Here is a 144,179-nt window from a genome sequence, read left to right on the forward strand (position 1 = left end):
GCTGCTGCATAGGTTCACTTCAAGTCAATTTCCCTATGGTAATGAGCGCGCACACACGATGAGAGACACATTGTGTCATAACGTGACAATTTTTGAACAGTGTCCCTGTACTCGATTTTACATTCTTCTTTTTATGTCTTGAATCTTGCTACTCTGTGTACAACAAAGTGTGTTCGGGCGGTTATTTGCAGGGCCGCATGCAGTGTTCGATCCATATTAAAAGCGACAATGTGTGAAATGAAAACGTGTCAAATTTCCTCTGCACAATCACTACACAAACTCCCCCGCCAATAGCGAGGCTTATCACACTTGCTCGTACCACACCAAACAGTGCCTCTCCATCTTTTCTGGCACACACAAAGGGCACACACACACACACACACACACACACACACCACGCAAACACACACACATACACATACACATATGCTATTATTCTCTCACAGTTCTGAGAGGCCAAGGGAAGATCGATCCTTTAATGTTGACGAGACCACTGGCATAATATCGGCACGCAGGAGACGGATTATCGATATTAGGCTGTGATGATCGAGTGCCAAGGCAGAGGTGGAAGCACTTTCTCCCGTTTGGTTTGGAGTGATCAGCCTTCGGCCCTATCACTTTCGACCCTGTACATATCGACCCTCCACCTTCGCTCCCGCCTTGTATACCCTGCCTAAAACCCTTCACATTTTCTCCCCCTCGGGGCATTAAGCCACATCAACAGTCCGTGGGACGAGGAGGCTTACGGGGTTGTCATGGAAACGGAGGGCGGATAAAAAAAACCCAAACAAACAAAAAACAAAAAACAAAGAGATACCGTGCATCCTGACTTGGAAGTTTTTTTTTTTCCTGTTCTCACTTGGAGAGCAAACAAGATGTGTTATGTCTATCTTGAATAGCATGCAGAATAGGCCTATCACACATCAAATTGCTTCAGCCGCGAGTTTTTAATGTGCTCCTGATCTAATAAAGTGGATGATGTACTAGCAATGAGAGTCGATCGTGGTTTGATCTAACTGGCGCAGAAATTTGGCCACTGACCGTGTCAAGCGTTCATCAACAAACACTGACAAGCAACACAAATCAAATCAAGAAATCAGGAACGCTAAATCACAATAATGCAAAGGATGAAATAACAAAGAAATTAAAAAAAAAAATATTCATTTCCACTCCTAGTATAAAGAAAATTAGTGCAGAGTTGGCATAATTATGTCTTCTCTCCCTGTAACACACACACACACACACACACACACACACACACACATGATTATTATAATGCTGTTAAAAGCATTATAGGGCTCACACCTGTAAATAAAATGGACTGTCCCAGACCCCTTCACAAATTCGTACCAAAGATACCAAAATAAATGAAGAAAAAAAATTAATTAAAAATCAATGATGTAGTTTGGCAAAAAACTGAATAGCTGTAGATATTGAGTATGAATTCCTCTACAAACTTCATTTAGGTTGGAAGATGAAAGCTTTTCTGATGGAATTTGAGGGGACTATATTTCATTGGGTACGTGTACGGAAAATAGGTGATTTTTTGAGTGACAAGAACTCGTAGTCTGGCTTTGCGGACCCCTGGACAGAATTAGAGCAGAACAACCCACCCTGGCAATCTGATGGATGAAAGGTAATATCTCACTTATTCAGGTTAGTGAAGATGAAACACCTCATTTCTCCCAGCTATCTTACAGAATTTTTTGAAATTTGAATTTTAACACACGTCTCTATGGGGAATTATTTACCCGTGTGAGCCCTATAGAGAATGCACGCAATACATGCAAGTCTATGGGAAGTATTCATCCCATACAAGCTCTGCTGGTTTATGTTGATCTTGTATTGTGTCAGATCTCTCTTCCTCCCTCCCCCTTCTCCTCCCTACCCCCCCCCCCTCCCTCTACCTCTCTCCTCTATGTATACTCCCCCCTCCAAACTCTATCTAGCTACAATTTCTTTTCTTATTATTATGTTCTTGTGGTACTAGATCTTAGTAAATAGCAGTCATCAGTATCACACAACTTTGAATGACTTCTTGTATTGTGTATCTTGTATTGTGTCAGATCTCTTCCTCCCTCCCCCTTCTGCTCCCTAACCCCCCCCCCCTCTACCTCTCTTCTCTACTCCCCCCCCCCCCCACTCTTCCTTGCTACAATTTCTTTTCTTAATATTATGTTCTTGTGGTACTAGATCTTAGTAAATAGCAGTCATCAGTATCACAAAACTTTGAATGACTGTGTTAATCTTGTATTGTGTATCTTGTATTGTGTCAGATCTCTTCCTCCCACCCCTTCCCCTCCCTACCCCCTCTCTCTACCTCTCTCCTCTACTCCCCCCCCCTCCTCAACTCTGCCTTGCTACTATTTCTTTTCTTAATATTATGTTCTTGTCACTAGATCTTAGTACATAGCAGTCAGTCATCAGTATCACACAACTTTGAATGACTGTGTTATTTTAATGTATTTCTTTGTTATGGCTACCACTGAAACAGCTCAAAATACATAAAGTTAGTCTGTTTGACAAAACAAAGTCTTATCAAGTACTTTGTAGGCTATAAGGTGATGATGACACACCCACAATCAAGGATAACTGCCTGGATCTATGTATTCATCTTATGAAGAACTGATCAAAACTGCAAGATTTATTTTTTTAAAAACCCTAAAGGGCGTGATTTTCTAAAAGTGTCCCTTTGAGAAGCTTTATAATCCTTGAAAGTGTAATTTCTCATATGATGTAGGGGCAAATATCATAAAAAACACATTTATGATGTTTAAAAGTCAAATAAGAAATATGACCTCCACTATAGGGCTCACACCTGTAAATAAAATGGACTGTCCCAGACCCCTTCACAAATTCGTACCAAAGATACCAAAATAAATGAAAAAAAAAATTAATTAAAAATCAATGATGTAGTTTGGCAAAAAACTGAATAGCTGTAGATATTGAGTATGAATTCCTCTACAAACTGCATTTAGGTTGGAAGATGAAAGCTTTTCTGATGGAATTTGAGGGGACTATATTTCATTGGGTACGTGTACGGAAAATAGGTGATTTTTTGAGTGACAAGAACTCGTAGTCTGGCTTTGCGGACCCCTGGACAGAATTAGAGCAGAACAACCCACCCTGGCAATCTGATGGATGAAAGGTAATATCTCACTTATTCAGGTTAGTGAAGATGAAACACCTCATTTCTCCCAGCTATCTTACAGAATTTTTTTGAAATTTGAATTTTAACACACGTCTCTATGGGGAATTATTTACCCGTGTGAGCCCTATATTGGGCTCCATGCAGTTGGGGCTGCCAAAACTATTGTACCCATCGAGAGGGCGCTTTAATATTATGGCTCTGTGGGGATCTGGTATCGAGGGACTACCTAGGTGTCGTCTGTACATTCCAAACACGCAGATTCCAGGCGGAACCACTCGCTGTACTGGCGACTAGCACCTCCAAACAAACAGAACACATAGCATGTTATTATCCTTGACACTTGGCCGGCTGGAATGGGGTAACAGCAGATGCACATCGCGATTTTCCTATACCCATCGCCGCCCCCTACCTCAATCCTCCAGCACCCTTTCGATTGTAGAGGAGGAGAACCAGGATTAAATAATCCCTGGGCAGCTTGTATGGTAAGCTAAAGATTGGGATTCTTGGTGCAGGAAAATTGGCCCACGTCTCATTCATGTCATTAATTGGGTTTAGTGAAGTTATTGGCCAACTGTGAGTGGCACTGTGTGAATAGAAGGTGACAAATTCCATATTATCCTAAAACAGACCGTCCGATGTAAGATACTCAAGAAGACGAAGACGGGACCCTTTGGAAGAACAGCCATGTTTTGCAGATATGACTGAACTGGTAATTCCCCCTGTCTTCATACTGTGCGTATATGCAATGTATATGCAACTTGTGTGTATTCTTTTAAATCTGAAGACGGAAATAAAAACAATAACAAGAAAGAGGAGAACCAGAGAAGAGTTGACAATGACATAAAAATGAAAAGAAAAATGAAAGGACGAGGAAACAAAGATCAAAACAGGCGAACTTGACAAAAAGGGGAACGTGTATAAAGGAGAGAATGATAAACTCCAATCTTTCTGTGCCATGGAGTAAATGTGCACTTATTTCACACGCATAACGTGGACAGAAAATAAACATGTCACACAGTGCAGAGAAGGTTAAGGGGATAAGGGAAGGGAAGAATGAGATTGAACAGACGGAAGAAGATGAGGAGGAAAAGAACGAAAAATCAAAACGAAAAGTACATAATTGGACTAAGCTTCTTTTTTGTTATAACTTTGATGTGGACAGCAAATGAGCCTTTTTTTTGGGGGGGGGGAGTTGATTAAAATTGGATCTAGTGAAATTAAGTCAAGTGAAATGTGAAAACAGCGAATTAAACAAAAAAGACAACATAAACGTCAATACTCTGACATTCCCAGGGACTATACCTTTATTCAATGGAGTATTTCCACAGAATATTGTTGATAATGGTGATTAGAAATAGTTGTAAAACTTAATTTTTACGTAAAATTGCATATGTACCATTAAAACTATTTCATGAGCACTGTCGAATCTTTTCAATCAGCTTTAGGTATACCTTGTTTCTGCAATGTCGTCCCTTCTGCTTCTTCTTTGCTGCCTTCCTTATCTGTTGTTTAATCTGCTCCACATAATACGAACAAATTCCCTTATCAACTGGAATGAAAAAAGAATTTGAGTATACCTACAAAGGTATATAGGAAGATAGCTTAAAGAGGGAGGCATCTTTATATCAACCTCCAAGGGAAATGTATAGGGAATAAAGACGTATTATTGATTCAATCAGAGATTTTGATTCTAAGATCAACAAGGTCACATCGAGAGGGGATTTCGTGGACTTTGTAGAGACACAAATATCAATTCGCTGAATCTCTTCTCGCCTTATCGCTCGGACTGAAGCACATGGTCTACTCATCTCTTCTGGACTCTAGGGTAGGCATCTCTCTCTCCCTCCCGGCCCAGCTAGTGAGATATTAACCTTCGCGTCCCCCTGTGTCACAATCGGCGGCAGATTGGACCAAAATTGGGCGGATTTGTTTCGTGTAAACAAGACACGAATCGGGACATATGGGACTGATGACGGACGTTCCTCGCGCGCGAGGAAATTGGAGGGGTGAAAAACAACATTCCTTCGACGAAGCGCTCTGAAGGAAGAGAGAAAGAGAAAATGGGGGAGGGGTTTGGGTGGATGGAGGGGAGAGAGAAAATGAAATACCTGTCCCTCGTAGCTGGTAGTCTGTTTGTGTGGACTAACAAAGAGTTTTGGAGGAGGGCGTGAAAGGAAGATGAAAAAGAACCAAATATTAGCGATAATCCAGGCGATGACAAGAAGTGCCCGCGTCTCGCCCACTCATTAGTGATAAAATTTGGCTGCTGCATTAGAATAGGACGTAATATCTAGCAAAAAGGCTGCCCCGGAAACAAACATGACCCGTACCAGCTTCTGGTAATTTGCTGCAATAGTAATGTAAGTTATGAAATAAATAATGACATTTGTCTTGTTGGCATGTATACAAATTATACACACCATTTATCTACCCTTTTTTCGGGCCCCCCAAATTTCAAGACCAAAGATTCTAGTGCTCAGAACGGGGCACCTGTCCCGGAGGGGAAAAAGTTAAAGGAAAACAAACCCAAATAGAAATGTGGATTGAGTGAAAGCAGCAATATTAGTAGAACACATCAGTCAGTCAGTGAAAGTTTGAGGAAAGTCGGACTAATAGCTACTAATTTCCATTAGTAGCTATACTTGACTCTCCACTCAACTTTTCTGTTTTTATCTGAGAGTGAATAATTCATTGTATGACTTGTCTAATTATAACTGTGACTGTGTGAGAAGTTTGTAAACCGTCCCTTGATTAATATTGTATATATTTGCCTTCTCTTCTTGTAGAGAGCCCACAGAGACACTGGCTGAATACGACGGGTTGATTAACATCGGATTGGAATTCTACGACGATTGATTCGTGTCCTTGACAGTGTATCAATAACCCAGGTGGTATTCAACACTTTCGCCTACGTTTAAAAAAAAAAAAAAAAAAAAAAAAAAAAAATCAAAAATCGATGCATTTCCTTCCGGCGATGTATCGCGAGTTCGCTGCCAGGCCTCACAATACATGGGGGAAATTCATATATCTTCCCCGAGCCGGATTTATTACATCAGTTGATCGATCGATTAACAACAGGTGGCGTTTTCAAACCATACTTTTTTCCCCCGTTGCGGTCGCTGAGTGATTCGGACGAGAAATGCGCGCGCGCCTTGAAATGCCGGTTTCCCTTGACGACTAATGAAAGTTATGAGTTGGTGAGATGGCTTTACACGTGTCGTTATTTTTTCTTAAACCTTCACGATGATTATCCCATTCCCTCCGAGAAATTGTGATATTATGTCTACGTAAGTATACAACGCATGTTGTTCCCGCATTATTCATGATTTATGATAAAGCGACTGCTGTAAAACGTCAACCTCAGACATAGTAAAAGAGATACACTAGGGATAAAATGGATGCTGCCGAAATGGGGAAACGATGCAGCGAAAGCACAAATGAAAATAATTAATGTTAATTAATACGCAAAATGTATACTAATTGGAAGATGACATGTGCACAGCCAATAACTGTGTTACGTGTTTTCATGTGAGTGCGTATACGTGTGCGTGTGTGTGAGTGTGTGTCCGCGTATGTGTAAACATGAGTGTTTGTGTGTTGTATGTGTTTTGTATTCGGAACATGATTTTTTTTTTTTTTTTTTTTTTTTTTTTGGGGGGGGGGGGTCCTATCTGAGAAACAGCATCAATTGCAAATCACATGTAGGATAGCGGCAAGAGATCTCTTCTAGCTTTGTTTTGTTGTTTTTCTTCCATTAACCCTAAAGATCAAATAACGCTTGCGGCTTTCTAACACATTATCTGCAACTTAAAATTCACTTCGCGGCCAATCGGCAAACAGGTGTTCGACGCAGATTCGAATTGCTTTGCTTGACTGTCCCCTTGGTGGCGCTTTACTTTGGAAGGTTGAGTGGTCTTAAATACGTGGTCTTGAATGTGTGCCAGACTTTACATGGAACATGGGAATGCCATACTGTATAGATTATCATTTTGGGGATCAAAAAAGGCGCAATTAATATCAAGAATTTGTTCCAATCTATTCTCTTTTTATTGAAAATTAATATGATTATAAACTCGAAGTAAAATTTTACAATTTCACATTGTAAAATGTTACAGTGAAGGTTTTTAATACATACAGCTTATAGACCTACATACAATAACATGCAGAGACTAACACCCTAGGAGATACACGTTTATGTATTATAGGGTATTAAGACGCGTATACTCTAGATTATATCATTTATTTGATGGGAACCAGTATTCTTGTTCCAGATGATGGTAATGTGTAGAAATACTGAGGAACAATATCACTCATCACAATGACTTTACACTAGAATCTGGGAATATTTTTAACCAGCCGCAGTAAATGCGAGGTGTATGCTTTAAGTGTAAATGATTGCCTTTGAAAAAAGAAAAGGAATTCGGTCATATGAAAATATTAATAACAACAATAATAATTATGACAATAAAATACCGAACAGCCCTTAAGTAAGAGACTTTGTCAGAGCAGGGAGTGAATTAGAGCAGGACAAAATCATGTTTAGAAACATAAGCTTTTCAAGAGGATAGCAAAAGATGAGTTATTCGTATTACATGCACCCTGAACCCCGTCCCAGATTCTGAGAAGTTTCGGAGATCATCTTCTAGCATCCATCCATCGGGGAATCGTATCATCTCTCGCTGTCTCCACTTCATCGACACACAATTTTTATCCACTTCCTTTAATAGTCTCTCTCGTTCCTTTTTCCCTCCTATAATTCCTTCAAATCTCGTCATCTTTCGAGTGAGTTTCACGTCATTTCCAATCTCTTACGTCAACAGAAATACAGGACATTCGTTGTCACTTTATTTTGTAACAGTTATCATACTGAATTAGTAAAGGAACGTACGTCGGCGTCAAAATAGTTTATATATTATACTGAGAATTTTGCTTTATCAGACAGTTTCTTCTCCCACCTCTCTCTCCATCTCTAATTATATATCTATCTATACCCATCTATCTATCTATCTATCTGTCTGTCTGTCTGTCTGTCCGTCTGTTTGCTGTCTGTCTGTCTGTCTGTCTGCTATCTGTCTGTCTGTCTATCTATCTATCTAATCTATCTTACCCTTTATCTCTTTTCCTCTCTCCTCTTAATTTACCAATTTCTTTAGTCAATCTATGTAATTTCGACAGAACTAGAAAGCAGTTAAGATATTGAACTAAAACGTATTGCTAGTCAATCATAATATGTTGCTAATTTAATGGAATCACCATGTAGATAGGCCTACTTTGCGCTTTTATGAGATTCACAAAGATCTATAAATAAACACTTATACTTGTGAAGTGTTTCAGTAGGATGTGGTGTCATGGTCCTTAGTCTAAAGTTTATACATTCTTTTTTGGCTAGACTCTTAAGAGCTAGGTGGAAAAAAAAATAAGTAAACGAATCAGCTTTACTTGTCTCAACCGCAGCGAGACCGACAAGTAACAAATATTTGTAGTCTCTCCTCAGAGATTTCAGAGGTTAAGTTATGGAAATCATTGAATACCGACGAGTGTTTGAATCAATAAGATAGAGCATGCTTTTGGATTCAATCTTTGCTGACAACGCTGCGACCGGTAAGACAGGGCAAGGGAGGGGAGGGGGGGGGGGGGGGGGGGGGTCACAGTATACAAGCATGCTTACAATAGACCTCTCAATTCTTTTTCTTTCTCCAAACATAACTTTGTATCTTGCCGATATGCATATAATTATGATTTTATTTTGTTAACCATTATCTATCATGTAAAGTTGAATACATGCCTATGTTATAAATCCTGATTTATTGTGTTATATTTACTTTAAAAAAGAATAAAAATAAATGATGAATTGAATTGAATTGAATTGAATTGAATTGAATTGAATTGAATTGAAGTGAATTGAATTGATACCGCTTCCGAATCCGCTCTCTGACTTGATTGTATACTAGGCTCCTCTAACTTTTCATCTTCAACCACGCAGAGATACCTTAGGACGTTGAATATCATTATAATTCATGATGATAATAACAACAATAATAGTAATGATGATGATAATAATAATAATATTAATAATAATGATAATAATAATAATAATAAATAATAATAATAATAATAATAATAATAATAATAATAATAATAATACATTTATATAGCGCATTTTCCATAAACATACATGTTCAAATGCGCTTTACCAGTGGATTATTCATCTTAACGGAACAAGTGAGATTTTAGATGTTTTTTGAAGGTGATGAGAGATTGCTGGTTGCGGAGAGTTTTGGGTAGTTGATTCCAAAGTTTTGGAGCAGCAGATAAAAGTGCTTTATCACCAAGTGTGGCTAGCATATTGGAAGTTGGGTGATTCAGTGTGATACCTTGTGAGGAGCGGAGGGTGTACCGGGATGGGTGACGGATGGTTATGAGTTCAGATAAGTAAGGAGGGGCGAGACCTTGAGTACATTTGAAAGTGAGCAGAAGTATCTTGTAGTGGATCCTGGACCTGATGGGAAGCCAGTTCAGATGATCTTGGAATCTGGAATAATGCGGAAAAAGTCTCTACGTGTTTCCACTAGCTAGCGGACCTTAAGGAGTCAACGTCAATGAAAATAAATCATCACGCATTTGCATTACCTATAAGTCCTTTAAAGAGATACTCTGGTCCATTTTCAGGTTCTGTAAGAATCGGAGTATAAAGTTAATCGAACACATCAATAATTTTTTTTCTTTTGCCTCGTCTGAAGATTTATTCAGGATTCCATTCAAAATACACAATCAAAATGATATAATCATAACATATCAGTATTGTTTCATGAACAATAGCTCAGAAATACGAAGGTAATGAAATCTCGCGGTCAAATTAGAATAAGGTTTGACAGAAACTGTACCCGGCATTTTGATATTTAGGCCTCTAATTTCATTATGTGCCCAGATTCAGCCGGCAGATAATGAGTCTAAAATTTTCGCCTTTATTATTGAATCTATAACCCAGTATAGGAAGAAAAACAAAATCTACGAAAAATGTAAGCCATAAGGTTTCCATGACAACAGTAACCGCTGTAACATGGCAACCTCTGAGGCAACAACATTTCATTCAAATTGCGAAGAATGCAGTGAGAGTTTGTAAATCTCGCGTTCAAGGCTTCTTGCAAGATGGGTCCCAAGCTCTCCCCTTTTCACTGTCTATGATTGAACCATTGACGAGATACAGCAGGGGAAGATGTTTTTTTTTTTTTTTTTTAATCCACAGTTTAATCATTCATGTGTTTTCTGCTCTGAATAATTATGTACAAAGATGTCAGGTTTAAACAGTATCTAAAGGGTTGTATTTGTGTATCTGTATTTTTATACATGTATAGTATATTGCTCATTTATGAGTTCATTCATCGTTCACTTTTATCATTATTCATTAGTTATCTCTATTCATTGAAAGGTATCATTCCCTTTTACATTGGTAAACCGGCATTGCTTTTATATTACATTTGTAACGATTCATTTATTCACTTGAATTTTTTTTTTCTTTGGCCTACTTCTCATTTGTTCAATCATCAAATTTTCATGTATTTTCATTTTTTAGTTTATCATTCACTTTCAATATGTTGTTCACCGGTAGGTAAGTCTTTCTATCCATTTACCTATCTATCAGTTTATCTATCTACTGTATCTAGGCCTATCTATCTATCTATCTATCTATCTATCTATTCCATCTGCAGTCATCACTTGTTTCCTTTTAACAGGTATTCCAGCGATTGAGGCCCTGGGAACAAGTTACACTTCAACAAAACATGCATTTCATTTTCCAAAATGTCATATAGAAATTATTATGTATACAATCTGTTCATCTGATTTTATTCTGTTTGTTTGAGGCATCTTTGAAAATGATGGGTGATCTGGTCTGTGAAAAGACGAAAATTGGCTTCAAAGGTTCACTTGCCACACATGAATCACTACCAAATGGATATCACAAAATTAAGGGAATAAAAAGACTAACAAGTCATATACGATTAAACATTGTGTGTGCTACGAGTGCCTATTGGCACAGAAAACCCCATGGTGTTGCACACACTGTCCAAAGGTCCTGGCAAAGAAAATGTGAACAAAACACGCATAATTTGTCAAATAAACAGTATTAAGTGCACAGTAAAAAGCACATGCGCTAAACATCTACCAGAGCTACTCCCCGAAAACAAACATAGAACAGCAACGATATTCTTACACTGACGTTCTTGCACGTTCATCGACTGCAAAAGAAATCGCATGCACCTGTGGAGAGCGGTGTTTTGGCGCGCACGTGCATCCTTGGAGCGGGCATTTAGGGAGATTTTGCTCCGAAATTGGGTGTTATTAGAGGGGGAGGGGAGCTGGACACGAACTGAATACAGTCCCATAGTTGGGTGAGATCTCTACCCAGAAAAGAAGATAACGCTGAGCTCTTGAGGTTGGCAAAACATTGAAAGATGGAAAGAGAGAAAAAGCATGAGAGAGGGAGAGGGACTGGGGGAGATGGGAAGGGAGGGGAGGGGAGGGGAGGGGAGTGAAGGAAGAAGAGTATTGATGTCTGGCATGGAGCATTGGAAATTGGAGGACAAGTTAGCAAAATGCAGAAAAGTGATTGGTAGAGAGGATGGGGATGGGGATAGGGAAGAGGGGGATATGGACCTCCATGCAGGGCGATGAATTCTTTGATGGAAAAAAATGTCTATTATATCAAAGGCATAGTTGGGAAAATTACCAAGCATACACTTACGCACACATACACACACACACAAACACACACACACACACACACACACACACACACACACACACACACACACACACACAAACACACTAACTTACACACGCGCGCGCCCACACACTCACATACTGCGAAAAAGAGGCACCTCGGCATGACGTGCAAGTTACATGGGCCGCCGATGGTTAGGGAACGTTCAGTGAAAGCAGTAAATGCAGTAATAAAAGAAGAACACATTGGTGAAGTCTGTCGAAACTCTTGACCATCCGTTTAATGGTCATTGATATCAACATTAGTTAGTAATATCGGGTAAATCCATGTGTCGTCATTGCTGGATGAGGAGGCAAATGCAATTATGCCATAGTTGTGGAACCATAAAAAGAAAATATCGTCCTGAACAACTTGACTTCTTGCCAACTCGTCCTAAGCGAGGCACCTTGGCATTTGCTGCAAATCGCTTTCTCATCGCTGCCGTAGTTTTATTACGTCTATTATCATCCGTAATGACGTAATTATCTTTCACCCTGTGTTCCTTCATCCAATTAAGTAAAAACAAAGAGGGTATCAAAATGCTGGACAGCCTCGAGAAACATGAAGCGCACGTGAACGACGGACGGCGTCCGAAAACGGCGTCATCCATGTCAGATCAGGACAAGCTTACGACATCTACGATTACAGTCACACGCATCACGCTTCGTAGATGCTATCACAACCTTTACTCGTACTGCACTGGCGGTACACAAAGAAGGAATAATAATGGAGCAGTATATACTACTCGCCCGAGGCGAGAGTAGGCCTAACTACTCACAGCGCTCAAATGGTTCGATTTTCTCCACGTAAATTGAGTCGTAATTGAGGTCTTCTAGTTTTAAACGGGTCGTTAGATTTTTTTTTTTTTTTTTTTTTTTGGAGGGGGATTCTTGTGTGTTCTTGTAGGGATTTTCGCTGAATGCAGTTGTCTGAAAGGGAGAGGGAGGGTCTATACAAGGGTCCAGAAGAAAAGAAGAGTAAAAGAGCAAGGCGTGTTAAAGGAGTGAGTTAGTTTTGATATCATCTATCCCTTTTAGAAGGTGACCTTGCAACTGCAATATGGATGGTAATTCGACTGTGAGAGTGCATGATATATTCAAATAGTTCTAGCAATATCGTAATTGCATACACTGTATAAGAGCATCATAAAAGCTTCAAAATAGGGAAAACATTGAAAAAGGCATAATGGCACAAACACTCATACACAAATGAAACACACACACATACACACACACACACACACACACACACACACACACACACACACACACACACACACACAAACACATGCAGAAAGTAACTCTGAACTGGGATAAAACCGCCTCAACGACAGCAACAAGCATTAAAAGCGAATTCCGGACCTATTTAAAGTGAGTCTGAAAAGAAAGAGTACAATTTTATATTGAAGATTTGCTCAAACCAATAAGTAGGCGAAGTTATGAAATTGTGAAATTTTGTTGATTTTGACTTATGTTAAACAGGCAATAATTATGCAAATATATGTTGATGTCATCGCCTCTAAAATTGTCCTATTGCTGGTTTTCATAAAATCTTGAAATGTTCAGTTTTGTTGTTGTTGTTGTAGTTGTGGTTGTGGTTGTTGTTCAAATGAAGTAATTATTTTCCAGTCTCAAATCCTAATATCTGACTGATCATTATATTCAACTTTACTGGAATGATTTTACATTTTACACTTTTATAGCAGAAGAATGGAAATATTCAGACAATCTATGAAATATCCAACTTCCTTACTTTAAATCCGACTTTGATCAAAATTTAACAGAGGTACGCTTGTAACGTTTTACTCTTTCTGATCAGAGTAACTTTCAACTTGTCCAGAATTCCCTCTTAAAGGGATGATGCAGTTTCTGTTGAGATGGGGCTTCAGGTTTCCAACATTTTTATGTGTGTGTGTGTGTGTGTGTGTGTGTGCGTGCGTGTGTGTGTGTGTGTGTGTGTGTGTGTGTGTGTGTGTGTGTTTTAGATAATGAGAAACCTGTCTGAAATATGAAAGAGCATATATGATTCTAAAAGGAATTCGACGATTATTTGATGAAAAATGGTTTAGAAATTGCTGAGATATCCAAAAAAAGGTAGGACCCATCGCTTCGTTTTATTTTGCTTTTGGATATCTCAGCCATTTTACAAGCGATTTTCAGCAAATATACCTTTAACCCTTCTTAGAATAGTACACGCTTTTGAACATTTCATAAAGTATCTAAAACAAAAAGTAAAAAGCTGAATTCTCCCCTCAGCCAATACTATACTCTCCCTTTAAAAGATCGGCTGAGTATGACGTCTTCACTCATCACTCTCTCTCCCTCTCCCGGCTTCTTCCTCTCTCTAGTGACGAAGCCTAGAAATTCCATTTTCTCGTCAAATCTCGTCCTTAAGGTATTCAGTCAATGCTGACCCTTATTGGACTGTGATTGTCCAAATTTGCTTGACCCCCGCGCCCCGGCCTGTTGATAATCTTGCAGAAAAAACGGAAATTGGGATTCCAATCTAGCCACGAAAAAAAATATATGTATTTCGGATCTGGAACGATAAAAATGAAGATTTGTTCCATATATAGGTCTCGGAAGCATTCTGTTCACCCCAACCCACCCCGTTTTATAAGGGAAGAAGGCTAAAATATCCCCTTTAAAACTAGTACAGCGTTTTCGTTTGGATATACAACAACGAGTTTATGGACACGTGGTTTTTATATGTGCCTAAAAGCTCGTAGTGATACTTCGGTCGATATATAGGCCCCTAAGTGTACGTATACCACAATTAATACCGAGACATTATGACGCATGGACGATTATAGGCATGCTAGGTGAGTCTGAAATCGGCCAGAACCCTGTCAAGTCGCAATGCACGTTCTCCTAATGGGAGTGCTATACGAAGCTCATTGTATCGAGAAGGGGGAAGAAAGAAAGAAAGAAAGAAAGAAAGAAAGAAAGAAAGAAAGAAAAAAAAAAAGAAAGAAAGGGGGAGAAAAGAAAAAAAATCCTCGTTTTGTTTTGTTTTCTTTTCTTTTTTGGTAGACAATTCTTATTTGGTAAAACAACAAATATATGATTATGCCTATATGTTTGCATTAGCATCTAAAATGACATAACACTTTGCAAAATCCCTTCATTCCATTTTTGTTAGCCTTGATATTAAAACGAGTTCTCTCCATATTTGTTAGTTCGAGATATTTGCGACCGAAGCTGCTAAAACGAAGGAAACAATAAGCATGATAAAAACCACAGGATATATGTCTTTTTAATCCCAACTTTAAGAATATTCCTTGTTATGTAACAAGACAGTGACGCATCATGGTAGAAAGGTTTCAATTTGCTTTATCTGACGATTGACTTACTTCGAAACGTTTGAAAATGGGGCTTAATCCGTTTGTGTAGACGGATACGAAGTGAGATCCTAGCAAAAATATGTTGGAGGGGTGCCTTAAGGAGAATATCGAGAGAGAAGGCAAAAATGCACTTGGCTACATTTTATGCTCCCTGAATTGCTCCAAAGTCGTCGGCAATTTGGACGGCGGAATAAGCACATTAGATTCCCCGCAGCACGACTTCGCCTCACGATCGAGTGTCGGTCAGGCTAAAATTTTGGCGGCGAATTGCGAAAAAGGTAGAAGGTCGTGCCGCATTTTCAGCTGTCAGCATTCATTGGCGGATTTTCCTCTGAGAGGAATATTTACCCTGATTTCCGAGGTAGTGAGTGTAAAAGTAAATAACGAATTCTTGCCGTGTGGTTGAAGCTCACGTCAGGATTTGCGGTCTATTGGTGTTCTAGTTGCACGTTCTCGAATCCTATACAACATTCTCGATTTCGCTTCCGTGAACTGTATCCCCCAGCACGCGTTTCTATACACATTTATAGATTATACGTTTTGATTTATTTGATTTAGCTCGGTGCATTTTGCCAGCAGCAATCTGCATAATCTGCATAAATACATACATGAGATGAAACCCCCCCCCCAAAAAAAAAAAAAAAAAAAAAAAAAACGTACACTTAATGTCCTGTACGAAATGAATGAATACAATATCGAGACAAAATAAGTGTAGGCCTATGTTTCATTCAATCTCAAGAATCGGAAACAACAACAACAAAACAAATATGAGCAAAGCTAACGTCTGCGTAATGCAATGTGACGATAGACTCTCATGGTGCCAACATCGGAATTTTTGGCTCACTATACCCATGTGACATTGGTAGCTGACGTGTTCACTTCCTACGGAGTAGCTATCGGCAGCTGAAATGGCCTTTTTTTAGCTATCGCTATGTACACACTGCTGTTTCCGTGCTTAGCATTAATTAATGACGTCTTTCTTACCTCGAGCAATGTTTTTCTTTTCTTTTCCTAGGTCCTCCTCGAGGCTAATTTTAGATGAACGATGCAAGACGATGCAAGGCGATGCAGGTGTGGAATTGATGATCCACTGAATAGCTGCAGAGAATAGATTCCAAGCATCCCAAATGTGAACTTGGGCAAATTACTAGGAGGAGAAGAAACAATAATTATTTTGTAAACATCCCTTCTTCTTTTTTCCTCTCTGTCACAGCACAATGTCTAATTTGAAATGAAGACGAAAAATAGAACCGACATTTGGACAAAGGCATTCAGGGGAACATTGCCTTGAAATGCTCATTTCGATTTGTGTCAATAAATTTCACATTGAAGAAAATTTGACGGTCAAGAGCAATTTGTCAACACAAGGCTAACACCTTTACAAGACAGCCTTCATAAAGTTGACAGTCACGAAGAATGTTCTTCGCCTTGGGCTTCGACGAAATATGACACAATAAATCTTACCCGCTATGAGGAAAACAGGAAGCGAACGATGATTAATCACGAGGTAAATGTTACAATTGCCCAATATCAATTTCATCACAGACACTGTATGTACAAACGCACTCTCCTTGCAGACTTGAATAATTGATTCAATACCGAAAAGGTCGCGTTGCACGTTGGCTGTACATATTGTTCTTTTACTAAGACAGATTTAACATCTCCTTATCCTTGTGATAGCAATGAATACATTAAATATGGTAACAATATTCATGTAAAATACCATAGTTATAATAAGACATTGCACTAGCTCCCTATCCTTGCTATCTTGGCTGTTGTATCGAGATGTCTGTAATCTCACAGGGATGTTGTATTTGTGGCAAAATAAATTCAGATTTAATTTGTTTCTGAAAATAAACACAGATCGACCAACTACGAGCCACATGATGACTCATTGACCAAGCGTAATCAAGAGGGTATTGTCATACCACAGTGAAAAATAAAAATGAATGAAGCTGATCTCAATAACAGAATGAAATGATTGTCCCTGAAATTGACGACCTTTTTAGCACAATTTCATTTTGGCCCAAATTGGATTTTATCATGACACTCAGTATCGTGAATAAAAAAGAGAAGAAGCACGATTTGAAAGTAAAAAAGGGAGAGGAAGCAAAAAAGAAAAAGAAAAGAAAAGCAAAGCAAAAGAGATTAAAGATAACGTCACACACACACACACACACACACACACACACACAAATGTATTCTCACTTCATTCTTATGCCTACCTTGATCAGTAACATCACAAAAATCGTAGGAGATTCATGCAATTGAATGATTGTTATGACCACGTTTTCATCGAAAGGTAAAGCTTTACAATTATGTCATGTTTGCATCGAACAGTGATCGAGTTGTGGACTTTACAAATCGTCACATTATAATGTTTTCACCAAAGAGTAAACGTGATAAAGTTATGTAATTCAAAGGTTTCACATCTTTCTATCAAACAGCAAACTTATAAAGTTATCACAATAAGAGTTACTTTTGTTTTTTCACTGAACAGCGAAAAATCATTGGATTAATAGCTAGAGACTTTTCGCCATTAACATGATTAATACTGAAAGCAAGGCTTCCACAAACAGTAATAGGTTTCACAACCACACAAATCTGAGGCGGTGAAGATGTAACGCCTTCACACCATTGGTTTGGTTTGGTTTGGTTTAGTTTGGTTTGGTTTGGTTTGGATTGGTTAAGTTTGGTTTGGTTTAGTTTGGTTTTGTTTGGATTGGTTTGGTTTGGTTAGGTTTGGATTGGTGTAGTTTGGTTTGATTTGGTTTGGTTTGGATTGGTTTGGTTTGGTTTGATTTGGTTTGGTTTGGTTTGGTTTAGTTTGATTTGGTTTGGTTTGGTTTGGATTGGTTTGGTTTGGTTTGGTTTGATTTTATTTGATATGCTTCGCTTTGATTTGATTTGATTTGATTTGGTTTGGTTTGGTTTGGTTTGGTTTGGTTTTGGTTTGGTTTGGTTTGTTTTGGTTTGGTTTGGTTTGTTGAGGAAATTATCACTTCAGCAATATGAATGAGGATTGATATGCAGTTTACAATTAACCATAATTGATTTGTATTCTCTGGAAAGAAATAAGTCCAGCCGGCACATCAGAGAGATAAAACCACAGTAAACATCACTCTATCATTATTTTGTCAGACGAGAGCTGAGAAGCTGTTTGGTGTTCATCTGATCATCTTTTTACTGGTGGATTATTGTGACGGCATAAGTTACTTTATGAGGGGAACAAAATAAAATACATTTATAGTGGATTTTGGTGCAGTGGAAACTCGATATTAAAGAGATCTGACATAACAAAATACCTCATATAACATACTAATTTCTCCGGTCCCAATGAATTCATTTCCTTTGTTTTGTATTGTTTACTGACTACTATACAGATATAGCAAAATATCTGATAATGAACAAAATTAATTGTCTTGGTCAAAAGGATCTCGTTGAACCGAGTTTCCACTGTATCATATTTTCCTTTTCATTGTCCAAATATTTGTGGAGGCAGCATTACTGTGCGAGACCTTCGACATTTTTTTTTAGAATATTTATTTATTCATATTTTTTTTCTTCTTTTTTTTTTTTACCATGGCGTGAACTAATGTGTTTCCTCTTTGGCCAGGAGTCCCTTAGGGTAACGAGATTCTTTGCCCCAAGGATAAAAGATCGGCAACATACAACCATACGTCGTTTGCCCTTCAGCCTGGATCGGCACGTGACAGATATGACATGAGATCCCAATCACTATTATGCTGTTCATACAAAAATATAACCTCGTGTCTCAGTATAGGCACTTTATTTATACTATTGTTAAAAGGGATTCCTGGCCGGTTTAAAGTTAGTCCGGAAAGAAAGACTAAAGTCTTACATACACAACAGTGAAAATCTGGTCAAAATCGGATCAAGGAAGTTAAGAAATTAGATAATGATAATAATGATAATAATGATAATAATAATAACAGTAACAACAATAATGATTATAATAATTATGATTTTTTGTAAGACATTTCTCGAACCGTTGATATGAATTTGCAAATGAGTGAGCTGATGACATCACCTCACAATATTTCATCGATCTTGTACAAAAAGTTGAAAATCCAATTCTTCTGCCATAAATGTGTAAATATCGTATGGTTATTCTTATTTGTGACTAATTACGCTGAGTCAAATATACAAACAAGCATTTCAGACTGTGACAAAATCGCGTGTCTAGAACAGAAAAAAAAAAGAAATTTCAAGATTTCATGTACAAATTATGATATGGCAAGATGACACCATCACCTAACTCAATGTTCATATTGACTGTTCAATTAGAACTTTTTTTCTATGTGAAAACAAGCGAAACTTCACAATTTCATAACTTCGCTAATATTTGTCCGATTTTGGTCGAATTTTAAGCAAGATCTTACTCCTTTTAGGACTCTTTTTTTTTCCGGACCGGAGTTCCTCGTTAAGCCGATATCGAGACATAGTGGTAGATGCGACCATCGAGCTACCACTACACAAGTAGTCTTATGATGCGACTGAACAGTCAGGACGCAGTTAAACCACCTCCGTTAAAGTGTGATTGTTACAAAGAGTGTAACTTTATACAACGGGCTGATCAAAAAAAAAAAAATCGTACTTCATGAGATAAGACCAAAACTTCTCATTTATGAGCCCCTTTGCAAAGTGGTCCTGAAACCAACTTATTTCCAAAGAATGTTTCTGTCTCAAATCGGTAATTTTCTTTTTCCATTTTTTCCCTTCTGATTTTGTGCATATTTAACGCATTTCACCAGTTCTTCCTAATATTTCCTTGGATCAAAGGATACGAATTAAAATGTTGCAAGATGATGAATTTTGGAGCAAAATAATTCCAGACCTTGATGGCTTATACAGACATAAAGTAAATATAGAATCGGAGCCTACCTATACAGCGTGCACAATGTGCTATTTTTACCGCTTTTGAATTCCATCCACTCGCTTTGATTACGTTTTCCAGTTTAGATATGAACCGATTTTAGTACTGCTATTGTCGATGCCGATTATTAGAAGCGTATACAATACCATCATATTTTACGAGCGCAAATACATAGTCTATTCAAAAGGGTCTAACCACTTACTCAAAAGACTGACAATGGGATAAAAAGAGGAAAAGAGTAATCTCTTCATTCTATACTATTCACACTCATGGTCACTAACTTATTATTCATTTTCTTTTAAACTTCTTTGAAGTGGCCGAGCGATTCAGGGTTCTTACTATATCGACCAGAAATATAAGTGTAAGCATTGTTATCTGTAGTATTGTGTGCCAAACTGCACACTCATTTATGTAGTCAATTTCCTCAGTGTGGCCGTAGACCGACTCCTATCAGAGAATATTAGCTTACGTTGCAATAATTGCATCGAGCAATATCGAGCCCACTAAAAATGTGCTTTAAAGAGCATACATTTCAGTCATTTTCGACTAATGTGGAACTCGACTTAGAGCCGTAAATGATATTTTATGTATTACATGTATAATCGTTTATCTTTTCTTCATACCAACAAGAAATTTTTCGGGTTCGTGGCCACCATCAGATGCGATCTCTAGAATCCCCCTCCCTCCCCATCCTTCAGCTGAGTGACTTCAGTTTCTCATGGGATTAAATCGAGACTGTTTGCTATCGCACATAATTGCATTATGACATCGAAATCTGTCATCAAAAAAGCATGCTGACAAGTCATTTTAATTACATTCATTTGATTGTCGACGTCACTCTACGCTCCAGTATTTGGTAACGTTAACCCAGACGATGGTATCATTACACCAAGGAGTTTATTACACCAAGAAGGATGTCTTCTTCATCACACCCGGTGCGATGCCCGAGTAGAACCAAGGGGTTCACGGTAGTTCGAGGCGCCGACAGACAAGGCGTAATTTTTCGCCGGCGCGCGGTCGAGGGCCGAGGAAATCGATCAGCAGTGAGCTGACGGAAGGAGCTAGGAAGGAACATTCTCCAAATAGTCCGGGGATTATGTTGAATCAACACTCTCCGTGCCCCTCTCAGTCTCCTCAAACGCCTTATCATCGATGTCATTAGTACCTCATGATGGGTCTCGAGGATCCGAGACGGGTAACACACTCCGCATCCTCATCCCTCCACCCCTCCCCACTCCGCCCCTTCCAACAGCACTCACAAAAGAGAAAAAAGCCGGATGTAATAGAGAGCCCAAGGTGACTGTTGATTACATTTTTAAAGGTAGGGAATCCCATTTGCATGCCTTAAATGAAGAGTTGTATAAACACAGTGGTATGTTGAAGAGAGTATCATTTTAGAAACTCCCATAAAGTATTGAAAGTGGAAGGTAACATTTAGTACATTTTTATTGATCGTTAGATTTTGAATTGATTTTTTTTTTTCGGGGCTCACCGTAAATTCCAGTACATTACTAAGCTACCTCTGCAGACCCATGCACTGCATGTGTGTCCATCATGTATATTTTGTGAAGAAAGTTCATCAAAACTTACAAACATTTCTATATACATTCTTGCCACACACTCTATATGTTATTACATCAGCTCTTATACTTTGAGATTTGTGTTTATAGATAGAAAAATACAGAAGACTGCAACAAAAAGGCTTAAGTGTGGCTGACACACAGAACTATTGAGTAGTTGAGTTTTGTGCGGATCCAGAGGGGGCGCACCGGGCGCGCGCCCCTCTTTATTTTTTGTTAAAAAGAAAAGAAATAAAAAGAAAAATGGGGGGGGGGCATGCGCCCCCCTCCCCCCTTTGCAAAGGCGCTCCCCTTTACGGTATTCCTAGATCCCCCCCCCCCCCCCGTAAAGGCTATAGAACATACAATACGTAATTTGACAACTATATATTACTGTCGACTATAACGATTGCTCAGCGATTTGCATAATGCCATGCAATGGAAACCAAGGAGACCCCTATAGAAGTAGGCCTATACTTAAAGCTAAAACATTTGATACTTGTAAGGGCTCAAAATCCGTCTTTCATCCATCAATTTGATTTTGCTTGCATTATACCGGAAAGAACTATGGGGGAAACCTATAGTAATGGAGAAAATAATAAGTTATTTTTTGCTGTGTTTTGAGTTCAAATGTGTGAAATGATAAAAGTCGGTAAACCGACGTTTATTCCAAATGCGCCTTTCCCGTTCAGTAGCGCGTGTTTGAATTAACCATGGAGTTCAACATCCCTGAATTAGCTGAATTTACTCTCGCGCGCCGTGGATATTGCACGGCCCGATATATTCTTTATAGGTACCCTACATCGTAATCGACTGTAAAACATTCCGTAGCAACCATGATCGGCACAGCTGATCCAGTAAGCTCTGAAACTGTAGCACTGGCAACGAACCTTTTTGTTTAATATCGCGCATATTCGTCGTTACCCATCCGTAATCGTGTTGTCAGTGTATTTTTTTTCACACACAAGAAAACTGTTTTCAAATACAGTTTGTTCTTGGTCAGTTCCGCATGCCCAGTGAGTCCACATAGCTGACCTGCCCACAACAAAAAAAAATACAAAAGCAAAACTAAAAGCAAAAAACACAAGCATCAAAACTCTTGAATCGTGACTCCAATACGAGTAGCACAGCAATGCAGGAAGGCGGGAGCGATTGAAATGAACAGAAAGGAATTTAAAAAAAAATACATAAAGTAATGAGAAATAATGACAATATTTACAAATATAAAAAGATGAATTCGGCTGACTATGGAAATTTATACAGTCGTAAGTATCTCGAACCACTTGCCGTGTATTGCAATTTTACCTTAATGAGTATACTTTACACGTTTCAAAAATGTGATCATTATTCGTATCTTGTATGGGATTCTATACATGCTACACGAAACATGTAGATGTCCTCCAATGGGATTTGTTGTGCATGGATTTTTCCCCCCACCTCCTCCTCCTCCTCTTTCTTTCTTTCTTTCTCTTTTGTTTGTGTAAAGAGAAAAAAACAAATTATTATACATCATTAACCTTTGTCATGCGACTGAGATTAGATGCCGTGCACAGAATATGAATTATGAACCCCCAAATTGCTTTCGTAAGCTGCATTCAATGACTTGAACTCTGTTCGAAATCAAGCAATCTTTCCTTAGAGGCTCCTGCCTGTGAAAGTCATCTTAATGACTTGTCATCTAAGCGGTCTTTTGACGGTCATTTTCACTTCCTTATTATTCTTATCTTTTATTAATGACTGCGTAGGAGGAGAAAGAGGCATTCTGAGGGGTGTCATGCTATCAGTTTTTTTAGTGTTTTTTTTTAGTATGATTATTAGTTTCTAACACAAAACAAATCAAGATTTTTCAAGGGTGAGCACTTTCAATTATTTTCCCCTGCTTAGGTCCTAACCATGCCTCTAAAACAGAGCCCCCTCTGATTCCCGCTTGTCATTTTATGGTAAGATATTTTGTAATCACGGCACACTCCCTCACTCCAAAACAATGATATCACAAAAATAAAACCAGTGAGCAATATAAAAGGCAACTAATTGCGTGTGTAGTGTTAAAAAGATACATAATATAAATTTGCATAAACGTTTTTGTTTGGTTTTATTTTGTTTTGCCGCCATTATTTTGGAAAAAGAAAATATTTCTAAAAAATTACTGCATTCAGATTTGATTTTGGATCAATATTGAAAGAATCCACCTTGCCGCGAATGTGCGCACTCGATTGGTTTCTTCCGAGAGTGGAGAGTTGAACGAACTTTCGCAGATAAGCCCCATCATTTCTTCCCAGTTGGAAGTTCTTCCCATGAAATAAAAGTTCATACACTTTTTCGAAAAGCTTTGGAATAAGATTGTCATTAGCATTGTAGTTAGGGAGGAAGCTGTGTTTTGAAGACAAATTGAGTGCGATTTTTGCATAAAGTTCCAGATTGTTTTATAACCTCAGTCCCACGTGGACATTTGGGTGTATGCTGTTTTGGTGTTCGACTTCCTTCTCCGATTGACCTTCTTTCGAGTCACTAGGCTGCCATTTTTTCCCTAAATCTCGAGGACAGCAACAAAGAGCCCGTGATAGTAACAATTCTCCCCGACTCGAGGGTCAATTCTAACAAATAAACAAACACACGATCAGTTAGTGTCCTAACCTCGTATGTCACCTGGCACAGATGGAAGTGGTCAACTTCGTGCGTGGAGAAAATGCGCGTAGTCACGTGTGTGGTCACATGTTTTTAATGTTTGTGTCCTCGTTGGTTGGGAAATCGCACAAGTGTCACAGTCTTTAATGAGGCTAATCACCATCCTCCTCTTCTTTCTTCAAACAACCAAGAAGCTTTGCAGCCCCTAGAACGAAGCCCCTTGATTCTAAGCGGGCGAAGTTTGGTCGTTTGTTTAGATTTTTTTTGACTATGCTATCATATGTAAGCAACATTTCCGGGCAGTGTTGACAATCTAACAAAAATGTCGGCTGGTAGAAAGAGGGACTAGTTTGATCGTGACTATGATATTTGGCTTGGAATAAGATTGAATATCTAAAAGCTTTATCCTGCCTACTGAAACGAAGATATCAGAATTATTTCTTCTTGCAAAGCGCAATCGAATCACGGACAACCCTGTACCAACGAAAAAGAGTATTACCTTGTAAGTGGAGGAGATGTATTATAGTATTTTTATCATAGATTTTTTTTTCCAGGTCGGTGTCATGGACAGTGGAAGCCAATAGTTTTATCAAAGCATACAGTACTCGCGTGTTACACAAATAAAGCTCGGCTGTGCAATGGCATTGCGGTCATTGCACCCGAGAGGTGGTTTCAAGGTTACTACATTTGAGATGAGGATGTTTTTTTTTTCTTCTTTTTCTTCTTCTTCTCCTCCTCCTCACCCCTCTTCTTCTTTTTCTTCTTCTTTGGCTTGAGATAAGGATTTTAGCCGAGACCTTTTCAGAAGACAGAATGACTCGGCAAACAAGTGTTCCTATGACAGACAAATAAGTTGGAACACTTGAAATTAATTTTTACACGCATGCTCAAAAGCCACGCGGGCAGACGTACGAACACTCAGTGGCAAATGTGCACATGCGCGCACGCACCCACACGTACAGAAACGAACGTCGTGATGCAGGCAAGGTCAAGTTTGTGTCGAATGTACGATTTCTTGTTTTTTCAACTGCTAACATTTGTGGCTTAGAGTGTACTGTCAACAATTTATACGTATACCTTATGCTTGCACGACCCACAAGAGTGCATTGTGAAGGATATTACACATCGGCACCGCACAAACACATGTCACAAATAAGTGAAAACGAGAAAAAGTAGAGGCTTTTTTTTAAAAGTCTATAACATTTTTCAACTGCCTGAACTGTTGATTATAGTGTGCTGCCAAAGTTTATTACACTTTGCCCCGACCTATCTTGTCCTTACACGACTCACGAAAGTGCATTAAGCGAAAGATATTACACAAACCCACACAAACATGCCACAATAAGCGAAAAGAGGGGGAAACAGAGTTTTGTTTCACTCGTGTCCAGCTGCGGTAGGGTTATCAAAATATTTACGGGTCGCAGATTCACTGTGAATAAAATCGCACCAAATCACCATTCTTTATTCTCCTCTGGTTTATGCCCTCGATCTTCTCTGAAGTCCTGCTTGATTGACGTTGTAAGAGGCGGGGGAGGGTTGTCTAGAAACAAAATTATGCGACACGTGCGAACACATGATTAAAGCACCTATCTACAAGCATTTGAGCCTATAGTGAAGAACAGAGCGGAAAGATTACAAATAGATTATCTCAGATCCTCTCGTCGTAGAGTGAAAATGACAATCCATTATCAAAATTTAGAGTACAGTGAAACAAATAATAGAGCGAAAGAGAGGAGGGGAGGGAGGGAGAGGGGATCCATTATAATCCAAAATGAAATGAGCAATCTATGGTATTTTCAAATCTCTCAAACAGTAGTAGTATCAGAGGCGGCAATCATAAACAGGACCAAAGACGATTCGACTGATACACCAAAGCTTTCTTTCATGAACATGATTGTGGTTGCACGTATAAGCTGCATCAACCCCAAGAATCACGAAATTCTATATTGAATTGCTGAGTTTATACATCCCTGCAATATCAACTTGATGTGAAGGTTACTAGTATAACATTATTCTAAATATTCAACGCAAGGAAACTCTGAGAGCGAGTGAGCGGAATTCGCAACAACAGCTCACACATACGACACTGGGTATGAATGGTGAAGTGTAGACAACTCCAATCTATTATTGATAATCATCCACTACAATAACCACGAAAATATCAGTGTAGACGAGACAGGGGTGAGAGAGAATGGGTTGAGGCTGAGTGGAGAGGAGGAGCTATTGAAGAGAAGAGAGAGGCAATTCAAAGAGAAAAAAATCCAAATAAGTGTGTCAAATAAGAAGTTGTCACGTATAACGATGAAAAATAATGACTTTCTTGGAAGAGAAGGAAGATGGGAAAGTAGGGAAGGGAGAAGAAAGAGACGAAGATGCCCAGAGGGAGAGAAAGAAGGAGGAAGTGCCGAGTTGGAGAAGGAAAAAGAAGCGAAAGAGTAGAAGTAGGAAGCCGGAAGTGAACAAAAGATGAAAAAAATAAATAACCTTGAGAAAAAAGAATCAGAACAATGAAGCAGCGGACGAAAATGCAAATCGAAGATGTCCATTTTTACAAACAAACATATTATGACTGTTTTGCTTTCTAATTTGATATTAATGAAACAGAAAAATAGAACGCTATAATATACTAGTAGTATAGAAAGCACCTGCCATATACTATGTCTACAGTATAGCAGCATCATGGATACAACCTCAAAATGTTTGAAAGCGAAGAAAAACAGGAAAAAAAAAATAAATTACCAACGGAGACATGATTACGATTTGAGATTCAGCAGCAGATTGCTCGACTGTGAAATGATGAGTATTTTACACAGCTCATAATGAAGGATTACTGAGCTCACTGATGGACGAAACATGACGAAACATTATAGAAATAGATTGACTGATCATGTTACTCAGGTGTTATGTTCTTCATGGCCTTGCCTGTAAATTTGTTTTGGAGATTGCCTAGTGTAATCCGCACCCTCGACAAAAAATAAAACAACCAAACAACAATAAGAGAAGACAAAAAATGCAGAGAGAAAAGAAATTATAAACCATGCCTCACTGCGTTTAGTCACGCACTCTCATCTTTGGTTTACACATCCGTCAACGAATCGTATCAGGAACCCTGGGATTCGGGGATTATTTTTCCCCTCATTTTGTTCTTTTTCTTGAGGGGGGGGGGGCTCACTGTTTACTTATGGGATATCTCTTAAAGGCGGTAGCCTTCACTGGTTAATTACCATCGGGGATCTTTTTCACAAATATGAGCGAGTTTCGTCTCACTGTTGACTCACGCAGTAAAGTATATCCACATGTACTTGAGAAATCGAAACGTTTTCGTTCTTCAAAATGTTCCCTCTTCAAATGTTAATGCGATGCTCGTAAGAGTAGCAGCTGCACTCCTTACCTCCACGATTAGGACCAACCAACAAAAAAAGAAAGAAAAAAAAAACACAGGCAACTAAAGAAAAATGTTAATACTTAAAGAAGTTATTTGATCTGAAGGTTGATTATGCGTTCCCGGCGCTAATCGACCATTTTTCGACTCAACTTGACGCAGGTAACACACATAAGAAAGAGCTGTCATCTCTAGCTAACAGCTTTGTTAAATGTCCATTTGCTGCACTGTCTACAAAATAAATACCGGAGAAACTTATTTTTCTTTAATTTATTTAAATTTCTACTTGCCAAACCTACAAGAAACTTCATTTAAAGGTTGACAGTCCTCGTATGGCGCCGATTGGCGATTATTTCTTCTTTTTCGGTGATAGTTTAGTCACCTATAAAGCTATTACACCTTTAAGTGCGCAGTCCCTAACTTTTCGTGGGAGCCCATACAATTTTGGAACAAAACATCCCTTGCGTAAATACAACACTCTCCAAAGAATAGACAGAGGACTGAGAAAGACGATTCCCATTGCGGCATTTATTACAAAGTCAAACACTTCTGCGGGTGTCATAAGCGGATTACTCTATATTGTGAGGCGTGTTGACATTCCCATACACAATCGAAGATTACTGAAAGCGTGAGGACAAAAAACAACAACAACTAGTGAATCGAAAATGATGGGAGTTGGTTATAGGAAATGGCTTTGAAGCTCTTCTATGCGTAAGTAACTTGATGAGTCAGAATGAGAAAGAAACTTCACACTCTGACAAGAATTTCACGTGACGTTCATTCTTGATCGTCTTGCTCTTTCTTTTCCCTTCTCAGCATCCGAACTATTATTCTGAGGTTTCTTTTTTTTTTCTCTGCAAAAATTAAAAATCACTTGGTTAACAGTGATACATAACACAACAACTCGAACTCAGAGGAGGATAATTGCTTTGACAAGATGCATACATTAACATCATTATAGGAAAATCATTGTAATGTAATATATCTGACACAGACACTTTATCACGTGATCAGCTCTTGACCAATCCTAAAGCAAGATTCCTAATACGTGGAATATAACATGACATTAATTATTTTCTACGTAGGAATAACTGCAATAAGTTTGTAATGTTTCTGTGTGAATGCTTCTGGATTATCTCTCCTATAGAAGAAATCAAAAGGCGTTCAAATGTGCACACGTTTCGTTGAGTTGTGGTCATTCCAAATGCACTTTCCCAATATACTGATGGCTCTAACCAAAAAAAAAATAAAAAATAAAATAAAATATAAAAAGCGTTAAAGGGCTCGTATAATTTTGGTTGATACCTAATTTCAGGTTTCGAACATTTTTTTTTTGTGTGTGTGAGATAATGAGAAACCTCTTATAAAAATATGAAAGAGCATGTAATTCCACGAGGAATTCAACGTTTATTTGATGAAAATTTGCTTTGAAATGGCTGAGATATCCAAAACAGAGCGATTCTAATAAAGTGTGGGACCCTTTATTACTATCGCTTTGTTTTACTTTGTTTTTGGATATTTCAGTCATTCCAAACCCGATTTTTATCAAATAAACTTTGAATTCCTCTTAAAATGTATGGCATGCTCTGTACTATTTCATTAGTGATTTCTTGGTATCTCGCAAAAAGTTAAAAGCCCAATTCTCATCTCCACCAATACTGTACCATCCCTTAAAAAAGTAAATAGGATTTGCCTATTTTGTGCAAGGCATGCATGTCATGTTCTGTATCTATGTCCTCGATCTGCCTCAGTCATCACTTCTAAAAATGACACTAATCTGGTGTGCCATCTCAATGCTAGTAACCATCTTTACAAAATGTTCATTATTTTGGACGGCTGTCTTCAGGTACTCACAAGATGGCGATATGCCCATTACGTCAGGAAGGTCTCACCCTTTACATTGATTATAATTTGAAGATTTACGTACATTAAGCAAAATAATTGTCCGAAACTAAATCTTACGTCTTTACACATATTTCACTCCAATTCAGAAATTATTACAAGCTAGGCAATATTACCATCATCATAAGCGTAATGTTTCGGTTTAAATGTGGATTCAGCTTTAACTCTTTTTTTCGAGACTACTAGAAACCATTTTCGCTTATGTGATAGTAAAGAGCATACAGTTCTAACAGGATATCAAAGTCTATATTACGGAAATCGGTTATGAAATGGCTGAGATATCAAAAGAAAGTAAAACAAATTTGTTCTAATAAAAGGTGGGTCGCACCTTTTATTAGGACCTCCTTGCTTTTGGATATCTCACCCATATCAAACCTGATTTACATGTAATAAAATTTGAATAATTATTTCTTCAAAGAATTGTATGCTCTTTCATACTTCACAGGAGGTTTCTCATTATCTCACAAAAATGTTGGAAACTTTAAGTCGCATCTCAACCAAAACTATTACCATCCCTTTAATCACTATCGTGGTTGCAGCATGTTAGAATATCAAGGAGAAAGTACCATTTGTGACCGTGCATCACAAAACGAACAAAAAGTCGCACACACTGATTTTGCGTGAGGACTGAAAATAGGTGAAATAATATGTCAACCTAGCCGATCTTGACTTTTACATATTTTCTGAAAGAGCATTTTGGATCATAAGACGGTCAGGAAAGTGTGGTTTTTTAGCAATTTATCTCGAACATTTTTGGTAGAATACTGTGATTAGATGTGTCTTTAGAGTCAAATTTTCATTTCTGAGAAACCTTGTACACACTCTTCACTTTCAACTCTAATAACTTTTGACAGGATGATGCTACTACTTTGAAAGATGGCATTAATTATGGACAGAGCGTGTTGATAAGGCATGCTCAATTTCAGTTCAATTTGATAATCTATTGTTGTTACTCCGGTGGTTTACATCCTGTTTTTTGTCCCATTCATCGCACAGCGAGCACGGCTTGGTAAAGATTAAGCGCTTGAATACACACTGTACTTCCGAGCCTCTTTTCTCAGTTCACACTTTTCCTGAGTGTGTGCTTTCTTTCCAATATTTATATAGGTTAGGAGAATTCATTTGAATTGAGTTATACATCATTTTAAAGCTTAGAGTCTGTTCTTTTAGAATATGCCCTCAACTAAAAATCCATATCTGGCGATTTTTTGTGTGTTTTGTGGTGCAGGGTCACATTTATCCCCCCCCCCCCACACACACACACACACACACACTGTCTCTCTCCCTCTCCCTCTGTCTAATTCTAGTGGCTGTCCTCGCTGCGGCCTTCGTCCTCCTCCTCCTCCTCCTCCTCCTCCTCCTCCACTTCTCCTTCCCATCCTTCTTCTCCTCCTCCATGTTCCCTTATGAGCCTCTTTACTGATGTTTATACAATCGGCTGCTATGTTGTTTATCTCATCTCTAATCCCGTCACTCACGTGAAGCTCTGCCAATTTCCAGGCGGGAGTTGTATAGGTGCCAATTCATCCATTGTACTTCCCGTTATAACCAGAGAGGTGAACTTCCTCTCACCTCCCTGCATGGTTATAATGAAGTCCTCGGAAACGGCAGTTTTCTTTCTTTCCATCGAAATTTCGTTTTAACAGAACAAATAAACAATAAAACTAAATAGAGCGGATAATGTTAGGGCCTAAATTTTGACTTCGTTGTGACCAGAATTTTGTTATGACAGTGTCCGTTATAACGGGAATGCACTGTACGCCACATTGACGTGAATGAATCAATAAAATAAATGCATCGTATTGAACACTGCTTCAATAATCACTATGCTGCACAACATGCTAATGGCTTAATATCTACGCAAGAAAAAAACAACAAAACTTGGTAGGGTATTATGTACATTTCGATACATGCTGAAAATATAGGAGCAGAAAAGCGAGTTTCTAATCCATTCTGTGTACAAAATGTAATACAAGATTGTAAAAAGATTTAAAAAAAAAACAAGCAAACACACAATTGGGGAATTCTCGGGGAAACCCAAAAGTTCAGCCACACACGTCCAAATGGGGATGAGACGTGACAGTAATACATCATGTGACATCTTCATGTTTTAAGTAGCGATACATATTGCTTTGGCATTGTTTAGAGGGCTGCGGTATCACAATATTTATGAACCAGAATACGTGTCCAGCCGCCTAATTGGTAGCTCTTGTTTCAACGGTGAAAATACCGTGGAGTGGAGTCGGACTTGCAAATTCGTCCAACTATAGGGGGCGCGCTTGACTGAACGCAGAGCACAGACTGACAGAGACGTCTAGGAGGCAAAGAACAAATACAAAAAGAGAAACGAAAAACCAAGACAAAAACAAACAAATAAACAAAAACCTATATACCACTGGGATAAGATTATGGGGATTAAATACATTGTCGTAATGAAAAGTATTACCTGTTTGCAAGTTTTACTTTTCACACATTTATGGATTTGTGCTGTATTTTGCAAAATGTAAGTTATCTATACGAAAATGATTTCCTTATTTTCTTTTGCGAATATGCCTGTCTATATTGACAATATTTATTACTTGAATTTATGCCTTCATCATTCATTAAGTCATCTATCAAAATTGAAATCACTAGTGAAACTGGGATCTGCTCGAGTTGAACAGTACGTGGAGTTTGAACAAGAGATACAGACAAAAAGATAGAAGATAAAAGCGTAATACCATTATGATATTTATCATTTACTCAGACACCATGCATACACACCTCAGTAAATCTGATAGCTTATTATGTTTGTTTTCATTTTTATTTTAGTGTTATGAAAATCTGATCTCGAAAAAAAAATTAAGGAAATAAATTTCAACTGACGTGTCAAAAACAATACTCCCCCGCGCTGCTGCTCAGTGTCTCCAAGTAAGTGAATATCACATCTCAAGGCATGCAGTAGATCAATGTTTCTTGTATAAGCTGGTAAATCCCTTGGTAAAAAGCGTAAAATTAGTCTTTAGCATTAGATGTAAGCAGGCGTTAGTTTTTACTGCAGTACATGATTTAATCAATCAGTACATATCACTACATTGACTTGTAAAAGAAGTAGATAAAAGTACAATGTAGGTATATATATATTTCTTTTCATTTCCGTTTTTTAACATATCCACAGAGCCTTCCTGGATCAGGGTTTAGAGTTGTCGCTAAAGTCAAACAAGCTAGTCATAATTTATGCATACTACCAAATCAGTGGTAGAAAAAACAAAAAACAACGTAACAGACTCCAAGGTAAATATGGCAAATCGGTGCTAAAATAGTAAGGCGCCTACACAAGCCTTAGGTACACAAGGTCATCATCATTATTGATTTAAAAAATAAAGTTGGCAATTACGTGTACAAGTACAAAATCAATTCAGCCGCGAACTTCCGGCCACTGGAGTAACTGTTGCTGAAACACGGAAACAGGGAATAATGAGTGAGTATAATGTTTCCATGATTATTACAATGAATCTGTGTGTGTGTGTGTGTGTGTGTGTGTGTGTGTGTGTGTGTGTGTTATGTACTTCCTGGAGCAATAGCATTGCAACCTTTGGTTTCATAATGGTGGTTTTAATAGTTACTATATTCTTTTGGAAAGAACTCACTTATTTCGGGGGAGAGGAAAAAGTTATCATTAATGGTTAGTTATTATGTGTATTTATGTATCAAAGTGTGTTGTTTGTTTATTTGTTTATTGATGCATCTTTTTATTTTTAACTGCTCTGTATAGAAGAACTCTGTAAATCCCTTAAACAGATGATGATACCATCAACGGCGTAGCCAGGATTTCATCTTAGGGGGGGCGGTTAGTCTGCGAGGGAGCAAAGCGACCGAGCCCGAGCGAGCGTAGCGAGCGAGGGGGGGGGGGGGGAGGGTGTTGGAGGGGGGTGTCCCCCCTGCCACGGTAAGAACTTTTTGCATTTTGATGTTGTAAATGGTGCAATTTGATGCATGTTTTTGCGCGTTTTATGGACGTGAAACAGTCCCACTTGTTTAAGGTAGCAGTATATTTTAGTGTAGATTATTATTGAACAATTTGCCTATAAAATGGTATAATTTAAGTACACTTCTTGTGTTAATTCTTTTCACTGAATATCATGAACGCGATTGAACCCGAGCGAGCGGAGCGAGCGAGGGGGAAGGGGAGGGTGTGGGAGGGGGGTGTCCCCCCTCCCACGGTAAGAACTTTTCGCATTTTGATGTTGCAAATGGTGCAATTTGATGCATGTTTTTGCGTGTTTTAACGAGTTGAAACAGTCCCACTTGTTTAAGGTTGCAGTATATTTTGATGTAGATTATCATTGAACAATTTGCTTATAATGGTATGATTTAAATACACTTCTTGTATTAATTCTTTTTACTGAATATCATGAACGCGACTGAACCCGAGCGAGCGGAGCGAGCGAGGGGGGGGGGGGGGGAGGGGAGGGTGTGGGAGGGGGGTGTCCCCCCTCCCACGGGGAGAACTTTTTGCATTTTGATGTTGCAAATGGTGCAATTTGATGCATGTTTTTGCGCGTTTTATCGACGTGAAACAGTCCCACTTGTTTAAAGTAGTAGTATATTTTGATGTAGATTATTATTGAACAATTTGCCTATAAAATGGTATCATTTAAATACACTTCTTGTATTCATTCTTTTCACTGAACATCATGAACACGACTGAACCCGAGCGAGCGGAGCGAGCGAGGGGGGAAGGGAGGGTGTGGGAGGGGGGTGTCCCCCCTTCCACGATAAGAACTTTTTGCATTTTGATGTTGCAAATGGTGCAATTTGATGCATGTTTTTGCGCGTTTTAACGAGTTGAAACAGTCCCACTTGTTTAAGGTAGCAGTATATTTTGATGTAGATTATTATTGAACAATTTGCCTATAAAATGGTATCATTTAAATAATTTTCTTGTATTAATTCCTTTCACTGAATATCATGAACGCGACTGAACCCGAGCGAGCGGAGCGAGCGAGGGGGGAGGGGAGGGTGTGGGAGGGGGGTGTCCCCCCCCCCCTTCCACGGTGAGAACTTTTTGCATTTTGATGTTGCAAATGGTGCAATTTCATGCATGTTTTTGCGCGTTTTAACGAGTTGAAACAGTCCCACTTGTTTAAGGTAGCAGTATATTTTGATGTAGATTATTATTGAACAATTTGCCTATAAAATGGTATCATTTAAATAATCTTCTTGTATTAATTCCTTTCACTGAATATCATGAACGCGACTGAACCCGAGTGAGCGGAGCGAGCGAGGGGGGAGGGGAGGGTGTGGGAGGGGGGTGTCCCCCCTTCCACGGTGAGATTTTTTTGCATTTTGATGTTGCAAATGGTGCAATTTGATGCATGTTTTTGCGCGTTTTATCGAGTTGAAACAGTCCCACTTGTTTAAGGTTGCAGTATATTTTAGTGTAGATTATTATTGAACAATTTGCCTATAAAATGGTATCATTTAAATAATCTTCTTGTATTAATTCTTACACTGAATATCATGAACGCTGTCTGCAGTTCAGCAATCAACCAGAAAAAGCATGCACACGAGGGTGTAGATAGGGGCATATCCCCTCTCACACGAAGGTGATTTTACGTTTTCAGACCTGAAATTCAGCGATCTGGTGCAAATTTTTGGTGCAATACTTTTTCATCGGAGTGTTAAAATCACGGAATTTAGCTCTTATTCCGAATGTGCACCATCTGTGTGTATGTATAAAGTCTAGTGAGGTAAAGCTTAGGGGAAGGGGGATTTCGCCCTCCCGCTCGCGGAGCTTTTGCGTTTTTAGAATTGAAATAAAGCGATCTGGGTATAGCCACAGTCTACTTCTATGCATGGCGGAAGGGGGGGGGGAGGGGCGGGCGAGCAGGGAGAAGGCGTTAGCGAGTGTTATCTCCACCCTTCCCTTCCGATGGAGCTTTTGCCTTTTTAAGGTTGAAATTGAGATTGGGAAATCACCAAAAAAAAAAAAAAACAAAAAAAAAACAAACCTGATGGGGGGGGGGGGGGGGACTGAGGGAGGAAAGGGTCGATTAAAAGGGGAAATTCCCCTTATACATGACGGAACCTTGAGTTTTCGAAATATAAGTAATAAGTGTTGTGCACTCAGAATTATTCATTTTTTGGGGGGGTAAATCTAAAAAGTGTACTAAGCTAGGGAAAGAGGCACAGAGGGGGAGGGTTTGGGAGGGGGACCCCCTCCCAAGCACGAGAGATTTTGCATATTTTGAATTGAAATTCAACGATCTGGTGCACACTTTGAGTGAAATATTCAAAAAATATTTTATTTGATGAAAGGTTGCAAAGGATACCCGCTTCATGTGAATGCAAATAGTATACACGCATTTTTTTTTTCCGCCTCCCAAATCCCCGGTCCAAATCTTAGGGGGGGCGACCGCCCCCATCGCCCCCCCCCCCCCCCCCCCCCCCCCCCTGGCTACGCCAGTGGATACCATAATCTTGACGGAAATGGATTTGAGATACGATTGAGGCCTCCGGACCGGATCCCATTATCCACTCCCGTCTGAACGTAACTAGAAGTTACGTTCAGACGGGAGCCCTTAACCTCGAAGTTAGGAAACTTCGAGGTTAGAGCTTGTAGTTAGGGACCGTGAAGACGCACTCGTAGTTAGCAAACCTCGAGGTTTGCTCGAAGTTTCGAGCCACGAGAAATCTTATGGTTAGCGCTCTAACCACGAGCCGCGGGGGGTCCCCACTCGTAGTTAAGCACCGTGTGGACACAAAACACAACGAACTCGAAGTTAAGAGTGACCTCGCCGTAAACTCCGGCCCCCACAATTTCCCTCTGCTTCCGGGTCAACCTCCCAAACGTACACCACAAATACACCACACGTGAAAAACCTATGACGCATGACACAACAACATCATCTTTTCTTCCCATGCGCTTGATCTCTGAAACTGAACACGTCGAACTCGCTATCAAACTGTATTCTATATTCTTCTCCGACGCTAAAAAAATGTTTTCGACGAATATCTTCATAAAGGCATAAAGTCATCAGTGCAGTGCTATCTCTGCATACCATGACAGAGAAAAAGAGTACCCGTAAGCGAGTCCGACAGGGTTCGACCATGGAGCTACTAACATGTTAGTAGCTCCATGGTTCGACTAAAGAATAAATAGACGCCTTGTTAGCAGTGTGGGCTGAAACTTCCGGTTTTGTGGTTTTAACATCGAGTAGGACCCACTCGTAGTTACGGGGGGCAGAAGCTTAACCTCGAAGTTTCGTAACCTCGAGGTTAAGATTCGTCGTGTGGACACACGTCGTAGTTAGGGGGCAAGAGCGAAACCTCGAGGTTTCCTAACCTCGAGGTTAGGGCCTGCCGTCTGAACGTAACTCCTTGATAACGAGGTTACGTTAGCACAGTAATACAGTGTGTCTAGTTGGATTATCTGGTGTTTCAACTATCAGACGGCAGCTGTCGTGCAGATGTTGATTTGGCGGGAAAAGGAAGTGCCCTGGTGTGAAAGAATAGAAGGAAAAAATGTATTCTAATGCAGGGGTGTATCCAGGAATTTTTCTGGGGGGGTCGTAATCAAAATTTTTGGACCTTTACCTTTGCGAGGGAGCGGAGCGACCGAGCGGGCGGAGGGTGTGGGAGGGGGGTGTCCCCCCTCGCATGGTAGGGAGTTTTTGAATTTTATATCTTAAAATGGGGCCATTTGGTGCATACAGAAGTGACTTTTTCGGCATGGCAGTGCGGCTTAGAAATAAGGTATGGCATATTATATCAAAACTAAGTTACGAAATTTACGAGGTTTTTGACAATTTGCTGGAACACCACCTGGTCACTTTTTTCCCTCTTGTATAATAGGGTAAAAAGCCCTCCCAAAACAAAAATGTCTTTTACAAAAAGTGGACCTTTTGAAAATTTGGGGGGGGGGGGGCTCGTACGACCCTCCCGACCCCCCCCCCCCCCCCCCTTGCATACACCCATGTAATGCTAACGCCATGTGACTGCGTGTGTCTACCAGACGACATGGTGAGATGTAGAAGGTATTAAGTGGTGTTAATCTGAATGGTCCAGGACAAGGGAACTCCAGCGTTAGAGCGCAACACACTCCCTTATCTTCCAGCGTATCAAACGAGCGCAAAAAGTTGTGAATTCCCGCCACTCGTTATGAAGACAATCAGTAGGGCCTGCTAACTTTCGCAGAGCCGATTGCAACAGAGCAGCATTTGTAAAAGTCTATGTGAACCATAAAACCTTATTGAGCAAAAGAAGATGTAGCAGTTATCACAAAAGCAATGATTGGGAATCTGCAATCTATGCATTGTAGTCCATTAGTTGACTGATATCTATTTCCATCAAAACTGACGAAAACGAAAAATAAAACACACCAATAAATTCGATATTAGACACCACATTGATAATACCTGAATTCACACTGAATTTTGTAGTAAAAAATAATCTGATGGCGATGAACACTGGACTATGAGTGGAAACACGCGCTGCAATATCATAATTTACAGGACTGGAAAAAAAAATGAAGAAGCTGTCCATGATTTCATTGCTAATATATGGCAGAGAGGTCGCAATTATTTTCATCGAATATGGAAGAAAATGGTGATTATAGTCATTAGCGACAAAAGACTGTCTACAAGGTTCGCTCTTCAAGGTAGGAGCGTACGTGACAATATACCACGCATCATCGTCATCCCGTAATTACGTCGAAAGCATCAACACGCGGAAGACATGGCACGTGCGTGGGCACCATGCAGGGAATAACACTTGAAATGGACACTTGAAATCCACAAGAATACTAAAAAGATACTGATGTATACCTTTTTCCCCTTTACTTGATTTGTTTTTCTTTCGTAAATATTCTTTCCCCTTGCATTCATGTGGTGTATTGTATTGTAAGAAGTTCTGATGTTTGATGCAACCAATCAGCAACCGAAATATGTGTTCCTGCTAGATTTCAGGATAATAATTTAGTTTGTATTTAATCTGATCAGATTGCCTTCCGAGCATTTTTATTCACCTTCATTTCTACGAAAGGATAACACCCTTAATAGCATTTTACCAGTTTTTACCAAACTTTGCACAATTATTTTGCTTAACAAACCCCTCTTAAATACATTTGCATTTTTTAACTCTTATATAAACTCTGAGGAGTGTTAAGATTTGATGTAAATGTTGTTGTTGTTTTGCTTTCGTAATTCAAATCCCATTTTGGGATATAGTACTATTCCTTTTCTGCTGATCAATCGAAAATGTATGTTGTCGATGTACAACAACAACAACAACAACAACAACAACGACATTGGGTTAAAAAAGTATACAACGTGTAATCATTGATCACTGGCTGTATAGACTAAATGACAATTTGTGTTGTTTTTTTCTTTTCAATATTTCAGTGTCAACCTCCGCTCTTTATACATGCTGTTGGCGTACCATGTTGACAGTGCAAGTATTCTAGTTTTTCATAAGGCGAGTATGAAGCGCCAGCAAAATGAAAGGATTTACTAATCAAATAAATAGACTAAAAATTGTCTTTTTCATGTCTTGAAACTTTTCGTGACTGACTATCCGATTCGCCATTTATGGTTTGTCCTTAGCTCGGAGAATATCGGGAGAAATAACAACGAAAAGTAAACAATCAAAATACCTGGACAGATTGCGTGATTTATACATATTATATACAATGTATGGGTAATATATATATATATATATATATATATATATATATATATATATATATATATATATATATTGCTTGTGCGTGTTAGTTTATTGTTTGTTTGTTGTTTGTCTGTTGTTTGTAGACGTATAAGCTTAATAGGATTTATGTGGCTTAACCTTGCCGACCCTTCCAATAAAGAATACAAGGAGAAAAAGATGCGGAAGTTTGAACACTAATCCTCGAAATGACATAATTGAATCTTGTAAACCAATCAACCTCACTCGTCCGACTGGCGTAATGACTCCTGTTTGATCAAACAGTAATCCCCGGCATTCATACACTGTCCTCTAATGGCGTCTGTCCGACACTGTGAAAAGGGGGAGATTTATAAGTGTTTTTTAAAAGGATGATAACGAAAGAAATCCACCACTCCCAGGCATAAACCGAAAATTGCACCTAATCCCGAGCCATGGAGAGGTAATGATCAGATTTATATAATTGGGAAAGGTCTACTTATCTGTATATCGCTCAAAAAAGGAGGGAACATAACAACAAACGTTTTCTCATGCATGGAATTTCCGACGACTCAAGCGACAAAAAGGAGGTAAGACAGGCAATTCAAAAATGTCGGAATTGAAATATGTCCAAGAGTCTTAGAGATTACTTTACAAAAGCAAATCCTTGGCTAAAAAGGTAGGCCTATTACCGACATTTTACAGCAATGACGGGATAGCGTTTAACCGCCAACACTGTTGCAGCACGAACAATGAAATGATTGATAATATCAGGGAGAGATGATTCGTCTCACCTCCCTGATGATACTGATAGCTATAGTTGAATCAAATACGCAAAAGGCCATTCATCTAGGTCAACCGAGATGAAAGTCAGAAGCTATGTTAAATCGGTTTTGCATTTTCAGGATGGGGTGCTGTCTTGATACCCTCTTTTTTTAAAAAGATTTTCCCCCTTTCTTATTTATTGAAATATATCGCAGCAGCCATAAGAAAGTAATCTATAGAGTGAAAAAAATTGTATATATATATATATATATATATATATATATATATATGTATATCAGAAGAAAGAGTCTCAAATACGCCCTGGACCCAACGAGAAGTTTTTTTTTTTTTTTTTTTTTTTTTTATTGCAAAATTTTCGGCCTGCCTCAGGCCTTCGTCAGTGTAAGTGTATACTAAGATATATGTAGTATACACTACACTGACGAAGGACTGAGGCAGGCTGAAAATTTTGTAATTAAAAAAAAAAAAAAACTTCTCGTTGGATCCATGGCGTATTTGAGACTCTTTCTTCTTATTACAACATTCGAAGTCCAACACGTGGAAAGTTCCAAGATATATCCCGATTATATATATATATATAATTAATATAAATATATAAATATATATATATATATATATATATATATATATATATATATAATCAAATATTAATAGAGTATGCATATGTATATGCATTCGGATCATGATAAAATGAAAGGATAAATAAACACAAAATCGAAATGTACGTTGAATTAGATATACACTGTAACATTAAGAGCATCCGTGTACTCTTTAAGGATTTCGGTTGCTGTAATTTAATAGTGGGTCTTTTATCAACCCGGCCACGTGTATTAAGCCGAGAAGCTTGAGAACTAAATGGTCCGTAAAGCTGAAATCCGATTGCGAAGAACAGAAAGGTAAAAGGAAGGGGGAGGGGGTGGGGTGGGGAGTGGGCTACAAATTCAATCGCCAGAGCCACGGGGGAAATCGGTAGTACCTTCAGCTACAGATTACTCCATTTAGAAAGGCGAAGGTTTCAAAATGGGAATTAAAGCTTTCAAGCTTGTGCTATATGTATTGGTATGCCGAACTACAAGTCTCCACACCGGGTATTATGATCCGAGGATCGAGGCAGAAAGGTTTTGAGTCTCACCGTCTTGATCTAGGTGTACCGTGTTTAATTAACATAACGTGGACCTCATATTCGTCTACCTTTGATAGGAGGTATTCTCGATTCCTTCCGAACCATCCAGATATCCAAGCATCAAAGCAACAACCATAATTGCTATTGGTATCTAAACATCCCGAGAGTGGTTTGACTGGTGCACGTCACGAGTTCCACACCCACGAGTCATACAGCTCACGAGTCATACCTGGGCAAACAAGGCCCACGAGATCGACACTAATAGGCAAAAGAGATCCACGAATTCGGCACTGAACAACAAAGGCCAAAGAGTTCGATACATGCATAACACCCCGTGATGTAGCGTCGAACGAATGGGCCTTATTTCCCTATGTTATTTAGTGTCGGGCTCATGGGTTGTATGACTCGTGGGCGGTATGACTCATGGACCTTTTTTTTTTTGTCAAATGTCGAACTCGTGGGCCGTATATGACTCGTGGGTGTTGGTCTCGTGGGATGACCAAGTTTTACTGATGGCAGAAGACAATTTGCTGCTGCTGTTGTTGTTGTAAGCTGAACTTCAGAGAAGAAAAAAGTGAACTGGACTCATCAGTATGATGATGATTACAAACTTGGAAATCACTTTTTATCAATTATTGTCTTCCTAACAGAAAGTATCCTTGAAAAAGTGCCGTCAAAAGTTCAGCGTTTCTCCTCGTGCGATATTCCAGTTGTCCCGACGGAAAATTCAACTTGAATAATGCGACAGATATCTACTTACCTGCAGTATCAAAAACACGACATTCCACAAGGGTTTTCTGGTCGTATCAAAATGATGATTTAACGCAATTTTTGAATAATTTGGTCTCGACTTACACTTTCATTTGTACAGATCCGCAACTCTTGGTAGTCAACTTCTCTGGTCAACAAGAAGAAACATCAATAACATTTTTTTTACAGTCATATCCCATGGCAACAAGATAATATATGCCTGAAATAGAATGATAAAAACGAACAACTGCTGAAGGCTTTTGGTCTATGCAAGACCAAATCATGCGAACCTCTTAAGAGCAAGAGTAATTTCAGTTTACGAAAATGAAGTGTTTTTTTTCTCTCCCATTAAAATCAATATGAGTTTCTGTCTCAATGTTTTTTTTTTCTTTTTTGTTCATAAAAAAGAAATACAGTTTTTTTTTTTTACCTGAAGGCATCTTCAATTTGTTTCATTCTATCAGAATGCAATATATCGTTTAAAAAAAAGGCTTTGGCACGGAAAATCTCCTTTTTTATTTTTGACAATAACACTTTCACACTGTTTTTGCTCCTTCCTGCGTATCAATACTCTCCAGCATCCATACTATCAGAATCAAAGCATGTTTAGCGAAGTTCTAATCCATATAAGTTATACATGTTATAGATTCACATTTTGCATGTATGATATTGATTATGTTGAGATGGAGAAAAAATAGATAAACTTGAAACTTCAGCTTGAATTCATCTTGTCTTTTTTTTTTTCTTTTTGAAAAGACTACTACAGTGTATGATGTCACATGCGTAATACGATATGAGGAAAATATAAAGAGAATTTCACTTCTTTCTCTTTTTTTTTTGAAAAAAAAGTGCACATTACCTCGACTTGTCACTGACGTATGTCAAAGGGGAATACTATTCCCCCTGCCCCTGCCAAGAGGCAAGTCAAGTCTTTTTTTTATAATTATAATTCGAGAAAAGTAAAAACATGTTGAATTTTTGTTATATCTTTTTTATATCATTCTACGAATGTGACATCACAAGCTATAGTAAAGTGTTCTCATCCAGCAGTGACTGAGCAGAAACTTAAACAATTCATAACTTTTGAACGGATTGTCCGATTTTCCCTCAAACTCTCACTGATGTGTTATACTAATATTGCTGCATTCACTCAATCCACATGATTATGATGTTGGACTTGTCCCTTAAGATCATCGCGTGAACAATGTGACCTTTTCATCCAGTCTTTATCAGCCCGACAAGCACATTGGAGCCAACGTGACCAAACTGCTCAACGAGCTGAAAAAAAAATCGAAAACCTTTGCATCTACTTTCTCGAGTTTTTCGCTGCATCCTTTCTCTTGTTTAGCTCACGTGGACTAAAATGCTCGTTAGTCCCTACGCAGCAACTATGAGAATGATTTTTTTTTGCTAGATTAATGACACCGTAATTCGACATAAAACCCTCGCTCCTACGTCATCAAAAGCTCGTGAAGAATGATTTCAATTTCCCCCATCCCCGTTGATGTCAATCAAATATGTTAATTGGGAAATTTATGAAATGAAATATCACTCTGGTAGCTGTGTTATGAGAGACCAGGTCCCAAGTGTATGTCTTGCCTGCACTCTGTGCATTTTCAAACAAATAGATTATGTACCATACTTGAAATGAAACTTCATGCATGCAGAAATACATTTGCTTTTTCTTTCCACTACAGATGTCAAGGGAAAATGACCATCTTAATACTGGTATTTAGCGTTGTAATGGCATTTCTGATACCAGTGTACTTGCAATTCTGATGTATTGTGCTATTAAATGAAACAGGTATAAAACATGTCTTTCAACGAAGAATGTACGACTGAAATTTAATTCCATGATATTCAAAACACTGCTTTATTCATCAATGGTGTTTGTGACTTTTTGTGTCCATACAGCTGGTATGTATCTGCATTTCTTCACAGTACAATTGTAGCACATTCAACTGGAAACTAGCTTGTACAATTGCAGATGGATGTCAAAATGATACTGATATGGCATTATAGCATTAAAAATTTAAAGATGTTTCTTCATGTTCTAAAAAGACATTTGATAATCACTCATCATTTGGATGACGAATGATTGTATACCACACTACAGAATGGGTTGATACGACTCACGGTCGTGTCCGTGAATTTACATCGTAAAGAAAAGTATCCCGCAGAAATACGAGACAAACCAGAATCCGTGGAAAAGTTATTTATTTTGTAGATACACCCATTTGATAATTCTACATTTGCTGGAAAAGTGCATTCATTTTCTCTTCAAAATAGAATAATACATTGCCGTCAGATGCAATGTTACAGAGCAGAGTGTACGGGCTCTACACATTCGAATGTGTTCATACATGCGTGCAGACAGCTGACAGACCAGGGGATGGTACCTGTGACCGACCCTGGACAGCTACAGATCCAGCTAGCTAGCTACAGACACGCACACTTTGCCAATACGGTGCGGCACGGCCATTGCACCGGCACCGTACCTTCCGACACTGCACACACATGCACATAGTCACAATAACATGAAAATGTATACAAACTCATACAATCCTCACAAGCATTTGTACAGTACAATTCATCCGCTTGAAATATAAACGGGGAAAAATACGAACAATGCGCGAAATATGCGTGGAATATTGACAACGATTGATCGCAAAAATGTAGCCGCGCTCGCGTTCACGACGTACCGAGTGCGCTGTACATCACAGCTAGCCCAGGCCGGCCCGCCCGCGCCCATCCAACTACAGTTCGACTGCTTTGTGGGTCATTCCTTCTTGCCGAGCTCGCAGTGTGAAATGCATGCGTTATTACATACGCACTACAGAAGCTACAGCTGTACTATACAGCTAAGTAGAGGACGCAAGGCGTAAAATGAGACATCACGATTGGTAGGTGAATTGTCGATTTTTTTTCGGCGGCCGAAAAAATAGTAAATATCAAAAAAGTCGATGCGGCAACTGAAAATCGATGCGGGCGGGGAGCGGACTGGGACGAGAATTATGAATTTCTTGGTATTAAGGCATCACTTGATCGTCTTTAAAACGGAGCATTGGAGGCATTTTAATAAAAGATCTTTTCAATCTTTTCTGTTTATTTTCTCGGACAGGAGGGTGGCGGGGGGGGGGGGGGGGGCTGGGAGGGGGAGCACAGTGTCCAATCTCAAATGTTTTGTCGGCAACATTTAAAGACAGGCCGTATCCATGGCGCAGGCGGCGTCCGAAAGAGCATGCCGGGCTGCTAGTGTCCCGTGTAATTGGTGCTCATCCCGCCTGGGATGCACCGTGAAGGTCGAGCGAAGAATATCCGCTTTTATTCCATCAGGAATCCTATTATCCCTCCGCCACATCCCTGCCGATTGATTTTTGAGTACTCCCCTAATGACAAGGTAAGAAAAGCGAAGGAAAGAAGAAACTCTATATGCCTCTGCGTAGGATCCTAAGACCGTGGTATGGAATTACAAAATTTATAATTCGGTATTATCTATTCTCCAGCCGATTTTTTTTTTCTCTCTGTATGTTTACTCATGAATACAATTTGGTGAAAGCTTGTCTATACCAAGCTAAGATGAGAAAGTGTAATGTCCTTCAACAAACAATCACTGTTACTGATCAAAACAGCATACATACCTGTCATTTTTTTTTTATCGGATAACGCATTTTATTATAACTTCCTGTCTATTCATGGTAAAGATCTTGTACTTCCCTCGTTCTCCTCCTTCTTCTGCTCCTATATAATCCTCATCCTTCCTTTCCTCTTCTTCTTCTTCTCATCCTCATCCTTCCCTCCCCCTTCTCCTTCCCCTCAACCGCCTTTTCCTCCTTTTTCTCCATTATCATCTCGTTTTACTCCATCATTGAAGTTATTTGAAAAATACTTTTCGATAATATTGTTTCAATAATATCTCCCTGCATTATGATAGCAATTGAAATGAGTAATGTGCAGATCAACAAATATAAACAGACATTACATTCATTACAAAAAAAAGATTGATATTGAAGAAATTGTATCAACTTGCAAACGTATAGAGTGCATGACTCAAGCTATATTGGATCAATGCGTAAGAACATAATTATATACACTATAGAGACTTCTCTATTTCAAGATCGTTATTGTGACTTGTATATACGTGGTCCGCGCGACTCTGACTATTGAATAGATCACACAAACCCCGTCTATTAAAGGCATTATTTACCATTTGCAGATGAAACAAAAACCCAGCATTAGTGATTCAAAATAGTTCTAAAATGTGAGTTAGGGAAAGAAACAACCAGTGTATATATAAAAGTTAATCATTAAGATTAATGTTAAGTATTGTTAAATATACAAAATGTGAACTTTTGTATATAGACTAAACTGTCTACAGTTATGGTTAAGTGAGAAAAATAGTGTATATCTCCTTATATTTTAGGCTTTATTACAATTACAAGATGTTTTGTGATCCAACTGACCTACACATATTATGCATCAAATGTGATAACTCGAACATTTGTTTTAAAATCACTGCTCCCAATGGTAAACAGGATCTTTAAAATGTTGACAATCTATTCTGAGTCATAACATTGACAGTGGTCATAATACTGTTCGATTATAGGGATTATTAATTATTGGCAAAGAGAGAGAGAGAGAGAGAGAGAGAGAGAGGAGTGGTGGGAGGAAGAGACAAACATACATACTGGCAAACAGACATCACAGTCAAACGTTAGTGGTTGTTAATGGATGCGAATTGGTATAACAGATGTAAAGAAAACTTTATCAGAACGGTTTGCTATCATCAATGGGTAGCTGGCATAGCCGTATCCAGGAGACACAAAGGTACGCAGAGAGAAAGTAGATCAACATGTATATTATACGGGTACATTATGTACGCAGCAATACAAGAATTGACGATAAGATTTGGACAATAATAAAGCGATGAGTGGTTTCATCATAGAAAATAACGGTAGACAAAAAAGGTATATATGATACAAAATATCCCCGTTAGCTCTCTCTCTCTCTCTCTCTCTCTCTCTCTCTGTCTGCCTATTATTATTATCTATTATAACAGCAAAAACTTTCTGCTCGGGATCTAAGATGATTTTCACGTCTTTCACGGAGTTTCCTTAATTGCCACTGATGTGAACATATATATCTATATCTATCAGTCTATATATCATATATATATATATATATATATATATACATATATATATATATAGATATATATATATATATTCATATATTACTGAAAGAGAGAGAGACAATAGACTAGAGTGCGAGAAGACGAGATGGTATTACCCAAAATTATTAGCATAATCGGTATATACATGTACATGTAGTCATTAGCATAAAAATGATTAGCATATAGTGCAAAATAGTATCGGAAGATTAATGCGACAAACAAACAGACACGTAGACTGATAGATCAAGACGGTAAGACAGACGGACAGACGTGAATCAGGGCATTGAGGGGGGGGGGGGTAGGGATAAGAGAAAATTATACAAACTGGAGGGACTCGAGGGCGGTTTGCCGCGGCTAGAAAACAAACGATGCCATTACACGGTTTCGCACTTCACCGACTTTTGGGTCATGGACTATTAATCGCAAATGGAATTCCGCCCAAGATGACAGGCAGAGACCATCCCTAACCCTTCGGTGGTCCTGACAGCGAATTTTTGACATGATAATAGAGACCGCGAAGACGAAGGTCTGCACATCTCATGTTCTTCATGTATTATTCTTTGTACGAACGAGAATAAAGTAATATTACCCCCTCGAAAAATAGGACAGTGATCCGGGGAACCTCAGCGCGCCATGTTATCATGGAACGCCCACGATCGTTTGTGGACCGTGCATGTTTTCTTGCGCAGCTCTGCTGACTGATCGCAGTCATCATCGGGCTGAAGGAGAAGGAAAGGAGATGGAGAGTGCAGTCTGGCATGACAATGAGATGTGAAGGGATGAATACCTCCATCCTCCATTTTTAGACCTTAAAGGGGTGGTTTGGTTCTGGTTGAGATGGGGGATTCAGTTTTTTTTTTCTTCTTTAATTAGAAACCACTTATGAAATATTACAGAGCATAATATTTATTCATATCAAGAGGAATTCAAAGTTTATTAAATCGTTCATGAAATGGCTGAGATACAAAAACAAAGAAAAACAGAGTGGTCCTATCAAAGGTGAGGCCCATCTTTTATTAGTTCCTCTTTGTTTTTTAATATCTCGGCCATTTCAAAACCAATTGTCATCAAATAGACTTGGAATTTATCTTACATTTTAATTGTGTGCCCTTTTATAACTTTTCTGTGAGATAGTAAGAAACTTCTTTCGTAATATCATCACACAAGAGGTTTCTCATTATCACACACACAAAAAAGCTGGGAGCCAGAAGCCTCAACTCAACCAAACCTAAATCATCCCTTTAAACATGATAAATGATCAGTTCGTTTCACTAGCTAGGGTTTACACTATTTCTTTTGGCTCCATGCTCGTTGTAAAAATTGTCATGCTTTCGCACACTGTCGAAATCGCATGATATGTCAGTCATGAATACTAATCATTCTGCCTTTAACTGTAAGATATAAACAAGTCTCTTGGTATTTCTATTATTTTAGAAGACCGACCATAAAGAAGTTGTTTTACTGATCAAGATCCCTATTCTTTTCGTTTGCTTCCATCTTCCTTGTAAATACATGTATGTCACGTCTTCGCACACTGTCGGAGTTGCCCACTTTGTTACTTGTTAGCTATGAATGCTAATCATTTCCTTTGTCTTGAGGATTTTGACTGTGATATTAAGCAAGCCATTTGACATTTCTGATGTGTGCGTGCGTGTTTTGGAAGATTAACCTTAAAGAATCGTTTTCTCTTGCCTCCAAAATCATAGTAAAAAATTACATGTTATCGCACACTGTCAGAATCGCCTACTTAGATGGCTATGAATACTAATCATTTTGCATTTGACTCTTAGATAATCATATACAAGACTCTTAACATTTTTAAACTTCTAGCAATACCGAACTCTTGTCACGTCTTTCGGTTTGCGTGAATGTCATAAGGGTGTTGGTATTTCAGGGAAATGGTTAAGCCATGAATACGAAGTTGAACATAATGATGTAAAAAGTCACCGTAAATATGATGAAAGGATGGTGAAGTCGACGAAAAGTGATTCGTGATTGTAAATTTGATTAAATTTGTTCGCCAGACGTCGAATCTTCCACTCATTTACTGTAATTTTGTCCCACTATGATACATACTAAAAATCAAACCCAAATACACTTCAGAAAAGATGAGAACGCTAGAAAGTGGACAATCACAGTTCGAACGTTCGTTCAAAGTTCGACTTTATATGGGTCGTTAAGATGCAGTGATGATTGTAGAATCTAAAGCTATGTGTGCAAGCACACGCTTACCGTTTAGCATACGATGGAAAAGTCTAATGTGTATACGTCCATGAACTGTGTTGAATCTATGGTGAATAAAATCAAAAGCTGTCGGCCTGTTTAACTCTGGATTAAAGAGCTATCTAGGTTTAGAATAGGCATAAATAAAACTGAAATTTCGTGTAAGCTTAAAAGTATAGAGCATTGACAGAGTAGATAGGAATGTTTCATGCAAGTTTCCTCCACACTCTTCTCCCCCCCCCCCTCCCCTCCTTCTTCTCCCTCACCTCCTTCTCTTCCTCCTCCTCCTCCTTCTCTTCTCCCTCCTCCTCCTCTTCCCACTCTTGCTCCCCCTCCTCCCATATACAAATGTACCTCTCCTTCCCTCGTCCTCTTGTGCCCTCCACCTCTTCCTCCTTCTCCTCCTCCTCTTCCTCTCCTCCTCCTCCTCTTCCTTCTCCCCTCCCCCTCTTCCTCCTTCTACCCTCTCCTCCCCTCCTCCTCCTCCTCCTCCACTTCCTCCTCCCCCTCCTTCACCCTCTCTTCCCGTCCTCCTCCCACACTCACACTCACTCTCTACAAAATCTTCAAAGTTCATGCCCCACTCGCCTGTGCCGCCTACAAGATATCTACGAGAGTGAAGTAGGTCTCTTGAATGTCAAGGGACTTTGCTACAGTGTCAGACGTAACAACTCCTGTCATGGCGCTCTCATTCTTTTCTTCTTCTACCATAGCTCTTCGCAAACCTCGGAGGAGACGATTTCAGACGACATAACTTGAGCTGTAAAACCCTTGGTAAAACCAGTTTCGCTCCATTGACAACAGGCATCCCTCCCTATTTTTATTCTTTAGAGAGCATCAGCAACGAACTTGGTTTTCATGAGAACAATTATCTTATTTATGTTATGAATCATGGTATATGGTGAGGATTCCATAAAAATTCCTAAGTAGTACCTTTTCTTTAAACTAAATCAACTACCTATAGCATCTGTGTGTTTGTATGTGTGTATGTGTGTGTGTGTGTGTGTGTGTGCGCTTTTCGTTTTGATAAGCTGTTACCCATGGGGAAACCTTGAGAAGTCTGTACCAAACTTATTGATATTGCAAATTCTTGTTTAAATTAGAACTCCCTGATGACGGTCTATGGTCAAAGCTTATTAGCGTCTTCATTCGTTTTATTTGCTAATCTGAATGATCCCACTCCTTTTGTCCTTCTTTTCCTCTTGTGTTTTATGCCCTTCTATACTGTATTTCAAAAGGTTTTCCTTTTTTTGATTTTCCCCTTCTTCAAAGTGTTTAAAATACAATACATCATTGGTACGCTAACGCGAAGATCCGATAACAGTAGGGTTAACCCCAAACTCCATCTCCCGATGTATCCCTCTTCATCCAGAGTATCTCATATCCGCCCTGCTCTCCAATACTCTTCACTTTGATCATAATATATATCAACGGTATATTAGCAGCCGCATCAGCATACCCCCGACGAAACCTAATCATATCGGCCACATTGTCCTCCTCGTGCTCGGAGAAGTACCCCTCATCATGTTCCTTCTGTCCCTCCTGCTGGTTAATCATTCCCCGGGATCATTCCCTTCAACACGGATTCCTAAAATATCGCGTCTTGGAGCCGAGCTCATTTAGATCCGCCGCTCTTTTAACCCATCAGGCACCGGGACAATTCTTGCTGCCGAAGTTTAGGTCCTATATTGTCCCCTCCTCGTTGAAACCTTGAGCTCCATGATTAAAGGGATGGTACAGCATTGGTGGGGATGAGGACTGAGCTTGTAAATTTTTGCAAGATACTGAGAAATCACATGAAATCTTACAGAGCGTACCATTGTAAGAGGAATTTAAAATGTACTGATGAAAATAGTAAAAAGTAGACAAAGAGATCCTGATGAAAGGTGGGTCCCACTTTTTATCAAAGTCGTTTGTTTTGGATATCTCAGCCAGTTCAAAACCAATTTTCATCAAATAAATTGAATAAATGTAATTCCCAGTTCAATGATCAGTTAAAGATATAGTGATTCACAGGCGTTTGATAAGTCTGTGACTGAAATTAATGTTGGTGTATGATCAAAGTAAGGCTAAAACAAAACAGAAAACAGTGTATATTCTTATGTTTGAATCATTCACAATGAATAGCAGATATTGTTAGAAATTCATAGCACATCAAGCTACAAAACGTGGTTTGTGAGACTCCTTGGGTTAATTAGCTCCCATGACTCTCGCCTTTCGGGCCAGGGGGATCATGATGGGGAGACAAGTGTGGTGAAGGATGATTTGCGATCCAAAACTTGAACATGGTTGTGATCAGAGAGGAGTACCTGGGGAGATGCACGACGAGGGAACACGACCCCCTGTTCAGGAGTGATTTGCTGTACGACAGGTGTCCACAAACATGAAATATTGTGATCTCCATCCAAGTTATGCAGTGCCGAGTGAAATTATTCGCCTGTGATTTATATGACCCAATGCGCAAGTCCATAGTAATACTATATATGCATGGTTAGCACCGATAACCCCCCTCTACATCCCCCTTCTGCATATAGTATTACTTTGGACTTGCACATGGGTCATATAAATCAAAGGCGAATAATCCCCCCCCCCAAAAAAAAAAAAAGAAAAGAAAAAGAAGCAAAAAAATTATTATCAATTTACATAAAACTGTGCAGGAACAATGCTTTGCAAACTGACTGATTGCATTCATTTTTCATCTGTATTGCTAAAAACAGCTCTTTACCCCTATAGGTCACGTACCCACAAATTTTAAAGAGATGTAGATATTTAAGAGCTGCAATACCATGAACATGGCCGGCGGAACCGTGGGGGCCGTGGGGGCTCGGGCCCCCACACTTTTTGTGCACCATACAAAGGAATAGATAAGGTGTCATCACTTTTTGGCCCCCACACTTTTTCTACACCGGAAGTATGTAAGTGGCTATGTTTTAGATGAGCTGAGAAAATTTTGTTTTGTTTTGTTTTTTTGCTTGTTAGCTCGTGAAACCCGGAAGTGAGCCCCCACACTTATGAAAACGCTCCACCGGCCCTGATGAATACAGCTAATTCTTAATACAGAATAACGAAACATCGTATTTTTTTTTTTAATTCGGCGGCTCGACGGATGATTATTTTGATTGTAATATTAACAGTTGCACACACTTCAAATTACTACTTGTTTCATACTGTTACAGAAAATTCAACCTTAGCTGGTGGCAATGTTTTGCTGGAGACAAGGTTAAGGTAAATTTGAGAGAAACTCTCTTTGGTAAATTCGAAGTGAACTTTCACAGAGAGTCAAACAAACAAACAAGCAAACAAACCAGGAAAGAATTAAGCACGTAGCCAGTGAGACAAGAGCAGTTGGAGTTTGATTGAAATCAGACTAAAGAGAAGAAAGTGACGACATTTTACAACATGATTTTATGAATAGGCGTATGTATATGTGACACATACACCTGTATGGGTTATATACAAACTTATATGTCCCTCCAAAATTATGACAAGATTCGATGATGGTATTGTCATAAATAGCCTGTGTATGACTAGCCCAAACTGATTATTTTTTTTTATCTTTGTTTTCGGCGTTTCGTGAAAACATGACAATTCAATTTGTTTTCATTCGTTATCTGACATTATTAGTTGTCTCTAATATTTGACTTTACCTTCTGTTAGCACAGACATTACACTGAATTGAAGAGAGTTTCCGGACCTGCCTATAACGGTCCAAGGGTGTGCACACAAAACGCGCCAATGCAGTTATACAGATAAATTTGCAGGTAAATCAATAATCGTATGCAATGAACAGTGCATGTCAGACTATTGGGTCTCTACTTGACAGAAAACCCATTTCCTCATATTGGTCAGTTGACCGCTCTTCTCAAATTCAACTTCTCCTTTCTCAATCACAAACTCGAGGAAATGCATTTCTGATATCAAGACTTGCACGCCGGCAATAAAATTCGATTGCCGAAGCATTGAGGTCACCTTACATACACGAACATACACACACAAAAACACTCACACTCAGATACAAACATACACACACGCGCACGAGGGTATAAGCAGGTACGTTTGTTGGTATACGCTTATTACCCTTTATAAACCGTGTACGCGTCGTGCATGCCGTCATAATGCAATCGTTAACACAATTCAAGGGAAGGTCTGGAGCAGCGAAAAACGATTGCCGACAAGTATCTCTAATAGGTTTCTAAGCACAAAGCCATCCGCTGAGCTGCTGTTAACCAAGCAAGCAAAAAGGCACGCCAGCAAAAATAGGCCCATTTGACAAGACCATTGGTTCGATTAGGGCCACAGTGATTATTACTATTATCATTCTGATTATTATTATTAGTATCATCATCATCATCATCATCACCATCATCATCATCATCATCATCGTTTTAATGAATATTATCATCATGTAACTTTGTCATTATAACTATTAATAACATTGCTATTATCATTGTTATTATCAATAATCACTCTTGTTATTTTTGTTGTTAATATTATAATCATTGTCATTGTCATTAGCATTTATCATCGTCATTGTTCGTTTATGTTTTATGAATGTGTCTCCGCTAACATCAAGCTCCTACGATGGAAGAAACATTCTGTTTATTTTCTTTGTCCTTTGTCCAAATTGGTTAGTCTTGATACACCCGCACATTGTACACGTATCACTATGACGAAGAAATACCATCTTCATTCAAAGTTCGTTTGTCACAAAACCTCACAAAGATTGGATAGCATCAGCTAGTTTGAATATGTGGTTGACCGTCAATGACATTACGCAACAATGATGAATACGTGATGAAGTAGAACTCTTGTTTACCAAAATAGAGCAACAACACAATTAACGATCTTACCTTTAATCGAGAAATCGGTTGTTGTATCCTGCAGTGTGTATATAGTGCAGTACATCACAGACATTTAAAGGAGGATGTCGTGAATAGCAAGAGCACTGTGAGAAAGTCATGGGTGGAAATCACAAACGACATGCAGAGTAGCACACAGAAATTTCAGGTGAAACAATTGCATCACCGTTGACTTTACTGTCGGTATAATTGCATTTTTCTTTTGAACGTCACCATAATGAATCTACGCCTTGTCGAGTCAGGTAATTTTGCACGAAGTCTGTGCAGCAATAAATGAGTTAGTCCGCTGCTGTGTTTGAAAACCGGCTTGCTTCGTAGCACAGTAAAGGAAGCCAGACGAACTATCACGGTGCAGCTCGTGATCGGCAGAAAGCGGCGCGCTCTGATATCGTTGTGTCCGCCGATCGACACGCCAAAAGGCGGCGCCCTTTGACGAATTTTGCCCTACCGCCGATGATAATGAATGCTGGGGTGAGAATGAGAAAGGTGCGATGACCCTCCCTCGCGTTACCCAGCCTTCCCTGGTCCCGATCTCTACCGCGAGAGGGTTTTATCTTCTTTTCGCCTCTACTATCGGCGTGCTGTCAGATTTGATCAGGCATTTCCCGCTTCATCTGTTTGACTTTCTGATATGCAAAGTTATTTCCTGAATGAGGTTCATCTGATTGGTGATGCAAAGTTATTATTATTGGCATTGGGAAGGATTGTAGAGGGCCAAAGGAAAGTAAATGAACATCATAATAATATTATATCTCTTTGTTATTGTTTGAATGAGAAAACGTTGATTTGAAGTCAACGCAAACATGACAATGAAATATTCAATCAAACGTGTTATGTTGGAACGATTATATACACTGATTGCTTAGAAACACCGTGTCAGGTATAAAAATGTGTTCTATTATCATCATTTTAGACTATCTGGTTGTCATCGCTATTATCATTATCAATGTGCCTCTTCTTTATCTGTACGTACTCTATCATACATACACAAACATAGAATCATGCTTATTCTTTTTTTTTTTTGGGGGGGGGGGAGGGGGGGGAGGGAGGGGGGTAACAAACAAACGTTTTTCTAAGGTTGCTATATTATAGGCCCCAACATCACCGCCCATAGACAATGTGGCAGTTGATGTGAATTTGATAAAAGGCCTATGGCCTATGCACGATGTTCTACGCTGTTACTAGTTTATTATCCAGACACGTGGGCAAGATGTGATCTGTTTAATGCGCAGGTGCAAAATGTTCCCTTGGCAACATAGACAGAGATTCACAAAAGAGCATAATATAGTATAATAATCTCATTGCTCGACACCACTAGATTACTTGCTATTTGACCACTCCTTTCTCTTTCTTTCTTTCTTTCTTTCGTTTTCATTATTAAAATGCTTTGAGCAACTTGAAAACTGTAAAAATGGAAAAAGAAGAAACAAAGTAGCGATTGTAGTTTGTGATTATCAAGTGATTTTAGGTATATGGTTAAGCATAATATCATACATTTGAATAGATCATTATAGTCGTGCTCAAATGGTTACTAAGAAAAATAGATATCGTATTTGTGTGTGTGTGTGTGTGCATCTCAAAGTTCCCCGTTTCTAGAATTCTTTTTTTTTTTCAAAGGAGCCCCCCCCCCCCCCCCCATTCTCGGGCCAGATCAATATATTTTCTTCTTTTTCTTCCTATTTCTCTTGTTGTTTTGGCTCTTCTTCTTCTTCTTCTTCTTCTTTTTCTTCTTCTTCTTCTTCTTCTTCTTCTTCTTCTTCTTCTTCTTCTTCTTCTTCTTCTTCTTCTTCTTGAGACAGGAGATGGGATAAGAAGGGATGCATTTCCGACCTCTTACCATGAAAAGAGAAATAAAAAGCGGCCAACATATTCACTCAAGTGAAACATAAACATGTACATCCCCTTCCATATTGTGCTGTGTTGGTCCATTAACCGTGTTTTTTTTTTCTTTACCCAATGAAGGTAAAAGATAAGCTCCGCAGTGGGCGAGGGAAGCTCTTCACAAGTTGACTGTGTAGGAGCCGTTACTCTTTGAATCGATAATTTCAGGCAGAGCCCGCCTGATCCTGATCTGACAATCGTCATAGGTCATGGGTCATCGATCACTGCACTCGATCAATCTCGATTATTTATGATGGATGGCGCCACACAAAAACTGCCGTCATCTTGCTTTGCATTTTGACAAAGAAGAATATCGCCGATTAATCCACAGTACCTCTGGTATCGGTTTTGCACAAAAAGGCATTATTTTACGTGGTCCTTGGTGTTTGATTCTATCTCGTCGCCCCTCCAACTTCTCGCAGCACAAAACCCTTGGTTAAAAAATAATTAATCTTTTGCAACATTTGTGCCTTTTCAATATCATGGTTCGCAAAAAGGAAAAGGCCTTCTAGACCCACTCTTGGGACTATCGACAACAAGATTAAACTGCGATCATATCGTACAGCGATAATCCGGTGGTCTTGATTGTGTTTTCATTGCATGTCAAAGATGATAGATTGCAGGTCGATAATTTGCTCAAGAATCGCAGGATTGCAAGGCTGCTTAAATATTTCTTTTCCTTTCGTTTTCTGGAACAGAAAAAAAAAGTTATTTTGTTTTGTTGTTTTGTTTTGTGTTTTTTTTTTGTAGATCACCCTAGTTAGTAAGTGAAAATCGTCAATTTCTTCATTTCACGTGAAACCATAGACTCAACTCAAACAACAAATGTGTACAATGAAACACCCAGAGCGCGTTCATCATCAGTTTTAGATATCATTTTTTTATGAACATTGATTTATTGAACTTCTTCTGGTACATAATTGATATTAGTGACTGAAAAAAAAGTTCAACTAATGTGTGATTTAGATAAGCTGTTCTGCTGAATGCACATCTGCCATTTTATGCATTACCCAAGAACTCTGTTATAGATAGTGAAAAAAATTCCCACTGAAATGCAAATAAAAAGTTCTTCGGAGTGCACAAAATTTAGATATCATTCACCTGATTTCTGTAAATCTATTTCATTTTATTGCTTTGACTTATTTTCTGTTTTGGCATTTTGTCACATTAAACTATGTGACGCTGATTTCGCTGAGTTCATAGACCAGAATAATTAAGTTTGAGTTTAATATCAGTCGTGCTTTACGAAGACTTCGTTACAAAGTCCGAATTTAAGTAGACCCTACTGACTAATACTAATGATGAATAGGGCCTAATAGAAAATATCTATGATGCTTTCCAGTAATTTCTTGACAGCGCCGTTCTCCACAGTATACACGTGCTTTGAGATAATTCAAGCCCTATTTGCAGCCAGTATAGTTGCGAAAAAAAAAGACATTCTTTGCAGAGCATCAAGTTCATCTTTATTTCAATACACTAAAACTGTGTCATGCTTTCTCCGGTGGGGGCGGTGTTTGATTCTGACTAGTGTACAAGTAAAACCAGAAATGTTCGCCTGCATACTATTGTCGCGAATTTCGCTAGGAGCCGAGATTCGGGAACCCCCCCCCCCCCCCCCCCCCCCAAAAAAAAAAAAAAAAAAAAAAAACCAAAAAAGAAGAAGAAGCAAACAAACAAACAAACACACACACATACACTCGTAAACACATTGAATGCCAGTCTCCAATGAGCGAATGTTTCATGCCACGAAAAAGGCCGCCAGCTCCAATTCGCGAAAGTTCCATTGGCAAATAATGTTTCTTGCTAAATTACAGTTTATATTGTTACCCTGTCGATTAGATGAAGACACCTGTGTATCATTTCTTTCTTTCTTCTTTTTTTTTTCCCCGGCTGCTATAAGGGTTACAACTCTGTCAGAGATTTGCAAAAGATCTCGATTTGTTCAGTCATTCTATTAGTACATGCACTCTATAATCAAAACTGAAGACGATAGTGATGCAGTATACAATTTTACCTCATACGATGTGATTTTGTTCATTTATTTTATTAGTATTCTATAATCTAAACTGAAGACGACAATAATACAGTACATTATACCTCACGATAAGGACTTCTGTCCTTTTCACGGTTGTCGAGACTCGATGTCGCGGACGAATTTACCGCGATCGAACTCTGCCATATGACGTGGGAGTTTCCCGGCTCGATCGTCGCGCGACACTCGATCCCCGCATCTGTTTGTTCATTGTCATCTTCAGTTACATTGTACAGGCGGCACGTGTGGAGAATCACCAAACTCACGAGCCGCGTCGCGCTTTAACGAGTGGTATCATTATACATTGGCTTTCTGCACTGAAGTTACGGGCAGAAGCACGAATTGAAGTCGACTGCTAAAACTAGCAAAACAATCGTGACGCAAGACGGGCGATCCGTGACAGTCTTGACAGACTGAGATACTAATGTATCAAAATCGCCGGTAACTTCAGTCAGGAGTGTGTAATCAACCTTCCGAGGTTTCTTGTTTTTTTTTTTCTTCTTTTTTTTTTCTTTTTAACGGGATGAGAGCTGCAAGAAAAATCCTTGGCTTAGGCAATGGTGAGCTAATAATGAAGGAGTAATGCCTAATTGCCATAGAGCACACGTCTATTTACTATTACATGTAACAAGAAGGCCCTACTCTGTATGCCAATGCTACACTGTAATGTTAACATCAGAAAAGTTATCGCCTTGTCTTTCTCTTTCCCTCTCAAGTATGTTTATTGCAAATACAGATACATACATACACACATACATACACACTCCATTACATACATACATAAAAATACATACATGTACATAAAAAAGAAACAAAAGGAAACGTGAGTGCATTATTGTCACTTGATGAACATACATGTACTAATAAAGTACTGTATTTCTAATCTTCGTATACATGTATTACTTTTCTACATTCACTCTTTTTTTTTTCTGTACGTTGTGTTTTGTCTGTCACAATCCACCTGTTCACCCATTTTCCCACAATGGCAACCCTCTCATTTTCTCAAGTATGGATATCTTAATAAAAGTACATTTACCAAATAAATGCAAAGAATGACCTGAAATATATATACAATAATATCAATGAAAAACGATCAAAGAAAATGGATTCCAGATGGAATCCCATTTTCTTTGTACATTTTTCATTTAAATACATTGTATCAGACACACACTCAGACACAGACATACCCCTACACACATGAAAGTAACACTCTTTGTTGATTTCTTGTTGCTGCTTTGACTATCATACATGCAAAATTATCTCCACTTTCTGTACATTAATATTACATGTTGTATGTGACAAGTGATATATAACATACTTTGTATTATGTTACAAGAATTAACTATACCATCATTTTGACGATTGTCTTGCCCATGTATATTGTTTGGAAATCAAAGTAAAACATGAATGAATGAATGAATGTGTGTGCGCGCACGCATGCACTGTTTATTACAAAAGAAGAGGCAGATATTTACAAATCATGTACAGCAGTCATGTATTTACAATATTACAGCTCCATTAAGGGGAGGAACTGAAGCAGTTAAATCCCAGTTGGAAACACAACATTCTCTTCCAGATCCAAATGAACTTGTCATCTCAATTTGAATATTACAATCGATGTAAATATTAGAGGTACTTTACAAGCATTTTTTTCATTAGACTTTTACATTTCTCTTTGTTTTGGGGTTCCAATATTTTTATCAGAATGCAGTATACATTTATACGCATATTTGATATTACAGTGCACTCCCGCTGAAACAACCACCATTAAAAAAAGAAATCTTGTTACAATGATGTAAATTTATAGCTATCGCTGTACCGTGTATACATTATTGTTCGACTATGACAAATTTTGATATACAGAAAGAAAACAGCCAGTCCCGAGAACTTTGCTACGATGTTTATATAAAGGGATTCACCTGTATAATACACGTACAATAGTTCTATTCAATCAGATTTGCTGTACTCTGTAGTCAAAACAGTAATACAAATTAATTAATGGAACAGCAAACAAATCCTTTTACAAGAATGTAGGATTGCTATTGACATTACCTTTCATAAGCATTTGACCCCTTCAGCTCTTTGAGTTAATCATAATGAATGATATGCTCATCGGAAATAGTCTCACTCCTGGCATGTTATTGAAAACAGTTGTATTCAATAATGATACTTTCATTGGTATGTACATCGTAAGAGTTGCAATTCATCCTCAGCTTGCAAAAGCTTTCTCGCTACTTTCCCTATCTTATCATATCAAGAAATATGTAAAAATATAGGTTTTCCCATTCATTTTCAAACTTTTTTCATTCAATTTCACATTTTTTTTTACTTCAATTTCGTCGCGGAATGTCGGGAGTAGATCAATCTTACTTTCAAATTCGTCTTTCGTCGTTCATTTTCAAATAAAGTCCATTCAATTTAGTCATTTGGCATATATTTTCGTCATTTACAGTTCAAATTCGTCAGTCTCACTCGCAGCACTCAAAACAGCAGGATCGATTTCGTCTTTTGTCAATCATTTTCGTTAAATTTTCATTCATATTTGTCTCATATCTCTACCCGGTGTGATTTTCCAGTCATTCATGTATTGTTTTTTTTTTTCTGTAACCGTTCACATTTTACATTCAGGAGTTAACATACACACAAGTGCCCCCCCCCCCCCAACACACACAGAACCACAGATACAGACACACACACAAGCAATCCGAGTACACACTGATACAAGCAGACGTATACCGTTTCGTAAACGAAAACACTGACAAACAATTTCTAGGCAAACATGATTAAAGACAAAATTTAAGTGTAGAATTGTCGCCTGTTTAATGTCAAAGAATGGATTACATAATTATGTTTGCTGCTTTCCAGGGTACAAATTTAAACTTTGCTTCATGCATTAAGATGCGAAAACCTGAACAGTACGAGTTAAAGTTCAAAATGTGACACTGACATACTGTCCTGGGTTATGACTTTTGACTGTCGTTTATCCTTCAATCATTTTAGTTGGCAGTCTTCTTTTTCGTGTGTATTGTTAAAGCAAATGGTTAGGGAATAATGTGTAACTATACAGTTTACGAGAGAAAGCAAAAATGTGTCGCCTTATACATTGTAGTTGGTTCACCATCAAAATAAATAATCGACAAGATCTGACTAATTTGAATGAAAAATGCATGAAATTGCGTGAGCAAAGACGAATTTGATCTTCACATTCTGCGATCCGTCAGCGGGAGGGACGAATTTGAATGACAATTGACGATTCTGAAAGCTATGTCTTCGAAAATGTTTGACGAAAAATGAATTACAATGACAATTGACGAAATTGAAGTTAGGATTTGCGTTCCACCTGCTTCTCGGGATGAAATGGAATAATAAATCTTTGAAATTAAATGACAAAAGTGCAAAAATGGATGGGAAAACCTATAATTAATCTGTCACTGAGTTGATAACTTCACAGATATGGTAATGAGCAGTCTGTGATATCGTCTTGGTGAAATGAATTTCACCAAGTCAAATTTGGACAGTTATTACAATGTACCACCACTGACTTACCTGTAACTGAATTCTAATGTATCCACAGTCTTCATTCAAAGTTGGTCAACCGTTGATAATTACAAAGGTGTACTTATCTACATGAAATCAATCTGAGGGAGAAACTTTTGTGGTAGGCGACTTCGTTTCTCCCCCTTCACTCTTCTATCTCCATGATTTTTCAACCTTCAATGTCTCCCTCTCCCAACCCCCTTCTACTTCATCTTTCTCCTCCCAGCAATATTCAATCTTTTACTTGATTTTCACTCTATTCTCCCTCACGAATCTCTCTACCCTTTTCTCCCGTCTCCACCAATGCAACTTCAACTTCACTGTTGCCCCTCACTTGTCACTATTTGCCTTCCTTACATTTTCCCGATATTGCTTTCCTCCTCAACTCAAGTCTCCTCTTTCTAGGCTCTTCCTTTGTCAAGCCATAACCCCTAGAAGGACTACATACACATGGTGCTACCACAAACCTTTCTTTTCCTCATTTACTTCACCATGCAATCCTTCAAGCAACACATGAAATCAATCTGTTGGTAGACAATTTCTGTGGCTGACATAGTCTAAGCCTGTATGGAATGGACGTTGATATGAATTCCTTAAGGTCGTTATAAAATACCCTCTTAACCCTGTAAAGCCCAAAGGGGGGGGGGGGGCACAATGTGCCCCCCCCCCCCACCAGATTTTCATTTGCCACTCCTTTGCCCTTTATCCGATTTCAACCAAATTTGGTGACTTTTCCTAAAATCTTATTGCGAACATTTTGATATATAATTTAGCTATATTTGATGCTGCTGGTTGCCATGGCAACCATAAACTGACAACCATGTCAGTCAGATTTTGCTTCTTTTTTCTGTTCCCATTTTATTTAACAGCATTACAGTGGATGAAATGGGTGTTTCTTGGCTGAAATTTGTTGAAGGAGCAAAATTTGAATTATGGTCCTGGAAAGTTTTTCTTATTATTTCCTTTGTTTTTATGTGACAAAGGCATACAACAATAGATATAATAGAGATAATTGAAAACAATAATACTTTCTAAAGATTGCCCTTCTATTTTGTGTTATTTTGATTCCCTCATCCAAGCTATGCCTCTAATATCATTAGCTTATCATATTTTCAATTTGCAATCTTGAAATTCCACTATTATGCAAAAATGAAATGTCATAACTGTACATGTACCCATCCCAAACATTTCATCTCAGGTCTCATAATGTATTACTATGTTGACACGAATAGCGCCCCCATGTGGTGACCTTGAGAAATTTCAACCATAACAAATAAGATTCCACTTGCTTATCATTTGTGACAAATATGAAAATGATTCGTCTATAATAAGACATATATAATGGGGATAAAGAAATTATGCAGTTAAATCATGTTTTTTATAGCATATTTCCTATGTATTTCTTTATATTATGGAAAATAGCGCCCTCCATGGGTGACCTTGAGAAAATTCAAATGTACGATCGTGTAGAGTATGAGGTACTCTACCCATGTGCCAAATATGATGATGATACATCAAATAATACAAAAGTTATATGGGGGGGGGGGCGCAAAATGTGCCCCCCCCCCCCCCCCCCCCCCCCCCCCCCCTTGGGCCTGCGAGGGGTCAAAATAGCTTGGGCTTAATAGGGTTCAAAGATCAGTTTAATATGCATTGTTTTCTATACATTTCGACAATTTTCATAATACCCGTCAACAGTTGTCAAGGTACCCTCATTACCATAAAGTCAGTCAGCATAGAATGACAAGGTGAATGCTTTGAGAAAAGAAACCCGAGGTACTTTGTACATTGTATTGGCAACTGAAGACAAAACAAAATGCAGGACTGCCAAGATTCAGACAATACATTGGTATTAGGGAGGCAAACTGCATGAAGGCGACCACTAGCTGCTTTAGACAGGTGGCACTGCCATCTATGCAAAGTATTATTTCTTGAGCATTCAGCAGTAATCTGTATAAAATTAACCAGCTGTAAACTTAGCTAGCCCACTTGAGTTTCCCAACGGGTCTTCGTCCAACAGGAAGGGCTCTCGTGACACAATCCTGATTCTATTCTTCATTGGCCATTGGTTTGCAGATATCCATCTGTCTATCTTGTCTGCGATGATCAGCAATAGAAGCACTCCATCAGCCATGGTACAGGGGTAATAATGCTTCCAATCTTCCGTAGCGTGTAGTGGCTACATAGAGGAGGTGACCTTTAACCCGTTGAGGACAGACTGCTTTTGCTATAACAGGCATTTCCCATAGGCACCTCCCCAATATTCTCAGGACTCGTCTTCAATGGGTTAAGACAGGTTTGACTACACATAAGGGTGATTGCAATACTAGTTTAATACACCAGTTAACTCTTTATGTGCCATGGTGGAAACCCCCTGTGTGCCACGTTATTCTGAGACATGAAGGCAGTCATGCTTTGAGAAAGATTTCTGTTTTTCCAATTTGTGTAACTTCTACAAATTTCTGTTAAGATGGGCATAATAGTAGGCAAGGTTAAAGAGGAATGCCATGCTTTGTTTCGATATAAATTGTATGACAACCCTATTTTCTATTTTTCTTTTGAATGACCAAATGCTACATTACTGTAAAGGCAAGACTTTTGCACATAAAACCGTGACAGAAACTTACAATGTACGAGCAAATCTAGTTGGGAACATCACTTGATAGTCGATCACCACATAGAATGCAAGCCGTATATGAGAGGAACAAAAGCACGAGAAACGCTTTCATTGTGCCACGGGATTAGCAGTAATTAGCGGTTTATCGATCGGTCTTGGCGGCTTTGTTTGTTGAGCAGAATATGCGAAGTTGGCACGCCGTCGACTGAGTCGGACGTGCGAACGTGGCACATAAAGAGTTAAGGCCGTCAGCTCCAATTCGCGAAATTTTCAGGCCGCGAATATATCATGTTTTACAGTACCCTAACCTGTTGAGGACGAGTCCCGAGAATACTCGGGCAAGCGTCTATGGGAAATGCATGTTGTAGCAAAATAAAACCACCCTCAACAGGTTAAACTCTTCACATACACTTGTACAATGTACGTCTTCAAGGCACTTTAATACAGTCAACAGGACAGCCCTGTTAGGGAGACCATAGGGGCAGCTAAATTCAATCAGCAATGCACAGCAAAATGGCAATGCTGTCACATCAGAAGATTTGACTTGTCTTTTCGCTCAATGACCTCTGTCAACGGGACTGAGACTTGATCTTGTCCAATAGGACCTCCATCTGAAACTTCATCAAGGGCTGCCCCTTTGCTGTCCGCTTGCTCATCTTGTGGTGGCGCTCTGCCTTACTCTGCCGGTATTTCTCCAGGGCCTTGGTCCGTTCTTCTTGTTGCCGCCTTAGAGTCTGGGGGATTACAGTGTAACAAATAAAAAAAGATAACAAATGAAAGACAAACAAAATTACAAATATGTCTTTAAAAAATGTTCTCTCTGAGTCACAATCTCTTTTTTTTCTCATCTTAAGCATTGATCAGGTACTTAATTGTACAAAGCAAGTAAGATTACTCGATGAGGATGGATTGATTTTGCCATAACACATATTTCCCAGAGACACCTGCCCGAGTATTCTCGGAACTCGTCTTCAACAGGGTAAGACCTAAACATGGCATGAAATTTTTACAAAGACAAACACATTCAATTAGAATGGACCAACATGAACTGCATGAATGAAGTGGAACATTTGTGGCGATGAGATGTTTGAAAAGACAAAAAAAAGAGAAAATGATAAGATCAGGCGTTATACAAAATGTACTGGTATGCCTTTACAATGAGAGAGAGAAAAAAAGGAGACATACATGTACATTTGTATATTTATAAACACATTGATCACACTCCTTAATTTATTTGGCAGGATGTGGCATACCACAAAATATACAAACTGTTGCTTTCTCAAGAAAACTTCTCCCCACAGGGACAAGAATGGGACTAAATTAGTGTCTACATAAGTCACAAGAGCTGAGTGTAGCCCACTACAGGTGAATGTACGTGAGCCTAACGTAAAGAACTCATTGCATACCAAACACTTGTCATTTTATATTGCAGCCCCTGGAAAGGGAAAGAAAGCTCTGCATGGTAGCTACAAATACATTCTGGTTTAATATTTGAAGGATACCTCTAGCCTCATCTGATCAGCCTTCTTCTTTCGGTTGAACTCATCTTGAGCTTTGCTGAACCGGCTCTTGCCATTTTTCTTGCCTCCTCTTTTCTTATACCCCCTTCTGTTTTCTGCACCACCACTGTTCGGCATTTCCTCTGATTCTACAGTCGTCGCACGCACACGTTCTTTCCCCAAAGACGTCCCTTCCTTTGATTCTGGCACCTCTGCTTCTGTCACCTCATTTCCATCAGGGAATTCATCGACTTCTCTTCCTGCTTTTCCATCATGTAGTCTGCTAGGATGAAATAACTGAATTTCATTCGTGTCGACTTTTCCACCTCCTCCTCCAGAAGTTGTCCTCTCTGCTTGCAGCTTATGTTTCCTTCTTATCTTCTGATACTTGTTGATGAATTTTCTTTTCCGTTTGTCAGCGTAGCCTTGACCTGTTGGGAAATGAAAAGCAAGACCTTAGTTAAAAGGTTGGTATAGTTTTGAACATGCAAACCTAAGAAAAGGTGGGACTCACCTTTTAATGCCATGGGATCACGTTGTTTCGTTTTGTTTTTGGATATCTCTGCCATTTCAAAACCGATTTTCATAATAAACTTTGAATTCCTCTTAGAATTGTATGCTCTTTAACCCGTTGAGGACGGACTGATTTTACTACAACACATGTATACATGTACATGTATTTCCCATAGACACCTGCCCGAGTATACCATACTCAGGACTTGTCTTCAACGGGTTAATATTTCATAATGTGTTTTTTTAATATCTCGCAAAAAAGTTAACCCGTTTTGAGGACAGACTGATTTTGCTACAACACGCATTTCCCATAGACACCTGCCCGAGTAGACCACGTCTATACTCAAAGACTTGTCCTCAACGCCAACGGGTTAAAAGCCGAATCCTCATCTCAGTCTATACCATTCATCTATATTTTCCCACTACAGTATTGATATAGGAGAAGGGCACATACACACGTCACACCATCAATGGAAAAATAGGACCACATATGTTATACCAACTGAGATTCGTTTAACGTTTGGATCAGCCTTCACAATCATGGTGTAATACCCCTGTTCTAAACAGACCTCATTGTAATAGATATATATATATATATGGGCAATTCCGCGGTTAGTAACGTTACATTTGAACAAATTCAGATATTTGTTTTTACTACTAAATTACCATTTATTCATTTCAAGTCAAAATTATGTCAAAAACATGTTCATCCTTCCCAGGTTTATGATACAGAAAAGAACGAATACAATCCATGAAATATTAGAATTGCTGTGGCAACTTAAAGGGCAGGTTAGTAACGTTACGAAAAAAGGACATGACAAAAAAATCAATGTCTTGTAACAAAAAGTGTGCAAAAATTCAAGTCACTTCAAACAAAGTGTTGCATTAATTTTAATTATTGCATCATGACAAATGTTCACACAATTTTTTCTAGCAGTTCGACCAATTACTTTTTAGCTAGACCCCCAAAAGCATGGTTAGTAACGTTACGGTTAGTAACGTTACATTTGTCCGGAGTAATTCCGCAGGTCATTTCACCCTTTTGTAATTGACAAAATGTCACATGACTTCTGGAGTATTTAAATGTATTCATCTTTTACCCATTAGCAAAACTTTGAGGAAAAAATTTCAAAGGAACCCACTGTAATTTGCATTTAAGTGAATTTCAGCATCCCCAGTCCCACATGTACATTTTAAATGATGGTTTTAGATCTCGCGAAATCAATAAATACGAAAAATAAAATGTACTGAATTTGAAAGACCTTAATGATTGGTGAACATCCATGGCATTAGTTGGTACCTAAATTAAAGAGTAAGATAAAGAGGCACATTTCTTTTATCCATGTCATGTCCACCTAACTGCGGAATTGCCCATATATATATATATATATATAATAAATGCATCATCTAACTGAACGGTCAGAAAGTGACTCCATAGCATCATGACTTAAGCACGATCCTTCTTTATTGTTAAGTCAAAATTTAACTCTAATATTATTACAACAGCGTAAAATTAATTTGGTGAAATCTGGATCGCCTAGATCACCTAGACACTATATACGATTATAGAGGGTCTAGTTATGCACTCACAATTTCAACATACCTTCCTCGACACTTCCAATGACCTTCTTATGTATGGCGGAGGGACGCCGTGAGGCAAGGAACCTAACTTGACTCTTCTTCGTGGATGAGGATCGCATAGCCATGATCGAGATGGTGGTGATTGTCACTGTGCAGTTCCGCAGCTAGCAGACCATGAACACAGCAGAGTGATGAGACAGGTTTCACTGAATTGCAGTGTGTGCGCTAGCATCAGAAAGTGTCGGCCCAAAGTGTCGACCGCCTGCAAAAAGAAATCATAGAGTAGACCTAGATCCAGTAATATAGTCTAAAAAACTTGAGTTAGATCGCTCGAAATACATGTAGTAATAACCCTACGTACAGTACCTACAGTGCAGTGCAGTGTTGTTTACGTCTCTCGCTCGACGTAATACAGCTCAGTTGCACAGCACAGGTGCACAAGCAGAACACATGTCAATCTACTAGCACGTCAAATCTTTTCGTCAACTTACCTACAAAGAAAAAAATGTGATAACATTTTAAATTTCCTTTCATAAACATGATTATAAATGTTTTTATGATTAAAATCTATTTTGTTTAGTAATTGGACAATAACTTGAATTATTTACTAGCATTAAAAAAATTTAAGACAGAAGAATAAGTGAACGAGGCACAATATGGCTCCTCCCTGAGACTCATGAAAGAGTTAGGAAGCTTGGAAGGCCGTTGAATCGAATTTCGGCGAAATTTGATATGTGGGCTTATAACTGAAGGTTTATTTTGACCTAGGAATTTAAGTAGATTGAATCAGAATAAAATGAAGGTGGTGTTAATGGTGGCAGAAAAGCCTCAGCTGGCACAATCGCTGGCCAAAATATTATCTTATGGAAGTCTCAAATCACGTCGGGGATTTAATGGAGCGTGTTCTGTCCATGAGTACACGGGAACCTTCCGGGGACAGCAAGCTAGCTTCAAGGTAAGTACAGCAGCAGTGGCGCACCTCGAGTTGAGGTCAACGACAACGACAGGTCAACGTCGTTGTTTTGTACAACTATGTGTGTTAAATTTTATAGATTGTTGGGAGTTGGATATTCGTATCACTATCAGGATACATGCACTTCTTAAAGTTCTTGTGACTTGTTACAAAGTGAGTGTATATTCTAGAATAGATTTAACTAAATTTACATGTAAAATCTTACTCACAATTTGTAACTGTTAAGTTATCATGTTAATTCATGATAATTTCATGATTGTAAATTAGGTAGAAACGCGGTCTAACGTTAGATCTAAACATGGGAAAATATAGTCTTTATGTAGGCGCCTAACAATGGTAAATTTGATCTTGTTACATGTTTCTTGACATGACCATGCATTGTCTGATGTATACAAGAAATGCTAGGCCTAAATCAAATTTACACGTACACATATCACATATTACAAGCTGCTGATACGTCCCTGGCATGGCAGTATTTTAAATGACACAATGTGTGCCACACAACTTCAGTGTCTGTGTCTGGTTCAGTAGTGGACTAGTATAGACCCTAGAGTCTAGTGGTTCTACTTCTACAGCACTGTGAAAAAGTACTGGGTAAAATCTTACAATGTTCCGCCCTACCGGGTATGATTGGACTTGACACCCCACCCACTGGCACTGATCATGACAGATGAGTTACTAGTACTACTTAGACAGTTATTGAGTTAACTCAACAAATGGAAGTAGAATTATAAATATTGTTGCTTTATCAATGAAACAGTCACTGTTCTCACCATAAGTTAAAACTAGCAGAGACAGGGAACAATTTTCCTGACACCATATACAATATCAGTATGTTAATTTGTAGCACTTTGCTATGTGTATGCATTTGATTGAATAATTAAATGACTGCTATTTCAAAATGTCTTCTTTTTTTTTGCAGTTTGTACAAATATCTAGTGATAGCATTTTGTTCAAAATATTTGTCCAATAACTGAAATTAATATTTAATTCTAAGAAGTAAAATTATTCCCAGAAAGATCCAACTTTGATTTCTTTATGCTTCTTCTACTTCTTGCTTATGTTTTCATGACAGATGACATCTGTCTGTGGCCATGTCAACGGACTCGACTTCCATCCTCGCTTCAACAATTGGGACAAAGTTGACCCTGTGAGTGGAGCAGCTGAAGTTTGTTTACTAAACTAATTAACCTTTTGAGGATGAGTCCCAAGTATACTTGGGCAGGTGTCTATGGGAAATGATGTTATAGCAAAATCAACCTGTCCTCATCCATGGGTTAAAGATTCTAGTCTATATCGGGGTTGAATGGAGAGGAGGGTTCTATGGGAAAGCTCTCCAGTTTGACACAGTTTGATGAAGTAGTCGATCACCCTTATTTTATATTTTCCTTCTGACAGCATGAAGTAGAAACATTCAGAATTCAGTTTCTTCTTCTTTTTTTGCAGATATTTCATTTTTTTGTTTTAATCTCAGTGGATGATGCCTCTGATGAGCATATCATGTAGCAACATGGCAGCAATGTGTAATTTAAGAGAAGTTGAAAAGAGGGTATCCCCACCTCATGTAATCTACCATTAATAATCTGATAATCTGTGATGTCTCCTCCTACCGTTCTGATGATTTTTTTTTATTTCGAAGATATAATTTATGTGTTCACACAGATATTTTTGTTGTTGTTGTTGCAAAAGTGAGCCACAGTTTGTAAGATAGCTGCCAGGAAAATGCTTTCAAATACTGTAGTTCTCGTTAATGTAGTCCTTTTTCATGTTTCCCGATGTACAGAATGGAAGGTACGTAGCTATTCACCTTCAAGCATTTTGTGTGTGTGTGTGTGTGTGTGTGTGTGTGTGTGTGTGTGTGTAAATGGTCATCTGTTGTCCTTGTTGTCTGTTCTCTGTAATCTGAATTTTGTCTGATAGATACGTGTAACAGTTTTACTCCTCTTGTTTACTCTTGTATCAATGGACTGGTAGTCTGAACTGTTCGGTGCCATCACGGAGAAGAAAGAGGCTAACCCAAACCTCAACATGCCAAAGTTTCTTGCGCAGGAGGTAAGATGGATAGGGAAAGGCAGATACGTGTATTTACCAGCAACATTGTTGGTAGAGTAGAATCTACCTGTAGGGCTATCAGCAGGTCTTTTCTTTTTCCTGTACTTCAATTCTTTGAAAGAATTTGAATGAGATTATACACTGTAGCCGCATTTCAAGTGCCAATAAAGTACTTACCAATATCATCATGTAAGCAAAGTTAGTTGTTCAAGTTAATTACTTCATTCATATTTTTGTTGCATTTTGGGGAGGAACAATAACCTGTTGGGGACGAGTCCCGAATATACTTGGGCAAGTGTCTATGGGAAATGTGTGTTGTAGCAAAATCAGCCCATCTTCAATGGGTTAAGCAAATTTGAGTTTATCATTCTGCATCTTTACAATTTCTCTACCTTTCTGACTGCCCATTTATCTCTTTATGTGCCACATTCACACACCTGACTCAGTCGACGGCGTGCCAATTTCGCACAAATCCACCCAAACTGATCGATAAATTGCCAAATTCCACAGCTTCACTCGTGATTACATCCTCTAACATGTAGCTTGCATAGTGTGGTGGTTGAATATCATTGTGTACCTTATTTGATTTTCATGTAAATTCTAACTTTCTGTCACTGTTTTCTGTGCAGTAGTAATGCAAGGACAATAATGTAGCTAATGATCCTTTAAAAGAAAAATAATCAAAGATTTGTCATAAAATTTACATCATAGCAAAGCTTGGAATTTTATGTTCAACCTCGCTCATTTCATTTCCAGCATAACAAAAATCTATGAAAGGTTACACAGATTTGAAAAAAACAATGTTTTCCTATAGCATGCCTGCATTGCAGTGTTAGGAGAGTATGGCACACAGTGGAGTTTACACTGTGGCGCATAAAGAGGTAAAGTCTACTTGCAAAATAACAATAGAAATAAAAGTAAAGGTCATAAAAGACTAACAAGACTATTGAAAGAAAAAGAAAAAGGAAGGGGGAGGACACAAATACCATGGTATCAAGTGTGGAAGAAGGAGATGTGAGTGATCAAAAACTTGCTGTGGACTCGTCAAGTTTGGCTTGATTGCATGGATGTATATGTCTGTGAACTGGTTCTCATTGGCGGTAGGGTAATAGAAATCACACTCTCTTCACTACCATACAGGGCAGAGGGTGTGACTACCTCGTACTGTGGCTGGATTGTGACAAAGAAGGAGAGAATATATGCTTCGAGGTCATCAACTACGTACAGCCAATGATGAGTAGATCCTCAGGTAGAGATCAGGTAAGGGCTTATTTTACCATCGCTGACCTTCCTTTGGGCTAGTTTACTCCACATAAATGTAAAGTAGCTGGCTGTGCCCATTGAATTTCTCTGGTGCAGAAGCTTTCTGCCAGCAGTTCCTCTTGGAACATGGATAAAAATTAAAAAGGCAAAGTGTGCTTTCCTCACCCCTAGAGTAAGTATGTCCTGATTGTTCAGTGCTACATGTGGATTTGAGACAGAAAAAAGCCCGCCTGTACGAACACCGATGAATTCACACACCTCTCCAGCTAGAAAGTGTCCAGTTACTTGGCTGTCAAGCACACTGACCGAGTTGTAGTTGGGGCTACATGCTCTTGTGCTTGTGAATTTCATCTGGCTTAACCTGTTACGTGCGTTGTGTACTGCTTGGCATCGTAAGCCCCATGTACACATTGTTCAAAGTCTCTGACACAGGAAGGGTTAATCAACTCTCAGTCTGAAGCAGGGGGGGGGGGGTGGGAATAATATGTTCAGTGCTGATGATATGCTGTACTATCTGCATTGGATCTCCAGGAGTTGAGTGGGTGACCAAGGAGGTTAAGGTTCTCTGAAAGGGTTGTAAGATGTCAACTATCTTGTGTCATTTCCTTATTGCAATGAAGCAGAATTTCATATCCATGTACTCGTATCAAGGAGGTTCGAGAGATGGAGTTACAACTGACTATAATTATTCAATCAGCTGTCAGTTTTCTATGGATGGACAAAAGAATTCCACAGGTGCATTTGTGCCTTTGATGTTCGATGCTTGAAGCCGCCATCTTTCTGAGCAATCTGAAGATTCATTTTTAACGCTAACATAATATCGGGTATATGCTGCTCGTTTATATATCAAATGCAATGAAATTTCACCTAATGATAAAGCATATAAAACAAAAGTCAATTCCGTTCAAAAATATTTGCAAAAGTGTAAATCTGAGCTGTATTTTGTGAAAGTGTTTGAAATTTTACCCTCATGGAAAGCCGGTTTTATCACTTTTCTCCTTATTTCCGCCAAGTGAAACTAATATGGTATCATCTTCAAGTATAGTTCTTTACAAATTAATATGTCAGATTAGCGTACAGACACGTACAGTCGAGTAATTTTGATATTTATTTCAGCAATATTTGAGCAATTTCTATTCGCGCACCCCCGTGCCTTTACCGTTGTCTACCGCCCATCGTTTGTAAGTAGGGATAGCAAAAAGTAATTACCATCACAAAGACATATCTACCTTGGAACGTGGCTGGTGATTATGCAATGAGACACGAGTCAATTGTCTTCGCATCTGAGCGGCAGATCCAGTTTGACACATACTTCAAATATTTTTGAGTGGCGGCTTCGAGCATGGGATCAAAGCGAATAAGACTGTTTTGACTCCATTTCTCGAACCTCCTTGCTTGTATTATATGATAGGTCCATGTCGGCAGTTACTCAAGATATTGAAATCTTTCCGTGCTCATCTTGACAGGTGATCTTCCGCGCCAAGTTCAGCGCCATCACGGACACCGATATCCGGCGAGCCATGAACACACTGGTCGAGCCTAACAAGAACGAGGCCATGTCGGTGGACGCCAGACAGGAACTAGACTTGAGGATTGGCTGTGCCTTCACTCGCTTCCAGACGAAGTATTTTCAGGTTGGGATCAGACAAAAATTCAGCCATCATACAAATTCAACATGAGATGTAACCAGAGACTCTGAAAGCCTGATAGAGTTTTCAAATATCCATGTCCTGATTCTCCAGATCCTAAGCTTCTACAGTGCACTTCTGTTATAACGAACACAGTTATAACAGAATTTTTTTGCACCAAAATAAAAGTTCAGGTTCTTGATTTTTATCTATGTACATGCTTTATCTCTTTGGTTATTCTGATTTTAGTTATAGCAAGACAATACAGCCAGTCCTGAGGACTTTATCATAACAAGAGTTGCCGGTATCTCCCAACAAAAAAAACGCCATAGAAATTGTAGAAAAGCTGGCCACTAGATGAACTTAGTTTGGGGGAAAGTGTGTTGCGGACTCCAGATGCAATCAAACCTACAGATGATCAGATTGTTACATACAACACTGTACAAGGGGACAAAAGACCTTGGCATTGCATATCAGAAGAAACTCAGTTTCACGATTAATGTTGATCTTCAGCTGTTGAAATTCAGCCGAGAGGTATTTGATAAATAAAACTTGCAATTTTTGAAGAATCCTCCATTCCCCCCCCCCCCCCCCACACACACACACACACAGTCATCAAAGGGTAGCAACCTTGCACATTTTGCTTGTAATATGAATGACTGTTTGGACAGCAGAATGTCTCACTGAGGTAAAACAATTGCCAGGCTTGTGTAGATTTATTTCATTTTGTCTTTTTGATGCCACCTTGAGAACTCTTGGTGTAATAAAACTATTCCAAATAGTACACATTGCGTACAATTTATCTGCCGACCTTTCCCAATCAGCAGGAACACTCTTATTTCTTTAGTAGGAGGAGGCATTATTCAACCTTGTGTTTCCATTTTTGTCAAATTCTGATAAATAGTAATGTTTGGGAGATGGGTGAAAATTCCTGTTTTTGCATTGATTTCTCCAAGTTACTCCTGTTTCCTGAAGTTTAGAATTGGCAAGCAAGATATTGATATTGAGGAGAGGGGTTGATTTGTTCCTTTAGATGTTCAGGTGTACCATTTGTGACCCGCTACAACAAAATGATCCTAAAGTCGGGGGAGGTCGATTATTTGAAAATTGCATGATATAATCCCCTAATCTTTCTGCTTTAAATTGATACATAATACATTTTATAAAAATAATCGGCTGCGGAGATATCAATGTCTAAAAGAGAGCATGTCGAGACATCTGGAAAATCACTGTTTCGAGAAAAGCGCCCGAAAAGTCTTCCTTCGACGCAATCGCAATCAAGGGACACACAAGTCAGTTTTCACCTCTGGACAATAGAAGGTAAGCCCTAGCAACCCCCAAAGAGTTCATTCAAGCACATCAGCGTCGGCGGTCTCCTCACCAACCAATCAATGACCAGGATGTGAGAAGCGGCTGAGCATAGCGCACCCCGCCCGCACGCACCAGTCGACCATGCGACTGGGCAGTGTGCGAGCTTCACGCTTCGGTTAGCAGCAAGCAGCAAACTGACCAATGAGATCACTCTGGTCGTTGTTAGGGGCGGAACCTATCTGTGGCGCTCAATCCAAATTTTCGAACCAGTTTCTGCTTCGTTGAAACGCCAAAAAAACATGGCTCAGAAAAACGCTATTTTTTGGTCTTTCCTTTGATCATTTTGCTTCAAAATTTCGACAGATGATAGAAGACATGTTAGACTCCAATAATATATCAAAATTAGAAAATCGTAAGTTTTGACCAATTTTAATGCTCTGACTTCAAACTCGATTTTCACGGCTTCGACCGTGCGCGACTTTAGGACCTTTTTGTTGTAGCGGGTCACATTTGTTCACTATATCCTTTTTTAATGGCCAACACTGTATTTCTTGTTTTATTCCAGGGAAAATATGGAGACCTGGACAGCACTCTGATATCCTTTGGTCCGTGCCAAACTCCAACGCTGGGTTTCTGCGTGGACAGACACGACAAGATCCAGTCCTTCAAGCCAGAGCCGTTCTGGGTCATCCAGATTCAGGTTGGTCCAAAATCCTATTAATGAAGATTGCCTCACACATGAGAGTTCTGCTAAACCCTACTTGTGCTGGGGACTTTGGACAGTGTGTACACTGCTATGGAGTTTACTGTGCCAATCAGCACTCAGAGCACACAAAGAGTGTAGACTATTTGTGAGAAAATATAAGAAGGTGGAGGATACTACAGCCCGGCTTCCGTATGGTAAATAACTGGCCAGTAGAAAGACGAGTTTAACCTGTTAAGGATGGGTCCCGCGTATACTCCGGCAGGTATCTATGGGAAATGCGTGTTGTAGCAAAATCAGTCCGCCCTCACTGGGCTCATTGCAATCATTATAGGTCCACCTGTCCACTGCTCTGGACAGGTTTCCTCTATAAAGCAAGATTTAGGTGTACCTGGACAAAGTAAATCCTCAGATGCACATTTGATTTCAGGTGAATTACTTTGAATCTCTGAAGGTTGCAAAACCTGGTCAGTATTTTGCCATCAGAGGATAGGTCATTTATTTCCTCTGTTTGATGGATCAAATTTTTGTCTTGTGCTATGCAAGTAGGAGGCTTTGACATACTGAGATAAGAAAGGAAACATTAGATGAATATGCCTAAAATGACTTTTGTACATGGCAAACACATCAGGTGATCATTTGTGAATCTTGCATCTGATTTGAAAGTTAGAAAAGATGTAAGACCATACATTGCAGGCTTTTTGGAAGTCTAAATTGTTGTTTTTGCCGTTAAGGCAACATGGTGCATCCTTGTGAAACATTTTTCTGTCGGCCAACATTAAACTGTTGAGACACATATTCTTTTAATGGGACTTTGTTCTGATTTTTTGTGATGCAGACTTTTTTGACATGTCATTTCAATCATCTCATTATAGTAAATAGGTAGAGTAAAATTTTTGTTGTGATTGGTTGGATTGCATCACGTGATTGTTGAAAAACTTTGGGTATAGTGAACAGTCGTGCCACTATACCGAACACTTACAGCGCGCCTACGCTTTATGTACGCACAGATTTGCGCAGTGAGGGACGTAGTAGGACAAGGCCGAGCATTTCAACGTATGCGCGCGTAGCGCACTGGATGCAGAATGTAGCAGTTTATTATACGCGAGTCTGCTCTGTGCAATACGCATACGCGGCTGTACTATATAGCGTCGCGCTGTACGTGAGCAAGGTTGCGGTTACGGTGAGTCTAATGTTAGATCTAGGGCCTAGACCTACGGAAAATACATGCAGATCGAGGGACCTATTTACTATAACAATTAGGGCATGTTCTATTGATGCGCCAGTAGAACTCCAAATACTATTAAAACTTATCCCTCATGCAGTTCTATTCACCTCGGCCTGCGGCCTCAGTGAAACAAAACAGCACTCGGGATAATTTAGTAATTGTCGTTCTACAATCCAGTATAGTGCACCATAGAGCATGCCCTATTTGTATAATAGTATTGTGGGAAGTTTGACAAATTCACAGTCTACTGCTGATTGTATATTTCTAACACACTCTAGTGGTGTGGCATCTGTCAAATAGGCATCAAACTGAGGCGGCCATTGTAAGGATCCCCAAATTCCTTTGAGAACCAACGTTTCATTTCCATCTGAAACTCTCTACGTGTATGTACATTATACCATGTTCCCATGCCCGACTCAGTTGACAGTGTACCAAGTTCACATATTCTGCTCAAACACACAAACTCGCCAAAACTGATTGATAAATCACCAAATGCCCAGGTACATTGAAAGTTTTTCTTGCGATTCCAATCCTGTCACGTGTAGCTTCCATACTTTATTTGGCTATTGTCTATCAAGTGGTATTCCTAAGTGGATTCTCTAGGAAATTCTCAGTTTCTAACACTGCTTTGTGTACAAAGTCATACCTCTACAATAATGGAGCGACAGGTTATTTAAAAAAAAACAAAAATAGAGCTGTCACGCAATTTACAAAGAAAAGTTTGGCAGTTTATCTCATGCATTTCCGTATCCACAAAAATCTATGAAAGTTGCACAGATTTGAAAAACAGGTTTTCCCAAAGCATGAATAACTGTGCGCTGCTGTCTCAGAATAATGTGGCACACAGGAGATTTACACCATGACAAATAAAGAGTTAAAGATTTTTTGTATGACCTTTGCCCTTTGACCTTGCTCTTCCTCCTGCTCCTAGGTGTCACATGACAGTGGGAGAAAGTTGCATCTGGACTGGGACCGGGTCAGGGTGTTCGACCGGGACGTCGCCCAGATGTTCCTCAACATCATCAAGGGACAGAAGGATGCGAGGTCAGTGTTGAATCATTGGATGCTCCATTTCATTTCTTCCTCTTTGTTGCTTCTTCTCGATAGTCCTCTTCTCCTCCCCTTCCTCCTTTTCTTCTTTTCCTTACATCCTTCCTTCCCGCTCTAACCTGTCCCTTTCCTTTGTCTCATTGTTTGTCCTGTGTATGTTCTTGTTTTACTGTGAGCATCTTGTACCTGTGTGTTTGTTGCATGTGTGTGTGTGTGTGTGTGTTTGTGTTTCCTTACCTTTACTTTTGTTCTATTGTAAGTTCAATGTATTGAGGGGCCCACATTTCTACAAGCTTGTCTTTTACGTGGGTTCCTCTTTTCCATTAACGCTATTATTTTGATCGATGAGTTCCATGGATATGCATTTTGTTGTAATATAAATACATTGTACAGTTTGTTTTCATTGAATTTGTACAACAAACATGTGTTATTGAAAATAAAAATTCATTTGAACTGAATTTCAAAATGAATTTATTTATCTCATTTTCATTTCATTCAAATTTGCTGGGAGCTTACTATTGTCTGGGGCCAGCATGCATTTTGTGTGTGATGAATTGTACTACCGAGCTTTCACACCCCCAGTCCTAAAAAAAAAATGGTAACAATTTATACACAAAACATATTCAATATTCAAAAGATCATCATTTCAATTTTCATATGATACAGTGCATGTGTAATGTTATGGGATGATTTCCATCATTTTGACCATCTCTCTGTTTATCTTGCTCCCCAATAGAGTAACATCAGTATCTCAAAAGGAGAAAGCCAAACAGCGCCCTCAGGCGCTGAACACCGTAGAGTTAATGCGAGTTGCCAGCTCCTCCCTGGGGATGAGTCCACACCATGCCATGCAGATTGCTGAGAGGCTCTACATCCAGGGCTACATCAGCTACCCCCGCACAGAGACCACACAGTACCCCGCGAACTTTGACCTCAAGTAGGGAGAGCAGCATGTTCATTACTTAAGAATTATTTTTGCCTCATCAGGACAACGGCATGAAAAAGTTACCAAGCATTCACCTTCTGACATTGACAGTGACCTGTAAAGAGTCTCAATGTATTTCCTATAATTGCAAATGATGTGGTAATAGAAGGAAGACTGTATTTGATCAATGCTGTTAACACTTAAATATTTTGATCTTCAGTACTGTCTGAAGGTTTATGAGATTTTGACAATATGTAATCAGAGTATCAATCTTATTTTGTGTTCAGCCAACTCATTTAAATTTGCAGTTCTCTTTGCTGTAACATCAGCAACGTTATCCAAGAGTACTGTATACGCAAAAATGTTTTCTGAATACTAAATTGGGAATTGTAAGAGAACTACAGTATGGAATTAGAGAAAGCATCATGCATTTTCAAATATGTAATGTGTGTACCCCATACCACTATTAGTGTGAAGTATATGGTTGTTTTATGACACTCTCAGCTGAAAGGTGATCTTTAACGACAAAGTACTTTCAAACAGTAAAACTGCAGCAACAGGAAACCAAATAGTCCAAAGTATGAATCTCCAAATAATCTTCAAGCTATTCATGAGGATACCTTGATACCAATTTCTGGAAAGGCTCCAATATCTTTTCCCCTCTTCTTCAGAGGTACGCTTCGGCAGCAAATGTCGATGCCCTGGAGCAGCGAGGTGAGGGCACTGCTAGACGGCGAGTTCACCCACCCACGCAAGGGGAGCGACGCAGGGGACCATCCCCCCATCACCCCCATGAGAGGAGCCAGTGAAGGGGAGCTTGGGGGAGAGGCATGGAGGCTGTACGAGTACATCGCCAGACACTTTGTTGCCACGGTAACCTTGCATCTTCTGTTTTTTAAGTGGTGTCTACCAATGGTAACGCAGGCATGCTTATTTGATTTCGCATTGGTTCGGAACAGTTATGCTCATGCTCTCTCTCTCTCTACCTCTCGGTGCTACAGAAAATGAGGTATTTTTGGTTTTGGCTTATTTGCCCTTTATTTGCCTGGGTAGGGCCTACTTGGCCGTAACCTTCCTAACTTTTTCCTCATCATCCATTGAATCCTTTAAATGTGACTGGATAGTGAGTTACACAAACCCACCCTATAGCAATGTTCCAGGAACCAACAGTAAGGCCATGGTAATACAGTCAGGATTAAAAGAATTACCATGGTAGGTAATCTGTATTCAGTTAGAGACTCTAACTCTGTGACAGTTAGCATCCAGATGACTGTGGCAATGGGCAAAGAAAACACTTCAGAGGAAATACCAGTTGGCAAACATAGTACTGCATGGGTTAAAGGAAATGGGATGGTATACGTAGTATTGGTGGAGATGATGATTGGGCTTTTGACTTTTTGCTAGATATCAAGAAATCACTCATAAAATAGTTAAAAGCATATCATTCTAAGAGGGATTCTGAGTTTATTTGATGAAAATTGGATTTGGAATGGCTGAGACATCCAAAAACAAAATGAAACAAAGAGACCGTAATAAAAGGTGGGACCTTTTATTAGGATTGCTCTGTTTTGGATATCTCAGCCAATTCCAAACCAATTTTCATGAAATAAATGATGAATTCCTTTTGGAATCACATGCTCTTTCATATTTCACAAGAGGTTTCTTGTTTAATATCTCACCAAAGAATATTAGAAACCTGAAGTTAGGTCTCAACCAAAACTATACGATCCCTTTAAGTGTTTTGGTGGGTTGCACATGCTGGGCAGCCTGCAGGCCACAGAGACCACAAAGAAATGGAAACATCCATCCTCAGAGAGTGGAAACATCAATGATGAAATAAATGTGACCCGCTACAACAAAGGGATCCTAAAGTCACTGACGCCTGAGCCGAGAATATCGAGTATGAAGTCGCATCATCAAAATTGATCAAAACATTCAGATATCTGTTTTTGGCATACATGTGTAATTTTGTAGTCTAATGTTTTGTCTATCATCTGCCGAAATTTCGATGCTATATGATCACACTAAAGGCGAAAAATTGGCGTTTTCTGGGACATGCTATTCCAACTTTCCACGTAACAGAAACGTGTCCGTAGATTTGGATTTAGCGCCGCAACTAGACTCCGCCCCTAGCAACGAGGGAGTGATCTTATTGGTCAGTGCATGACATCTCGATTACTGATTAGTTGTGCGTAGACCGCTGGCGCTAAGCCTGATTGAACATCACAGAGATTGCTAGGAGCTTACCTTCTATTGTCAAGTGGTGAAAACTGTCTCGCCTCCCCTTGATCATGGCAGCGTCGGAAGGAAAACTTTCAAGGCATTTTTCTCGAAACTCTGATTTCCTCAACCACTTGACATGCGCTAAAAAAATCATCGATATCTCCGCACCCGAGTACTTTTATGAGTTGTGTTGTATATGAAATTAAAGTAGAATAGTAAGGGAAAAATGTCATGTCATTTTCAGAAAATTGTCCTCCCCGACTTTCGGATCCTTTTGATGTAGTGGGTCACAAATGATTGTGGTGGTGGTGATGATGATGATGAGCATGGCCTTGCATCCATTCACACTAATTACCTCCGCCAAGGGAGGAGGTTATGTTTTCATTTACCGTTGGTTTGTTCTTTCGTTTGTTCCTTTGTCTGTGTGCTTTTGCACACGGACAAACGAACGAACAAACGAACAAAGTACTTAACGAATTGGGATGAAGCTTGCAGGAAAGGTTGAGAATGACACAAGTACCAAACGATCAACTTTTGGTAGTGATCCGAGAATTTTGGGGGAATTTATGAAGGATTTTTGATATTTTGACAGGTAGGGTCAGTGAACTTCGGAGTTCAGGCTGCGTGTATTTGAGGTTTGCATGCGTGCACTAAAGTGAGTGCTCTAGTTTCTGCTAGGACGAGGCGCGCCGTGGTGCAGCTGAGGGTTTATGACGTAACAAAGGCTGCTATATTGGGAAATCGGGCGATTTTTCAGTGGGTGGAAATCATTGATCTCTGTGGAAGAGCAAGATCACGGTGGAAAGTACTGTAGCTGCTTGGCCGAAGTCTGCGCTCTCAGAGTGCTTTTCTAGTTGTGAATGTGCCATGCTTTATCTTCTTATGCTGGTGTGGAGAATAAGTGACTGCTTGAATGTGAACATCATGATAATTTGGATTACATTTGAAGCATTGGCCTATAAACATGGATTTGAACTTGTGGAACAAATGAAGTATCAATTTTTCTCCATATTCAGGAAAAGAATTTCTTTCAGAATCATGATCAGTTGAATTTAAGCAAGAAGAGTGAAAATACATGTATAGTGTGCTGTTATTCCACAGTTCGTTTTTATTTTTTTCCCACAAAATGTTATAAAGGCTTATAAACATAAGACCCAAGAAAACTGTTTGTTTTTTTTGCCCAGTGTACAGGCACTGTTGTATCTTACTGTGTTATTAAAATTTCATAATTTCAACATTTGTCCATGCGTGATACTTATTTCCCACTGAAAGAAGGAAGCTGGAAGAACAGAGGCAATCATTTTGACCTTTGAACTCTGTGATCTTCTGTTCCTTTGGAACCGTCACACAGGTGAGTCCCGACTGCCGGTACCTGGTGACCACCATCCGTCTGGCCATCGGCGACGAGGGTTTCACCTGCACTGGGAAGACCCTGATCAGTGAGGGCTTCACGGCCGTCATGCCCTGGCAGGCCCTCAAGGATGAGGAGAATCTTCCCAACGTCAGCAAGGGGGACATCTGCTCCATTGATGAGGTATATTTCTGTTGCCTTCAGATAGGTGTGGCTCTGATAGACCACCTACCTTCTGTTTATCCAGATACATTATCAATTATATCAATCTATCTGCACCATATCTATTGCTTTTTTCTACGAATCCACACATATCAACGTATGTGACCTGCCACAACAAAAGGATTTGAAAGTCGCTGACAGCTGCGCGGAGGAAATCAAGTTTGAAGTCAGATCATCAAAATCGGTCAAAACCATCAGATTTCTGTTTTTGGCATGATTTTGTAGTCTCATGTTTCGTCTGTCATTGGCCGAAATTTTGAAGCTAAATGATCAAAGGAAAGGCAAGAAATTAGGGTTTTTCTGGGCCATGATTTTCTGACGTTCAACGGAACAGAAAAATGTCCGAAGATTTGGATTAGCGCCGCAGATAAACTCCACACCTAGCAATGAGGGAGTGATCTTACTGGCCAGTGCGTGGCATCATAAGTTTTCTGATTGGTTGTGCGTAGACTGCTGGCGCTAAGCTTGCATGGACATTGCGGAGGTTACTAGGAGCGTACCTTCTATTGTCCAGAGGTGTAAACTGTCTTACCTCCACTTGATCACGATTGCGTCGCAAGGAAAACTTTGAAGGCGGTTTTCTTGAAACGCTGATTTCCTAAACCAGTCGACATGCTCTCATAAAATCATTGATATCTCCGCAACTGAGTTCTTTTATCTATCTATCTGTCTATCTATATCTATCTATCTATCTATCTATCTATCTATCTATCTATCTATCTATCTATCTATCTATCTATCTATCTCTCTATCTATTTTCCAATAAATCTACATATATCTATTCACACATTTGTTAATCTTTTTTAATATTTTCTTTTTCTATTTGTCTATTTATTTGTCTACCTCAATAGAAATCCATACATGTACATCTTGGCCCTTGTTTGTGTTGTTTTTCTTTATGATTGAGAAATCTATCTGAATGTCCTTAATGTCATCAGTGTACTCCTTGAATGATGCACATTTAACAAAAGAAATAATATAGATAGCATTAGACACATTCATGTTAACTTTGCTGTAGAATATTCATATGTATTTAGTCATAAGATAATCTACTTACTGTCTATCTTATATGTATTGGCTGATTATGAAAGTATTTATGGATGTCAAAGTGTGATGTGAATTATGAAATACGGGTTAAAATCACTCCCACTTAATGTGAGTGTGCACTGTGACAGCAAATACTTTGTAATGAATATCAAGGATGAGATGTGTGATGTAATGTTTCTCATTACCTCTGAATCTGCCAAAATGTATGTGTCCTAGATATACAGGAGGACCTTGATTATTCGGCCACGTCCGGACCAGTGGGCCTCCAAATAATTAATTTGGCCGGATTAGAGAGCTATGCTCAAATACAACGCTTTCTAGTATATGCTGGGGGTACACAAATGTTAATACTAATACTTTGATGATTATTTGCATGGCATAGTCATGTTTCATACTTCGCATGATATGGAAATAAAATGAAGTACAAGGAAGATATCCCTTCATGTCCCTTCATGTATAGTTTGTTAGTGGCCGGAGGCATTATGTTTTCGGGTCTTCCGTCCGTCCGTACGTCCGTCCGTCACGTTTTGTTTTTGTTGATATCTCAAGAACCTTGTGGTGGTTTTACATCAAACTTGGTATGAGGGTATATCCTTGGGGGATAATACTTTGTGTGGATTTTAGGGTCACAGGGTCAAAGGTCAAAGGTCACAGGTTATTTTGTGAAAAAAAAATTGAAATTTCATGTTTTTCTCCATATCTCGCAAATGGTTCAAGGTATCTTCATGGAACTTAGTATATATGCTTGTACCGATGGGCAGTGATTATCTAGGGAAGTTGGGGGTCATGGGTCAAAGGTCAGGGGGGTCAAAGGTCAAGGTCAACTCCTCAGAATATCACTACTTTCCTTAAAATACGATGCCTGAAGGTTTTTTTTTTTTTTTAACTTGATGTATGGCATGTATTACCCAATATACATTTTTGGGGAAGTTTCTTGCCAAAAGGTCAAAGGTCAAAAGGTCAAAGGTCAAGTGAAAGTGCTAACTTGCACTTTTTCCTCCATAGCTGTATCTCGAAAGTAACTCAAGTACAGCATGTATCATCATGAAACTTACATATTTATGCATGTTCAACCTAACAGTGATTCTCTCTGGAACTGTGAGGTCAAAGGTCAAAGGCCAGGTTTAGATAATGCTATTTTCCCATTTGATACTGAAATTATACTTTTTCTCAATACCTTGAAAATTACTCAATGCATAAACTTATAAAAGGGTCAAAAGTCAAGTAAAATCATCAGTTCCCCAAATACCTGCACTCTGACATTTTAATCATTCATCCAATTGAACCTAGTTCTAGGAAAGTGAACATTCAGCACATTTGTGCAAACCTGTCATTTTAATATTTTGCCAATTGTGTGAAACTGTCATCACACATTGTCAAGACATTGTACTAAAGACCTATTAGGAGAACCATGCATTATGGCGGAGGCATATCAGTAGCCGTAGCGATATATCTAGTTTGATTGATGTTGACCGACAATGAGATTGATATTGTGACTCGTCGAGTACTGCCGCTGCATTGTACTGTAAGTACTGCTGTGCACTCAGTGCCACTGACAAGTGCGGCACCATAGGCACCATTCATTGACATCGTGTTATGAACTGACTTGAAAGTTACAGTCCTCTGCAATGATTTGAATATGTCCTGTCGCAGGGGCAGATCAAGGAATCCTGTAAAGAGCGGGTGCTTTTTCAAAATCAAAGGGGGGTGCGCACACACCCCACCCCCAACTTTTTAAAAAAATTTCTTTTGTTTTAACAAAAAAAATAAAGGGGGGCGCGCGCCCGGTGCACTCCTACCTGGATCCGCCACTGCTGGCGTGTATTCGCACGGTAATGGTTAAACGTGTCTTTGTTTTGAGTGAGATTTGGCACTGAAAATACATACAAATATTTTTAAAGATTCAGCCAGTCGACGTCCGGTTAACAGAGAATGAAGATAATCGATGGCAGGATAATCCAGGTCCTACTGTAGATGCAACCTACTGTATGAGCTGAAATTTTCGCGAATTGCTACTTGCAGGACATTTTGGCGTGTTGATAATTTTGCGGTTGCGAGGGTCTAACTGAGCTTGCTTCGCGTTGATATTTTCGCGTGTTGTTATTTTTGCGGTTCAAATTTGATGCGCGAAATTCACGAAAATAAAACCACCGCGAAAATTTCAGCTCGTGCAGTATATGTGACCGTGCACCTCAAAACGAACATAAAGTCGCACACACTGATTTTGCGGGAGGACTGAAAATAAGTGAAATGGGTCAACCTAGCCGAACTTGACTTTTTCATATTTTCTGAAAGAGCGGGTCTTCATTTACATCATGCTAAAATGTGGTATCCTAAAACGGGCAGGAAAGTGTGTTTTTAAGCAGTTTATCTCAAACATTTTTTTTGTAGAATAGTGTGATTAGGTGTGTCTTTAGAATCCCTTTTTCATTTCTGAGAAACCTTGTCCACACTCTTCACTTTCAACCCTGATAACTTTTGCAAGGATAGTGCTACTACTTTGAAAGTTGGCATTAATTATGGCCAGAATGTGTTAATGAGGCATGCTTGATTTCAGTTTAATCTGATAATCTCTTCATTGTTGTTACTCTGGTGGTTTACTTCCTGTTTTTTGTCCCATTCATCGCACAGCCAGCACAGTTTGGTAAAGATTAAGCGCTTGAATAGACACTGTACTTCAGAGCCTCTTTTCTCAGTTCACACTTTTCCTGAGTTTGTGCTTTCTTTCCAATATTTAGGTAGGTTAGGAGAGTCCATTTGATTTGAGTTATACATCATTTTAAAGCTTAAAGTCTGTTCTTTCAGAATATGGTCTTAACTAAAAATTCATGTCTGGCGACTTTTTGTTTGTTTTGAGGTGCACGGTCACATATTAAAACAATCTTCCATTTCTCCTTGAACCCCAGGCTAAGCTGAGTGAGAGACAGACCAGCCCCCCGGACTACCTGACTGAGAGTGAACTCATCTCCCTGATGGAGAAACATGGCATTGGGACGGACGCCAGCATCCCCGTTCACATTGAAAACATCTGCCAGCGTAACTATGTGAAGGTGGAGAGTGGGCGTCGCCTTATTCCCACGCGGCTTGGCATCGTGCTGGTCCACGGTTATCAAAAAGTAAGCCAAGAGACCTTTTAAGATTGTGTAACTTCAGTTTACTTCTTTGTCACAGTTGAAAGTAAGCCAAGAGACCTTTTACGATTGTGTAACTTCAGTTTACAATGTACTTCTTTGTCACAGTTGTCAAAAAGACATTAAACCACTTGTACCAGCAAAACTCGGATAAAATCATAAGTTCAATGATCAAAATTATTGCTTTCCTCATATTGACTTTCATTAAGAGATATGAATATCTTTCAACACACATACTTTTTGTATCTGTTCTCAATGGTAGCGTTTCAATGAATATGTTATTATCGATAAGTTCATTTCCTTATGGTTTTAATGCTGGCATGTGCGTGTAATCCTCTAAAGACGGTGATGCTTCACAGGTACACATGCTTGCTCCAAAATCAAACATGGCCATAGAATAATGAGACCATTTTGTTGTCAAACCCTGGTTTTGCAGTGTTCTTTTGGCAAATGTTTGTTGGATTCGCATAATCAAAGCTTTGCCAAAATGTTAGAATGTATATTCTTAATTTCCTCCAACTATACTGGTAGAGAAGAAAATATATTGGTGCAAGTAATTCTGCATGTTAGCCATTTCCAGTGAATTTTGCTTGCTTATAATTTCTGGGATGACATGATTTTCCATCTTATCTCCATATTTCTGCATTATCATGTTGACAACAGTTTATAAAATGCAGGGCAAAATTTGGCAAACATATCCACACAACAACTTTTTCCACAATTACAGTATGTTGGGACCAGTTAGCCTGTGTTAACTTTGCATAATGACCCCCCCCCCCCCCCAACAATTAACCAGACAAATAATAAGTCAATGAAAAATTACCGCTCTATTTAGGGCCCAGGTTGCACAAAGTGAAGAGAGGGGGAAAAAAAAGAAGAAAAGCAAAAACCCCAGCAAACAAATAATTCTCATTTCTAATGTAATCTTTTAAAGTTTTGGTTTTGACTCTTTACTTTCCATTGGATGGTGTTCGTGTATGAGGAGATCCTCCTTGACTAATGTCAAAATTGGAAAGTTAGAGAGCGTCCACGAAAACAGTTTTTAATGACTCGTTTTGCAGATTGACCCAGATCTCTCGCTGCCCACCATGCGATCAGCCGTGGAGGAGCAGCTGAACCTAATCGCCCAGGGCCGGGCCGAGTACGACTCCGTCCTCAAGCACACGCTAGACATCTTCACCCGCAAGTTCCTCTACTTTGTAGACCACATCCAGTCCATGGATGACCTCTTTGAGGTCTCCTTCTCTCCACTGGCCGCTACGGGCAAGCCCATGTCCAGGTAATCTTCGTATGATATTGACTGGGTTTAGGGGATGAAGAGGGGAATATCAGAATATATGTGACTCTGCACCACAAAACCAACAAAAAAGTTGCCAGACATGGATTTTTAGTTAAGGTCAGATTCTGAAAGAACAGACTCTAAGCTTTAAAATGATATATAACTCAATCCATATGGACTCTCCTAACCTATCTAAATATTGGAAAGCAAGTACACACAGTATATAAGTGTGAACTGAGAAAAGAGGCTCTGAAGAATAGGGTCTAATTCAAGCGTTTACTCTTTACCAAGCTGTGCGAGCTGTACAATGAATGGAACACAAACAGGATGATAACCACCAGAGCAACAACAATGAAGGGATTATCAGATTAAGCTGAAATTGTGCATGCTTGATTAACACATTCTTTTGAGGATCAATGCCAACTTTCAAAGCAGTTATTGGAATTGAAAGTTATGAGCATGGACAGGGTTCTTAAGAAATGAAAAGAGGACTCTTTGAGAAACACCTAATCACACTATTCTACTAAAAAGTGTTCCAGAAAAAGTGTTCCAGAAAAAACTGCTACATACCTAAATTGCTTTTCGTTTTATGATCCCAAACTTAAGTATAATGTAGAAGAAGACTTGCTCTTTCAGAAAATATTAAAAAAAAAACATCAAGATTGGCTAGGTTGGCCTATTTCACCTATTTTCAGCTCTCACACAAAATCAGTGCATGCGACTTTTTGTTCGTTTTGTGAGGCACAGTCACATATCAATTTATGGTCTACTTTCGAAATGCCCATTGGTGATTGGTCATAAAGTCATGATGTAACTTTTGCAGTTAGACTTGACATTTGTATATGTGTGTGTTTGATTGAATTTAATTTGGTCTTTCATGCTGAGATTAATCAATGCTAAGGACAGAATTGTAACTAATACCCCCATCTCTTCCAATTCTCCAAATCCTCAAATTTCTCTCAGGTGTGGAAAGTGCCATCGATTCATGAAGTATATCTCAGCGAAGCCGATGAGACTGCACTGCCCGACTTGCGAGGAGACGTATGGCCTTCCGCAGAATGGCTCCATCAAACTCTACAAAGAGATCCGCTGCCCGCTGGACGACTTTGAGCTGGTTATGTGGTCGTCTGGCCCCAAGGGGAAGGTGGGGGAGGAATATGAATGTTTATTTCATCTCTTTCTCTCTCTACCTTTATCTCTTATTTTGTTTCCTGTCTGTAGTTCTGTTCCTTTATAGTCTTGGGTGAATTTCAGGGCCTCTCTTTGATTCTAACTGGCATCACTGTATTCAAACAACATGTTCAAGTTGCTCATGTTTCTGTTCGCATTGAACTGGCAAATATCATGACAAAAAAAAAAATATTGATAATAAAGAGAACAAAATTGAAATAATTAACTTTCTCTGTGTTCCCCCCCCCCCCCATCCTCTTTCCAGAGCTACCCGGTGTGCCCGTACTGCTTCACCAACCCTCCCTTTGCTGAGATGAAGAAGGCCCAGGGGTGCAATGCATGTACCCACCCCACCTGTCCCCACTCCCTAACCATGCTAGGCGTGGCTCAGTGCATTGAGTGCGACGATGGGGTGATGGTCCTCGACCCTTCCTCCGCCCCCAAGTGGAGGCTGGCTTGTAACAAGTAAGTTTTGTGTTTTCAGGTCACATGACCTTCTATCTCTTTCCATGCACCGCTCGTGAGTGGACTAATCTCCCACAAGCCCTGCATTCACGTTGGTCACCGCGATGCGGAGAAAGTCCCACGCTCTGGGACTTGCTCCTCAACCCATTGAGGACGGTTTGATTTTGCTACAGCATGCATTTCCAGTAGACACCTGCCGGAGTATACTCGGTACTTGTCCTCAACAGGTTAAAAACCAAAATGTGAATGCTCGCTAGGACTTGTCCCCGCGTCCCCTCAAAGCAAGTCGAGTTCCGGGGCAAGATTTAGAGGGGAGAGTGATCTACGGGCGCAATAATTGATAGCATCCAGCTCTATACATCAAATGTGTGCATGCCCGATGCCTGGTTCCAAGTGGCAGAGCTCACCCTAAGCCCCACTTGCCCCCACAGCTTGGTGACAGTGGAGATAGCAGTGTGGACGGTCAGTCTTGAAAAAAAGATAAGATCTCTGGTGACTTTCCCCTCAACGCGGGTCTAATGTGAATGCGGGGACTGTACCATCTTGGCACCATCTGTGGAATCCTTCCCGTCGACATTTGAGGGAAAGCATGATGTCAATTAACTGGACATAAGTTTCACTAGCACCACTGTAAATGAACACCAAGTACTTATCAACACTGGCACTATTCTCCCCATAGGGTGCACACAACCAAGGTACATCTTCAACTAGAAAAGCACTCTGAGAGTGCAGACCTCCGCCAGGCATGAAGCTTGTTTCCACCACTACACTGATCTTGAGATATCATACGTACACACAACATCGGTGATAAAAGTCGCCAGATTTCCAAATATAGAAACCTTTGTTACGTCATAAGCCTTCAGCTGAACGGCGCGCCTCGCCCCAGCAGAAACTAGAGCACGCACTTTAGTGCGCGCAGGCAAACCTCAAATACGTGCAGCCTGAACTCCCAATTTCATTGATCCTACCTGCCAAAACATCAAAAATCCTTCATGAATTCCCCAAAAATTCTCGGATCATTACCAAAAGTTAATCGTTTGTTACTTGTGTCATTCTCGACCTTTCCTGCAAGTTTCATCCCAATCCGTTAACTGCTTTTTGAGTTATTTTGCACACGGACAAACTAACTAACAAACGAACGAACAAACGAATGAACGAACACACAAACCAACGGTTACGACAACGAAACCTCTTCCCTTGGCGGAGGTAATAATCCTCAGAAACAAGGAGGCAGATAGATACCTTATAGTAGTTGTAGAAGAAGAAGAAGAAGAAGAGTTCTCATGACAGTGTTGCTATTTGCGATTGAGAAACACAGCCACGGCATTAGACGTAGTTGTTATCTCTTTTCAGGAGAACAATGAGCAATTTCCTAGTCTGAAGACAGTGTACATTGCATCACGTTAAGAGAAGCAATATATATATATTTTGCATGTTCTTAACCTGTTGAGGAGAAATCCTGAGTATACTTGGGCAAGTGTCTACAGGAAATGCGTGTTGTAGCAAAATCAGTCAACCTCAACGGGTTAATTTGTGAACAACAGTCAACACAAAAATTCTGTGAAAATGTAGATACCATGATATACATATTATATGCAGTATTTCGTAATCTTGCAGGGGGAAGGATTGACAATGATTTCAGAAGAATTTTTGGGTGATTTCCTATCGATTTGTTCTTGTTTTCGCATTTATCTAGCACGTCAAATTCTTTTTATGACATTGAATGGGCAGATTTTCTTCCCGTTGATTATTCTGGTTTTGTTTTATTTTGAGATTTATTGTGTTAAGTATCAAAATTAGATATAGCACTATCCATACTGTGACTATTCACTCATTTTTTCATTTGTTTTATTTTCATTTTTTTTTTTGATTGGTAGGTGTGAAACATCACTGGTTTTTCAGTCTCTTGGACTTCTTTTCTTTTTCTTTTTTGTATTTTCATTGTGATTGGGTAGTATAATTCAGTTTATAAGACACACCAGGGTAAAATGTCACCCAAGCACTTGATGGTTAAGAGATGCAACAGAAAAGGGAAGAGGGAAAAAGGTAGTATATCTTTACATGCATAAAAAGGCTTGTAAGATACAATGCGTATCTCACAGATAAAGATTCCGTAGCACTGTTTGTTGGCATAGAATTCAAAGAGTGCTTAAAAACTGACGACAGTTCATTGTCATCAAGGGGTTAGACTCTAATTTCTCCTGGATGTAGGTCTGTAATCCAATACCACAACCCTCCATCGACCCTTGTAGGATGCCATGTACAGATTTCATTTCAATTTCTTGTGAAATGTATAAACTATCATCACAACATCTGATGGGGTATTTGACCCAACAGCCAATGCTGTGTCAAAATTTTATGTCCTCTCTTAGTAGATACTCATAAAAGAAAATGATTGCAGTGTTCAGGTGGAGTTCTAAAAAAATGGAAGTGAATTAAAAAAAGATATATATTAATATCTTACATTTATAAGATCAATTTCTGTGAAAGAAGAAAAACAATAAAGAAAGAAATAGGCCACGGCATTCCACTAAAGAAAAATGTATTTCAGATTGATTCATTTTATGGGAAAAAAAACTTTTTGCTGGGCTGTTGGGCCAGATACAGTATTCCCCCCCCCCCCCCCCCCCCCCCCCCCCATGGAATTCCCAGGAATTGAAATAAATATCAGGGTACATGTACATTTGAAAAGCTGCACTGAGTTATGAACTCTGGATGCAAGGTGAAGTGGAAGGTAGAAAGAAACCTCGACTTATTTTTTTTCTCTCATTAAACCCCATGACCTGTCCCACTACATTGGCTCCATAGCTTGAAAGAATGCCAGTGGAATCAGAAAGGAGCAGAGGGACGATGTTTCTTGTCATTCAATTTCATGTCATATTTGCATTAACTCAGAAATGAGATCATTGTACATCATTAAATTGGCAACTCTAAATTTCACTGTTTCTCACACCTTAAAGAAAGTTTGGTTGGTAAATTGGCAGCTCTGAATTTCACTGTTATTTTATCTCACTTAAAAGAAAGATTAGTTTGCAAAATGGCAACTCTCAATTTCACTGTTTATTTCATATTAAAGCAAGATTAGTCGGCAAATTGACAACTCAGTTTCCTGTTAATCTCACATTTACAGAATGATTTGGTGGAACTGTATAAAATCATTCAATCTGCTCAAAATCAGACAGAATTATTCCCAACTTTGCTAATCTGAGAGAGAGAGAGAGAGAGAGAGAGAGAGATGGAGAGAGAGGAATTTGTGTCACCAAGTTAAAAAAAAAAGTGATTGTACATATTCACCAAGTTAAGAACATTCGAATAATCTACAATTGAAGAAGAACAAAACAAAAAATCAAATATGAACAACAAAGACCTCATATAACTTTTTTTTTGTTTATCTTACAAAGCATTCACAATGAAATTAATGATGTTAATAAGAAAGTGTAACACTAAACCACAGAAATGTGATGTATTGATATCAGTTTGATTATACCACATGGTAACTTCGGTCGAGGGAATCACATTTCAAGACATTCTAGGACTCTGAATATGGACAAGAGGAAGCAGAGATATAAAACATTTGAGTATATGAATATAAGAATGACCCAAGTCCATGGAAGACCATTTCAAGTAAACTAAGAAAAACTTCATATCTTTTTTATTTGTCCAATAATATTCCATTTAACTGTGATGGGAAGGCAACATTGTATATATTATTATGACAATTAACATTTACAATAATTGTGGAGAGGCCATTTTGTGTTGTGGACTTGGGTCGTTCTTTGATTCATATGGACTTGGGTCGTTCTTTGATTCATATACATGATATTCTGCTATAGAGATGAGAGAAGGATGAGAGAGGGCGCTATTATATGAATGTAAGAATGACCCAAGTCCTTCATTATTACATTAATATAAGATTTAACTCATTCATTTCAGGCACTTCCGGGGGTAATTAGGATTTATCATTTATACACAAGATGAGTCCATGCATAAGCTACAATTTCTCATGTCAAACTGAATTTGGCCAAAAATTGGACTTGGGTCGTTCTTATATTCAGGTCTTCATTTCTTTTCTGTAACAAACACCAAATGTTTTGTTTTTGTTGTTTTTTTTTTTCATCCCTTGGCAAATCCCTATGTTGTCGAATCTTTTGTGTTTGTTTTTATTTTTGCCAGCATTGTTTCTGTCTTTATTATGGTACGAACAGGACAGGTGGCATGTACTATCGACTAAATGTTATTATCGACAGATACACATGTAATCATGCATTCCATGGGCTAGTTTAGTGAAACATGGCAAAGAGCTAAAAGCCCACCTGTCATTTTGCCCAAGGGGGCAGCCATTAAAAACTTGCTATTGGAACAAGTAAAAACGTGAATGGATATCTGCCCATGCACAGTCTTGAGCGTTTGGCCACATGCCTGTTCAAGGAAGCAATGACAAGTACATGTATCTTTTCTGATGCCCTGTGTGACCTGAATGAAGTTACCATCATGTCATACCATTTTCGCTTGCCCTTCTATTTTCCTCAACCAAGCAACTTCACATTAAAGAGACCTCGTAGAGTGAACTTTGATGAATTCATCAAAAAAAAAAAAAATGATTTCCTGTTTTTGATGCCAAACTCTGCTATAAACTATGAATTATTCTATCTTTGTGTGGTGTGCTTTGATGGGCACCACACATTTTCCACAAGAAGGACAAATAATCGTAACATTTTACGACATTGTTTGCACAGTGAAGGTGAACGGAAGGGCAAAAGACTCGAAATGAAACAAATGATAGCAACTCTAAACCAACAAAGTTCCACGCCCAGAAAGCTATTAAACAGAACAAAACAAGGGCGGGTACACTTTACAAAGTTCAAACACACTTCATCATGCATGGTATGATTTCTCATTACGGGTATTAAAGAGGAAGTGAGCTTGCAGGCAGAATATTAAATGTGAAGTGTGTATGTGTGTGTGTGTGTGTGTGTGTGTGTGTGTGAATGTTCCAGCTTTAACATTGTCAGGAAATGGCGACCCATGCCTGGTTACACCTGCCTGCCCACTGGAATAGAATTGATGGAGTGATGTTGATTTTGATATGAGAGGGGAAAATGTTACAGGAAGTCATGCAAAGGGCATTTCGGTAGTCAGCAGCATTTATTGACGAAGCTTTGAACATCACTATGCTAATCGATTCATAGGCATGCGTCTGTGATGCATGGCGTGCCTAGCTGGGTGATAATATTTTTTATTGAGCCATTCGTGGTGCTGAGTGAATTCAAATTCTAAGAGAACATGTCGAGGGGATGACATAACAGAAAATGGTGTACTTTCACCCTTGTTTCTCCCTCGCTCAATCTCTCTCCTTGCGTGCGTACTTCCTGCAATAATAAAAGAGTCTCAAAGTTTAATGTTTGCAAACAATCCCCAAATGACTGCACAGCGGCACCACCCATCCATATTTTCACAGCAAAATGTGTCGTTTGTATTACGAATGAGAAAACTGATGCCAAGCAGCGATATTGCTGGTAACTGTTAACCTCCATAAAAAAAAAAAAAAAAAAAAAAAAAAAAAATTATCATCTTTTATTTATCCCACATTGAAGAGAGGATTTTTCTTGCTGGTGTCTAGACAAGATTGTTGAATATCTCCGAGAACATTGCCTCTCTTTTGGGTGCAGTGGTGACGATATTTGCCGGGAAAACCTTCGATTTTTCAAGCGAGCGTTCCCTCGATTATCTTAAAGGTCCAGTTTACCTTTGGGAGTAGTGATTTCAAAAATTTTCAAGATATCACATTTGATGCATATGTGTAGGTCTGTTATATCAAAAAAACATCCTACCATATGAAATGTTTGCAATAAAGGCTAAAATATGAGGAGATATCAGTGTTTTTCTCAATAAACCGTAACTGTAAACGGTTTAATCTGGAAACATTTCTATTATAACTATTGTTCACATTTTATGCGTTTAACAACACTTAACATCGATTATACGGAGTCAAATTTTTACAGTGGTTGTTTCTTATTGCCCTTACATTTTAGAACTATTTTGAAGCACTAATGCTGGGTTTTTGTTTTATCTGCAAATGGTAAATTATGCCTTTAATGCCTATGCCTGTGTTGGTGCAAAGGGATGAATGAAGGGGCAGATTTCACCAAAACCAATTTACAAAACGTCTTAGTGACAGAAGAGAACAGTGGTTTTTGTTCGTTTGTTGGTTTATTAGTGAGACTAAGAGAGCATACAATTGTAATTTTTTTGTTATTTTGCTTTGTTTTGGTTTTGGTGTTTGTTTGTTTGTTTGTTTTTTTGCCTTGCTGAGTGTTTTTTTTTTGTTTTGTTTTATTGTTGTTGTTCCAGACAAACTCACTGCCAGTTAGGAAATGTGCTGGTAAACAAACAAACAAACAAATTAAGTAACTAACTATTTTAAACTAACTGTATACTAACTAGCGAAAACAAACATTCATACATTAAAAACAAACAAACATTCTTACTAGTAAAAAAAGAAAAGAAAATCAATGCAACAGCACTACCAGCTTACACCACAGATGCTAGATTTTCTATATATATAATAGATTTTTTTTGTTTGTCATGCATGCTATGTTGCACTGTCTACTTGTTTATGTCATATTTTTCCCCATTTGTTGCCATAATAGGCATCAATGCCTCTCATAATATATCAGCAATATGCTGGTATCATTACACAAGCCAACTGAATTTGTTTGTTGTTGTTGTTTTTTTTTTCTTTCATTTGTCAGATTGCAATAGCTATTGTTAATTGTAAAAGCCATACGTCAAAAAAAGAAAGAAAAAGAAATGTATTCTTTTAACCCTTTCCTGTGCCAATGAGTAAAGTGTGTGCAACTTTCACACTTACCTGTGAACATGAGATTAATCTGGCATGCCAAGGTTTAAAGGGGAAAAAAGACTTCAAGAGTGAAAAGTACTAGGTGTTACAAAAAACATTCCCACTTTTGATCCTTTATAGTTAAAAAACTATGTATCAGATAACACTAACATTGATATGAGCAATAACTGAATAGTGTACATTTTTTTCAATTTGGAGGTAATTTGAAAATGAAAGCATGATTCAGTTTTGTTAAATTCAACATTAATTTTCCAGTTAGGTTTCAATTTTGCTCTATTTTCAACCCTCTGTACAAAACTTCAACTTTGCACAGGGGGTTATTGGTGTGTATAGGAGTGTTTTGTTGATACCCAGACAATGGTCCTGGACAATGGCCAGGATTGGAATGCTCTATTACATATTCATGAGGAATTCCACTATCACAACTAGTCTTTATTCATTCTGAAATACGGTGTATGCAAGCACATGGAAATATGTGCTCACTTTTTTCATGTGCATGCATTTCATCCTGTGTCATGAATTCAGACTAGCAGTGCTCAGGGCAATCCACATGAATAATTAATAAAGCATTCATGTGCATTGCAGCAGAGCTCTGAACAGGTGGTATCCATGTCCATTGTTCAGGGTCATTGTAAGTACACACTCACATACACACATACACATCATTGGTTCCTGTGTTAAGTTCAAGTTTTGTACAGAGGGTTAATATTTTTGCTCAAAATCTGGAACCTAACATTGAAATAAATCATTGATTTCAAGAAACTAATATAGGCTTTCATATTCAAATCACCTCCAACTAAATTGTACACTATTCAGCTATTACTCATATCAATGACAGTTTTATCTGATACATAGGTTTTTTTTTTCACTATTAAGAATCAAAAGTGGGAAATGTTTTTTGTAACACCTAGTATTTTCCATAGACATCGTAGAATAGCTACACAATCATGTACACGTAAATCAAACTCGGAGATAAATTTGGAGATGCAGTAGAAAGAATTGTCATCCTGCCACTGTGAGAATTTTATGTGATTCGTCTTCCATCTGTCCTTTTTTTTTTTTTTATTAGACATCATTAATATGAATGGTCATGTGAGAGAGAGAGCTCACTGTGGTATAAGCCTTTATTTTGCCATACTTAGCACTTATTTCCCCTTTTAAAGGCAGTGTCTAAAATTTGGGATTTTAAGTGCACGTCATGTGTATGGTACAAGAGCCTGATAACATCACAAAAACAACAAACAAACAAACAAACAAACAAAACAATGCAACACACACACAAGATAAACAAGTTCTCGGTCCTTACAAATTTCTAAACTGTGCTCTTCAGTTGTACAGGATTTCTTCAACTTTCCCTAAATGATTAGAAAACGTATTGATAGCTGAAGGCAGTTACAACACTGGCATTATTGAAAACAAAACTTTTTAAGCCTTTTTATTTTAGTCGTGCAGAAGAGTAGGCATTGATAAGGACAGCAGACCGATATGAAACACCATAGCAACCATCTAAAGAGAAACATATAAATAAATGTTAGAAACGAACAGATGCACACAACACCTCCAAAGAAGGACAGACAGACAGACAGACAGACAGACAGACAGACAGACAGACAGACACAAATGAAGTTTTGTCTTAAGAGTCTTGGGTGATTCCTGTGAGGAGATTCACCTTGTGCTGCAGCTTGGTTGTCTTTCTATTAAAGCTACGGCTGCTCCAATCGTTAAATTTCAAGGTGAATTCACAGAACAACTCACAGTCTGTTGGTAGTGAAACCATTAACTTACTTCCGTGGGCATCGATTCTGAAGAGAGAACTAAGAAGGGAACGGGGGATATATTATACTCGTAGGTGTTAGTGTCCCAGTAAAACAGGTTGGTATACATTCTAATGCCATTTATGAAACATATTTCACCTTTCGCTGTTTGACCGTTCGTTCATTTGTGTGTGGGGGTTTTTTGTTTGTTTGTTTGTTTGTGTGGGTTTTTTATGCCTCCGCCACGAAGTGGTGCCAAAGGCATTATGTTTTCGGGTTGTCCGTCCGTCCGTCCGTCCTTCCGTCCGTCCGTCCGTCCGTCCGTCCGTCTTTCCGTCCGTCCGTAATGAATTTTGTGGACAAGGTAACTATCAAAAGCTGTTGAGGTATCCTGATGAAACTTGGCATGTATGTGTATTAGGGGGTGAAGTTGTGCCTATCAACTTTTGGGTGCACGTGCTCAAGGTCAAAGGTCAAAAGGTCAAGGTCAAATACATAAAATTTCACTATTTCCACCATATCTATGCAATGCCTGAAGATATTTTCTTGAAACTTAGTGTATACATGTATTACCCAATTTAGATTCTCTGGTGAAAGTTTGGGTCATGAGGTCAAAGGTCAAAGGTCAAAAGGTCGAGTAAAAGTATTAAAACTTCTTTTTTTTCTCTGTAAATTGGAAAATTGTTCAAGGTATCTTCATGGAACATAGTATATATACATGTACTGACTGGCAGTGATTATCTAGAGAATGTAGGGTTCATGGGGTCAAAGGTCAGGGGTCAAAGGTCAAGTGCAATACTTCAAAATTTTACTATTTCCCTCATGTTCATGCAATGCCAGCAGGATTAGTATTTTTATTTTTTTTTACACTTGGTGTATGCATGTGTAACCTAATAGAAATTCTCTGGAGAGTTTTTTTTTCTTTTTCTTTTTTTATTGCCTCAAAGGTCAAAAGATCAAAGATCAAGTGAAAGTGCTGAACTAACTTTTTCCTCCATATCTCGGAAGTGGCTCAATTTATCGTGAAACCTACTGCATATCTATGCATGTTCTACCTGAAAGTGATTATCTTATGAATTTTAGGGTCTAAGGCCAGATGAACATGGTAACAATTTACTATTCAGTACAGAAATTGCACTTTTTCTCCATACCGGTACCATGAAAATTACTCAATGCATAAATGTATGAATGGGTCAAAGTCAAGTTAAAGTCCTTAAATCCTCAAATACATGCTCTCCTATTCATCCAATTAAACCAAGTTCAAGGAAGGTGAACATTCAACACATTTCTGACAAACTTGTCATTTCAATATTTTGCCAGTTTTGTGAAAATGTAGTCACACATTGTCCACATGGACTATCTAGACCTATTAGGGGAATCATGCATTATGGCGGAGGCATACCAGTCGCCATAGCGACATTTCTAGTTTTTGTTTTTGTTTTTGTTTTTGTTTTGTTTTGTTTTGTTTTTGTTTTTGTTTTGTTTTTGTCCCCGCCGAACGAGTTCGAGCAGGGGACTATGAAACGGGCTCCGTACGTGTGTGTGTCCGTGTGTCCGTGTGTCCGTCCGTCCGTCCGTCCGTCCGTGTGTCCGTCCGTGTGTGCGTCCGTGTGTGATCAAAACGTTCAAAATGCTACTCCTTCGCCATTTCTAACCCAATTTTGATTCTGTTTGCTTTATATGATAGCACTACATGGGAGCTTTGAAACTTCTATACAGAATTTCAATTGTGACCTTTGACCTTGACCTTTGACCTATATTGTACATTTTGCTTCAAAATGCTACTCCTTCGCCATTTCTAACCCGATTTTGATTCCGTTTGCTTTATATGATGGCACTAGGTGAGGGCTTCAAAACTTCTACACAGAATTTTGAGCTTTGACTTCTTTGACCTTTGACCTTGATTTTTTACCTATATTGTACATTTTGCTACAAAATGCTACTCCTTCGCCATTTGTAACCCGATTTCAATTCCGTTTGCTTTAAGTGATGGCACTAGGTGAGGGCTTCAAAACTTCTACACAGAATTTTGACCTTTGACTTCTTTGACCTTTGACCTTGATTTTTGACCTATATTGCACATTGCCTACAAAATGCTACTCCTTCGCCATTTCTAACCCGATTTTGATTCCGTTTGCTTTATGTGATGGCACTAGGTGAGGGCTTCAAAACTTCTACACAGAATTTTGACCTTTGACTTCTTTGACCTTTGACCTTGATTTTTGACCTATATTGTACATTTTGCTACAAAATGCTACTCCTTTGCCATTTGTAACCCGATTTCAATTCCGTTTGCTTTAAGTGATGGCACTAGGTGAGGGCTTCAAAACTTCTACACAGAATTTTGACCTTTGACTTCTTTGACCTTTGACCTTGATTTTTGACCTATATTGCACATTGCCTACAAAATGCTACTCCTTCGCCATTTCTAACCCGATTTCGATTCCGTTTGCTTTATGTGATGGCACTAGGTGAGGGCTTCAAAACTTCTACATAGAATTTTGACCTTTGACTTCTTTGACCTTTGACCTTCATCTTTTTACCTATATTGTGCATATTGCTACTAAATGCTACTTCCGGCGGGGACATATATTACGCACCGCGTAATTTCTACTTTTCCTTGTTTTTTTTTTTTTTTTTTTTTGGGGGGGGGGGGTTATTTTCACTCATTTTGTTATTATGAACTTCTCAAGTCTGAGAAAGAAGAAACTAATTATAAGTCTACAAGTGCGAGACCTGTGCTGGGCTCGATGAATGGCGCCCTCTGTTGTTTCTCAAGTATGGCTGTCACACCACGAAATCGTCGCAGACTTCTTGATTATTGCAAAATGTATGGACTGCGTAAGCGATGTGCTTTTTTAAAGGCAGCGTAAAAATTGCAGTGCCACTTCTTTTTCAAATATATTCAACGCCAGTCCACGAGAAGGGTAAACAAAATGTCAAATATGAAACCGTCACGCTAAGCTTTTCACAGGCATGGAAACCTTTTTTACAGTTTCATGTCATTTGACGGTATAATTGTCACCCACTTCAGCTGGAAATATTCACGAAGATGCCTGGAATGTGACAAAAATTTCGTTACGTGTGATACATCACAGTAGGAGAATCGAACCACGAGACAGGCTGACGGCGTTTATTCTATCGGAAGTGGCTAATATTTGAAATTTTAATTGCGATGGATTTGGTTTTTTTTTTTTTTTTTTTTTTTTTTTTGATAGAGTAAGAACTACGTGGAACAGCGTGTTTTCTGGAGTATTGGAGACGACTTGGATATGTGGCAGCTCTCTTCATGCTTGTCTTGCCAATTATTTATCTTCTTCTCTCTCTCTCTCTGTCTCTTTGTGCGGTCTGTGTACTTCCTTCACTCTGCCGAAATGTCAATCCTGTCTTGTGATGTTGATTCCGTTTGTTTGTATCGTGAGAGCGCGTCGGATTGAAAACCTGAGAAGTCACAATATTTTAGCAATAGGTGTTTTGTTTTGTTTTGTTTTTGTTTTTGTTTTTTTCCAGTTGACATGTCTTTGAAATTTCCATTGTCTTTATCTATCTCGCCCCTGACGGAATTAAATTCACTATTCAAATCAAAATGCGCTACTTTAGTAAGTTTTCATGGTGGTGAAAATGATAAGAAAGTGTTTACAGTGATTATGATAGCAATGCAATGATGGCGATATTCGTGAATAACTAAATAGAGGAATTGATGATAAATGGTTTTGTCTGTGGTATTGCTATTGCTATTATTATCATGAATTGATGTAAACATATGATGATAACACATTACTTCTCTATAATCTGCAATGATGATAGTATTCATCATTATCAAAAATCAACATGCATCTGTGGACGCATTACATACTATCCGTAGTGCAAATTTGTCGAAGTGTTTGCAAAGTACAGAAACCGCAATGTATGCATTACGAGATTATTTTGTAAGATACAAAATAATGTGTTCTGTTAACTGACTCTGTGTCCCATCCCCCCCACCTCCAACACCTCTTCTCTTTGCGGCGTTGTCAAGGTGCAACATCATCATGAACGTGTTCGAGGACGCGCACAAGGTGACCTTGTCCGAGGGGGAAACGTGTGAAAAGTGCGAAGCGTCCATTCTCAACGTAAACTTTAACAAGGTGAGTGCAGAGCCGACGGGAACATTACTACAGTGCACTCCGTTACGACGGACACGGTTATAACGAAACTCTCAAAGTTACGAAATAGAATTCATTTCCTGAAATTATTGTCTGTATACAGGATATATATATGTGTTTATATTCTTTATTGTTAGCCCATCACGGACGTTCCGGTAAATCGGAAGAATACTGCCGTTTCCGAGGAGTTCGTTGTAACGGGAGTTACCTGTACCAATATTGCCCCGGAAGGATAGTGGGTCCTCGTGCGGTTTTTGCCCTTGTGGTTTAAATACCTTGCCCCCTTTTGTCCGAGTGTCATTATTTTATCAACAGTTGAATGTAGGGCCGCTCATGTTATTGTAGCATGTTTGTGTGGTTGAAAAAAAATATATAGAAATAGAAACATTTCTCGTCAAAGCTAACAAGGATGGTGGAAACGCAGAAAGACGCATGATGAAAGAGCGTAAGATGATGGTGACGACAGTGTTTATCATGTGGATGATGGTGGTGATGCTGGTAGTGATGATGCTGTTGATGATGTTGGTGGTGATGTTGATGGTGACAGTGATGATGCTGATGTTGGTGATGGTGCTGATGAAAATGGTAGTTGATGGTGATGATGGTGATTGTGATGATGATGGCGATAGTGGTGGTTAATGATGGTGATGATGGTGATGATAATGATGGTTGATGATGATGATGATGATAATGGTGATGATGGTGATGATGGTGATGGTGGTAGTGATGATGATGATGATAATGATAATGATGGTTAATGATGATGTTGGTGGTGACCATTGTCAAATGCATTGAAACAACTGCAAGGAGGAAAAGCCGGAAGGATTCAAAATCCAGTGGCACCATAAAATGTATGACGTCATGTCTAGAGGAGAATAAAACGACAAAAGAGAATTATTACCAGAAAACAGGTGTTCTTTAGTATGAAACAGAAAGATAAAGTAACACATCAGCAGAAAAGTTTGGAGAAATCACGGGCAACAAAACAAATAAAAGAGCAAGTCAGGCGGAGATAGATGATTGCGAGAAATAAGGAAAGACGGAAATGATAAGAATGAGACGAAACGAAAAACAATATTTTGTGATCCCATTCCTGAAGGCTAGAATTGACAAACAGCGAAACGAACAATATGAATGTGACCTCTTGAGAAAGATCAAGCGAATAAGATGTCTTTGGTAAAAGTCTGCTCTAAGTTGGAATGGTGTGGAGTGACGGTGACCATTTGCAACATTTCGAGATTAGTAGAAATGTATCTCGAAATATGAGATAAAATGTTGGAGTCCGCGGTAAGGTTGCAGTATGTGTGTGTGCGTGTGATAACGCGTAATTATCACTTTCCGTAACGCGAACTTTTTTAATCACGAAAGGTTGCCAGCTACATGACAGTATATCGGCCTGTAATGACCGGTCTATAAAGGTGCACACGTGTTGGATGTCTACCAATGTAATGTGAAGGTTATCAGGGGCGGATCCAGGAATTTCATAAGGGGATTGGGGGGGGGGGCACCTTTACAAAATTGAAGGGGCCACAGGCCCCCCCCCCCCATTTTTTTGTCTTTGTCTTTTTTTGGGGTCTTTTTTTGTTGTTGAAAAAAAAAATAAGAGGGGGGCGCCCGGTTTGGATTCGCCAGTGGTTATGGTTGGTTTCATTGTCTCAAAAGAAGCAGGGAATTCTGTACGTGTCCGTGGTGAAGGTGGCCACGTCCTATATTATTTCATTAAGGTTGAGTTATTGAAGGGGAAAGATTAGATTTATAAGGACAAAAGGAGTTTCAGCTACTGTGATGAAATAGCGGCAGTTGTGCATTTTCATTGTGTATGTTCGCGTTGTTGTGTGGGAGGGTGCATGAGTGTGTGTGTGTCGTAGTTATAGGGCATGCACGTGTGTGCGTTTGATCTATGAATGCATGGATGTGTTTGTGTGTGCGTCATATAGGTTCATCAGCGCACTGTGGGCATTAATTTTGGTGAGTTGGCGCCAATTTTCGCAATAGGCGGAATTATTTGGCCTGACTAATCCTCCCCCTCGATATCAATATGTCACTGTGTCGCCACTCCGTCTTGGTGGCTGCCCCGCCCCGTCCCGTCGGCGGCCGAAACAAGTATGAGATTGGTGCCCACGGCGGTATAGCGGCCAATAAGGGGTAACGAAAACACCGAAGTGGGTCACTCGGCGTGAAATCACACCTTGGGTTATTTACGGGCATGGATCCAAACGACTCCAGCCTGATTTAAGCGATTTTTCCTCCCAGAAAACCCAAATGAGAGAAAACTCGAATATGGTAAGTGTGTGGACATGTTATGGGAAAGTGTATTCTTTAAGTGTGCCTGAGTGCTTGGTGGACTTTTTCTTCAATCTCACTCAATGTTTATTTCTGGTTTGACGTAAGGACCTGTCAAATAAATAGAACGCTTGACGATCTTAAACTGACTCACCGGTAAGGTGAAAGCGAAACGCGTTGTTAAAGGCATAATTTACTATTTGCATATGAAACAAAACCCCAGCATTAGTGCCTTTAAATAGTTCTAAAATGTGAGTTAGGGATAGAAACAACTACTGTAAGAATTTGAATCCGTTCACTCGATGTTAAGTGTTGTTAAAATCACAAGATGTGAACAATAGTTATTATAGAAATGTTTCCAGATTAAACCGTCTACAGTTACGGTTCATTGAGAAAAGCATTGATTTCTCCTTATATTTCAGGCTTTATTGCAAAAATTTTATATGGTACGATGTTTTGTGATACAACAGACCTACACATATGCATCAAATGTGATATCTTGAACATTTTTTTTTTTTGAAATCACTGCTCCCAAAGGTAAACAGGACCTTTAAGATGGATTCTTGCAGGAAATCTCTCCCCATTGTTTTTTTCATGCGTGTCAGACATATTTCGTATCTTCGTTATTTTCAGTCCAGTTTATCAATCCTTTAACTATGTGTCTTTTAATTTCAATTAAATCATATCTGGGGGGCGTTTCATAAAGCTGTTCGTAAAGTTACGAACAACTTACGAGCGACTGGTGATCAGTTCTGATGTGCTATACTTATCAGAATTTCCATAATTTACCACAAGAACCAATCACCAGTCGCTCGTAAGTCGTTCGTAACTTTACGAACAGCTTTATGAAACACCCCCCGGTCCTCTAACTCTTAAACGCCAAGCCAGTGAAGTGTCTTCAAGAAACACTTCTTGTCGTCTACATAAGATATGAACATGGTGCGTTTGGATTCGTGGATATTAAACGTGAAGTGTAGTCCTCAGAGGAATTGGTCATGGGTCGGACGTACGGAACCAGACTAATTCTGTGAGATCGATGTCTTCTCCCTCTCTCTCTCTCTCTCTCTCTCTCATGCTCTCTCTGTCTCTCTCTCTCTCTCTCTCTCTCTCTCTCTCATAAAGTAGTATATCCTAATACACTTACAAACAGACACGCGCGCTATACACACATTATGAAATACTATATGTAAGTAGAGAAAGAAGAGAATGGACATTTACAGAGTGTGTATCCATGCCGCTCTTGTGTGCATTTGTGTATGCAAGTATAGTCCGATGGAATCGATATTGGCACTTGGAATTATTAAAGCATGCCATGAATCGTGATAATATACCTTTCGAATCACGAAATTCCTCCGCGTATAATTTGGGAAGCTGTATTGTCGATATCCAAGAAAAAAAAAAAACATTATTATCATTATTTTTTAATCGAAATGGTTTAACCTTTGTCCGTTAGGCATCCCGATTATGATAGACCAGTTCGTAATTCCATTTTGCGCATGAGCAGAAAAAAAGAAAGAAATCATTTTTACCAACACGGCATGTTGATTTGTAACTTCACTTTATAGATAAGCATCTGTGATGTAATGAATGTATGTAATCTTTATAAATTGTGCTCGCCAGCACATCCATTTGACAATAAGTCTGGTATTTGGCAATATTAATTAAAGTTTTTCATTTTTCCTTTCTATACATTGAATGCAAGACAGTGTAATTAATGCTTCTCCAAATCTCAACTGACAGACCACTATTAAGTGGAATTAACTGACAGACCACCGACTGTAACTTCATTCTTTGTGTGAACTTGAATTGCATACTTTGTTATCCGTCGAACAAGATCACGCATTATGGCGCTTTATAAACGAGTGAATTGCCTAACCAACTGAGAAATAAAGAAAGGTCATTTGTACCCATATGCACATTTATGAGCTAAATACGAACTGGTTTATTAGATACAAACACGCTCTTCCTGTGTCTATCTCACGTTATCATCCACCTTAAAGGGAACCCAAACCCAAAGAGCAATGTGGATTGAGTGAAAGTTTGTAGCAACATTTACAGTAGAACACATCAATGAAAGTTTGAGGAAAGTCGGACAATCGATGCAAAAGTTATAAATTTTTACAGTTTTGGGGTTGGAATCGCTGGATGAGAAGACAACTTGAGGTTATGGTGTCATGTGTGAACAACAATATGAAGAAAATAGTATAAAGAGAATTCCACAAAAAAAAACAAAAGCACTGTCCATCAACTTGATACTGACATATGTTAAGGGTAGCAATTATTCCCTTCTGCTTTCTGAAAGCGGTTAGTCAAGTGCTCGTTCCTTTTGCTAGAAAAGTAATTTTTTTGTGGAATTTCCTTTATATTTTCTTTATATTGCTGTCCACACATGACATCATAACCTCTAGTAGTCTCCTATCCAGTGGTTTCAACACCAAAGCTTCAAAAATTCATAACTTTTGCATCGGTAGTCCGATTTTGCTCAAATTGTCACTGATGTGTTCTACTAATGTTGGTGCTTTCACTCAATCCACATTTCTCTTTGGGTTTTGGTTTCCTTTATAGCGGAACTCGATCCCCGTCACGTTTCCGCAATGTCTGTCCCCTAGGGTCCCGCGTTCGGCGTGGAGTGTTCTGGTTCCTCGTGGACTCATTGCCAAATGTCCCGTTAACCAGACAACGAGTTGTACAAAATTTACAATGCGGTGGAAGTGTCATTCTTCAAACTCGACAAAGGGACCAAGGGTCCTCTGTTTCATAATACTAGTTAATCAGCTGTCACAGTGAAGCCCGCCTTCTACGGTTATTTCAGTGATATTTCTTCCCCTGTCGGTTTGTCTGTCGATTTCTCTCTATCTCCCTCGCCCCCTTCTCTCTCCTAGTTGTATATCTCTCTCTTTCTTTCATCTCCCTCCTGGATTGAGTACCTGTCTGTCTGTCTGTCTGTCTCCATCTCTCTCTATCTGTATCTCTTAGGTGTCCGTCTATCTACTATGTATCTCTCCTTCCTCTCGTACTTATCTATTCATAATTATGTTTATTTATGAATTAATTAATTGATTTATCTGTTTTGATTTATGTATCTATGCTGTTTAATTTTCTCAGGGTAGACCTTTCAGTTAAAACAAAACAAAAAAAAAAACAACAACACCAAAAGCAAAAATTGATTTACAGTGGGGCCCTGCATAAAAACAACACAAAGTTCATACAAAGTTACATATAAAAATACATATTGGTAGATGTCTGACTATACTTCCCTCGTCCTCACTCTGTCTCACAGGTGTCTGTCCGTCTATCTCTCCTCTTTCTATCCTCTCCCTTCTCTATAGTATCTGTTTGTCTGTTCGTTTGTCTGTCTCTCCGTCTCCGTCTCTCCTGGGTATCTATCTGTTTTATCCCTTTCTTCAATCTCTTTCTCTTTCTCCGTCAAGTCCTCCTCTATCTGTCTGTCCGTCCGCCTGTCCGTCTGTTTCTCTCCTTGTCTCTGATTGATCACAAACTGGAGAGTGATTAGTACCAAAGAGTGTCTTCCACCGAGGCGTTGTATGTGATTGAGGTGCAGTCACAGCCGCTCAATTTGCGCCGCAGGCAGTTTCGGCGAAAATCGTTTTTCCCGTAGGTCAAGAACCGTACACAAGCCAAGCAGCAATGAAAACTGCGAATACATCCCCCTTTGACATGTATAATGTATAGTTGTCGACGAACCGAATATAACAACTGGAGAGAAAGTCGCGTACAGTCTCACGATTTGGACGTCTCCCAAGAGAATGAATTGATAATGTGCTTAAATTAATAAACGCGGGCATTGTGTCCGTCGTGATGACATACGTGTTATTCTGGTTAAATAAGATGAGGCGTAGACGAACTTTTCAACTTAAGGTTGAATTGCCCGAGTGATTTAGACATAATACCTTTTAAAGGGTATTGTTTACTATTGGGAACAGTGATTTTGAAAATGTTCAAGATATCACATTTCATGCACATGTGTAGGTCAGTTGTACCATGTAAAATTTTGCTGTACTGCCTAGAATATAAGGAGATACAAATATCATTATTATTTTCCTCACTCAACCATAACTGTAAACGGTTTAGTCTAGAAACGTTTCTACTTTAAGTATTGTTCATATTTTGTATATTTAACAATACTTAACATTAATTACAGTGATTAAATTGGCTCATTGGCTTTTGTATCCCTAACTCACATGTTCGAACTGTTTTGGAGCACTAAAGCTGGGTTTTTGTATCATCTGCAAATGGTAAATAATGCCTTTAATCATGCAACACACGTATTGTACTTTTCGTATTTGTACACAGCCATTCGTGTCTGGCGTGATTTTCATCGAGATACACCATCATCCTCTAGTCATCCTGTTGTTATCTTGAGTATATCTCTCAAGATTATATATTTGTATATATTGTTTTTCGATGTGTTCTCATTTTGTGCGTACTTTCATCTATTGAGTATTTGTTTTATTGTGTTTTGATTTGTCTTGTCTTGTCCTGCTCAGAACAAGACTCCACTGGAAGGGGGTGAGACCAACCACAAGGGATGCATCTTCTGCGACCCAATCCTCTCGAAGCTGACGGAGGCACAACACGCCACCTTCCGGAGACGCAGGGGCGGTGGCGGGGGCGGTGGTGGACGTGGTCGAGGAGGAAGGGGGCGGGGTCGAGGGAGGGGGCGGGGCCGGGGACGTGGCAAACCAAAGGACAAAATGTCGCAGCTTGCAGCCTATTTTGTTTGATGATGCCGTGCTCCCCCTTCTCTGTCAGTGCCCTTGAGATATGATACAGTTGTTCTTTTTTTTATTTGTATCAAGTTGAAGTCATAGGGCATGCAAATTTAATGAACAATCATTCTTCATACATAATTGATTGAGCTTTGATGGTCCAATATTCTCATATTGAATAATTCAGTCTTGATTTAGCCTCAGGAGTACGTTTGTCAACGTAATGGATCTGTGAACTTCACTACCGTTGTCATGCGAAGTCCCCCCAGATGGTCGTTATCACATTTTGATCCCCCCCCCCCCCCCCCCCCCATCACGCTACGCGTGGTGATAATCGGTTTGGTGGCTATTTTGTCACGAGGGGGTCCTTCCATGTCGTTTCACATGTACACCATTGTCATGGCATTGTGCCAGTGTGATGTTACACATGAGACCATACACCGCTCCGGACGGCGATAACACTAGTGATTGATTTCCGAAAGACGCAAACGGACTCACACCTTTCATTTCATCATAATTTTGGAATGACCTCTCTACTATTAAAACTAGGTGTCGAGTTACTCCACAACACCCAACGCAGTTTGACACGCGGTATCATCGGTCATCCTCCCAGTTCTGTATAATCGTCGTAATGCGATTGGGGCTTCATTCACTACACCCAACACCCAAGTTTGACACACACTGTGTTACACCTCGTGTAAAACACTCTCCTTGGACACCGCACCTGGTTAGTTTGTGTCCGATCCTCTCCCTGTCCGTAATGACGTAATAGAAAGCACGCACACCGTGCGTTTATTATTGCCCTGGGCCCTGTTTCATAAAGCTGTTCGTTACGAACAACTTACGAGCGACTGGTGATCAGTTGTAATGTGCCATACTTATCAGAATTTCCATAATTCAGCACAAGAACTGATCACCAGTCGCTCGTAGGACGTTCGTAACTTTACGAACAGCTTTATGAAACACCCCCTGTTTTGTGTACTCTCATTAAGAAACCTTATTCGCGCAACATGGTGCTATCAAACTGCCGTAAAGTGATCATATTTTATATATACAGCTGTATTTGTTTTCCCTCCCTCTTGTAGGGAAAATCCATGTGTATGGTACATACAGAATAACTCTCGATGTCATTTTGTTCAAGTTTGTAAATTTTATTTCCGCATTTTAGCCCAGTTATGTTGCTGTCAAATCAGAAAGAAATAATCATCAATGTGATTTTAGGGTGAGATTCACGTACGAGAATGTGATTGCTTTGGATTTAAGATTTCATACACGTCCTGTAAACATTACCAGATGACCACATGCGCCGAGAGGGGCCCAATGTGTAGACCACGTCTAGGACAAAAAAGGAAGGAAAAGAAATTTAAAAAAAAAAATGTAGGTGTGAGACGGGCTTCGAACCCGAGGTCTCGTATTTGAACTCGCATGGCCGTATCCACTAGACCACATTCTTCCCCGATGCGCGGAAAGACCGAGTAACGATGCTTTATGATATGCCCTTAATAATATGGAGGTCGCATGGGACACAGTAATCAAGTCTTACTCTATAATTATTGCCTCCGCCAAGGGGGAGGTTATGTTTTCGTTACCTTTGGTTTGTTTGTTACTTCGTTAGTTCGTTTGTTCGTGTGCAAAATAACTCAAGTAGTTAACGGATTGGGATGAAACTTGCAGGAAAGGTTGAAAATGACACAAGTAAGAAATGATTAACTTTTGGTAGTGATCCGAGAATTTTTGGGGAATTTATGAAGGATTTTTGATATTTTGGCAGGTAGGGTCAATGAACTTTGGAGTTCAGGCTGCGCGTATTTGAGGTTTGCGTGCGCGCACTAAAATGCGTGCTCTAGTTTCATAGGTTTCAGCTAGGGCGGGGCGCGCCGTGCAGCTGAGGGTTTATGACGTAACAAAGGCTTCTATATTGGGAAATCGGGCGACTTTCAGCACACAATGCTATAAGTACGTATAGATGGAAATCACTGATATCACTGATACATTGTATCTCTATGGAAGAACAAGATCAATGGTGAAAATGATTTGCATGCTCGGCGGAGGTCTGCGCCCTCAGAGTGCTTTTCTAGTTATATTTAGCGACCATTTTTATTGTACGGTACTTTTTTTCTTTATCATTATTGTTTTAATTTTGTTTTTGTTTTTGGGGGAAGGGTTAGATTAATTCGCTCGAAAAGCTTTGCATCATGTTCTTTTTCTTCTCAAGATTAAACTAGGTGTAGTACAGTCAACCCCACCTAAGTCGACCTTGCACAAGTGGAATTACTCGCTATGTTGAAGTGAAGATCTTCTCCGGTTTCTTCAGATTCGACGTAGGCGGGATTGACTGTACTTAATCACATTTTTTTTTTTTTTTTAATAGGATGGTTTTAACATGTACAATGTATGCATGACCTATTGTAGGTGTTTCTTGTTTGTATACGTTTCAGTTTGTAGCACCGTCTTATCGGCGTGTTCTTGCTCAGCCGATATTATTGCTCCCAAATGCAACCGTATGTTAGTGCCATGATTGCGGAAGGTAGCTTGCACACATACTGCAGCATCGCCAGTGCGATATCCGCAAAGGTGAAACGAATTGACTGCTTGACCAACATATTCAAATTCTGAGCATACCATGTTTATCGAAGGTTGTTCGAAGAAAATTTGATAGCTTTCCAGGTGCCAGGCAGACTTAACAAATAATAAACAATAGGGTTCAAAGTCGTTGAAATTCATGGAGATTGTGCAGGTGGTTGGAAGAGGTCGTTACAGAGACAGAATATGCGTAGATTTGAATGTGTCAGTAAAACCGCCCCCCCCCCCTCCTCCCTCTCTCAAACACACACTCTCTCTCAAGGAAACAAAAGATACACTGCATGTGGAAACGTAATGTCATTGTAAATGATGTACTCTGTGTGTATGTGTGTGTGTACTACGAGGGCATAGCGGACATGTGTTGTAAGTGTGTCAGGATTCCAGGTATATTTCGTCCAATAGGCCTATGTCACAGATGTAATCTCTGGCATCAAAACCCCCCTGTAAGATACACCTTAGGGTGTTTCATAAAGCGCTTGTCGCAGCGGCACATTTCCATTTCATTAAGAACTTGTCACTATAGGGAGCGACAACTATCACTCATTGGATCAAACTGATATACCATTGCTAAGAAGATGTTGATATTTGCGCAGTGTTTGTTTACAGTGAACGTGAAAATAACACCACTGGAGTCCGGAAACTCGAGTAATTCTTGAGTACATTATTTGAATCATGTTCCTACAGTTAGCGTATTTTCATAACATCAAATACATTTATTTTATTCAGTAATCTGAATAGTGTATATTGCTGTAAATTGATATCATGGGCAACAAATCAAAGCAACTTACTGTCAAAATGGGGTAGGCCTCCATTGCCGAGTACTTCGTGCGGTGTCTTCAAACGGCTGTATGCTGTCGCTAAAATTTGTCTTTAGGCCCATCCGCAGTCTTTATCATAGAACATGTATTATGTGTTCTATGACAAGCTGCCACAAGCGTTATGAAACGGAAATTTGTCAATAGTGAAAACTTGTCATCGATAACAAGGACAGTCTGTCACAGGCGCGATTTGCCACAATGACAAATAATGTCCTTACCAACCCAACCCCCCCCCCCCCCCCCCCCCTTCCCGGACCGGCGTAGCAAGTACTTCCGTACCGGAAGCAGTTCCAGAGAGTAAAGTGTATGATGTTAAAAGGCAGCGAGTGTGTTTTAAATAATGATATTGAGAATTTCTTACTCCATGTCTTGGACCGGAACTCTCCCAGAATAATTATGTGTACAAATGAAGAACGATCTATGCGTGGCAGTTGTATAAGTGATAGTGACTTAAGGTTCCGTAGAAGGCATCTTTAATACGAGTTCGCTCTACGCAGTACAGGTTGCAAGATGACTTGCAATACATGGGGTATAGTCTGCGTTAGATTGATTGCGCATATTTTTGTATAAAAACGATTTATAGGCCTTATTAATGTTCAACACCTCTTTTCCATTGTACGAACTTAAAAAAATTTCCTCGCCAAAAAGAAGAAGAAGAAAATAGACGCTATTTTACAATCGTGAACAAGAAACGTCTTGCTGCATTGAAGAATTAACAATGAATTGTACAGCTTGGATCTATTAATATTTCTAACTTGTCGACTCCGTTGTTCGTCGTGTGTGCGTGTGTGTGTGTGTGTGTGTGTGTGTGTGTGTGTGAGCTTGTGTGTGTGCCTGAGTGACGCCCCTTGCTCGTGTTGATGCGAAATACCTACGACTGCCCAACTATTATCTGGGCTCGTCCCCCCATTCATAGTACCTATATGTGTTCTTTTCCCGGAACTGGAAAAAAAGAAAGAAAAAGAAAAGATGAATAATCTCTGGTGGATTGAGGGAACCATGAGGGATATCCAAGTAATAGACTGGTATTAGTAATCCAGGAATCGAATTCCTTATGTAAGGATGGATGTTCAAATACATATTTGTGCATCGCATGCAAACACAGATATAAGCTTGTATTCTTTATTTTGTTTTGCTTGGTTTGTTTGAAAGTTTGTTTGTTTGTTTGTTTTTTTCATTTAGAGAGTAGTATTAAAGTCGCTCAGGAACTTCAGACAGTCCCGCATTAAATAAAAGCCCGATTGTAAAACTGTATGTCCCATTCATAGGTGTGGAAACATTACGGGGAACGGATATGTATATCTTGATCTTCTGAAATTATTCCAGTACCAAAATCAATACTAAAAAATGAATGGACTGAATACCATGAATCTATTTAATCCATTTTGATAAACTGAAAAAAATGGAGCATCGTTATTTTCTATTGCCGCAAACAAACGGCGTCTCTCAGTTTCTAGAAAATGTGTTGCCGTTTCGTCAAAAAGACGATTTCAGCACTCTTTAGATTTTATTTGTGTGACATTGCATTACAAATCCACCAACAAGTCGCCAGACATGGATTTTCAGTTACGGGCAGATTCTGAAAGAGTAGACTCCAAGCTTTAAAATGATGTATAGCTCACTACAAATTGATTTTTCTCACCTACTTAAAATAATGACGAGAAACTGCACATTCTGGAAAAGTGCTAACGGGGGGGGGGGGGGGGGGGGAGGGGCTTCGCAGTAAAGATCCTAGTTTAGTGCTTAATCTCACGTGCTGTGTTCTGTGCAACGAATGGGACAGAAACGGAATGATTAATTTGCACACTCATTAAACACATTCTAATCATGACTCATACCAACTTTGAATGCAGTAGCACTATCCTTTCAAAAGTTATTAGAGTTGAAAGTGAGGAGTGTGTAAAGGTTTTAAAGAAATGAAAAGGGGCCTGTAAGACATGTAATCACAGTACGCTGCAAAAAAAGTGTTCTACAAAAACTGCAGGAAACACAATTTCCCAATGTTTTATGATCCCATTCAAACGAATTATGTACAAGAAGAATTGCTCTTTCAGAAAATGTAAATCAACAGCAACTAAAGATTGACTAGGGGTTGACCCACTTCACCTAAATGAGTCCTCACGTAAAACCAGTCGGCACGACTTTTTCGTTGGCTTTGCGATGCAGAACCACATTTTTTTAAATTAATACACGTATATATTAGTGGGTTTTTTTTTTTTAATCAAAAAAGAATAAATCACCTTGATTGCAGGAACGATATGGGAATCTGTCTTTTCAAACATCACTAAATCATTAAAGAACATACCGAAGATCAAAGTTGATCGAACAGTCACTTTCTCCGATGATAACATCAGGCTATTGTAGCACATAATGTCTGCAGGGAGCATTGAGTCCACAAGGAGGTAGTACATGACTGCTCGTCGCAGAACACCGCCGCGCCGGTGGCATAGTCGCCAGATAGTTGGATGAATTCTTTTACAGATCTTACACTTCCTTTTCCCCGTCTACTCAACTCGTCGCCATCTCATCCTTTATCCTCCTTCCCTCCCCTATCCCATTCGCAATCCTCCGTTATCCTCTCCTCTGCCCCTCCCCCACCAGTGCCCACCCTCCACACTCTCCCTCCCCCTCCCTTCCCCCCTACCCACTCGTTTCCCCTCCCCTTCCTCTCCTCTTTCTTCAGATTCTTCCTCTCTTCCACTGTCCTCCCCGACTCACACAGGACTCCATTCGCCCCTCCCTCCCCATCCTAGCTTACCCCTTACCCATCCCTAATGTTCAATGCTTTGTATCTGATCATTGATGCTGTTTCATTTTTGTTCCACACCCCATCATGCCCATGTTGATTACTTTCCTCTCTCTCCTTATTTTTTCTTGTCGTCATCATCACCATCCCTCACTTCTTCTTGACCACTCTGTCACTTTTCTCTTCTGTTTCATTTTTTTGTTAATTTATATTTTCGCCTCCCCCCTTCTCAATGACGTATTGACCTGTCTCATCACAGCTGTCAATTATCATTCATCCGATACACTTCTGCCTCTGAACTAACATCCATGTCCTTACGGAATCGCTTATTACTGTGACAAGGTGCTCTTAGATGGTTTCTTTCCGTTTTTCTCAACGCTCTGTAACCATTGCTTATTTTAAAATTCTCATTTCAAAAAAATCAACTCCTCCTCCTCCTCCTCCCCGACACCCCCGCCACCCAGCACCGAATCACCAACCCACACTTCCCGTGCACACTCGTAACTGCGTGTATTTTTTACCGACTTTGTCACATTCAGTATCCCGCTTTTGAAATGTCAAAGGAGTCAAGCAATGCATCTTATCCTGTCTCAGCACAGCTCCTAAGTTCACCCCTGAACAATCCCCTGATGGAAAGAAAGTGTCTTTTTTTTTTGTAATGAACAAAAATGTTACTTCGGGCAGAAATAAAAATAGCAATACGACGAGAAGGACCCTTCATGTTTTCGACAAGCAAAGATTTCGAATGAGGTGATTTTCCTCATTTGTCATAAAAATGACACACCTGCAACTGGTCATTGCCCCTCTCCTCCTCGCTTTTCCCATTTTTGTCAACGACGAAAGATATTCTGGCGGTTGAACTGGATAGGGGAAAAAAAATCCTTTACGGATATTGATGGCGGGAGGAAAAAAATACCTCATTCACTTTTTCTCGTCTCATCCGTCACTTTCTTTCTACATCATGATCACAGCCTGCTCGTAAAGGAGAAGTGTATACATGCCTAGAAAGTGGAGTGTGGCTGGTCCCTCTATTTTATGTTCCGATTTGCAATTAGTCATCGGATAGGGGTCAGGATCGCTCATTTCAGCTGGTAATCAGTACGCGCCCTCCAGTCAGAAGCCCAGTCCCCGCTTCTCCACCCCCCCCCCCCCCCTCGTCTCTCCCTCCCTCTACCTTCTTTCTGTCTCCCTCTTTACTTCACTCTCCCTATTCTCTGCCCCTCTCTATGTGTAACATATCCCCCTCTCTCTCTTCTCTCTGTCTTTTGTCTTTCTCTCGCCTCTTTTTTTTTTTCTTTTGTCTATCTCATGCTCTCTCTCTTACGCTTACTCGCGGACATTTTGAGAAACATACACCTGATGTTTTTCCTACTCTCGTCCTAGACGTTGTCATGGTAATACGGGATGGGATTTTTTTTCTCAAGGAGCCGTGCATGGTTTACAAATGACAGGGGACAGCAGGCTTGCTGTAGCTGTGATGTGATATGAGCGTAACGTGTGCGTGCGTCGATCACTTCTATAACTTGGGTTTGCACGACTTAAGTATTTTTACACTCGGTTGTTTCCATTAGAATAGAAAAAAGCAAAATTTAATCTAAATTTTTGAATTTCGAAGGTTCTCGGAAATTCGGAGAGAAAAACTGTTGAAGGAGCAATCTCGGGATATTTGAATCAAATGAATGTATCATGTGCTGTCAGCCTATTCACCTAGCAGTGTCCATGGGTATATATATCATTGCTATATAGCATGGTGAAGGAAGTCGGTGTCTACAAATTTAGACGATATCATACATATACCACAAAATCCATGTCTTGGAAAGCACATATCACTGCCCCACGAGAATAATAATAGCATTGCTAAGAATATTGAAGTAATAGTGATAACTGTCATACAAATGTTGTGTGTTTTTTTTGTTTGTTTTTGTTTTGTTTTTTTTGTTCTGCAACCAGCATTGCCTCTTTGATCCATACTGTAATATCAAAACTTACCGGAGGGCCCTGTCATTACTATTACCGCAAGATTTTCCAAGTGCAAGTTCAACACTTCAGTCACGATTGAGGGACAATGCGAGCAGGAAAGGACGCTCTGCATGAGATTCGAACTGAAGACTTTGTGTGTGTGTGTGTGTGTGCGTGTGTGTGTGTGTGTGTGTGTGTGTGTGTGTGTGTGTGTGTGTGTGTGTGTGTGTGTTCGTTTTTTAATGCATGGAGAGTCTTATTCCGTGCGTCACCATGTTTCCATGTGACACATGTGTTTTGTATGTTTGCATGTTTCGTATTCATATACGTGCATAATGTATGAATAGTCTGTTAGTCCTATGTCTGTACTGGGGTATATTATGTATTTACATCTCTATATATCACAAATCGACACACACATGCACATACCACACACTGAATTTTCATTATCACGTGTCCTAGACTGCACGAAAGTTTTGCAGCTTCTAGAAAAAAAAAAAATGATGTCACAGTGGCATTGATGAAAATGGTAATGCTACAATGAAACTAAGAAAAGGAGAGAAAACAGAAAAGATTCCTAACTATGATAACTTCGGGGGAAAAAATTGTTGTTATCGTAGGGTTTACTCAAGGGGCTAAAAATTATGAGCTTAATGAGTAGACACAAGTCGAGTTCAGTCAAAGTATCGACTTTTCTCATCTACTCGTCGAGGTAACAACCACGGTTGGCACCAGGACATCATGCATTTTTTGATGCTCCATCAAGCGGCAATATCGAAAATTGAGCCGATATTCGTCGATTTGGACGAGGTAATCATACATCAGCCTCCATGAGAATTACTAGCGGAGTGGGGTAGAGCTGATGTATACATACAGAGAAGTTTGAGCAAATTCATAGCTATGGGAGGGTTGGTGTCTTTCAAGCCCAAAAGCGCTTATTAAAAATCCTTCTGGAAGCAATAAATCCTGGGAAATGCGTCGCACAAGAAAGTCTTAAAGTAATAAAGTATGTTTGTAATGAAAAAAGAAAACCCACGCAAACTTCATCAATTATGTATGGATAAAATATTCATGAAGTGACTTAGTGGACTCGCGGAACAAATTATTCATCTCAATATAAAAATGAAATCAACTCGATGATTGTAGAAAACGCATTTTCTTTAACAGTTTTTGTTGCATTGTAGCGAAATCTCGTACATGACCTTTTTGGTGGATGAAGAATGGTTAGATATGCTCATTGGATAGGAAAAAAGATAAAGGCTGGAGAAGGGGGAAGCAAAAAATGAAGAGTTTGATCGGTAATCGAGTTTGATCGAGTTTGCTATATTCTTGTCAATTTGAGCTATGTACGACGTCTACGCTTGAACCAGCTAAATTTTAAAGAAAATAATATGAAGAAATTGATTATAAAAATTATATATATTTTTTTACTTCAAGAGTGTTTTCTTGTTATTTTAGTTAGTGACGCAGCACAAGAAAGGTTTATTTAATTGCAGCTGGTTTACAATTTCCCCTACATCAATTTACGTTATTAAGCACTGAGTTGATCATTGGTTTTTGTAATAGCCATATCAAAAGAAATCATGAGCGTGAATACTTTTTTTATTTTGCTCTATGAACAGTTTTTATTTTGCTCTATCTGATGATGGACTTCCTTTAAGATGTTTGAAAATGGTTCTCGGTGAAAAGTTAGCCCATTTTGCATGTAAATTCTTTGAAAAAACACTAAACCTACTCCAATTCCAAAAATCTCCAGCCCACTCGCAATGTCTCAGTAAACCATACACACACACACACACACACACACACACACCACACACACACACAATCACTCTCACACACAATCACACCAAACATATTGGTAATGTATGGATGTGTGTGCGTGCCAGCTATACACTTTACACCTAAAGTAGTATCAAATTAAGATGAAAGAATGGATAAAATTGAAGAAAAAATCGTGCTCCACATTAGCAAGCATACCTGATCGGCGTGGAACGCTATTGAGGAAGGCGTAGCGAAAGAAAATGAAATACAGTGTTAGCACACATTTAATATAGACATACGAATAACGGTAGTTTTTTAAAATTTTCGCTTGCACCCCTGTGTTTCCATCTTTCCATTCATCCTCCCTCTCCCTCTCTCTCTCTCTTTCTGTCCCCCTTCTCTCTCTCCAAAATCGATCGTTTTCCTATCTAAAAAGGACGAGTTAACCTTGATAAACATGTGGATTGAGATAATGCAGCAATATATTAGTAGAACACATCAGTGAAAGTTTGAGGAAAAATCGGACAATCCGCTCAAAAAATTAATAATTAAATTTTGAAGTTCTGTTTGCCGCCACCGCTTCTAAAGAAGACTTCCGCAGTTTGTGATGTCAGATGCGGTCAACAATAATTTGTAAAGGAAATACACACCGTATAAAGAAAATGTAACATATTTTCACTTTCCTCGCATAATAAAAGAGCACCTGACTCTACTCTTTCAGAAGGTGGGGGAAATCATATTAACCTTCATCATTTATACGTCAATAACAAGTCGAGTGATTTTTTTTTTCAAAGCATGAAATTTTCTGGAGTTCTCTGTTTTTGTCCCTATATTGTTCTACGCATGTACCATCATAAACCGTGCTAGTCTTGTCAGCATTGACTTCGCTGAAACTAAAAAAAAAAAAAAAAAAAAATCATAACTTTTGAAGGAATTGTCTGAATTTCCTTAAGAAATACCCAACTTTCACTGATGTGTTCAACTGATATTGTGGCATTTAATACTCAAGCCACATGTATTTTAAGGTGAACTTGTTCTTTAAAGAATGATTTCCTCACTTCGTAATGAATGTATTTTCTCTGACAGGCCAAATGTCTACTCCGAAGACATTTGGTTCGATCGTGATCGAAAAAGAGAAAGCGAAATTCAGGAGCCACCTCTACCAGGTATCATAAAATCTTTGTTTTTCATCCCATGCACGCAAATTACCCCTCATAACAAGCAGTCATGTTGATATCGGGAGACGAATGACTGAATTGCGAGGCTTCTCTTCCGCAAGTGGTAGATGAAAATGACATATTATCACTCATGTGAATCAACGCGAGCGATGATAGACACGTCTAAAAGCTTTTTGCGCGTGGCTGCCTCATGAGGTTCATTGATTCTACCATCGATATCGAAAAGGCTGTCTACTTTATTGTGGTGCAACGCCATACCAACGGATGCTCCGTTCAGACGGATAATAATACGCTTCACTGAGTTTCATTCTTTGGAGTTTTTCGTTCTTTTGAAAATGCACGAAAGAATAAAACTCTTCCAGCCGGGTTGATGTCCTATGTTGCAAATCGACCATAGGACACATTCGCAGGTGAATAACCTTGTTTGAATATGACCCTGTGTGCCTCCCCCCTCCCCCGAAAGAAAGAAGAAGAATGAAATGAAAAAGAAAATGAAAAGAATGAAATAAAGGGAATGGCTGCTTGAATGCGACGCTTACATTCTCTTCAAATGAAGGAAAATGTCACCTTTGATTGTTTGTTCGGTTTGATGATTAGGTGGTTTCTGTTGTGTTCATGAAAAGAACAAGAAAAAAATGCTGTAGATTTTATAACCACCACATTTCTGGAAGGCACTTCTCTGTATCCAATCTATTTGTTTATTTTGTTTATTCACAGCACATGGATAGAAAGCTCTGGTCCCCACATATACAAGGAAACTTTCACATGAATTATTTTCAACCCAACAAGAGGAAGCGTTCACAGGGTGCAACGCACCGAAAGCACACAAATCACAGTAGGCCTACATACCATAATATTTTCACGAAATTATTGTTGAATAAAAGAGAAGCTTATGCATAAAAAGAATGTTGAGAACCGAGAAAGAAATGTCAGATATTGAAAAATCAAATGAACAAAATAAAACAGGAAATAAACTGAAAGCAATTATAAAGAATTTACTAAACCTGTTGTTCATTTTCACTCATTTTGGAGTGACCTCAGGGATCACTCGAAGATTTTGGAGTGATCCCTGAGGTCACTCTAAAACGAGTGAAAGTGAACATTTTCACTCAAAATTCACTCCAATTTCACTCTAAATTCACTCTTTTTTTTTGTATTCACTCTTTTAAGAGTGAATATTTTCACTCGATTTTTTTTAGAGAGTAGGTTATTGTTGTTATTGATATATTTCCTATTTAATGCAATATGTTATAAAGAAGTTTTATTTCTTCATCATAGTTAAGTTTGTTATTTTTTATAAATACTCTTCTGGAGAGAGCAGCATGGGCTCTGAGTAGTTTGAAACCATATAGCGCTATATAAGAAATTACTTGCCACATTAAGAAATTAAGAAATTACTTATAAGGTTAAATACATTATCATTATTATAATTATTGTCAGAAACATCGGAAATGTATCATTTTTTTATAAGTATTATCATTATTATCATCATTAAAGATACACAGGTGACAAGAATATATGACGGAGAGAGAGAGAGAACTATGTATATGCCTATCAATATTCCCATGATATTTACCAACCGAGCGTATTTATATCGCCGTATATACAAACAGATTCACTCAATCTTCTTAGAATCTATTAACATCGCATGGCATTCATGTAATATGCATGTAAATATTATACAGAGATGATGGAAGAGTGATGGAGCAGCGAGGACTTATATAAAAGTGAGCTATAAAGGGGAAAGGTTGCTTCATGTGGGAACTATAAGCTCTGTGTTTGTATGTTTGTTTATTGTTGTTTTTTTTTTCGTGCAGATAGAAAGAGAAAGTGGAAAAGAACTAAAGGGGTAATCCAGTAAAGAGTAGATTCAAGAAAAGAGAACTCTTTTTCTCTCTCTCTGCCATTTTTTTTTTTTTTTTGGGGGGGGGATGGGGGTTATAAGGTGATTAGTGTCAAATAATTTCTTCTCTCTTTCTCTTTTTGCCTGACACGCACGTACACACACACACACACTCTCTCTCTCTCTCTCTCTCTCTCTCTGACTTACCGTCATTTGTACACAACTTCATGATGCAGGATTTGTTACAGACAACTTGAATGGGCGTGAAAGCCGCCCCTCCCATCGTAGTCTCTCCCAATATACAGTTACATATACGGTCTAGAAATATCTATTGATGCATGATTATAATCGTATATTATGTGCGTGTTCTCTGTTATGGATCACCAGTCTGGGATGCCCTGAAACTTAGACTCATACTTCTCCCGAAGTCAACGACGCAAATCATCATCAGAGTACGACTCATGAGATACAGAATGATGAATCACCCAGAAGTTATTACCTCCTCTTTGCGAGCTCACATCATGTTGTGATTCATGTGCTTGGGTGCATTGGTGTCTTCTAATAAATGAAAAGTAAAAATAAAAACTCACAAGAAAAAAAAGAAAGAAAAAAGAGACACAAGGGAAAATTAAAGGAAAGATTTATGTTTGCACGACACTTTATTACTCCTCGTAATTCTTGTGCCTTTGGTGTCTGATATTTTTTTTTTAAACGATGCATGTAACGGGCGTTTTTATAGACTACATACGTATGGATCCCGGCACTTCATCACGCAGCGGCGGTCATTAAAATTACATTATAAACTGTAATTATTTATGCATCATTTCCAAATTGTCTGCGCGTTAGTTGAACTGATATTTATATTTAGAATTGATGTGAGAGGTTTCCAATTGCATATCATGAAATAACAAGCTACATTGTACGTACATAGGAGATGTGCTCGTGTTGCTGGTCTATACTAAAGCCTGAATAATTTGTAACTATTCTTAAAGAAATTTGCTTACAGAGAAATATTATCTTGAAAATTGGTATATTTTATCATTATTATATTATTATTATTATTATTATATATATATATATATATATATATATATATATATATATATATATATGAAGAGCTTGTTTGCAAAAACCGATAAGTCCATTTTTGAAGATTTTGAAGTACGGTCTCTATCATAAAGTACAAAATAATACCTTTTAAATGATATATTGGTCATTACATATAAAGGTACATTTTTGAAGTTATGGTCAAAAGATGCAACAATTTTCTTATTTTTGTTCTCTTTATTTTTCTTGACCTTTAATCGCAAATATCTCCATTTGGCAAATATGGACTTATCGGTTTTTGCGAACAAACTCTTCACATATATATATATAACGTTATATTTTTGAGGGAGAACCAGAACAATGCCCCCCAAAGAAAATATATATAGGCCTATTGATATTCTTGATATTTCCAGCGACGCTATATTTTCGCGCACGAAAAACATTGATGAAAGTAAAAAAAGTAAACAGTGACTTATTGAAAGCAAACAAGCAAGTAAACAAACTAAATGTTTATTTAGAAAAAAAAATAAACTACGTCTAAAGTATAACAATGATTACTGTATATGTAATGGGTGTAGAAGATAGCAATATGTCCGTTTTCTCGCAGTTGCAATCGTTGTTAGCTGGTATATACACTGTAAGACTATTCTTGTCGGTCTTAATTTACTAACGTCTTCAAAATGTCTTCCGTATGATCTGTTACTTTAAGGTGCAATGACCCCCACTTTCATGACTTCGTTCATATTCCCGTCCTTACAAATCTTGTCTGTGTTTTACCTTCTTGAATTGGGAATTGGACGTCGTACATACTTTTCTCCCTCCCTCTCGTTCAATTCAAAGCATAACCACTGCGTCGCAGAAAGCTAAGAACACAAAAACACACCTCAGCAGGACTGAAGTTCAGTCCAAGGCCCTCTAAAGCTCCGAGTTGGATGCAAATGGAATTAAATACGCCGAACTCAAATGGGCGCTGGTTTCACTTTCCTAATCAAGTCACGCCAACCTCGCCGTCTCAACTGGCGGGAAGAAACGCACCTGTAAAATGCGACGCCACCATGAACAACGTAAGAACGCGCGCGGAGACATACCGCATGTTCACCGCAATCAATCCGTTCTTAGCTCAAAATGTGCGAGATCTTCAACAGGCTGAAATGGTATCTCCCGACCTCATGCTATGTCAGCCGGTTTACCATGATGATCGCCACCTCGCTGAATGTTGCAGATGGTGATGATGATGATGAATGCATGCCCGAGGCGGAAGAGGCCACTGCTGATTGTGGTTGTAATGCAGACGACCGTTTGAAGAGGAAAAGGCAGAAAAGGGAAGTCAACAAGACAATACAGAAGAAGAAGAAGAGGTAAAGAAGTGGGTGAACATGACGACGAAAAAATGTGAAAGTTAGATGTTAAGGAAGAGGAAGAAACACAAAGATGCTTGTAAAACAACAACAACAACAACAAAGAAATAGTGTTCCTGTTAGACCCTTTTCAATCAAGTCTATAAGACGCGGGAAAGTATAGATGGTGAAATGCTTGCTGTTTCCAGCATGTCCAGGATGTCAAGATGATGATGCAGGGGCGGCGCCACGTTTTTTACAGTTTGTATGTGGGGGGGGGGGGGAGCAGTTTATATTTCATGTTTCTGGTGCCACTTCAGGATTTCATCAGCTGACAAGCAAAAAAGAAAACAACGATAAAAAGGCTTACCAGCAATATCATTATGATGTTACAGGAGAAGAAGAAAGAAGAGAAGGGGGAGGGTAGGTAGGATAATTAGAATAAAAAATTTCAAAAAATTACAAACATAATGGTGATATTGGAATATGGTACCTCGGCCCAGCAAATTGAGAATCCATCATACCGTAAAGGGTTGGTATAGTTTTGGTTAAAATTGGGATTCAGGTTTTAACTTTTTGTGGGATGATTAAAAAACACTTAGATCAAATATACAAGCGCATAAGAGGAATTCAAAGCTTATTTGATGAAAATAAGTTTTGAAATGGCTGAGATATCAAAAAAAATAGAGTAAAACAAAGTGGTCCTCAAAAAAGGAGGACCCAACTTTTACTAGGACCGCGTTGTTTTCAGATAATTCAGCCATTTCAAAACCGATTTTTCATGATATGAATTGTGAATTCCTCTTAGAATTGTATACCCATTTATATTTCATATGGATTGCTTATAATGATTTCACAAAAAGTTACAACCTGAATCCCCGTCTCATTAAAAACCATATCATTCCCTTAACCACTAGTCTCTGTGTTTTTTTTTTTCATGTATTCGTGCACTAATTGCAGTTGTCTGAAATTGACTTACGATAGATTCTTTCATCAAGTTGAAACCACTTTATCAACATCTTACACCGTTTCACCCATCCATCTTGAATTTGTAATTTTAATAATATGATGTCATAAAGGTTACAGGGAAGTTCAAACATCGCATAATCCGAGCAGAACACGTGGCCACTGTCACTCTGTTGCCATTGAATTTATAACTCGAAGAAAAAAAAAATTATTATGATACATAGAATCAAAGATTAGTTTGACATTTGGTCAAAATATTCAAAAGCTGACAAGTTTAGTGATGTTTTGATATTCGAATCTTTCCATTAGATTATGAAGCACTGTTCTAAGCTACTTAGAGTTGCGTACAAAGGTGACAAGATTATAGAATATGTAAAGATATCGAATTGAAATGATTATCATGATTATATAAACACACAGAAAAATGGAGTCTATAAAAGCAGGCTGTCCTAGTAAGTGTCTTGAATGAAGAACAACACAACAAGAGAAAACTCTCCAAAGTTCACTAAGGTATGGACCTAGCAAATTTAAGTGCAAGAGTACGAATCTCACTCCTGCTCATTTCACCGATAAATGGTGATCGATGATTTCTCGAGTGGTTTTATCCTTCCCTAATAAATATCTGTTGAGGAATCGTAATACGATCATTAAAGAATCACGAAGACGTCCTTAAAAACGACAAGCAAATTTGGCTTTCCATCTATCACGAAAAAGCTTGCATCAAGGGATCCTAGAAGAAAGGTCACAGAGTTGCTCAAGAAAGCAAACACAGAGAAACCGAAAATTGCGTCCCCTCCAAGGCTCACAATTAATGTAAAGTTTCAATAATTACAGGTTCCATGGCGACAAGTGACTGTTTTCTCAGCTGATGGATTGTCTCCAGCCATGTTGTCATGGAAAATGCGATTATGTCGACACGCACTCGCTCACCCACATCGGTAAGATTCGTGTTGAAACTCTGAGATGTTAACACCATCCCTCCATGATGTCATTATGTGACCACAGTGCGAAAGTTCGATGTTTCCCGATCATCTCAGGCTGGGAGCCCTGTTAACCCATTCGCTGCCAGTATCGAAATCATCACACGCAGGAGAAAACTGCATGGCATCTATCAGGACCGGCGCTCCGTATTTAAAGGGAATGTACAGTTTCGGTTAAGATGGTACTTCAGATTTCCAACGATTTGAGACGATTATTTTTTGAGATAATGAGAAACCTCTTATGAAATAATTTGAAAGAACATGCAGTTCAAAGAGAAAATCAAAGTTTATTTGATAAAAATTGTTTTTTGAAATTACTGAGATATCCAAAACAAAGCCATCTCATTACAAGTTGGAATCCACCTTTTATTAGGATCGCTTTGGTCTACTTTTTTCATATATATATCTCAGCAATTCAAAACCCGTTTTCATCAAATAAACTTTGACATCTTTTTTTCTTTTAGAATTGTATGCTCTTTAACAATTATTCATAAAGTGGTTTTCAGGTATCTCGCAAAAAGGTAAAAGCTGAATCCTCACCTCATCCAATACTATTCCATCCCTTTAAAAGTGTTGCGGGAGCCACTTTATATTTGTGGTGCCACTTCCGGGTTTAATCGGGTGACGAGCAAGCAAAAAAAAAAATAGATAAAAATGTGGGGGAGAGATTCCTGTGTATTATGCAAAAAAGAAGATGTGGTGCAAGTCATTCATGGTTGGTAAATACGCCACTTCGTCCCTCCTGTGAAGATCTCATGTTAGAAGTTACAAGATCGGGCTTGGCAACACTGTACTGGTTGTGATGTGGTAAAGCACATGGTTGCTTCCAGTAGCCCCAATGCCATTCAACCTGTAGCGATGTGACAACAGGCTTTATATGAACCACCTCAAAGAAAAATCTTAGCAACCTGTTTATTTTCAAAGTGGTAGATACCTCTTTTAAGCGTTCTGACAAAGGCATGCAGTACTTGGTGCAGCCATCAGTCTTTAGTATCATGGTTCTACGTACTGACGGTCAAATCTTAAGATTTAGAGCATTTGGAATGAGGCTTTAACACACACCCACGTCATACAGTCCTAGCCTTGTGTTGCTTTTGACTGAATTTGACGCTCCCTCTTCAGGCCCCAACCAGTCACGGCTACAGTTTGTTATTCCCAAGGTCCGTTGTTCCGCGGGTTCGTTAATCCGAAAATTGGGTGGGGGCGTCATATTCAAAATTCCTATCTTTTCATTTGGGGGTTTACTAACCCTAATTTATTTTTGGAATAAGGAACCTTCGCAAACATTCATATTAACAAACATTGTTTCATTTTTGGATTAACGAACCTTAAGTATAACGAATCTCATTTTATTGACGAACTAACAAAACTTCAGAATAACGAACATCACCGCAAGGCACAGTAAGTCCTTACTTGTTCCTATTAGTTATACAATAATAGTTCTACTCACTGACTGAGTTAAAACCAAGCGTAAGGTTAGTCTGTTCAAAATAAAGTTTTAAACACACAGTTCAAGAATATATTCATGAAATTTCAGAGAATACATTCCTTTTTCGCTTCTAAGCTGCGAGTTAAAACGGGCCAGAATTTGAGAGTAACTCTTCGGGCAGCAGACGGATGTCGCTGCAAGACGAAATATGGACGAATACTACAGTAAGATTAGAAGAAAAGAAGAGGGCTACCCGTGTATGAGGGAAACAAAGAAAGAAAAATGAGAGAAAGATTTTTTATACCCGCTGCAGATATAACAAAAGCGTTGCTGGGTTTTCCTTCGTCCAACCTTTGTTGAAACTAGAACGAACTCGGCTAGTGATGTTTATCTTGGCAGGAACTTGATAAACTCCTTCTGTTGGAGTGGAGGTGACTCCGGACGGGAGACGGAGAATCGACGCTCCACGATTATAACGCGGCGACCGGATCTTCCTGTGTGCTTTTCAATCTCCACATCGGGGAGTGCCGGCGGCGGTTGAGGGAGTGGAATACGAGTGCCTTCTCTGGTTACCCTCTGATGGCATACCATTGCGACGTCGACGAGAATCGGGGCGATGGAAACTCGACTCGCTTGCTGCGGGGCCCAACGAAATGATGGATAAGCTTTCGATTATTGTTTTTGATCGCTAGCAATAACAGAAGATGAAAGCGTTCGATTTGGGAACAAGACTATTACGAATTACTTTCCAGGCTATGGTCGCTGGAGAGTCAGGTTTTGAGATCCTGTGCAGGATAAATGGCAATTCTGATTCCCAATCACCGCACGATGTCGCACAATTATTTCGACAATGAAAAACACTTTCAAAACAAAGTAAATTTAGAAGAACTGTTCAGATTTCACGCAACCCTATAACTCATTGAAATTGCGCAATTTACGTAGGTGTAACCCGGTTACGCGAGTGTCATAATCATCGTTACTTTTTCTACTTTTTATACCTTCCTCAGATAATTTTTTTTTCTTTTTAACTAGGTTATATGACTCTGTCTTTTACCTTTAAACAGAGCACTCAGTTCTGTCAAATGTGATTTTTGTTTGGGTAGAAATGTTGTGTCATTGATATTGTCGTCAGATTTTGTGGGAGTGAAGAGTATGTGTAACTTGAAAATTCTTATTGATTCCCGAGTACCAATTTGTTGGAAATGACACTCTCCATAGCTACTCGTTTTACACCGTACATCGATAAAGTGATCAGAGAATTGCGATATGTCTTAAAAATCTGATTTAAACCATGACATGAAGAATATACGAATTGTTTCATCAAAGGAATTGAGGCCTATAGTAGTCAATCAGCCTATGGGAGAAATAGAGCGAGAGGCAAAAAAAAAGAGAAAGAAACAGAATAAATCTACTTTACTGTATAGAGAAAGATGATATTCAATCTCTTTCTTTGAGCTTTGCGAGAATAATGTCAGCTGAACAGAACTGAACTGAACTGAAATCCAACATGTGAATTCCTTTGGGAACAATTCACTTACAACCAGCAACAACGACAACAGCAACAATAACAGCAATAAGAATAGCAGCAGCAGCAGCAGCAACAACAACAACATGACATTCACCCAAGGAAAAAAAAAGTACTAAACACAGCACTGAGATGTATCATGAAAATGAATTGTATAAAGAGGAAAATGAAAACATTTGGAAAAAAAAACAGCGACAGTTTTGGATCAAACATATTAAAGGAATTTAATATGTAACATTGGCAGATGAAACAAAAACCCTGATTTAGTGCTTCAAAATAGTTCCAAAATAATAATGATAATAATAAATTTCATTTATAAAGAGCGTATTACAATATTTCTAAGAGCTGAGCGTCTCGAAGAAAAAAGAAATTCAGTCATGGAGTAGATACAAATTGTAGTACGATGAAACGCAATACAAAATACATAAAATACCCATTGTAAATTATAACTTATAGAACGAACGTAACATAAATATACCGGGTGTCCCAAAAAAAGCGGAACGGTGGATTTTCAGTGCCTTGCGTTCTAAATGTGATATATTTTTTGACATCATTAGAAAGAACATTTTCTGCCAAAGACAATGATACCAAAATCATTAAATTTGGTTCAATACTTTTATTCTACGCTAATTTCTGAAAACGCAGTCATTTTCAAGTTTCGCCGGATTTTTGCGACTTATGAGATAATAATTTGAGTGCGACACGTGATCCATAAGGTGAATATTGTGTAAGCTCGGTGATCCATGTCAACAAAAGATACAGCTTTCACATTGGGCACGGGCTAGGAAAACTAACAGTGTGTGTGTGTGTGTCTGTGTGTGTGTGTGCGCGCGCCCAATATGAAAGCGTTATCTTTTGTTGACATGGATCAATGAGCTTACACAATTCACCGTATGGAACGCATGTCGCACCCAAATTATTATCTCATAATAGTTAGTCACAAAAAATTGAAAATGACTGCATTTACAGAAATTGGCGTAGAATAAAAAGTACTGAACCAAATTTAATGATTTTGGTATCATGGTCCTCTGCGGAAGATGCTCTTTCTAATGATGTCAAAAATATATCACTTTTAGAACGAAAGGTACTGAAAATCCACCGTTCCGCTTTTTTTGGGACACCCGGTATAGTAAATCCATACAAATTACATGTCATGCGAGAACAGATGAGTTTTCAGTAATGCTTTGAAGGAGTCTACTCTTGGAGCTTCACGGACGTGGATTGATAAGTTGTTCCAGAGTGTAGGTGCAATAACACTGAAGGCACGGTTGCCATAGCAACTGTGAGCAAAATGTGAGTTAGGGATAGAAACAACCAATGTAAAAAATTTGAATGAGTATAATCAATATTAAGTAGTGTTAAATAGACAAAATGTGAACAATAGTTATAATAAGAATGTTTCCTTGATTAAACCGTCTACAGCTATGGTTTCTTGAGAAAAGTCGTGATATCTCCTTGTGTAAGACTTTATTGCACATTGTTTATCGTGTGATGGCAGGATGTTTTGTGATACAATTGTGACCGTGCACCTCAAAACGAACATAAAGTCGCACACTCTGATTTTGCGTGAGGAGCTGAAAATAAGTGAAATGGGTCACCTAGCCGAACTTGACTTTTTCATATTTTCTGAAAGAGCGGGTCCTCTTTCACGTTATGCCAAAATTTGGTATCATAAAACGGGTAGGAAAGTGTGTTTTTTTAGCAGTTTATCTCAAACATTTTTGGTAGAATAGTGTGATTAGTGTGTCTTTAGAAGTCCCTTTTTCATTTCTGAAAAACCATGTCCACACTCTTCACTTTCAACTCTAATAACTTTTGAAAGGATAGTGCTACTGCTTTGAAAGTTGGCATTAATTATGGACAGAATGTGTTAATTAGGCAATTTCTTAATTTCAGTTGAAATTGATAATCCTTCATTGTTGTTACTCCGGTGGTTTACTTTCCTTTTTTTGGTCCCATTCATCACACCAGCCAGCACGGTTTGGTAAAGATTAAGCGCTTGAATAGACACTATACTTCAGAGCCTCTTTTCTCAGTTCACACTTTTCCTGAGTTTGTGCTTTCTTTCCAATATTTATATAGGTTAGGAGAGTCCATTTGATTTGAGCTATACATCATTTTAAAGCTTAAAGTCTGCTCTTTCAGAATATGGTCTTAACTAAAAATTCATGTCTGGCGACTTTTTGTTTGTTTTGAGGTGCATGGTCACAATTGACCTACAAAATATGCAATAAATGTAATATCTCGAACATTTTTTTTTATCACTGCTCCCCCTGGGAAATAGTACCTTTAAGTACAAGTTAAGCGTCTTCATATAAAAAATGTTATGAAAGTGTTGAAACGGTTTCACAAAATGAAAATGCAAATGCCGTTTCTAAAATGTTGATATGGCATGTGTGACGACATAATTTCAAAAAAGCACTGATCAAGCGGATTTATGAGATGATATTAATCGCTTTATGTATCTAAAAGTACATTAAGTCATATCTATGCACGGCAAGATAAACGGTTGCGACGCAAACAGTGTCCGACACATTAATTTTTAAAGATAAGTTAGAGTTAGACCTATGGCTTCTTGTTTGCTCATTGCATTCAAAACCGAACACGATACGCCACTTAATTATCATTCTGAATGTTCGTATGATATTATGTGACCGTGCCTCACAAAACCAACAAACAGTCGCACACTCTGATTTCTCGTGTGGATTTAAAATGCAAGGTGAAATATGTGAACTTAGTCATCTTTAGTTTTGCATAAATATTTTCTGAACGAGTAATTCTTCTTCTACATATTTCTAAATTCAACGGTTATAAACCAAATAAGAAACTGTCTTTTTAAAAAATTTTCCAGCTTATTTTTTTTTAATAGAATAAGTGTGACTTGGTACGGAATAGAGGCTCCTTTTCAATTCTTAAAGGCCCTTTACACATGTACCCTTCACCTTTTAATCTGATAGCATGGACGCTGTTTTAAAAGTTATCATTGGTCATAATAGAATGTACTAACGGAGTGAGTAAAATTTTAGCTTAATATGATAATCCCTTCATTGTGGTTGCTGTAGAGAATTTTACATCCCTTCTTTTTTGTCCCATTCATTGCATAGTGCAGAGCTTGTTGAGATTAAGTACTTGGAATGTACGATGTTTATGATACTGTTTTATGTGGTTTTTTTTTGTTTGTTCTTTTTTTTTGTGGTGCTTTCTTTTCTCTTTCAAAGCTGGAAAATTTAAGAGATTGGTAAACCTGATCAAAGAAAATAATGATAATAATAAAAACATCAATATGGGCATCATATTTGCCATAAAAGGAAGGAAAAAATATTCTGTATAATTATTGTTGACATTTATTGACATATCTTTTTTTTTATCGGGATTCCCGATTTTCGCATGTTAATCATCATAGAGACTGTCGTATGCAGCACCGTGCCTAAATCCCTATTGCATGTCTCGCTAATATCTGGGACACAAGCACTTGAATCTTAGCGTGCTACTTGAACGCATGAGCTGATTTCAAACCTCAAATAAGCCAGCAACTGTGGGTCTGTAGTACTCATAGACATATGTCATGTCAAAATTATTGAAAAATGAGAGATAATTATAATGTCTTAACTGAAAAAAACAACAACTGAAAATGAGTATTGTGTGTGTGTGTGTGTGTGTGTGTGTGTGTGTGTGTGTCTTAAATGCAGTACACGTACATCGAGACAGCACGAAAACAACTTTGAGGGCTCTTGTCTGGTTCCATTTGTGAAGGATTAGGTGGAATTCGATGTCACGTGGGAGACACCTCCACGGATTATAAAACCAAGCTGATCATTGCGCTAAAGCTCGCTGTGGGCTCCAGCTTCTCTTAACCCGTTCAATATTGAATCCTGAAATGCCCACAGACTTAATACGCAGGCCACCAGGTTCCTGTACGGAACAGGTTTAGACCAGGAAAAAGCTTTGATCGAAGTGTCGAGTTGTAAACTCAATAGCAAACACCATTTCCGTCTCCTCCTGAAGCTGACAATATTTAATTCATCAGTCACTCTATTCTCTCATTTACTTGAGTACTCTGGTGCAAGATTTTCCTTTCCGAACACGTTTTCTCTGGGTTCAACATGATACCACGGCCGTCTACTTCATGTTATGTCCATAATTATCATCAACCCCTGGTTAATAATGACAAACACGAACTTATGTGCCACGCTCACTGCTGAAAAAAAAGGGGGGAAGAGGGGGGAAAGTTTATCCACACAATGAGACAGTTTAAACTTTTCAAGATTATATGAAGATTCTTGTCGCAAAACGAGCTAACTCCATTTGTGTTAAGTTGAAATATGTTTTATTGAAGCTGCTAAAAACAAAAGAAATGAAGAAAATATAGGACATCTTTAATCATATCTTCAAGATTATTCCTTGTTATTACAAGTAAAGTATGACAGAAAAGGTTTTATTTTACTCAATCTGACAATGGACTTATACTTAAAAATGTTTAAAATGGCGCTTATTCCATTTTACAATGAAACTCTTCATACATTTAGACGAAACCGAACACCAAGACTGAGAAATATTGGTATTACCCTGTAAGAAAGGTTTATCAAATTATCATTCCAAAAAGATAGATCCTGTCGATTCATCTTGTTTTGATTTGTTTTGTTTTGTTTTGTTGATTTTTTTTCGGGTTTATAAGGAGTTGTAAACCTCGCTGTGCTGCATGTGCATTGCTGTGTTTTGCACAGATGTCTATAAAATCTACTGTCAAGGAATTTATATTTACGATACAACCATTCATTCGACAGAAGTACACTCAGCAAAAAAAAAAAAAGAAAATAAACGCTTTTTCAAGTTTAGATTTCCCATAGAATATTTGGCTGAAAGTTAATGTATTCTATACCATATTGAAGGTAATTTAATTGGCTATCAACCTGGTAGGTCGACAAAAAGGGAAACTTTACGCATGAGTGAACACCATTATTTTTCTCTTCCAGAGCACAAAAGTAAAAATTGCAAAACTGAACAAGTTGTCGTTCATGCGTATGTGCTCTTCCATAGAACAATAAGAACAAACAACAAATTTCACACAAAAAGAAACATGAATTAAGTTTCAAAAATAAACCTTCGATCTCCATGATATCTTTAAAGCCCAAAAGACCAATGAAGGCTAAAAATAAAGGAGGAAAAGAAAGCATCTCATGTCAAATCTAAATTCAAATGACATAAGAGAAGAAGTAATAATTAACAAAAATGGTAGAAATTTGAGCTTTTTTTCAAATTAGGAAATTGTAAATAATGTTTGGTTCTTGAAATTGTCACATGGAATTTAAATGACTAGATTTAAAAAAAATAAATAAAGAAATTCTGCTCATTTAGTCATCTTAATGCTTATTATTTCCTATGTCATTTGAAGTTTGACTTGACAAAAAAAAATCTTATTTTCCCCTTTAGTGTCCCACTTTTATTTTTTTTCTCTTTAGTTTCCCACTTTTTTGTTACAGGTTATAAAGAGAACAAAAACTTATTTTCCCTATTTCATTCATGTCTCTCATTGTGTTTAGTCTTTTGTTGTCAATGTGATCGTGACGTGCATTTGCAAATGAAAGAGAACATGTCCATTTCTGCAATTTTTAATTTTGTGCCTTGGAGGACAAAAACGAATGTGCTCACTCATGCGCAAAGTTTACTTTTTAATTAACCTATTAGCTTAATAGCCAATTAAATAAGCTTTAATATGGTATATAAAACATTGATTTTCATTAAAATCTTCTATGAAAAATATGATCTCGAAAAAGTGTTTACTTTCTTTCTTTTTTTTTTTTTGCTGAGTGTACATTGTTACACCAGATAGGTGTACTTTCTTACTAGTAAATTTCAATTGGGTCAAATTTGTAGATTGCATTACTGAATGAAAAAATAACAGAGAGAGAAAATAAAAGATGGCAAGTCTAGGTAAGTGTTTCATGACACGTAAACTGCTAAGAAAGTAAAACCATTCTCTACTACCACTAATCAGCCTGATTTATTCCGAAGGCATTCTGTCTTAACAACGGTAAAGAAATTAATTAGCTTTTTTCAAATATTTCTTCAAGATTTTGTAAGTTATGTTGAATTCGTGTCATCCGTCGGCAGTTGTATTCATTTTTCTTTTTACCCATTGTTTGTTTATGCATGGTTCCATCCATGTAAAAAATGTATGTTTCTTGTTGTTACTACAGTCTGGTGCCGTAACAGTTGTAAATACATTTAAGGTTTAAAAGTCAAGTTAACTTTGCCACACTTCTCGGATTGTTTTTGTTTTTCCTTCATGCAACTCTTTGTATATATGACTGTTTTATATCCATTCCTACTCTTGTGTATGTTTTATTTGATTACACTCTGCAATATCAGTTGGAATGCTACTCTACTAAAATACACAGACTCACTAAAGAACGACCTCTGGCTGACACTGGTGGTTGTATTGAAATGAATTTAACTATAAAGACATGAACTGTACCGTACTGGAAGGCTATTGGAGAAGAACGAAAAAGAGAAGAACTGGCAGGGACAGAAAGAAAGGGGGTGGAAGAGAGAGAAGTGTCAAACAGAAACGTCCGCATGTTTGTTAGAAACTACTCATAAGGAATCCTGATAATCATGTATCTCAGATTTTAAGTTGTCCCTATTTAGCAGGGCGTGGGTGCATTAGAGTCATTGGATTGAACGATATTCTCATTCAGCAAATAAGAAGCAACGATTAAAGCAACGGATTTCAAACGAAATGTTGATCATTCCACATGGCGTGCTCCTACCTTATCAAACAACCCAGTCATGATCCTAATAGCACTTGACCAAATATCTTCAGACCTGTTACGGTATACCAGAGTAAGTTGTCATTTGAATGCCACTTTCTATAACGAAAAAAAAAACAAGAAGAATTGATTCACACACCACCTGTCATGGTTGATTGTGGATTTGACGCTCTCTTTATCCGAGGAATATGTCATCACGTAGATGATGCATATGAATGCAAAGGGAGGGGTTGATGGCAGAGAGAGAGATGGAAGGGCTGGGTTGAAATGAGGTTTGTTGAAATGAAAAAAAAATGCCGCTCTAATTAACTCTGATGGCTATTTAACGCTGGCCCAGAGTGGTAGTTAATATTTATTGAACATGTTCTGCATGAGCTGTGAAAAAGAAAGATATCATCTTTCTTCTCCGGAGCTTAGCGGAAGACAAGAGCAGACAGTGACATCAAAATATTGTCCTCTTTTTGAATGCTTCAGCCCCTAGGCAAGAAAAACATTCCAAAAAGAAAAAAAAAACCCTATCACTTTAGAACCGCGCCTTACTCCATAAATGCTAGTCAGCAGACATCATGCAATGTCGTCTCCGAGCTGTCTAAAATTCACAAAAGATTCAGCCTCTTTTTCCCAGTCCAGTCTTACTTATGTTTTACACCTCCGCTATCCCATAAACATCATCCAAAATGGGTTAACATCGTGTATCTCACATCAACCCATTGTCGATGAGTTTTTGAGAGGTTGGAGCAGGTACCTCTCACATACTTAATATTTTGTGGGAGCAAAGCATGGGATAGTGAATAAGAACTAGGATTTTTAAGCAGAAGAACAAGGTTTCGAATCCTGCCTGATGAGTTCATTCTTGGAAAAGATGTTGTGCCAACAATGTCCCACTCTCTCCTGGTATATAAACGGGTACCGCGCAACCCTGGGGGGTAACAGTAATAGCAGGGCCCTTATGGAGGACATTGCTATTACTGACGAGACTACCATGACTAAAGATATCGTCATATCGCACCTGCTCTACCTCGTAAGTTAGCGGCATTTGACAAGAATTTTCAGATCCTGCTCCATCTACGCCTATACAGGGATTGGTGAATACTTTAACGACTCTCCGAGCTAACATTCATGCACGAAGTGTTTTTAATTGTCTTGGTAACCCCCTCCCCTCCCCCCCCCCCCCCAAAAAAAAAAAATCCTTCTTCACTTCCGTTATAACGCCCGAAATAATGTCTCGCTCGCGGACACAATAACAATGACGACAGGGGTAGGTTTCAATGAAATAACTCCACGGCTCAGTCATGAAGGCTCATTTGCTTTAGGTTGTAGTGTTCTTTTTTTTTAACTTACCTCGTCAGATTCACATTCATGCGGAATGAAATTAACATTTTCCTGCCGAAACTTGGATAAGTTTCCATCATCCTACTTGAAGAGGATATAAATCAAGATGCGTGTTCGCTGTCGCCTCTCTCTTACACCGCCCTGTTCAGATCATCGTTGCCCACCCCTGTTTATAGCGAGGATCGTGACGAGGATTAGCGGCTGCTACAGGAAACTCATACTCTTCGATTCTCAGGGAGCGGGGGTGGGGGTGGGGGCAAATGGATGGGAGGGGTGCTCCGAAATTGTATGATGTCTTGCCGCAACAAAGATGTTTGGTCGGATCTTTTTCCTGCTTTGTCTGACACCTAAGCACGTCTTCATGCACATTATTTCATGTCATTTGACATATGAAAAGCGACATGTGTTGTATCATAATCCCAAGCAGCGGTTTTTTTTTAAAAGAAACACACAGAGCAGTTGGTTGGTATTGCTCATGCCATATTCTTTAGTCGGGACAGTACTAGCATCCATGTCACCCAATGTATATGATAGACCCAACAATGTTATGTAGTACGATAAATGTGCAAATTTCGTTGCTGCTAGGAGCCTGATTTCTCTCTAGCACGTCCCTCTTCTCTGTGAAAACCCCTTCAGCAGAAATAACCCCTCTGCCTTGCTTAGCGCTTTGTTGCGTAGACGGCGTAGGCACTGCATAGAGTTGCGTAACATCTTCGGCGTAGTCTCTATACGCAACACAACAGAAATCTATGCAAGCCCGGTTTGGAAACCCCTGTAGGGAAGTCATGAAGCGCGGGGGAGAAATGTCTTTTTTCAAACCTACCAACGCAATACGAGGTGATCTGTGAGAATGTCAAATTATTCTTTGCTTCAAACCTCTCTAACATTATCCTTTTTACATGCATCCGCCAGTAATTGACTCGCCATTTCGAGAAGGAAAACGACATTGAATGTGCCGTTTTTTCCCCCATTTCACCACTCTGAGAGTAAAAGAAAGCATTAAAACAATTTGAGGTCTGATATTCACTTTGACGTTTGATATCCATGTGTTGCCTTTCCTTATAAAATTGGCATCCCACGTATGACGTCATGACATGAACAACCATGCGTCTTCATCAAGATGCTACATGCAGCCAGGACATGTTATTGGATTGACTTTGTGGAGGTGGGTAGGGGAGGACAGGTGTGGACATCGTCTGACCCTCTAGATATTTTTATCTCCCTCTCTGTTTCTCTCAGTCTATCACCTTTGATAGTTTAAAGTCTTTCTCAATCTTGTTTTTTTTTTGTATCTCGATCGTTATCCTCTTCGTCTTTAACTCTCTCTTCAATCTCTCCCTCTCTCACCGCCTGTCACTTTACCTTCAACATTAAGACCTTTGTTTCCGACAAACTCTTTCAATATCTTTAACTCCCCTTCTATCTTTATAGTTCCAATTTTTTCATTTTCCCTCCTTAACATCCTTAACCTTTTTGCTTTTTCTCTCTCTCATTTTATCGTTTTTATTCATCCTTCCTTTCGCCTCCTTCACCCCATACTTTACCTATTTATTCCCTTTTTCTTTCTCACTTCTTATTCTTCTTCCTTTTTTCTCTCTCCCCCCTCGCTCTTTCATTCAAAATTCATCCTTTTGTCAATCCTTACTGACTTTCCTCTCTTCTCTCCTTCTCTCCATGCTATCTCCAACCCTTTCGTTCTTTCTGCTATGCACAGTTAAAGTTGAAGTGACAGTTTGTACAATTGCCCAAGGGTTTGTACTTGTCAAAACGTCGCTGCAAATTTAATCTGTGTGATTACTCTGACTGCGAGTTAATTCTGAAGTCCGGACTACCCGGGAGAAGATTATTGAAATTCATAACCTTGAATTCATTGACAGGAGAGTAAACGATCTTGAAAGCAACACGATAGCTCAGCATACTACAAATGAAAAGATTTGTCCCTTGTTTGTTTATTTATATTTATGTTTATTTGTTTGACGGCCTGGGTTATTCCGTTATTTCATATTCTTTCAAATTCTTCTTATTGTCATTGCTGGGCAATATTGATCTCACGTTATTATCAACAATGATAACAATGGTAACCATTGCACGCTTCAACATTTTACATTATGTGAAGATTAAGTCGTGCCTTTGCGACGTCAGCTTGAATATTTGCAGTATAGAGCTATGTAGCAGTATAATCGTATACTAGACTTTCCTTGTAAAATCCACTCAACCCGCCTATCATAAGTTCAATCCAAATCCTTTGACTTATTTGAATTTCAACTTTACGATAGAAGTAACCCAAAGTTTAGATCCATTCGGGTTTACTTATAATTGCTGTAGAATTTTTCTTCGACGTATAGCCAGTATTTCGACTTGTTCGAGGTCGACGTACATATAAGCGAGGTTGACTGTATCACGTATGCTATAGAGATATTATGCTGATCGACAAACAGGTAAAATTTGGCAAATATTTCTATGGTGAAAGAAATAATATCTAAGACTTTAAACTGCACCTGCAGGGCATTGTTGCTTAGAAATGTCATCAAAAATTAGCTACATCTTTAATGCCCATGACTTGAACTTAAAGGGATGGTATAGTGTTGGTTGAGATGAGGATCCAGTCTTTAATTTTTTGCAAGATACTTAAAAACCACATTATTTGAAATCAGTTTTAAAATGGCCCAGATTTCCAAACACTAAGTTAACCAAAAAATCCTAATAAAAGACTGGTCCAACCTTTTATGATATAATCGTATTTGTTATTGGATTTCTCAGCCATTTGAAAACGAATTTTCATCAAATAAACTTTGAATTCCTCGTAGAACTAGGCGCTCTTTCATATTTCATAAGAGGTTCATTATCCAAAAAAAAAATCATAATAAAAAACAAATGTTGGAAACCTGTAGCTCCTTCTGAAATTGAAACTGCATCGTCACTTTAAACGAGTCAACGGCCTCTCGAGTCCTCCCAAACCCCCAAGGTAGCATCAAAGATCACAAGCCAATGCAACACGACAGGTTGTCATACATACCCGAGTAGGAGTAACCGACAATTTGATATCAATTTGATAAGTGACAAACAATTTGATGGTGGTGTAGGAAGTCTTTCTCTATCAATTTCACAGTTTCTGCATGAAGTTTAAAATCAAACGCAGCAGGAGCTGTTACATTCAATACAGTAGAACCCCTCTATGTGTACAAAGGGACTCTACAATAAGAACCCCAAAGTGAGCTAAGTAGATCCATTCCTTGCAAATAATAGTCAGACTGGATGATTTGTATATTATCCTGCCACTTTCACCATCCTTTTTTAAGAAGAAGAAGATGAATGCGACAGTTATTGACAGATGTATCATGCAAAGGTAATATGAGAGCGAGATTTATTAAACCATGAAATCCTGAGACAATCTATCAATTTCACAGTTTCTTCATGAAGTTTAAAATCAAACGCAGCAGGAGCTGTTACATTCAATACAGTAGAACCCCTCTATGTGTACAAAGGGACTCTACAATAACGAGAACCCCAAAAGTGAGCTACGTAGATCCATTCCTTGCAAATAATAGTCAGACTGGATGATTTGTATATCCTGCCACTTTCACCATCCTTTTTTAAGTAGGTGAAGATGAAGGCGACAGATATTGACAGATGTATCATGCAAAGGTAATATGAGAGCGAGATTTATTAAACCATGAAATCCTGAGACAATTAGCCGTAGAAATCATACCATCTTGGCACCATTACGTTGGAAGCCTCAAATTCTGCCGAGTATGTTATATCAGAAGGAGATTAAATGGGACTTCAGATCACACGTAAATTCATACACAAAAAAAAATCTGCAATTTGAAAGATAAATGGGAACTTCAAATTTGTACAAAGATAGATGTTGCCATTTAAAGAATGCGTAATCAAATTTAGCGGTTACTATATTTAGGAAATTCTGTCACAGCTTGAAGATAAAACAAATTTGTATTAATAAGAGTGAGCTCAAATGAAAGAGATTTTCACGCTGATTTAAGAAACGCAAAACTAAATAATTATACAACACTACACCACAAAAACACTGTTTTTGGATCTTGATCGGATGAATGTTGTCCTAAACCAAGTAGTAGGACAACAGCACAACATCCGAGTCCGTGGTACAGAGATTCAGCTTTCGTTTGGAAAATAGAGAGAGAGAGGGAGAGATGACGTTAATGGAATTGAGGAGAAGTGCTATCATTATTCCTCCCTAAGATAGACGTGGAAACCAAACAAGTTTGACAGAAGGTTTTGAATTCCAAGTCAGTGCTGTCTTTCAGTGTCGAAGCCAGCTTCAGGCTACACGCGTAAAGTGACAGTAAAGGGAATAGTTATAAAAGAGAAACCGATGCGCGCGACTGCGAGTGTGTGTTTGAGTACGTGTGTTTTTCCTGTACACACTAAAAACTACTTAGAGCTTGTAAAACAAAAGTGGAACGTTACTGCTATGTAAGAGTGACCCTTTAAGAGGAAGGGGCAGGGAAATTGAGCCCGATTTTGACAGAACAGGGTTAGATGGGCACAAAGTCGGAATTGATAGTGTGAAAAGGAGGGAGATTTGTCGTATTTAGAAGGGACTGACATAGTTATCTAACCAGGGTCATGTTAACAACCCAGAAACACAAATTGATGCTACAGGAACCCATTAAAGTGTTATACATCGGATGAAATGGTGACACAGGGGACAGCTCGGTGGTCCTAAAAAAGGGCACGGGGTCACTCTCCACCCCTCTTCACTCCCTACTCTAGAGCGTAACCCAACTTCCAGCCCGTCTCCCATGGCCATTTGCCTCCCGCGCGGATGTTAATGTGATCAGCTTCCGACACGCTCATCCGCCGAAGCGGCTGCTGCAAGAAGCATCAGCATAATCTTCCTCGGAATCGCAGCGATGGGATCGACGGCGGTGTCATCTTCTACACAATCACGCGTAGCCGCTGGGGATGCGTGATCTTCATCACTTGTCAGACACCCGTAAAACTGATTGTTTTCTTTAGTGTAAAAGTAAAGAAAAAACAAACCACGCAAGCACGGAGTGCTTCCGAGCAAACTCTACCATCCTGAGGTATCTACTTACCTGTTAGACGAGAAATAACACACTCCCTGGAAGAGCTGCTAATGTGTGTGTGTGTTTGTGTGTGTGTGTGTGTGTGTGTGTGTGTGTGTGTTTTCTCTCCCTCTCCTTTCGTGAAAATGTCACTGAATGTGAGAACGTTCACTCTAAAATATAAAATGGAAAATCAACATTTGAATGTTGTCACTCCTGCAACCTTTTGTTAAATATCAAATTTAATACCTAGTATTTTAAATCCAACACCGAAAATGTAAACTACCTTTTCAGAAATGCTAAATCTAATATTTTGAGTGTTAAATTCAACCTTCTGTTCAATGTTAAATTTAGCACTCAAAATCTCCAAAGCCTAGAGGAGTCACAACTTTCAAAATGTTGATGTAGCATTATTCAATTTTTAAAGTGTATGCATATAATGTAGTTTAAACTAATACAACAGAGTTTAAAATGGAATTACTATAGTAAAAAGAGGAGACAAAGAAGAGTATTGTAAAGAAGACAGCACTGGAGAAGAAACTGACATAAACTAAATCCATCTTCTTGAAAAAAAAATATTCCATGACTCTTGTTCCAAATATATTCGAAGTGCATTTCCCAGGATCACTATTTTATTATTAAATCCAGAGTTTCTGTTTTTATCATGTATTTTTATCGAAAGATACTTGACAGTGATTGCTTGCGCTGCCTTCACCCTAGAATGTTTACGTGCATAACCTATAGAGAGTATTGATATACATGATCATAGATTGTGGAGAGATTAGAATTAGACAGGAACACCTGTTGTGTTCAAGATGATAGCAATTTTAGCCATTTGATTATACAATGCTGTTCCCTGAAATAACGAATTCAGTACAACATCTTTACTTTTACATATATATCAATGTAAATTTGTTTAACAAAATCTATTTGTTTATATCAATTTTTTTGTACATTTTTAAGGTGCAGTAAGTAACGTCATTGCGATATCGACTTTTTTACGTATAATTTATCTTTTGTTTTGTTTTTTTGGTCAATAATTCATTGAAAAAAACCTCTTCAAATTAGTACGTATAGGAGCCTCCTTTCGATAAGCTTTAATACATGTAGCTCCACATTTTACACGTCATTAGTATTTGCTGAAATGATTATCTATTTTCTTCATAGATTGACTAGTTTGATGTCGTACTTCTCCCTTGAAG

At 38.8% G+C, this 144,179-nt stretch overlaps 2 protein-coding genes across 2 annotated transcripts; one reads left to right on the forward strand and one right to left on the reverse strand.

Annotated features, from left to right (window-relative positions):
- Positions 1 to 64,833: 64,833 nt before the first annotated feature.
- LOC139734796 (uncharacterized) lies at positions 64,834 to 68,204 on the reverse strand. Its single transcript, XM_071645583.1, has 3 exons — positions 67,880 to 68,204; positions 65,767 to 66,194; positions 64,834 to 64,998 (listed from the first exon to the last, which is right to left on the reverse strand). The coding sequence occupies exons 1-3, from the start codon at positions 67,980 to 67,982 to the stop codon at positions 64,834 to 64,836; spliced, it is 696 nt and encodes a 231-aa protein (XP_071501684.1). The 5' UTR covers positions 67,983 to 68,204.
- A 332-nt stretch (positions 68,205 to 68,536) lies between these two features.
- LOC139734797 (DNA topoisomerase 3-beta-1-like) lies at positions 68,537 to 109,667 on the forward strand. Its single transcript, XM_071645584.1, has 16 exons — positions 68,537 to 68,812; positions 69,906 to 69,980; positions 70,805 to 70,882; positions 72,023 to 72,142; positions 73,612 to 73,779; positions 75,650 to 75,784; positions 77,947 to 78,059; positions 78,802 to 79,002; positions 79,662 to 79,863; positions 82,565 to 82,747; positions 86,740 to 86,949; positions 88,026 to 88,243; positions 89,207 to 89,387; positions 89,679 to 89,878; positions 102,513 to 102,621; positions 109,431 to 109,667. The coding sequence occupies exons 1-16, from the start codon at positions 68,654 to 68,656 to the stop codon at positions 109,665 to 109,667; spliced, it is 2,589 nt and encodes an 862-aa protein (XP_071501685.1). The 5' UTR covers positions 68,537 to 68,653.
- Positions 109,668 to 144,179: the final 34,512 nt, after the last annotated feature.

Source organism: Diadema antillarum, unplaced genomic scaffold (genome assembly GCF_040938485.1).
Source record: "Diadema antillarum isolate AM-2024a unplaced genomic scaffold, OU_Dant_1.0 seq00000547_RagTag, whole genome shotgun sequence".
Taxonomy (NCBI): Eukaryota; Metazoa; Echinodermata; class Echinoidea; order Diadematoida; family Diadematidae; genus Diadema; species Diadema antillarum.

Coding starts and splice junctions, on each gene's coding strand:
- LOC139734796 (XM_071645583.1), bottom strand. CDS start 67,982: ATGGCTATGCGATCCTCATCCACGAAGAAGAGTCAAGTTAGGTTCCTT. Junction 66,195..67,879: donor CATTGGAAGTGTCGAGGAAG/GTATGTTGAAAT, acceptor ATTTCCCAACAG/GTCAAGGCTACGCTGACAAA. Junction 64,999..65,766: donor CTGATCAGATGAGGCTAGAG/GTATCCTTCAAA, acceptor GTAATCCCCCAG/ACTCTAAGGCGGCAACAAGA.
- LOC139734797 (XM_071645584.1), top strand. CDS start 68,654: ATGAAGGTGGTGTTAATGGTGGCAGAAAAGCCTCAGCTGGCACAATCG. Junction 73,780..75,649: donor TCCAGACGAAGTATTTTCAG/GTTGGGATCAGA, acceptor GTTTTATTCCAG/GGAAAATATGGAGACCTGGA. Junction 78,060..78,801: donor AAGGGACAGAAGGATGCGAG/GTCAGTGTTGAA, acceptor GCTCCCCAATAG/AGTAACATCAGTATCTCAAA.